This window comes from Barbus barbus, assembly GCF_936440315.1.
Source record: "Barbus barbus genome assembly, chromosome: 11".
NCBI classification, from domain to species: domain Eukaryota; kingdom Metazoa; phylum Chordata; class Actinopteri; order Cypriniformes; family Cyprinidae; genus Barbus; species Barbus barbus.
The window spans coordinates 13,128,264-13,262,030 of record NC_136739.1 but is presented as its reverse complement, the minus strand read 5'-3'; the positions used below and the strand labels follow the sequence as shown (position 1 = coordinate 13,262,030).

At 38.1% G+C, this 133,767-nt stretch overlaps 3 protein-coding genes across 3 annotated transcripts; 2 read left to right on the top strand and 1 right to left on the bottom strand.

The window, feature by feature from the left end:
- Window positions 1-42,271: 42,271 nt before the first annotated feature.
- LOC306876638 (protein CMSS1-like) lies at window positions 42,272-58,825 on the top strand. Its single transcript, XM_079427967.1, has 9 exons — window positions 42,272-42,360; window positions 54,584-54,717; window positions 55,741-55,818; window positions 56,149-56,284; window positions 56,371-56,430; window positions 57,570-57,672; window positions 57,757-57,905; window positions 58,006-58,094; window positions 58,584-58,825. The coding sequence occupies exons 1-9, from the start codon at window positions 42,312-42,314 to the stop codon at window positions 58,665-58,667; spliced, it is 882 nt and encodes a 293-aa protein (XP_079284093.1). The 5' UTR covers window positions 42,272-42,311; the 3' UTR covers window positions 58,668-58,825.
- A 343-nt stretch (window positions 58,826-59,168) lies between these two features.
- Window positions 59,169-66,545, top strand: LOC306877307 (cell cycle control protein 50C-like). Its single transcript, XM_079429006.1, has 7 exons — window positions 59,169-59,456; window positions 60,183-60,299; window positions 62,458-62,565; window positions 62,733-62,823; window positions 63,605-63,754; window positions 63,835-64,047; window positions 64,869-66,545. Exons 1-7 carry the CDS (start codon window positions 59,259-59,261, stop codon window positions 65,054-65,056), a joined length of 1,065 nt encoding a protein of 354 aa, XP_079285132.1. The 5' UTR covers window positions 59,169-59,258; the 3' UTR covers window positions 65,057-66,545.
- A 2,194-nt stretch (window positions 66,546-68,739) lies between these two features.
- Window positions 68,740-99,564, bottom strand: LOC306876916 (discoidin, CUB and LCCL domain-containing protein 2-like). Its single transcript, XM_079428368.1, has 15 exons — window positions 99,269-99,564; window positions 97,503-97,727; window positions 96,473-96,610; window positions 94,335-94,386; window positions 94,172-94,244; window positions 76,630-76,763; window positions 73,041-73,081; window positions 72,600-72,815; window positions 72,387-72,511; window positions 71,497-71,644; window positions 71,287-71,415; window positions 70,465-70,558; window positions 69,827-69,873; window positions 69,633-69,746; window positions 68,740-69,543 (listed from the first exon to the last, which is right to left on the bottom strand). Exons 1-15 carry the CDS (start codon window positions 99,372-99,374, stop codon window positions 69,170-69,172), a joined length of 2,016 nt encoding a protein of 671 aa, XP_079284494.1. The 5' UTR covers window positions 99,375-99,564; the 3' UTR covers window positions 68,740-69,169.
- Between the last annotated feature and the right edge of the window lie 34,203 nt (window positions 99,565-133,767).

The window sequence follows — 133,767 nt, the reverse complement described above, 5'->3', positions numbered from 1 at the left end:
AGACCACCTCCTGAAGTGGTTCGAGCGATTGGATTTATATCCGTCTCGAATGCGTTTCGGACGGCATTTACACCTGGTCTTTTCAGGATCAGATAGCTATCCGATCAGGAAAAAATGCATGAAGTGACCAGGTGTAAACAGCCCCAAAGTGCAAGTGCAGAAAAGCCGTGTCTATTTCGTGCACAACTTGAACAAACTTCAACAGGTAAAGCTGTCAGCTCTGTGGATACTGGCAATATCGTCAACAATTCTCATTTATAATCATTACTAATATGGCTGCTTCTTATCGAGATCTTAGTCTATATGCTGTGTTCTGTTAATGCATGGACTTCCTGTTATTTGAAGCGCACTTGCCATCCAGTAATCGCAAAAAGCTTTGTGCTGTCTTACTTTTTAATAAACAAAGTATCAGCTTTAAAATGCTACGAAATTCAAATTATGCGGTTTGGGTGCTTTAATGCGGAGCACAAGCGCACACTTTCGGTAATATAAACACCAGTACCCCGCGTCCACACGGTCCGTGTATGCGTCCGGATCGCGCGAGCGGAGAGTATCGCACTTAATGCTCAGGCGCGATCTCTTTAGCACCTCAGTTAAAGCAGCAAGTGAACCCATTATATATTTCGATTTACTACTATAGTATGAAATGAACATGATCAAAAGGTAGGCAATAAGAAAGCCTATAGTACAACTTACTGAAATGTTTTATGTAAAAGCTCATTCAGTGTTTCAAACTGAGGAAATGTATAAAGCTTGTAAACATTGCATTGTAATACATTTACCTCAGAATAACCACTCAGTGTCCATAAACTCATCAGCCAGCTAGAAAAATAACTATAAAGAGGAGCGTTTTGCTATATTCATGCGCTGTTGCATATTAATATTTTTACTTATTCTGTTGTACATGATTCAACTCCTCCTATAAAATTGCATTTTACTAATGAAGAAAAACAGACTGAATGTGTGAAAGACGTGACAACATTTATAGGATGCACTGCACTCAGTTGCCAAGTGATGCTTATGGTCCATGATATTGGTACAGATTCTGTGTAACGAACAATTCTTTGTGACTGTATATTTCAAGTTGTAAAAGACATTTAATTCACACTTTAAGTGAACCTTAGTCCCCCGGTCGACCTGATCATCTACAAGATGGATTAAAATGCTGATAAAGCCTAGAAAAGATAAGACATAAACACATGACAAAATGATTGAAATGTTAAAATAGGGGGGAAAAATAAAATGATAATAATAAAATAAACCACTTTTATTCTGTGGCACCTAAAAAAATTATTTGGCGCCTAAGTTTTTCTTTTATAGGAGCCAATGGCTCCTTACTCGATTTTTTTGTCCGGAGCCCTGTATTGTCATGTTGTTCAAGATGTATTATATAGTTCTCTGTGCTATAGTCTTACCCCTCAAAACATATAGTCATTAGTTCATCGTATAAGTCATTACTGTAAATGCAAAATGGTTGATCTAGTTGTCATAAACTGTCAAACATATTTTCTACACATTTCTATTAGTCTTTTTGTAAATTTGCCATGAATTGTGCAAGTGAATCTTGACTTTCACGAAGGAAGAGAATATAGATGAACCAATTATACGTAAACCAGTTCTCTGAAATAGCTCAAAGGTGCATCTCATGAATCTTCAGTTGGAAAGCATATAGACAGAGGACAACACAACAGTTACAAATTCTGACAGTGGATGAACATCCAGAAAACGATCAGGGTCAACAGCCGAGAGGAATGCATGGTGGAAGGGTACACAGGGTACACACAGTTTTCTACAGTCATGGTGAAAAAACAACTAAACATTTTGACCAGTGTGGCTCACACGATGACAAAAATACTTTATATTTTGGTGGCCTTGGCCAAATTACCGACACAATAACTAGGTTTTGAAGCATGAATGAAATGTTTTGGGTGAGTAACTACATTTTGCAGACATGCAATAAAGTTCTGAAGTTCCAGCAAACAGTTGTGACATTTGCACTCATAGTTTAGAGAATGTTAAGACTGTTTCGGAAAATGTGCCAAAGCAATTAAGAAAAACTGTAAATTGAGAAATAAAACATATGGGAAGTCCTACACTTACAACTGGTTTTTGTAGTATTGTTTTGAATTGATATCATCGGTGTGTAAAACTGTTCTGTAGTGTGTGTGTTTTTGACTGTTTGTGTGTCATGTCTGAGAGCAAAGTTTGGTTTTTCAGCAAGATTGAGTTGTTTTGAGTGGAGAGCTTCATTTTGACCTGAATATAGGAAGTTTGGGGAATTGAGTTAGCAGTTATGGATTCGTGTTTACTGTTTAGAGAATACGAGTCATAGTTTCAAGAAATGTGTTTAAGCAATCGAGAAAAACTGTAATATTAGTGCCAATTTATTTTTTTAACATTACACTGTTAACATTACAAGTGTTAAAAATACTTTAAAACATGCTTTTTTAATTCAGTCAACTCAAAATTTGAAGCTGTGCTGTTATTCAGGCTTTGTCCTCACTCTGAGAGCTCCAATTCATCTCGGTTTGTTTTATTCCTCCAGCATTCATTGCTTGTTTGGACATTTTTTCCCCACTCCTATTTATTCTGTTTGGAATGAAAAGTGTCCAAAAAAAATCATGGCTGATTTGTCATCAAGGAAGGTCGAGCAGGTAGCAATGTGAGGTACAGTATTTTGGCATCTGAGTATACCATTCATACAGAAAATGTGCTTAGTGTGCAGTATATGTACTGCATTCTACGATATAATTTAAAAAGTGTGGTAATATACCATTCTGAACATATCTGAAAAAACCAAAAAACTACCGCAGGCTCACTGGAAAAACTTGCCTGTGGTGACATTTCTGCAAAATTTCAAAAATATACCAATACGCAATTTCCTGCAGTTTCCAGCTGAAATGTAGTGGCAGTATAACATTTACAATTCTATTCCTGTTCACACAGATTATGATTGCAAGAGCCGATGCCTGATTAATAAAACATTAAAGTCATTCATGTTTTTCAATATGCAAGATTTTCGTAATAAAATATCCAAAAACTACTTGCACAGGGTGATATATTTCATGCAGTTGTGTATGTACTTTATCCAAAAAGTTCCCAAGGATTTGTAAATCCATAGAAATTCCAGTTTTAAATAATGACTCGTCCCTGATCATTGTCGCCTATCAATGACGTAATATCAGCATATCCCCAGTTTCCACTTGTAGAAACTAGATTGGAAAAAAATGGCGGGCTGAACACATGTGTTTTTACCGAGCTGCCTAGCTAGTCTCCCAATTTAGTTTTGAAAGATACACAAGTCTCAGTTACATCTACCTAAAATAACATTTAAACACTGTAGGTGTGTTTTATGTCTTCAAAATGCAGAAATCTTCACAGCAAACTAGCCTTCCGAAGGTTGTCAGTCCTCCGGCCCGTGGCTCAACTCCAGCTTCGGTCTCAGATGATTCAGAAATGGAGGTACAGTCCACTCAAACAGATAAACGCTGTGATTCGTCTCATTTCACCCCTACTAAAACTAACGCCTTTAAAATAATTAAGGCCTCACGACGAAGAGATCACTAATGCAACTCTTCTGCAAGCTATAACTTCACTTACAGCTCGTTTTGACTCCCAAGATGAAAAACTAGAAGAAATGGCAAATCAGATGAGAAGGAAAGTATCATGGTCGCAGAGATTTCCAAGGCTGTCGAGTTCAACGCCGCTGAAATTAAAGAATGCAAAGAAAAGTGCCTAGAGACGAGCAAATCACTCTTGGGATTAACTACATCGCACAAAGAGCTGGCGAGTAGAACATCTGAACTCGAACGAAGATGGAATCTCCGGATCAATGGTATGAAAGAGAAGCCTGAAGAGGATCCCCGCAGAGAAGTTATCGGTCTTTTTGCTGAAATCGCACCGCACCTGTTTCAGAAATTAGATGACATTGTTGACACAGTACACTGAATCGGCAAGAAGGAGCCAGGGAAACCAAGGCAGATGATTGTGCAGTTTACAATGCGGAAATACAGGGATGAATTTTGGAAATCAACAAAGAATTCGTTGAGCTCTGGCCTTTGATTGATCAAGCGCGCAAGGCAGGAAAGAAAGTACTACCGTGGACCGTTTGGTTACATTGAAGGGAATCGCATTGATTGTTTGGGAGACGCACTAGGTTGTAAGGCATGTTCTAGGTTCGTGGTTAGACAACCTGGTGAATTTTGTTTGTTCTTTCTCATACAAGTGTTTGCACTTTTCCTTACATTTTGCACTTTTCTTTTTTTATTATGTTCCCAGTTAAATTGCCATTTTCTTTAATGTCATTGAATGTAAGGGGCATTCAAAACAAGGTTAAAAGATTCTGTAAAAGTCTTATTCTGTAAAAGTAATGGTTCTCACTGCATTTTTCTACAAGAAACGCACTCTGTTTTAACGGATACTGCTTTTTGGTCTAGTCAATGGGGACATAAGATGTTACTTAGCCATGGTTCTTCTCACTCAGCAGGTACTGCAATTTTATTTAACATCTGTCCAGGGAAAGTAATCACTTCTAGATCTGATCTAAGTGGACTCTGGTTAGCGGTTGTTTTAGATATTGAACATATTTTTTTTATTTTGGTTAATGTATCTGGCCACAATAATTCTAAACTGAATCACAATTTACTTAAAGAGGTCTCTTCTCTAATCTCTGATTTAAAGAGGGTATACCCTACAGATAACATTGTTGTAGGTGGAGATTTTAATTTTGCACCGGATGAAACATACGATAGACATCCTCCCAAAAGCATTACTTCTCAACCGAATCCTTTGGTCTCCCATTTCTGCACTAGTCTTAAATTGATAGATGTCTGGAGATATCTCAATCCTAATCTCAAACAGTTCTCTTGGTTAAGACCTAATGCCACCAGCAAATCAAGAATTGATTACTGGCTTATTTCAGATAGCTTAATATTATTTGTTAAGGACTGTGCTATTTCAGCAGCACTTGACAGACCACTGTGCTATTTCACTATTTTTCAAACCAAATCACAACACTTTAAGGATTAAGGGTTATTGGAAATTTAATTCTGATCTACTTAATAATGAGAGATTCTGTAATAAAGTTAAAGAGTTAATTCAGGAAATTAAGAACAGTAGAAACTTTAATTCTAACAAAGCCAGATGGGAATTCCTCAAATTTAAAATTCGTGAATTTTCAATTAATTACAGTAAAATACTTGCCAATGTAAGGAGACAACAGGAACATAATATTATTTATGAAATTAACAAATGTTGTAGTGAAAATGAATTGAATGATATTGAAAAAAACTAAATGGTCTCTCTGCAATTAGAACTGGACAATCTTTATATTAAGAAAGCCAAAGGTGCATATATACGTTCTAGGGCTAAATGGATAGAAGAGGGTGAAAAAAGTACTTCTTACTTTTGTAGATTAGAAAAAAGACTTTGTCCGATCACATTGCTCAATAATGATTATAACATTTTCACACATATATATGTTAATAGATTAAAAGTGGGCATTAATAATTTAATTAACGAATCACAATCAGGCTTTCTTAAAGGAAGATCTATCCATAATAATATAAGGAATGGTGATGGATTTGGTGGAGTACAGTCACTTAATAGAGGATGATGGATTCATTTTATTTTTGGATTTCAAAAAGGGCTTTGATATGATAGAGCATTCTTTTCTTTTTAAATCCTTAGAACTTTTCGGTTTTGGTGAACAGTTTATCAGTGTTTTAAAAATGATTTATAGAGACATGAACAGTTCAGTTTCTCTCCCTTTCGGTACCACACAAAGATTTAAGATTGGCCGTGGAATAAGGCAAGGATGCCCGCTGTCCCCTCTTTTATTTATTTTAGCTGTATATATGTTGTCCGCTCTGGTTAGTCATGACTTATCTGTGAATAAATGAAATGTATTTGGGAAAACCTTAGCAATCAGTCAGTTAGCAGATGACACTACATTATTTTTACAAAACAAAGACCAAATTCCTCTGGCTATCTCTTTAGTCAATTCCTTCTGCAAAGCTTCTGGCCATCAACTAAATTTAAACAAATGTGAACTTTTGGCCCTACATCCCATTCAGGAGTTATCCTTGTATAATATTCCAGTTAAAGAGACAGTAAAATATCTAGGCATTTCTATTTCCAGAAATGTGAAGATTAGTATGAAAGAAAATTTTGAAAATAAAATACATAAAGCCGGTGGTATCTTGAATTGCTGGTTGCATAGAGACATATCAGTTTTTGGGAGGATTCTTCTAACTAAAGTTGAATACTTATCTAGACTGATTTATCCAGCTTTTGCTTTAGCTCCCTCTTCAGTTATTATAAAAACAAGCAATCAAAAAATGTATGACTTTATTTGGAGGCACAAAACTCATTATATTAGAAAATCTGATATTATTAAAGTGTATGAAGAAGGTGGTCTGAATGTAATTGAATTTGAGAGTATGAATATTTTGTTAAAACTTAAGTGGCTTCAACTGTTTTTAGGTAATACTGAGAGCTTCTGGTCTGTACCTTCAGCTTTGTTTCGTAAATTGGGTGGTATCCGCTTTCTTCTCAATGTGACTTTGAGTTACCCAAACTTCCAGTGAAACTATCAGCATTCCACCAACAAGTCTTACTATGTTGGAAATTGGCGCATACACACAATTTTACACCTCATAATACTCCTATATGGAATAACAAATATATTCTACATAGAAACAAATCTTTATTTTATGAGGACTGGGTAAATAAAAATATTTGGTCAGTTTTGGATCTAATGGATGAGAGTGGTAATATGTTAGACTACAATTAATTCACTTTAAAACACGGATTTGCCTGTCATCCAAAGCAATTCTTCACTGTTATTAATGCAATACCTTCGGGTATAAAAATGTTAATGAGATGTTCCCTTTCCTACTCCAAAATTACTGCTGTCCTTCCTTTGTTATATATTGGTGATATTGAAATAGAGAATAAACTCTGTACTAACAAATATATAAGACAATGTATCATCCAGTCACACTACCCTTATCAAATATTAAGAAATAGTTAGATCACACATTTGACAAAAACATTGTTAAATATTTCAGAACATCCTATCTAAAATGTCCTATTCTTCCCAAGGTAAAATAAATACAGTTTAAAATATTAAATGATATATATCCTTCCAATAAATGTCTGCACTCAAAATTTTATTTTGAAAATGTGCCTTGTTATCCATGTAAACATTTAATTGAAGATACAGAACATATTTTTTACATGTAGTTTGTCTCAGTCTTTTTGAAAAGCATTGCAGGACTGGATGGTAGAGAAGTATGTGGTTGCTGATAGTTTCACTCTAACCTTACAAGATGTAATGTACGGAATAACGAAAGAGTGCTCTGTTTTGCATGACTTGATTAATAATATTATATTATTAGCAAAATTCTTTATACATAAATCTCGATATTTTAAATCTCCTCCCTTGTTTATTGTGTTTAAAAAGTATTTAATTATTATTTAAAATACTTTTTAGATGCTCTTAGTAAAATCCAAAAATCCAAAAAATCCAAATCCAAAAAATCCAAAGGCAGTAAAACTGTTTAATTTGTTTGTATTATATAATTTGTTTGGAATATATATAATATATATATTTGGAATATTTTATAATATGTTTTGGAATTAATATGGTATTATTGTTTAAGCCTTTCATACCAGATTCTTTTTTTGTATACTAATTAAGGCCATTTTGTTGTACTCAGATTTTGTAAAAAAAAAAAAAAAAAAAAAAACTTGTAGAAACTATGGCAACACACGAACAGAAATGCTGCAGTACAGTTAAACTAAATCCAATACTGCTATCGCGAATAAACTGACAATGAAAATGAAAGTGTTGACCGCAGAATTAAATTTAAATCTGCTTAACGCGTTTTTACAGTGTAGCGCATTATAACCAATCACGCACGAGTCTGTTGAGCTTATGAATGCAATGGCCAATCAGAGGCTTTCAGATAAGTTTTTCTTCACTGCACGCCTTCTCTGACTGAATTCTGCTCTTATGCGAATTCTCTCATCATAAACAGCACAGTGCAGCTGTACATATGATGGAAGAGATTCATTCATTAAACCGTGTATAGACAGTTTTACTGATTATAAGGGGAGTTTTTTGAGAGTGCTTAAACTTGCGCTTGACCAAAGTCAGTCATAATGTTCTTTGACAATGTAAATGTTATTTGCTTGCTTTCTCTGTATAATGTATTCACTGTTTAAATAACTGTGGAAGGTACAGGTAATAAAAAAAATATTAATTACCTCATCCGTGAGCCTTTCTTTTGGTTTGAAAATGTGACCTCTAGTGGCAAAAACTTACATATTGTGCCTTTAAAGTAGATAAAATAGGTCTGGGCGGTTTGACGGTATATATCGTTAACACAGAATAAAGTATCTTTCGTTAGAGATTTTGCCATATCATATATTTCTGTAGTATGCAAATTAGGGATGCATCGATCCAACACTCAGTATCGGTATCGGCTCCGATACTGGAATTTTCTGCCGGATCGGGTATCGGTCAGATGAGACCGATCCAAATCCGATATTGTGTTTATACTATGCTGTGCTATTGCTGAACCCGAGAAAGGCACAAAAACATTATAAAGCACCTTACAATTTCCATGCACTCTATTTCAAGTGTTCTGAAGCTTTATATAATTATAAATATTTAATGAATATTAAGGTCATTAAATTCAAGTTCACATAAACTCTTCTTTCCGCTGCAGCTGTCTGTCATCCTCCATTCAGCATTCAAACTGCCTGTTGCGTTCGGTTACCACAGTCAAAACGATGAAACTCTCTTCAATAGCGCACAGTAACTGAGGTTTAAAACTGTTAAAAGAAAAGGGTCGATAAACTATCGCATAGATTTAATACACTACGCATCAATATCTCTTCCCTTTGTACGGATCGGTTCTGAAAAAATTGTATCGTTGCATCCCTAATGCAAATATATCTGCATAACATAGTACTGCCTAAAAGTTACATACACCTTTGAGTGATAAGGAAACATGCATGAATGAAAAAAATGTGATGCACTTGATAGAGTTATGAAGTGAAAGTAACAATGAAAAAGAACTCAAGGCAGTGCTTGCACTGACTGACACGCACACAAAGTTATGCAAAAAATTTGCTGAAGAAATACTCAACTGCTCGTCCGCGGCGATGCGTGTGGCATTAGCTCAGTCATATCTGCCTATAATGTCATATAGCCTTTAACAAGCTCTCACACGTTTATTATTTAAAAATTTTTGGAGAAGTAAACCAGATGCATTTACACTTGTCCAGTTTCATCTGGAATACAGCCCAGACCACCTCTGAAGTGATTTGAGCGATCGGATTTAAATCCGTCTCGAAAGCGTTTCGGAGGGCATTTACACCTGGTCTTTTCAGGATCGGATAGCTATCCGATCAGAAAAAACGCATGAAGTGACCAGGTGTAAACAGCCCCTCAGACTACATGTAATCTGGAAAACAGATCTCTTTAGTGTTTTATTGTGCTTGAATAGTCAAATACGCACACAATTATGTCAAAAAGCCTGTCATGTGGAGTTTTCATGTAAACACAGTCGGATATGTGTTAATTAAAAAACAGTTGGGTGAAAAACGGATATGTATCAGTATATTGGATCCATGCAGTTGGTCTTAAAGCAGGGATACTCAAATCTGGCTCGTGAGATCCACTTTCCTGCAGAGTTTAGCTCTCACCCTAATCAAATACACCTGAGCATGCTAATCAATGACTACGTTTACATGCGCATGAATAATGCAATATTATTTCCAGTAATCAGAGTAAGGACTTAATCGCATTATGATGTTTACATGTGAAGAGAAAAGCTCTAACTCCCGTTTACATGCAATTTCCATATTTCTTATTATTCGCTAAGAATTGTGGTTGATTTTTTTTACTGCCATATTCACATATCCCACTGCACAGCACAAATGATGGACTCAGAAAGAGCAGGTGTGTTACTGGCCGCTGTTTTAATTTATTTATTTACTGATTTTGTATGGCTGTATTCCACGCTTTTTCGGCGCCATAGAAATGTGATGGAATTTGTTTGCCTAATACGCTGCTGTTGCATTCTCGCCGTTTCTGGATGAGGGTAAGGAACAGAGACTGCTGGCAGCTAGTTATGTTTTCCCCAGAATGCGATGCTTTCTTCCCCGCCATCGTTTCTAATCTCCGTATTATTACCGGTGCGTGTCATGTTATTCATGTACATCATGAGCGCGTGCGCACTTTGGTCAGAGCGGCAACACTGCGATTAAGGTGTTTACATGCCTGTATATTTCAATACAGGGCTCCAGACAAAAAAATCGAGTAAGGAGCCATTGGCTCCTATAAAAGAAAAACTTAGGCGCCAAATAATTTTTTTAGGTGCCACAGAATAAAAGTGGTTTATTTTATTATTATCATTTTATTTTTCCCCCCTATTTTAACATTTCAATCATTTTGTCATGTGTTTATGTCTTATCTTTTCTAGGCTTTATCAGCATTTTAATACATCTTGTAGATGATCAGGTCGACCGGGGGACTAAGGTTCACTTGAAGTGTGAATTAAATGTCTTTTACAACTTGAAATATACAGTCACAAAGAATTGTTCGTTACACAGAATCTGTACCAATATCATGGACCATAAGCATCACTTGGCAACTGAGTGCAGTGCATCCTATAAATGTTGTCACGTCTTTCACACATTCAGTCTGTTTTTCTTCATTAGTAAAATGCAATTTTATAGGAGGAGTTGAATCATGTACAACACAATAAGTAAAAATATTAATATGCAACAGCGCATAAATATAGCAAACCGCTCCTCTTTATAGTTATTTTTCTAGCTGGCTGATGAGTTTATGGACACTGAGTGGTTATTCTGAGGTAAATGTATTACAATGCAATGTTTACAAGCTTTATACATTTCCTCAGTTTGAAAAACTGAATGAGCTTTTACATAAAACATTTCAGTAAGTTGTACTATAGGCTTTCTTATTGCCTACCTTTTGATCATGTTCATTTCATACTATAGTAGAAAATCGAAATATATAATGGGTTCACTTGCTGCTTTAACTGAGGTGCTAAAGAGATCGCGCCTGAGCATTAAGTGCGATACTCTCCGCTCGCGCGATCTGGACGCATACACGGACCGTGTGGACGCGGGGTACTGGTGTTTATATTATCACCTTTCAGGTCTCTCTCACTGCGTTCAGCAGACTGTGTGCGGCAGAGACGAGGACTGTTTGAAACTCTTTTCCAGTAAAACTTTGATGCGCATCGTCTTATGTAAGTTGAATACGTGAACATAACAAAAGATGTGAGCGCAAAACAATCGGGAAAAAAGTCCTTTCATGCAAATTATATATAGTCGCCAGTGGCGACCTCAGCAAAAACTTCACTCGCAAATTAATATTTTTGGTCGCAAATGCGACCATTTTAGTCGCAGTTTGGAGCCCTGCAATTAAAATGTTAATACGATTATGCTTGCTGCGATTATGAGCGTAATTGCATTATTTAGATCGAAGTATTGCGCTTACGTGAGATAAAGATTAATCGCAATATTGTCAAAATCTCATAATCGCATTAAGAGGGTGCATGTAAACGCAACCAATGTCTTCAGGATCATTAGAAAATCACAGATAGGTGAGTTTGATCAGGGTTGGAGCTAAACTCTGCAGGAAAGTGGATCTCACTAGCCAGATTTGAGGATCACTGTCTTAAAGGGACAGCAGCCTAATTACCTGCTACTGTCTGTCATTAATAATGTTAATCACTCACTGCACTTGACTGAATCACTTTTGGATATTTCATTTGATTTATACAGTGAAGACTATGCAGTGTTTTATTACACTATTCAATTTCTGTAATATTTCTTACTACATGTTAAATAAACCTAGCCAACTCAGACACCCCTTTTCCACCAAAGCAGTTCCAGGTGCTAGTTCAGAGCCAGTGCTATAGCCGGTTCTTAGTTGGTTCGACTGGCGAGCACTTTAAGAACCGGTTGCTTTTCCACAGGCTAGAGAGCCAATACAGAGCCAGGGCTTACGTCACTGAATACGTTTCATGTTTCAGTTCACTAGTGCGGCACAACAGGCTTGTTCGAGGTGCATCAGCGCCACGCAGATCGATTGATCGGCACACAACACACTAAAGCACCGCGAGAGCGATCCAAAAGCATAAAGAGCCATCTGCTTTCCAGTCGCTCCCGCAGCACCCCGATATGCCTCGCACCGACCAGTCCGCGCAGCGCCGATCTATCCCGGACAAGCCTAAACAAACTATCAACAATGGCGGACGTTGCGTTGCTATTGATGTTCATGGCTTTGCGAACCTACATCGGCATCCAAACACGGCGAATCAAACGTGTTAGCGTTTAGCTGCTATTTCAAATATGGCGGTCCAAGTTTCTGTTCGTCTTGTTGGTCACGGTAACCCTGCCCCCTGACGCAAGCGGTTCTTCCTTCTAGCCCAGCAACAGTCAACAACATACTGACCTGCACATTTATATTTATATTTTTTATCTATCTTTTTATTTTATTCTTTTTATTTTATTTTATTTTTTTCTACTTTTCTTCTCTTAATATTTGTATACTTTATAATTGCACTGTCCTTGGAGCGGACCTGACCTACATTTCACTGCTGGTTATACTCTGTATAATTGTGTATGTGACGAATAAAACTCTTGAATCTTGAATCTTGAATCTTGAATCAATGTTTTGGTGCTACTTACGAACCCCTTTTACTGGTTCTGAGCTGGTGCTTTGGGTGTCGAAAAACAAAGAACCGGTTTGAAACTTGGCTCTGGCTCCGAACCAGCACTGGAACTGCCTTGGTGGAAAAGGGGTAAGAGATGCAAACAGGTAAGGCAGAAAAAGGTGAGAACATTGCGCGGATCAGGGGCATGCTCCATGCGGAATTTCTTTTAAAAGATATTTGTTTTACATGCTCATTTGCAATTACTTCAAGGTATTTAAAAAATATATATTTTTTATTATCTTACTTTATTAAACTGTAATTTTTCAGAAAACAAACAAACAAAAATGATTAGATGGCAATGTTGACCTAAAATGCTAAATGTTTGCCTTGTCTTTCTTCACTGTTCCCACATCTCAGACCTCAAATACTTGAAATATTACCCTTTTTAGACATCGTTTTTGAAGTAAAGAGTAAAGAAAAGGCAGCGGCTATTTGCACTGTGTAAATAGCAATTAGATTCCATTTACACTAAGTGCAAATAGCATATTTTCTTAGCGAGAGATGCTATTTGCACTAAGTGCAAATAGCGATGGATGCTATTTACACTAAGTGCAAATAGCGATGGATGCTATTTACACTAAGTGCAAATAGCAATGGATTCTATTTACACTAAGTGAAAATTGCATTTTTTTTTTTTTTACGATATGTTAGTGAAAGTATAGTGAGGCTAAGTATAGTTACCCATATTCGGAATTTGTGCTCTGCAGTTAACCCATCCAAAGTGCACACAGCAGTGAACACACACACATACCGTGAACACACACCCGGAGCAGTGGGCAGCCATTTATGCCGCGGCGCCCCAGGGAGCAGTTGGGGGTTCGTTGGCTTGCTCAAGGGCACCTCAGTCGTGGTATTGAGGATGGAGAGAGCGCTGTACATTCACTCCCCCCACCTACAATTCCTGCCGGTACTGAGACTCAAACCCACAACATTTAAGTTACGAGTCCGACTCTCTAACCATTAGGCCACGACTTCCCCAAAATTGTTGACTATCCCTATGCTATTTACACTGTGCAAATAGCTATAGATTCTATTTACACTGTTAAAATAGTAAGATTTTAATATACTACTTATTGCAAATAGTGGCAATTATCTGCACTTTAGTACATTATAAAACAGTACGCAATAATAACATTTTGAGTGTAAATTATAGTTTTAATTCAAATTATTAAATGGAGGCCACCTTACTGGGACAAAGCCCTCCCTACACCTACCCTAACGCTACCCGATACTTTATTTTCAACTTTTTGATTATTTCCTTCATTTTTGTTGAAAATAAATGCCTTTCCGATGCAATATAAGATTTGAAAAGGGAGAAAAAAAGTTTGGCAAAAGGCGGGATCGAACTTGGATCACGCCTTACCATCTACGCCACTGAAACTAATGTAAATTGAGTGTCTTTTTTCAGTGTTGACTATCCCAATCACACCTTAGTGGGCGGAGCTAGTGTAAATAGCCTTTGCCAACAAGGCGGGCTATTTGTACTTCGTGTAAATAGACACTCCGTAAAGAAAATACTATACAAAACTCATCAGCTTTTTCCCCCAGGCTGTGAGAGCCCTGAACTCAAATCACCCCGCCCCCCTCTGAAACCCCATGCAAACCCCTACCTCCTGAAACATGGACTACCAGACTACAACCCCCCTCTATAAAAATACATTCTCATTGGATCTAAGCAAATCTCATAGGTGACCTATTTTGAGCTCAAAACAGTGAATTTTCACTGAAAGGTGAGGAGTTTGCATCTACGATACTGTAGCTGAATAAATGAAAAGTTTATTTTATATTTATTTGTTCTATTGTGCTTGTAATTTGCTTCTTTTTCTTATTTTAAAAACAAAAATAAAATAAAAGCAGCTATATATTGAGATATATATTGTTATCGTGAAATTAAAATTTCTCATACCGTGAAATAAGATTTTGGTCATATCACCCACCCCATGATTTGTAAACTAATACATACTGATATTTGCATCACATAACCAAATTAGCTCACCTGGCACAGTCAGTGAAACACGATAAAAACTTGTATCAGCAAGCCAAAATGGCATGGTTACTTCAAATATGTGTGTGTTTTTTTTTTTTGGTCTCCTGTTTGCTTATGTTAACACTGTCAGTTAAGTATAGGGAAAAGTTTAGTGTAGGTGATACTTTATTTTCAAACGCATCAGAGAGAGACACTCAGTTACAAACTGCCACAACACCTGTTTTGGATAACACTTTTAACAGAAATTTCACTTTGAACATGTCGCAAAATATGCAAGAAGCAATGTAATATAATTTTGCAGAAATGTTAACACAGGCACCCTTTTCCAATTAGTCTGGGTTAGAAAAAAATATATATATATCATTATTGATATATTGACAATCATGATATTTACTGATGTTTGCCCTTACATCATACATGATATACCCGGTTTTTGCAAAGAATAATTGCACATATATTTCTCTTGAAATGAGTTTCAATATGAAACAGGTAATGTGTTGCAGGCTCTGAGCACTGGCCCAGCTGCTCGTTGTTGTCATGGTGATCTTAATCACCACACAAACACCTACAGAAGGACAGACACTATAACAATCACCCAACCAGTGCCTCATAAAGAGTGTGATTATGGAGATCTAGAATCATAAGATACAATCTTCTGCATACAAGCCTCTCTGTTATTCCTTTCATTTCTTGCTCTCTGATTTTTCAAATGCCTGATTAAAGACCGAAAATATGTGCGTCAATTCACTCCGATAAGGGAACGGTTGTGTTATTGCAACCGACAAACAAGATGACATATGCAAAGTAATGCATATCATATTGATATTTAACACAATACGTGGAAAATCCATATCATGTGGGTGTGTGTGTGTGTGTGTGTGTGTGTGGTAATTACCTACGGAATGATCTCCGGTGCTTAGCGTTTCCAACTCTTTCTTGTGTAGAGGCTGCTAATTAAAAAATAATTAAGAGGTGGGGGGAAAAAATCAAACATTGTTTGCGATCAAGCGCCGCATGCCGGGGGTGGGCATAATTACGGTACACCGTCGAGAGGGTCATGTCATCACCACGGCTACCTCTCAACATCAATTAAACACATGCCTTATCAGTGACACAACCCGAGCAATCCACTTCACAATCAAAGAAAGACAAGGGACGGACACGCAGTGGAAGGGCCGTCTCAGCAGACCGCCAATTACGCGCAATTACTCTGAGAGAGTGGAGCACAGGAGGGGTGGTTACATTAACTCCTGTACACTCGCTCCAACGTACAGTCGCCGTAGTTACCGGTCTATTCTGGGATGTGAGCCTAGCTGACTGCACATTTATCTCGACTCTCATCTATGAGCCATACAGGCATGTGTAGGTGGGCTCAGAGAAGTTCGCAAGCTTGGATGAGAAACAGAACTGACGAAAAGTTTGCATAGGAGCTAAACAGGAAGTAGCGGTAAGGTTACACGTGCTGCGTTTCAGCAGAGATCCCCGGTGGTCAGAGAGGCATTGTAAACACATCATGTATTGTGTAATATTCTTTTATCCTCAAATTACATCAGGCTAGCTCCATTCCAGAAGACTCTGAGAGCGAGTGAATAAAACGCTCTAAGAGTGAGGGAGGACACCAAGATTAATGACACGCATCTGCAATTAAATTATGTCTGATTCCTCATTAACTCTCCAAGTTCACGTCGCCTCCCTCCACCCCTTCAAACGTACCCTTTGGAGGAGTGGTGTGGTTTTACAGAGAATGCATCAGCCCCAATGATAACATGACCCCCTGATATGGGCACAGAGCAAATGACAGCTAATTAGGAGGAAGTTCACCCTGAACACACACACACACACACTCAGCTAGCAGGTGTCTGACTGCTAGAAGCCATCTGATGGGAGTCTCGTTAGGATGTAGAAGTGATATGAGCCCAGAGAACAGGACATTTGTCCCACATTATATCGCGGCAAATTATATAACATTATGCATCGGGATGTTAGGACACATTTAGCTTAAACTAGAGCTTGTACTTAGATTAAAAAAAAAACAATTAAATCTCTTGATTTTCAAACTGAGAAATAAAAATTAAGCAGTATTAATATAAAATTTAGTTCATTTATTTCAAAAATCGCTTTGTTAAGCACATATTTAACTTTAAAACTTAGATTGGACTGGGCTAAAAAATACATTGTGTAAAAACACACAAATAAATAAATTCTCTCTCTTTTTCCACAGACCCTCTAGCACCCTCTTGAAACTCCCTGCAGGTCTTTAGGCTGCAGTGTGAAAACCCTCAGCTCAGGATAATTAGTGAAGCTCTTTTTGTGTTACATTTGTGTCATTTAAAATCAACATGAAATTAAAAATGTTTTATTTTTCTACATTTTTTATCAAAATGTCATAACTGGATCTTCTGGTGACTTTCTTCATTATAAGCCTTATAAAAGCTTGCATTCAGACCTGACTCCATCCAATTAACCACCAATTCCTACTTTCATTCTTTATCAATAAAACATTTCACTCGGTTGTGTACAATACGGAAGAAGAGGTCCGTCACTTTTTCTATTCCAACACAACTTTAATGAAACCGAGATGCTTCTTCTAAAGGTCCTTTGGGGAAATAAAAAGGACACAAAATGAAACACGGTGACAATGAGCACACAGCTATAAAATTAGTGGGACTAGCGTTACCATAAAAATTGAAGGATTGCACCATTACTAACAAAACATAAGCCAGAAGCTCCTGCAAAAACTCTAAACCCTAAAGACTATTAACGGCAGTACACCATCATAAGGGAAATGCTCGGAGGCCAGCTGTGTCACAGGACCCTTTATACTGGGGCATGAGCCCCAGTAAAACACTGCTGTGTTCCTGTAAATTATTATTGATAAATCTTAAATAAAACCAATATTTTATTAAGCATGTCATGCTTTTTCTCTCAGCATTTAAGAATGCCAGATTCACAATTTTATCACTCTTTTTTATGTTTGCAGCAGTTTCTCAAATAGAAATCGCAATGGAATATTTGAGACAGAAAACAAAAAGAGTGCCTGATGAGGTGCACTTATAATCCATTTTAGAAAACAAAACTTCTAATTATTTTCAGCAATAGAGCAGATCTTTCTTTTGCGTGACGTGTGAATGACTTTTATATTTACATATATGTATTTCTTATTCTCATCTTATTTTTTGTTGTCTGTGTGTTGTTGTCTCTGTGTACCGGAAGCTCATGTCACTAAAACTAATTCCTTTGGCAATAAAGCTCTTTCTGATTCTGATATGTCCATAACAGGATTAAAAAATATATATCAAAACACTTTTTTGATGGGAGCCCATGTCCCTGTTGGAGACACTTGAAATATATTGGATTTTCTTGAGTATACTGTAGAATATTTGAAGCACCTCGAGAAGAGACACATCTGTTCAGTAAGCATTTGACTGAATCCTGTTAATGCACTTAGTGTAAAAAAACTCTTAAACTTATACTTTTCTCAGTGTCATCTCTTTTTTACTTTGCTGGAGCTTCATATTGCAGTACTTCTTATGTCACTGCCTCCCTTATGTTGTATTCCTCATTTGTAATTCGCTTTGGATAAAAGCCTCTGCTAAACGAACAAATGTAAATGTAAGGGTACTCACACTGTGAATATTAAAAGACCACCATGTGATCCGAGGAACCTCAAGTATCAAGTATTTTTTTTATTTTTACAGCATAGATATTTTGTCTTTGAGAAATGTTTGTATTTGCATGAAAATCTCTGACTTTTGATTGTAAACTTTGATATCTTGACAAATCTGAGTAAATCGATTCATTATTTGACACATATGAGATTACAGGGGTCTTTTTCGCAAGAGAAACATCTAAGAATCTATTTGCTCTCCATTTAAACCTATTGTTGTGTAGGAGAAATGATGGAGATATCAAAGAAATTAAACAGATATTTCTTTCCACTGAACCTTCTCCACTGTGTCCTTGATAACTTCAGGTTATTCCAGTGGGATTGTTCCTGTAATAATTGTACCATTAAAAAAAAGCTATCACCTGCATGGCAGTGTTGTGTAAGTCACTTAACACCTTCTTTGTGTCCTGGTCACATGGTATATACTATTCTCAATTCATACTACACTAACACCGATCTAAACGTGATAAAACAATTATAAAATGTAAAACAGCAGCACCTGGGCTGCATTTATCTAAACCTTTTGTGCTGGACTGACATAAGGCGTATACTCATTCTAAACCTCACAATTAATCACCCTCCATTAATTATGAAATAAATAATTAGTCTCCAAGTAGACTTGGAATGATGTGATTAAACCAGACTAATTAATGTATTAATTGATTTTATGTTAATTTAATTTTCTGCTAGAATGGTCGAATCTGTGGAGAATCGTACTGAGTTTAATACAGAACCTGATGACAAAGGTCAGCTTATTGAGAGGAATGCTGTTATATGACTAGCCAAATTTACTTTAATGTGACATTTACATTCATGAAGGGAAATATATTTAAAAAAAATAATAATAATAAACCTGGTTAGTTGGAACATTCTGTCAGAGTGGCATTTACTGAGAAAAAAAAACAGTGCTCATTGTAAGCACGAAACCATGAGACTTACAAAAGAACTTGCTGCATTTTGAATATTTGGTACATTTTTAAACATAGCTTGTACTCCTACAAAGTGCCGAACAGTTACTATTTCCATTGCTTGAATATTAACAATCCAGCATCTGTTTAGCTAGAGGACCTACTTCTCCCTTTGGATTCTACAGAGTTTAAAAGGTTAACAGGCTTACATGCTAAATATTTTAACATAACTTTGATAATCTTGCTCAGAAAATCAAAGTTTCTACGTTTAATCTTTCTTCTAACAATGTGACGTTTGAAGGCACTCGTTGGCTGCTAGACTAGTTACTGCAGACTTGAAAACACTTAACTTGCATTCATTTTTAATCCAAATTTCAATTAGATCATTATGGATAGAAAGGGAATATTCAGATAAAACCATTTCATGTATTAGGGAAAATCTGTTTTATGCAAAGTGCATTTTTTGTTACTCTGCCTATTACTACACATCAGCTGAGGTTACTTTCACACAAATATACCCATAATTCATCTGCAACCAACTCCAGATAAACACAATAATTGACACATGAGGGTTTAATTGGCATGATTTACTGAGGGGGGACATGGGAAGAGGCGTGACAAATCAGCTGTTGCTCTCAAACTCATTTCCACAGATTGTTCCAGAAGCTTTGATAACCCCAGTGAGATAGTGCCCATTTAACATTCAAATAATGCTCATGTTACAGCAAACTAAATAATAGATCAAAATGCATTTATCACATCTGTGAAGTCCAGTGAATAACCCAGTTACAAGTGGGGTCCGTCAGCTGAATAGCAGCTGTCAGATTCACAGTGATGGAATGGGCTCAGTTTCTGTTTCACAGTGTGAATACTAGAATATTGACTTTGTGAAATGTTAAAATGACAGATCCTTTACAGACCCAATGCAATATCCAATTCACAAACATATAAGCTATCTTAATAAGGAAGAACTACTGGAAAGCATGAACATATCAAGATTTGCACAAATATATACACTTTAGAGCTACGCCACACTGCAGCATGCAAGATAAGAGGTGATGTACTTCACTGATGTAAGTTCACGATATTCCATTTGAAATGCATAACACTTCATGTGTTTGAAGTTACTTGCTTATTTAAAAGATAAAAAAAGACACCATGTCATCCTGTCTGATGGGATGATTTTATGATAGTGTTTTGGTTATCCAACCATCAAAAGATGCTGATTTTGTGCCTGTTGAGCTATAGTGAGGTCATAACAGAGGGTTGTTACTGTCCTTGTGAAAGTGGGCAGTTAATGATGTGGCTGTGACAGCATCACCATGGAAACCCTGAGATGTCACTGCATCTGTGAGATTTAATTTTATCAATGGAGGCCACTGTTAGAAAGCAATCTATGTTTCATTATTATGTTATAATTTTTATTTAAAAAAAGAAGCTCATAAATCACTGTTGCATTACTTGTACATGAAAAAGTGTGTGGGTAGGCTATTGCTATATTTAGGCCTATATCAGGTTTTCAATGTAATAATAATGTAATTCCAAACAATATTTACTCTCCCACTCATCTGACAGAAAAGTGTCTACGGTACTGATTGTGCAATGCTAGCTAAAATAAACTCAATAATTGAAAACAAAATTACAATTATCCAAAATAGATAATCAACTATAAACTATTTATCATAAAAATATCAACGACCACATTTGGCCTACGACTATAAGTCAGTAAATAAAAAGCTTTTAACAGATGAACAGACCTTTTCCATGAGCAGAAAAACAAATAGCAGCAGAAGTTAAAGAGGATAGCAAAGTTATTAAGCACAGAAAACCGTTTGAAAAAAACTCACCCGTAGTTCATTCCCACCCGAGGCTGATTCCGTGAATCTGTAGCCGATGAGTCAAGTGCACATTAATTCATATTTCCAAATAATTTTCCAAACTTTTAAACTGTGACTAACTGTGAGTCAAAGTTTATTTATTTCCTTTACCCATGTGCCTCCAAAACATTCGGAGATATCCCGAAAAGCTTTGAGGCTAGTCCATCCAAGAATAGCGACACATGGTGGGCGGTTTTATGCGTCAACCGTTAAACAGAGATTTGAACTTATTTGGCAAGCACGTGTACACAAAATATAAACGCAACGCGCAAAGTTTCATGTTAAGTGTTTTCATATAGAAAACCAAATATAGAAAACACTAAACCCTAGTGAAAAAAAAAAAACAGTATTTGAAATATATTTACAGTTGGGCAAAAAAGTATTTCGTCAGCCACCAATTGTGCAAGTTCTCCCACTTAAAAAGATGAGAGAGGCCTGTAATTTTCATCATAGGTGCACTTCAACTATGAGAGACAGAATGGGGGGAAAGAATCCAGGAAATCACATTGTAGGATTTTTTATTAATTAATTGGTAAATTAAGTATTTGGTCACCTACAAACAAGCAAGATTTCTGGCTCTCACAGACCTGTAACTTCTTCTTTAAGAGGCTCCTCTGTCCTCCACTCGTTACCTGTATTAATGGCACCTGTTTGAACTCTTTATCAGCATAAAAGACACCTGTCCACAACCTCAAACAGTCACACTCCAAACTCCACTATGGCCAAGACCAAAGAGCTGTCGAAGGACACCACCAACAAAATTGTAGACCTGCACCAGGGCTGGGAAGACTGAATCTGCAATAGGCAAGCAGCTTGGTGTGAAGAAATCAACTGTGGGAGCAATTATTAGAAAATGGAAGACATACAAGACCACTGATAATCTCCCTCGATCTGGGGCTCCACGCAAGATCTCACCCCGTGGGGTCAAAATGATCACAAGAACGGTGAGCAAAAATCCCAGAACCACACGGGGGGACCTAGTGAATGACCTGCAGAGAGCTGGGACCAAAGTAACAAAGGCTACCATCAGTAACACACTACGCCGCCAGGGACTCAAATCCTGCAGTGTGCCAGACATGTCCCCCTGCTTAAGCCAGTACATGTCCGGGTCCGTCTGAAGTTTGCTAGAGAGCATTTGGATGATCCAGAAGAGGATTGGGAGAATGTCATATGGTCAGATGAAACCAAAATATAACTTTTTGGTAAAAACTCAACTCGTCGTGTTTGGAGGAGAAAGAATGCTGAGTTGCATCCAAAGAACACCATACCTACTGTGAAGCATGGGGGTGGAAACATCATGCTTTGGGGCTGTTTTTCTGCAAAAGGACCAGGACGACTGATCCGTGTAAAGTAAAGAATGAATGGGGCCATGTATCGTGAGATTTTGAGTGAAAACCTCCTTCCATCAGCAAGGGCATTGAAGATGAAACGTGGCTGGGTCTTTCAGCATGACAATGATCCCAAACACACCGCCCGGGCAACGAAGGAGTGGCTTTGTAAGAAGCATTTCAAGCTCCTGGAGTGGCCTAGCCAGTTTCCAGATCTCAAACCCATAGAAAATCTTTGGAGGGAGTTGAAAGTCCGTGTTGCCCAGCGACAGCCCCAAAACATCACTGCTCTAGAGGAGATCTGCATGGAGGAATGGGCCAAAATACCAGCAACAGTGTGTGAAAACCTTGTGAAGACTTACAGAAAACGTTTGACCTCTGTCATTGTCAACAAAGGGTATATAACAAAAGGTTAACTTTTTTTTTTTGTTATTGACCAAATACTTATTTTCCACCATAATTTGCAAATAAATTATTTAAAAATCAGACAATGTGATTTTCCTGGATCCTTTCCCCCCATTCTGTCTCTCATAGTTGAAGTACCTATGATGAAAATTACAGGCCTCTCTCTTCTTTTTAAGTGGGAGAACTTGCACAATTGGTGGCTGACTAAATACTTTTTGCCCAACTGTATTTCATGCTAAGTGTACTACAAATACATTTACATATTTATGCAAAATTTAAAAAATGCTGCAACTTTACTTTTGGTACTAAACCGGTAGGCCTGTAGCTTAAGTCTGCTGAATTTGAACATTTAAATTAGTACTTAATGCACTTTAATTGTGCAAAAGTAGTCCTGCAGTTCAAATAAGATATAGCTACTGAAATACATTTGATTGTGCTAAAGTGGAACTATTGCAAGTAGCCTATACTTTAAATAGCAACACTTGAAATATTTTGCATTTATAGACCAATATTATTCAAAGATCATACAATCCTCATCAACACTGGAAAAAAAAAAAAAAAAAAGTTGAGCCAACTTAAAATTTTAAGCAGATGGAGAGATTTCAGCAGATTTTTGAGTTCTCTCAACTTATTTTTGTAGGAGATTCTCAACTTTTTGTTGTATGAACTTAAAATAAGTTGAGAAAACTCAAAAATCTGCTGAAGCTGGTTGCCTTAAAATTTTAAGTTGGATCCATTTCATTTCTCTTTTTTACAGTGAATAGTGAAATTAAAACCCATTTAGGCTAAATATTAAGAAATGTGCATTGTGCACAAATAGTACTCCAAATACAGTTTAATTCAAATTTTTATATCAGTAAGTCTCGAGCAATATGTCTGTAAAAATGTTAATAGATCTGAACTATATAAAATAAATGTTTAATTTAATGTTAATTTAATTTAATGTTTAATATATAACTTTTTACTAGGATATGCATCACCAATAGGATAGGGTCCTACTGAAAAATGACTTGCTTAGTACATTAAGCCTCATCAAGAGTTTTTCACCTTAAGCGTGAATTGTGTAGGCCTATATGGATCATGGTGCCCAAACTTGCAGTTTGTTCACATATCTTAGTTTTGTTTTCTTTTCATGGCTTAAAACAGACGTAAAATGTGCTATATATGCCGCCGATCTATGAATGTTTTGCCTGCCAAGTATCTGTCACTATATCATTTATAGGCTATGTGTTGTTAAAACCTTTGTAGAGACTGAATCACTTTAATCTATAATTTGGTTTGCTTCTATTAAGTTCCAAAGAAAAAAAGAGAATACAATCATATGAAATGGGCTACATTATATAAGATTTAATCCACTGTATTTTCCAAAAATAGGCATTACCACATCCTCATTTAATACAGTAATGTTGAATTATATAATATTTCTCAAACTCCCATGTATAGATTTTGATCATACTACCCTCTAGGGTCAGCAGTGTAACTGTCAGTGTAGGGTGCGTGATAACATCATGCCTGGGAGGGTTTTGATGATGTCATGCAGCCTGCGAAAGGGTGGCGATGTCATTGTGTCTGCGTAATTCTGATAGTGTCACAGCGTCCTTAAAAAGTCAGCGGCGATTGTGCTATCGCTGCACGCTGCAGGATTACGGCGGGTGGCATGTTGAAAAGGGCATCTAACTTCCTCTCAATAATCTCTGTCCTTACAAAAACCACACTAGCAAATCCCCTCCAGATTCAGCCCTACAAGACACCACGGCTGACTGCTCTTCCATCCTGCTGCTTTTCCTTTACCTCTGCCTTCGTTCTTCCTTCACGCATGTCATTCTTTTCTCAGTCGTCTGTGGTCAGGGGAACTGTCCCAGAAACTGCACTGGGAGGCCCGATCTCTCTCTCATCTGTCCTTTCCTGTTCCTCGAAGAAAGTCCAGGTGGATGATTCTAAAATAACTCAGCTGAAGGGCATGCTCTTCCTTTTTCTTGTAGAAATGAGTGGGTGTCCTCCTGGACCTCTTGCCTTTTAACATCTTTATACAGGTGATATGAGAGCAGGTGACTTTTCTTTGAGTGAGATTAATATAGAAATTAAATTAACTCTGGCTTTTCATATAATGCACCAAAGCCCCGGCGAGTCTGAACACATCGGCGCAACATCCCAGAATATGTGCCAGTCCTCTCACCTCTTTCTTCTCTCATCACTGCAGGGTTGGGACAGTGCAGCTTACATATACATTAGCTCCAGAAACAGCCATTTCATTCAAATCCCTGAGAACATCTCATATAAGCTTATACTAAAATGAAAATCGACGTATATTTGAAGTACGTAGTCTATGACCCTGAAAAAGGGGCGGAGACCTCATTAAAGTGATGCCTTCTGGGATATACATATCTTGAATGTAGCCCCCTTTCTTTGCTAAGCGTTTGAAACCCAAGACTGTGATCCAGCAGACATTAGCTGCACGACTACAGCTCTCTTAGGCTCAAAGAGGATTAAAATGTCAGGCACACAAACGAAAAGAGCTCTACAAACTCATAGCGTGCGTTAAGCAAGCGATCAGATGCTTATTAGCTGCTTTTTTATTTGCTTATGAGTCAATTATTTTTATTGCTATAATTGTTTTCATTCACTCTCTGTTTACACAATGAGAATCATGCAGCTCTGTTCGCTTTTAAGCAGCGTTAATTAAAATCTTAAATCTCCTACCAGATGCCCCAACCAACTAATCAAATATTATATATTAAATGATAATGACGTTCATTTTGATTACACAACTTTAAAAGAAAACATATGAAACTAATACATTGATCTAAAGAATAGCACAATAGCTTTTTTGAACTCAAGAGGGGGATGTTCTGAAAGGTTCTACAAAGAAGAACCATTCAAGAACCCTTGATAGGCAGTTTCTAAAAAAGAAAAAGACCAAGCTAGTTGGCAAATGTTATTTTCCCAAACTCCACCCACTACTGTGAAAATAAGATGCTATTTGTTGTTTTTTTATGCTTGATGTACCACTATTTATATCATTTTACAGTTGTGCGAAACTATTAAAGAAGTCACAGGGTTTTCTTTATATATGTTTGCGGAGTAGAAAAAAACCCAAATCCTTAATTTCATTCAATAAGATATCAATGAAGTTGGTAGACAAACTGTCAATTGATAAAACAAGCAAATCTATACATGACAAGGCAGCTAAACTGAAATCATTTAGACATAGTTATTGCAATATTTGCTTTAAGATTAGCCATGACTCAAATCCAAAATGGCCTCCTTAGTGTTACGTGTCTGGTGTGCAAAACAAAGCGCATGAAGGAGTACAATCAAAGAGTTCTTTTAATAATCCACAGACTGAGATGGGCACAACCAAACATAAATTAAACAATAGCAGACAAAAGGAACATAGGAGAACACAGGCTATAAATACTGAACGAAATCAGGGAGGAACAGAAAACAGGTGTGTAACTAATTAATCAAAAACCATGGAAACAAACGAGGTAGGAAGACGGAGACATAGAAACTAAACTAAAACAGATCATACATGTAACACTTAGAGACTACAGCCCCATTTATCAGAGCTGTCTCTGAAGTGTCAGCTAGTGTAGAGCTCAGGATGATGCTGGAGTGTGACAGATTGCATTAAATGGCCCATGAATCACTGGGGCAGAAATAGCAGGAGAATACCTGTCAGAATAAACCTCATGGGTTAACACTCCTGACTTCAGTGATCCTGAATTTGACCCCTGACCATATGCTTTGACCTTTGCCCTGATTAAAGCTGCTCAGGTGCATCAGGGCTGAACAGATTCAGGTTAATGCATGTAGAGTGGAGTGAGAATACATGTGTCAAATGGTACAAATGAACTCTTTTACTAAGAAGTAGTATTTATTCTATGGAAATTATTTTTATTTTAACGATATGAAAAATAATGCATACTGTCCATTTATGTCAAAAACTTAAAAACTGAATTAATAATGAAAAAGCTGAGCAATTATGGCTGTTGCTTACAAAATCAAATCAAAGTAAATAATGCACAAAATATCATTAAATGTTCTGCTAGAGAGCATTTTAAATAATTGCCTTATGTTTCATAATATATTATTCAGTTCTGTATTGTCACAATATAAGATGTATTAGATATGAAATATGATTGATAACAGATTCAACAAAATGGAAGAATTTGCTGCAGGTGCTTTTGCCACAACTTCTTAAATATCTGAGGGATTTTATCACTTTATTATCACTTTCTGCCACAACTACTCAAATCACATAATTCTACTCATACCTTTGCACATATTACAAAAACAGTTGTATTAGTCATACACAAAGAAACAATTCTTGGAGGAAGAATCCATATTATTTTTCAATAAACATTATTTAAAAAGTTATATTAAAAGCATGCATCTCAATCTGTAAGTCAAGGCTCATTTCTATGTTTCTTAACAGTGTATGCTCTGTGTTTACTGTAGCTGTCACAGTGCAGATTAGGTGCTTATAAAGAATGACTCTGCAGCCGTTTTTCAAATTTAGTTTGACAAGTTTTGTTTTTAGCCTTAGAGCAAATGCCTTGGGTTCAGATGGCATTGTGATAATGTTTTCATAGGAAATCAAGTAATCATTTAGTTTCTCTCTAGCTGCAAGCATTCTCTAGGCACGCTTCACGACACAATGTGCAAAACCAAACTCTCTGACAGACTTTTCTAACAAACCTTTAATCATAATCACCAACTTCTAATTACATTTATTCTAATTAATTTATTGATGTCTTAGCCCTCTGAACACCAACACTGTTCTAATAAAGGTTAATTTAGGGAGGAAGATTAATGCGTGTGTGTTCGTGTGTAAACGGGCAAGCGTACTCGCAGAAAGGTCATCAGCAGAATTAGCATTGTAATGAATTATTGCACTTTGTTCCAGAATACAGAACAATACTCAATTTCTCATACTGACAATAACATACTAAAATTGGCGTGATATCGAAAAGGTTCAGGGCATAGATGTGCAAACATACCGTCATGTAGAAGCTCTCCAAACAATTACACACACTGACACTCTTTTGTTGACCTGTAGTGCGTCTTGTTGACGTTGAAGAGATACCTTTCTATGGTCCCTGATAGCACAGTCCAGCCCTTTATGTCTGTGCCATACTGACAAATACAAATAAAAACAGATGTTTATCTGGTTTCAGATGGTTTCTAGGCGATTGAAGCTGCCTGTTAGATTGGCAAAGATGGTTTAGATGGTTGGTGAGTTTGATTATTGTAGGTCTGACCAATACAATTCCTGAATTTGAATGTAGTTAACAAACAGGATGCAGAATTACACTTTGAATGTAAAGTAGTATAATTCAAATTAACTTGAATTCCAAGAAATTCATAACTGTAAGGACAAACTTTGAATGTTGGGTAGATAACATCTTGTTTAAAAGTATTAAAAATAGTTTAAAATCCTTTAAGTTTGAAGGTTTGTAGGATGGATGAATGGAAAGACAGACAGACAGACGGTAGATAGATAGATAGATAGATAGATAGATAGATAGATAGATAGATAGATAGATAGATAGATAGATAGATAGATAGATAGATAGATAGATAGATAGATAGATAGATAGATAGATAGATAGATAGATAGATAGATAGATAGATTAAACAGACAGGATTAAACAGAGATGGAAAAATTATGGATGGATCAATGGATAGAATGACAGAACAATAGATAGACAGACAGATAGACAGATGATGGATGGATGGATGGATGGATAGATAGATAGATTGATTGATATGCACAACCCTGGTACTCAGTCCATATTCTTCTGTTGTCTGTGGAGAGCACATACTGCATTTATAGTCAGATTTATGATCATTTGTTGACATGTTTATATTCATTGCCAGTTTCAAAGTTTCAAAACAGAAATATTTAGCCTGCGGTAAAATAAAAAAAATGAATGAATATCGAAACTGGGAGATGCATCATCCAAATAACGAGAAGTAGCAATTCTGAGAACTTAAGGTGCAATTACAGTTGTACCCCTCATTTGTGTAATCTAATTTCAGCAGTGATACTAATACCGATGTACAGCTTCAAAACCTCAGTAAGCCCACTTATTCATTTAAATCACGTCTTTGGCACATATTCCAGTGCTTTTCATCTGTCTATATCAATTTTACATTCAGAGTGCCTTATTTCAGGTGTGGGAGCACTCTGACCGTCACAGGTCCCAAAACACTGGCCCTATTGGCCTGGGGCATAATCCATCCATCTTTGCCGTCAACTGGCGGCCAACTGGTATTGTATTGAGTTCACACTTAAGTCAGCATCTATATCTTCCTCCACTTTTGCCTATCAAGTACATGAAAAGAATGACTTATTTACACCTGGGAACAAGGCTAAGCAGGGCAGTGTATATATTAATATTGCAAACAATCATCCGAGGGCAGTCTTGTAAGGCGATCAGAGGCCAGTGACTAAATATGACAGTGGAAGCAATAAATCTCAATCATTTATGTAACAAGCCAAGTGAACAAAGAGAATGTAGTTCATTCTCTTCTGACCTATTTCTCTTTGCCCCACTCATCAATTATGGATGAAGAAGATGAGGCTGCCTGGAATCCATCTGGAGAGGACTAGGCCTGCCTGGGTATATTGGCTCAACTCGTTTTTGAAAAAGAATAAATGAAATAATAACAATATTTCCTCCAGCTTTTTCTCAAGATGCTCTAGATAAGCTACTCGGTTTCAAAGACGCTGTAGAGTTAAACGAGGACGTGATGCGTTGCGGCACAGAGTGGTTTGTTTTCTCGTTCGCTTGCTTGTTTGCTTGTTTGTTTAAATCTGGCTTGGAAAACTCGCTTTAGCATGCTTCTCTTTTGTGAGAGCTATAGTGCTCGAGTTTGATCTTTCACATGGTAATGAATGAGTCACAGACGAGAATAAGACAAAGAGGAGCAGATTTTGTTTGGTGCTCATTGCAGAATGATGTGAGCTGGTACAGTGCGAGTGAGTTTTCACCGAGTCAGGTTTCACGGACAAAAAGAGATATATTTTAATCAAAGCCCACTCCTTGACAGAGAAAAAGGGAGGGATGGATGGAGAGAGTGAGGAGACGGAAAGAGAGCAAAACAGAAAGATGAAGAGGAGAAAAAGAGCGCTCGAGACAACACGAAAGTGAAAAAGAGAGCGAGAGATAATGATGAAGCAGTTTTTTGTAACCTGCATTTCTTTGGTCGAGCAACTTTGTGATGTGTGTGCAGAAGACAGCTTCCTCCTGTGTACAGTCGCTGTTATTTTGGGATATGAAATCATAGCTTTTGTTCTAAAATTGGATGCCCTGAGTGTGGGATGATGGCAGCGGACGAAAATACACATTCATCGTCAACATTTTATGACCTCAAGAAGTGCTCAGTCCAGATAGGCACTGACATCCCAAGATGTTTACAGGCAAACCTCATCTCGTTCCACGGGACAGATTCAGCACAGTACTTAAGCAAAAATCCCCTCATGCGGAAGTTAGATCCCATAGGAAAGAAAGTCACAAATGAGATCTCTCTAAAAAGGCAGATGTTTCTGCTAGACAGCAATGAAATTAATGGGAGAGTGAATGGAGACGTTTTCTTAAGTCTCCTGCTTCTCAGATTTTTCCCCTGAGAGAAAGACTCCGGGCTCTCAACTGCTTTTGCTTTGGGATGCAGATTTTCCATTGGACATTAATTGACAACCCAACTCAGTATGAAAAATGATACAAATTAGCCCTAAAATCAAACACCGAAATGAATGTTATTAATATTTCTAAAATAAATGATAATAATAGAAGTAGTATTTAAATTACCATGATTACTTTAAACTTAAACATTAAAAATAATTATAATATAATTAATAACAGAATTATTATTACTATGAACTGCATAGTCCAAAAGTTGTGACAAGACATAGGTCGAATTGGAAAATTGACAGTTTTGCTTTCTAAGTTTCTCTTGAATTTCATTGTTTTCATGCTTTTGGCAGACAATAAATCATAGCACAAAACAAATTGTGGTCAGCTCAAGCCTCATTTATCCATGCTGCAAGTGAAACTCTATTAATTTTGTCTGGGTCAGATTTTTTATTAAGTTGTAACGCGTGTAGTTTTGGTCGTGGTTTTCAAGGATGAGTGGATGTCAAGCAACGTGTTCATGCTGACATCTACCTAACCTATTTCTGTACAGATAATTATACGCAAGACCTTTGACCTCAAAAAAAAAAAAAAAGGTTTCTTCTCATTTTAAAAATCCTAATGCATGATCAAATGGTGAGTTGCACACATTATTTATTTTTATTTTTAAATCTCCCAAGACTAAATTCAATTTTTTCATAATTAATAATAACTAATAATTATCAACTATTTACATATTATTTAAAAGTATTTATTAATTGTTTGTGGTGGCTTCCACCGTTGTGAAAAATCACTCTCAAAGTCTTGAGGTTTTGATGCCAGAATTCCAGTTTAAACAACACTTTTATTCAATAATTGTAATAGTTCAATAATAATAATTCAATAATTATAGTATTATTCATTGAATTACTCTATATTCTTGTACCAACAGCTTTACAATTTTGTCTCCATTCCAAAGGAGAAATATAAAAGAAGAACGATCTGAGACAGAGTTGATGCTTAAATAAAACAGAACTCCATTAAATCTCCAGAGATATGAAAGAGCAACATCTAAGCACAGTCAGGGTTTTTATTAAATGCGCATTAAATGCACAGAACATGAATATATGATCCCTTATTACTGAAGCAAAGTGTCTTCCATAATCAGGGCAGAACACTCTGCAATATAAAAGTGAGTTAAACTAGAGCTAAGCTGCATGTATTACTACTCACAGAATCACAACGCAGGCTTAACAATAAAGGCCCCTGGTAAACAATATTTGCACATGTCGGCATTGAGTATTTTTCACCGCTTTGGGGTTTCTTATGGAAATGGAAATTTCAGTAGATCATTTGGGACATCTAGTATGCATGTCCTGTAATCTTCTTCATTAGGAATATTGATACTACCGAGAGAGAGAGAGAGAGAGAGAGAGAGAGAGAGAGAGAGGAATAAAAAGCTTGTTTATGACTGCAATAGAAGATCAGATCACTGTTATTGATGGTCGTTGCTTAGCCAAATGCATTAAAGGCCATGTTTGTGTGTGTATGCATAGCCTTTTGTTTAGTTTAACCTGCATTACAGACATTATGCTTTTGTTATGATGCTTTGTGTACAGTGACACATCATTATGATAAATTTGTCCCTTGGTGACAAGATGAACTACACTTTGAAAGACACATGATTTCTCTTTCTCCTCCCTAGCCACACACACACACACACACACACATATACACACTGACCCTGGTGTACGACCAAGATGGATTGCTGTCAAAAGGACAGACACAATAAATAAGCAAACAAAGCAATAACAGGCCATTTCCATGCAGATCCAAAGGCATCCATCAATAAACACCTGAACATCCGCAGGCAGGACGAACAAGTGCGATGTCTCAGCGTAGAGGTACACAGCTGGGTTATGAATGTAGTCGTCTCTGTAATCTATCAGGGCTGAGTTTTAACTGCAGTCTGTCTCTGTGGGGGCCAGGAGTGTGTCACAATGACAAATGCAGCATTTTACCACTCATCAAGTACTGCTAATGCGCTCCAAAAAGAGCTTAGAGACTGCTTCCTGTTCTCTCTCTATTTTCACTGACATGAGTTGACGCCGCACAATGAGTTGCTCATTTCTGACTTTTTTTCTTCACAAGCACACATCTGCCTTTCCGCTAATTAGCTGTGTTTACGTTAAGGTGGCACTCGCTAAGACCTGCATCTGAAAACTAATCACAAGACGAGTACATAAAAAGACTCGATCGTGCAAGACTAATTATTTTCTTCAGTGGGATTTTGACTACCTTGTCTTTTTTGAGAAGTACAGAAAGTAATGGCCCCAAAAAGTATTTTGATACTTAAGCCACACTTGAAAAATATATGAATGCCACTTGCTGTAGCTAGCAACATAACAAACCTAGTGGAATCTTCAAACATAAATATAAATTTACAATTCCATTTCGTGAAATGTTTTGCTTGAAAAGTGTGCTTCTGCAATCATTCTTTTGAATAAATGCCACTTGGTTTCATATTTCACCTAATGCAATGACATTCATGCATTTTTAAGTGTGGCTTCAGTGTCCAAATACTTTATGAAAAGTTATGATGCTGTTGAGGCTAGACTCAGAATTGCTTTTCATATGCAAACCAAAATGTAGTCACATGGAAATCTGATAACACTTACCACTGCCACTTTAAATTATAGGTTTCATGTGGTTCTTTTTTAACCAACCCATATTTACAAGTAGTAATTTCCAATAATGTATAATCATCTACTGTATAGCGCTTAAGTTTATAGTCTTTTACACTTATAAGTGTGGTTCTATACTGTCAGAATTAGAAATACATGGACAATATTGAACCAATTGCCACTGATTTTATTACTTAATGTGACTGCTTTTGCTTTATTTTTGCTTTTTTTTAGCCTGTATTCTACAAAACATCTTTTTAGTTCCACAAAAGAAAGTAGATGACAGTGGTTAATAACATTTTACAAGATTTCATTTGTTAACATCAGTGAACAACATTAGATGACGTGAACTAACAATCAAAAGTTGTATATGTTAACATTAGTTAATGCACTGAGAACTAACATGAAAAAACAAAAAAAAAACAATTGTATTTTTAGTAACTAACATGAACAAAGGTTAAAGTAAAAAATATATCGCACATATTAAGTCAGTTCATGTTAGCTAATACATAAAGTTAGAAATAACTGACGACAGTGTGCATTTTTCTTAAATAATTCAATTGCTGTCAGAAAAAAGGTATAGAGCTGTCAATGGGACAATATTTGTACCTTATTTACCCCTAAACAGTACATATTAGTACGCTAACAGTATTAGTACTTTAAGAGTACTGTACATACTAACCTTAAAGGGTTACTCCACCCCAAAATGAAAATTTTGTCATTAATCACTTACCCCCATGACGTTTCAAACCCGTAAAAGCTTTGATTGTCTTCGGAACACAATTTAAGATATTTTGGATGAAAACCAGGAGGCTTGTGACTGTCCCATTGACTGCCAAGTAAATAACACTGTCAAGGCCCAGAAAAGTATGAAAGACATCATCAAAATTGTCCATCTGCCATCAGTGGTTCAATCTGAATGTTATGAAGCGACGAGAATACTTTTTGTATGCAAAGAAAACAAAAACTCCTCCGCGTCACCATAGCACCATTTTGGAGAGTATCCGCTGGACGCAAACAGCGTACGCAGTCCTCTCGGTTTTCATCCAAAATACCTTAAATTGTGTTCCGAAGACAAAAAAAGCTTTACGGGTTTGAAACGTCATGGGGGTAAGTGATTAATGACTAAATTTTCATTTTGGGGTGGAGTAACCCTTTAAGTGAACATATTAGTAACTATATTAGTATGTTTTTGCTTTTGTACCTTAGGGTACTTCCCCAGTGACAGCTCTCTATCTTTTTTTTCTGAGAGTGATGGCATTCAGTTATTCCTCTTATACCATGGACACAACACCTCAAGACGCTATTCAGATATTTTAAAACAATACATTTGTCAGGATTTTGTCCTTCAAACGCTCATGTGTAGAACTAATTTCTTTCCCATCTCATCCCAAGCCTCCGGTGCTAATTCCAAAACGTCATTTTAGACCTATACGTAGGCTTGAGCCATTGATATGCAGACTAATGCAGTTATTGGGAGAGAGAGACGGAGAGATTAAGCGTTTATTAATTAACTGCTTCTTTGCGCCTCTCAGCCAGTGTTTGGCAACAGTGTATCTACTAATAACGAAACTGTAAGTTTAACTGATTCAAAAACAGCGATGTTACCGCCTCACTAATGAGAAATGAAAATAATGATAAAAAGTAAATTAATTGTAATAACATGGAAATTGTAATTTTTATCCTATTGTTAATCATATGTGTTTTCTTGATCAGAGTCTTTTGTGGGTTTCGGTTTATTTGCCTTTGGTTGTAAGGATCTTTAAAATAACATATAATTTGGCAAAGTAATGTGGAACTATAATGCAGTTGAGAGACCTGTAACTACTTCATTTTGTAGCTATGCTTTTACTAGGAAATAATTGCACACCTTAGAATGTTCATCAACCAATCAGAATCCATCATTCAACAGCCCTGTGGTATAACTGATGTTAACAAACGAGACCTTACAGTAAAGTGTTACCGCTAATGTTACTATTTTTGATTACTGATTACAAGGATTACACATGAATTAAAAAAAATAAATAATCATGTGCATGGATAAATCATTTATAATGAATACTGCAATATTCCATAAAAAATAAGAATTGTCTGTTTTGATTTCACAGTGACTTTAAATTTGATGAAATTAGATGTTTTATTACCCTTGTATACCATAATTTTAACAGAGCTGTTGTTACAGCATTTTTGAAACACACATTAATAGCGTGCAACATTAAGAGTGCTGACCTGATAATAAATTCACATTAGCGGCTCGCAGCGTTCTGCGGTTAAAGTTCAATGGGTAATCTCCATGCAGGTCTTCCCAGTGATACAATTACACTTGGGACTTATTAATATTAGATCACCTATTAATGTATAGGCCATTTTATATGGAAGATTCACACGCTGGCACATATCCGAGGTTGACGACTCTCTGCGCATGCATATGCAATGTATGCACACCCACACACAAGTACACACAGGGGTGCAGCTGTGCTTACTTGTTGGATGAAAATCCCCCAGCAAAATGGGCGCTGTGTTTTTGCACATGACAAAGTGCTGGAGGGGCGGGTTTGGAACAGGGATTGATTTTTGAATTGAAGAGTGCAGCAGCGGCTATGTATCATCATCTCCCTGCTCCTTCCCTCTCTCTATCTCCCCTCCTCTCTGTCTTCTGATGTTGGCGTTTAGCGTGTGTGTGTGCCTGCCTGAGTGCATCTCTAGCAGAGAAGCTCAGAGGGAAAGTGGGTCACACTCGGCTCGCCTCAAGACTAAGACCAGATCTGCTATGCACACACGTTTAAACACAGCGCAACGCACCTACACACACACGCACAAATCCACCTTCACATAAAAATGCACATAATATTGCCCCTAATCCTCCAGAGAGAGGATCTCGGTACATCACTATGAGTTATTTGAGTGGACAGTTCACTATTCAGAAGAGTGAATTACCCTGCAGCTTTTCAAGGGAGAATAGGACACAGTTTGTGAGGACTTACTTCTCTCTCTCTTTCTCAACCCCTCCTTATATCTACTGGGTGGATTAAACCAGTGTCTCTTTCATTCTCATTTGGCAGTATGAGCGCTTCTCTGAGTCATGCTCTTCCCGGGTTCTGCTGAGCTGTTGAGTATGTAAAATCTGTGCAGGCAAGTGAGCAGCATCACCTGGGAATACATAACTGTACCATACTGTCACTCTATTTTACAGCATGGTGAGCATTTCAGCCGTTTAGCATATTGAGGACATTTTGTACTGCCAGGATATGGATATAGTTTCCATTTCATATAATAACTGTTCTGTATCCACACCAAATAATATGTGAAGAATCAGCTTTGTGTAGGAAAGAAATCTCACAAATGGGATCAGTTTAACTTCTCGTTCATTTAAACAGCTGCAAGATTAAATGGAGAGCAAATGGAGATTTTCAGAGGTCGTCTGCTTCTCAGATTCTTCTGCTGGGTAAAAAGACCCGGGTAATCTCACATGTCTCCTCTAGAGAGCTCAACCGCATCTCAAGCTGCACTCAGATGTGCCAGGATACCAAAGTCTGCAATCAAAAGTCAGAGATTTCAAAATTCATTCAAATATTTCTCATCAAACTTGTCCAAGATCAATCTGAGATGTAAAATCTACATTAATTAATAACCATGCCATTCCTGACAAAAGAAAGAAAATAAAATTCCATATATTATATTATAAACACACTATATTTATAAAATATTATATTATAATATAATGTACTATACACTGTAAAAAATGTCAAACTATTTAAACTAATTATTATTTAGTAAATATGCACATACATATATACACACAGACACACACACACACACACACACACACACACATATATATATATATAAACATATATATACTAATTACATAAATAAATCAACTTGTTGACATGGCTGGTACAGTCAAATCTTACAATGATATTTAAATAAGATCCTGTCGTCACTCTTGCATGCCCGCCACATGCTGCTTTATGAACACTAGTAGTATTGAGTTGTAGAGTGATGAAATACTTTTTAACTATGTACGCAATTATTGCATACTGCACTAACGTCAAAACTAGCAGTGCGCTTTGGCCTCATGTTTAGTCAATACTGTGTGTGTGTGTATGAATATTTCCACACCACAGAGTGCATTGGCATGGACTAATGAACTATTCGGCGTGAGACAGCAGGGAAGAGATGCCACACTCGGTGAATAATTTGTTTATTGATTGCAGCATTTAAATGCAGTATTGATAAAGAGGAATTCCCTCTAATGGAAAGGAATGGTTGCAGTATCAAAGACTTATTGCATCTGGGAGAATGCAGGACTGACAAATTTTATTGAATGACGCTGGAAGCGCTCGGGGGAGAGATAAAAAAGATAATGGGAATGCTGAAAGGAGAGAAAAGAAAGAGACCAGCACTACTGTTGTTTTTGATGCTGGTGGGCTGATGTCCACAATCCAGACCAGCACTGGGAATTCATTCCGGTTTAAACTGGTCTTTTGGTCATACAAGTGGTATTGTTTTGCCAGTCATTTCTTCCAGGACATCTAGAATCATCTTTAACCCAGTTGTAGCTTAAGCCTCACAGTCCATATGGCAGAAATCTGTGTCCTTGCATTCGACCACACACTAACGGCAGCATGCGTCACTGTGGGCGGATCATTCCCGTGCGACTAACACGCAAGACGACGTGGGCGTATTCATTGGCCTTTCCCGGCAATATACTATACGTTATATTTGAATTGAGTTCAAGATGTGTTCAAATGCACATATAAAGGAGATGTCGCTACACAGTGCGCGTGAAGCTTCGCTAAATGATGTATGCACTTGGAGCTGGTTTCCTCCACACAGCCTGTTTGAATGCAGACTCCATAAATGATTTAATGTGAAACGCTACATTCTGTGCTTGATCTGCAGGCCATTTCTTACACACTTAGGCTAGATTATATATTACACACACCATGTAATTTATAGTCGTACTCTGGATGCTATATATTAGATGCAGAAAAGGCAAAAGAAAAAGGCCTGTGCCATCTAGTATACCAGAGAGATTTGACTATCGTCATTTACGGTTATTCGCTATTCCGAGTCATAAGGGTGGAAGGATAGAGAAAAACCTCATGGGTCTGTCAAGGAATATTAGACTGCAGATATTCAATTCAATAGTGGCTTTATGAGTTTCTGCATTACCCTAGAAACGACTGGCATGGTAGCGGAATCGAAAGAATCGGTGACAACCTTTCCTTCCATCTCTCTTTGATATCAGACGAGACGTAAGAGAAGGAAAGAGAGAAAGAAAGAGAGAGAATGGGAGCGTGGGTAGAGTCCCATGCTGCCACAGTAGGGGTAAATTATCCATAATCAGGGCATCAGTGTGGATAGGTCCATCGGAACCTAACACTTATACCCCATAATCAGCACCTCCGTGTCAACCAATCGCTTATAGCCGCACAAATTGCCACCATTTGAGCTCCCACACAGTCTATATTGCAGATGTGTTTGAGTGCGTGTTTGCGTGTGTATCAGTGCACACTGCCTCGCCACAATAGAGAGGTCAAATTCTCTGAAAAAAAGACGAGCAAAATAAGCGAGGATGATTAGAAAGAGAGATTAGACTGTTGCCTTTCAAAGCCGCATAAATCACCTTTCTTCTTTCAAATGGGGACCCAGTAAATTGCCCTCTAATCTTCAAATCATCATCACAGGGAGGAGGACAAGCGCTGACAATGACAATTCAAAAAATGCAGAAGAGATTCTGTGCCTTGTGAACGCAATTGTGGCCGTTGTTTCCTACTTTTCTGCGGCGCTCAAATCTCCAGCCAAAATAAACTCTTATCATTTCCAAGTGAGACGCGCTGACCTGGATTTGTCAGCACTGCGTTTGAGTAAGGACTCTCAGCTCTGAACATAAACTGCATTCTTTTGTGCTGCTTAAATTGGGGCTCTCAACGCTCTGTTAGATATTCTAGCATGACCTATTCCTGTTATTTCTCAACCTTTGACGAAAAAAACCCTCTGCACCATCCGCCTGCAACTTCCAGCCAACTTAACAGCCCTGTCTCTCGTAATGTTACATATGGCGCACATATATAAGAGATGCATCATATGCCGTGCTGATATTAAATAGGCCACTGCAATGTAAAGTTCACATCCACACTGGGAGTTGTATTTGTTATGCATATTTAACACATACTCAAACACCATGGAATGTACTGAATGAGATGCCTGGATTGAGGGAAGGGCCTGCTTGGGGCACAGAATAGGCAATATTAGCGGTAGAACAGCATGAAGCCAACAAGGTTCATTGTATTCTTAAAAGGATAATCTACCCAAAAATAGTCTACCCTAAAAATTCTGTCATCAGCTACTCACCCTCATTTTGTACCTTCTTTCTATGATAGAATGATACTATGATAGCCACATAACCACACCAAATTGTGGATGCATGTTAGAAATCAGAACTGGTGAAGAACATTGTGCTTCCTACATTTTTCATCTTCAAACCAAACTTGCCATTTCAGCATATATATATATATATATATATTCAAAGTGATTGAAAAAGGTGGGGTCAGCACAAACGTGACAGTAAAGACATTTATAACGGTTCAAAAGATTGTGATTTTAAATAAATGCTATTCTTTTGAACTTTATATTCATCAAAGAATCCTGAAAAAATGCACCACGGTTTCTATAAAATTATGAAGCATCATAACTGTTTTTTTAACATTGATAATAATGAAAAAAAAAATCTTTAAGCATATTAGAATGATTTCTTAAGGATCATGTGACACTGAAGACTGGAAATTCAGTGATGACATCACAGAAATAAGCTATATTTTAAAATAAATTCAAATAGAAAACAGTTATTTTTTAATTGTGATAATATTTCACAATATTACTGTTTCTACTGAATTTATGATCAAATAAATGCAGCCTTGGTAAACATAAGAGACTTATTTAAAAAATATATTAAAAAGTACAAAAGTACAAAAGCTTTGGACAAAAGCGTCTGCTAAATGACAAAAGTAAAGTAAAGTAAAAAGTCTTCACTACTCTAAATCTATAGTTATATAATAATAGCTGTAAATATAAAAATACGCCTTTTGCAGCCATTTAGTTTTGGGGGACAGTGGGTCATACTAACCAGACAAACCTTGAACTCTTGGTTACAATAAACAGCTTATTTGCACTAATATTTTGTTTCACTACAGTGTAGTGGTCATATTATGTCTGAAATGTCAGTTACTTAACTTATATATTTATATAATTGTTGTAGGGAAAGAAATATCACACAAGCAAGAGCATTGTTGTACTGTAAACCTACGTTTTCAAACACCTCAATGGGGTGATCTATGAACTATAAGCATTGTGCTCTTGATCCAAGCACTCCACCTCAGGCTACTCCGGAGGGACTGACCCTGTAATAAGATTAGGTACTGCAAGTCAGTTTGGATCAAAGCGTCAGCAAAATTACAAAATGCAACATGCCAGTGACTACAATCTGCACTCAATTTTAAGAATTTATTTGATTGCTGCATTACTCCATTGCATTCCTGTGGGCCTTAAGTGTTGTTACCCAAAGGATAGCTCTTAATAACACGGAAAATCTACTGAAACAATGAATCCCATAATGCACTGAACGCATTCCACACTCCATCAGTCTTTTGACCACCGCGGCTCGAATCCAAAGCAGCTTCACAGTCTATTTCAGAGCATGTTGCCATGACGAGAACCTACTTGTTACTAAGGATCATTCAGGGAGAGAAGAAAAGGAGGAAGGAAGGAAGAAAGAAAGAAAGAAAGAAAGAAAGAAAGAAAGAAAGAAAGAAAGAAAGAAAGAAAGAAAGAAAGAAAGAAAGAAAGAAAGAAAGAAAGAAAGAAAGAAAGAAAGAAAGAAAGAATTGAGACAATGAGAGAGAATGGTTGTAATTAAGGGCAAATTACAATGTTGAGGGTCTTTTTCTCTCTTCCTTTTGTGTGTGAGTGTGCATGTAAATGTGTATTTAAAGGTTGCACTTGAAAGTCCAAGGCTGTAAAATATTCCTCCTCCTTTCATGGACCAAGTTGAAATTGCATAATCTTAATTCAGTCTAAATGCAGCTGCAAAACGGCAGTTCATAAGTACTTGGTCTTTACTGTAAAATTCAGAGAATCTTCAGCAGTATTTGGGACAAGGGCATTAAAACAAACTACTAGGCAACCTTCTCTCAGTTGCCAACTGCTCTTGAATAATTAGATATGGCTTTAGAGGATTTCTCTGCAAAAATCATTTCCATCTTTGGTCAACTACAAGTGGTCTCTGTGTTAGATGAACAGCCTGTGAAGTTGCTTTCAGTGCTGTACGCTGAAGGGAAACAGAGATTTTTAATTCATGTTTGTGATGAATAAGTAATTGCTTGCACGTTCTTGTGTGTGTGTGCGCGCGCGCTTGGAATGGCATGGAATGAGAAAGAAGGAATAGACTTATGACAAGTCAAACAAGTATGAGGGAAAGTGGAACAAACACACACACACACATTTTAAATGATCCTTCACCACACCATCCAACCATCTCTCTCACACACACACACGCACACACTCTCTCACACACACACACAGCCTACTCAGTGTGTGTGTGTGTGAGTGAGAGTGAGAGAGAGAGAGAGAGAGAGAGAGAGAGAGAGAGAGAGAGTAAACCCCCTGCAGAGTGATAATTATAATTTTATAGGACTCAGCGCCGCCTAGTGGTTCAGACTTAATTAATCAGAATACCTCATGTAATGAAACTACACGAAAATAAAAAAATAAAAAAAATAAAACCACACTGTCTCGGTTACTTTTAGACGTATTGAAAATTAAAATCCCAAATTAAATCAACAATCAATCAAATAACTGAAAATAGTAAAGTACATATTTAGTAGTACTCGAATGTTGTTGTTGTTTTTCGCTTCAAATTATATAAAAGTCGTATTATGAAAACCATTTTAATTCACGGTTGTTGTTTTTTTGTCAATACTCTTGTTTTTGTCGGTAGATTCGCGAAGTTTTTCTGCCTAGACGAATCTGCTGAGCGCAAACTCCAGGCATGCGATTGCGGTTTGAGACATGGCTGATGATTTGGGAGACGAATGGTGGACGCAGGGTGACATTTCAGGTAGCAAACATGTTCATTATGTGAAACTACATTGTCTTTTGTTTATTCAGCTATACTTTGTAGCGTACTGTTTGTATCATGATTGTTTTTGCTCTGCGCGTGTCGGGTTTAAACTGCCTTCTGTGCCAGTGCACACTTTGTAGTCTCTTAAGTATTCTCCCAAACCAGGTTCTGTTAGATCTTTAAAAATTCAGCTGTAACTTACTTGAAGCTCCTGTAAGTAAACGAGCACCATTTGGACCTTGGTTAGTTGTGTATTCACAGATCTATGGCTAAACATCTCTTACTAGATTCAGACTACTCAAAACACGTGTTTACCCTGCTCGCAGAGCATCTTGGGATATGTAGTTTTCTTCCATGTAAATAATTGCGGTTCTTAATTTTTGTATTTTAGTTCCAGAACTGGGTAGATTACTTACAAATTGTAGTCCGTTACTAATTCCAAATTACATGATAAAAATTGTAATTAATAACGTAATCTGTTACATATATAATCAGACTACTTTGATTACTTTTGACCAAACTCATTTATCACATGGATTTAAACAGTATAATCTTGTACCATATTCATATAAAAATACAAAGAGTAAGGAATATTTAATTGTTATTAACAACATGAAATGCATTACACATTACATCAAGGTTTCCCAAAATGGGGTTTGTTAGTTTAATGAAAAGCTAATGATGAATTAAATCATAAAAAGGTTAAATTAAAATAACATAAATCAAAACACTTACTAAAAAAAATGAAATATTTTATTTGTTTAATACCTGCATGTCATGTGACCATTAACCAATGTCAGAGAACTGTGAATATCCAAATGTGATACTTAATTATTGAAATATTTATTTAAAATCTCAGGTGGGGCTTAAAGTAAATATATTAGTTGAAAGACAGGGCTCTAGACTCGTTCTTCCCAACTTTCTCAGTTGGTCACACGGGCACATAATTTGGTCGCAATTTTTTTTTTTTTTGATACAACGTTTGATTAAGCAATGCATGCTTAACTTTCATAGTTTATAGTTGTATGGTAACGAAAGTGTTCAACATTCAACCCGTTCTTTTTAATCAGTATTATTTGTGATTTAAATTTTGTGAACAGGAATTCCTCTTTTCGTGCGCTTTCACTCTCAAATTCGAGATCTTGGTGTCACGTTTTACAAGAAAAGATAATTTTCTGTTTTGCTTATATCTATACACATTTCACTTTTTAAGACTAAAACAAAAGATGGATTCATTGTTATTCTTAATTAAAAAGCACAACAACAATAAAACAGTATGCTGCAGGGACGTGCAGAGAGTTCCTCGGGGGCTCAAATGTAAAAAAGGGGCAATATTTGGGGGAAAATATAGGTCAAAAGATTGGATACACTACTATTTTATATTTTTGCAAGAAGTCACTTATAGTCATCAAGCCTGAATTTATTTGATCAAATCAAATTTTAATATACTTTATTAGTTTACTTTATTTACTTTGCATTTTATGCAATGTTGAATTATTAATGTTGAAAACCTGTGATACTTTTTTCAGAATTCATTCGATGAATAAAAAGTTAAATAAGAACAGCATATAAAAGTTATAAAATATAACCTTTGTAACAATATACACTACCATTCAAAAGCTTGAGGTCAGTATTTTAGTTTTTTTGTTTTTTAAGAAATTCGTTTTTATTCAGCAAGGATTTGTTAGATTGATAGAAACAGTGATAGTAAAGATTGATATTGTTAGAAAACATCTCTACTTTGAATAAATGCTGTTCTTTTAAACTTTTTATTTATCAATGAACCCCAGAAAAGTATCACAGTTTCCAATAAATAAAAAATAAAAAAAAAATAAGCAGCACAACTGTTTCCAACATTGATAATAAATCAGCATATTAGAATGATTTCTGAAGGACCATGCATTGAAGAAAATTCAGCTTTGAATCTCAGAAATAAATGATATTTTATTAAAATAGTATAAATGTATATTAAAATAGAAAAACATTCTTTTAAATTGTAAGAATATTTCACAATATTAGGCTAGTTTTTTTCTGTAATTTTGATCAAATAAATGCAGGCTTGATGAGCATAAGACACTTTCATAATGGTGCATAATTATCAAAAATAGTAATATAATAAAGTCCTTTCACGTCACCATTTCGCAGGCCTACACTTCACATAATACGCCTGTAGGTGGCACGTGGGCTTCATTAACAAAGATAGGTCCATCAAATAGTAAACGATGTATATCGTACATAAATATAAGTGAATTGAGTAGCCTACTGATTACCATTATTGCGACTTTTGGCGCTGCACGGTTTTGTGCAGTGCTTTTGTAGTCATATATTTTCCCAGCGGATCCAGATGGCTCCACAAATAAGCTCGTCGGTCCTGTAATTTTCTACCGCTCCACTTCACATATTGTCCAATGAAATTTGAACTTCTTGTGCCAGATCATGATTGGTTGGTGTAGCTACATGACTTATGGACATTGGTGAATTATGTAATATTCTAAAATATGTAATAGCCTATATGATTTTTTTATTAAATCGACACACTAGCTTTGATTATTGATGAAAAATGTTTAAAATATTGTTTGGTTTATTTTTTCCTTCCGTCGACCCCATATGCACTCACTGAAAGAATCATATATGGCTCGAGAGCCTGTGGTTTCCGAAAACGCAGGCAACCCATAGCAACACCTCAGATTGACAGATATGTAAAAATAAACAGGAATTTGCGAGTAGTTACTGTTTTGTACAAATTGTCATGTTAATTATAATTCAAATGCATTTTGTTTTATTGACCACAATATCAGTGCTATTTGTCCGAGAGGGGCACTTTTGAATAATTTTGAAAAAGGGCAGGGGCTCGAGCCCCCTTCTGCACGTGCCTGGTAGGCTGCAATGACAAACAAAAACGAATAAGACGAGGCATGGCATAGGACACATCACAAGCTGTATTATATACCGACTAATAAATTACAGAATGTTTAGCAAACGCTGAGGTATCAAATAGAGGTATCATGTGTGGCAGTGATTTAGGGCCTATATCATATAACACATAAATAACAAATGTCTCCGAAAGGAATCCTTTAGTGAAGTTTGTGTTGGTATACTCATGTCGTTTGGTTTTATGAAATCCTTTTTGAATTTTTTCACATTCGGGGTTATTGTGTTTTTATCTTTTACATTTTTTATGTAGCCAACAGCACATCAGTGATGGCAATCATCATTTAGATCTGAGACTGTTGCTGTGAAATAATAATAAAATAATAGACAAATACATAAACTGAACATTAATCAGACATATTCAAGTGCCTCTCTTCTTTGCTTTATTTTAAGTTTAAAACATAACATTAGGATTATTTGAAGAATAAAGGGCAGCACTTATATTCATTTTCGTTTCGTTTTGAAAAAAATAGCCTGCTTTTATTCAGCCATAATGTTAAATTGATACAATTTCTATATTTTGAATAATAATCTGCCAGGATTCAATCAATCAGTCCTGTAAAAATATCACAGAAAAACTTTTCCGACGTTGAAGGTACATTGAAGGATCATGTGACACTGAAGACTGGAGTAATGATGCTGAAAATTCAGCTTTGCATCACAGAAATAAATATATTAAGTATATTAAAATAGAAAACCATTATTTTAAATTGCAATGATATTTCACAATATTAACCAGACCCTGCCCCTTCAATAAATAAATAGCCTAAATAAATAAAACAAATATTTTATTAATACGATTCACCAATTTTTTTGTCGTGTCCTCGTTGTAGTTGAGAACCTATTTCTAAGATAAAAGATTATTTTACGATGATCAGTGAATTAGGCCTGTGTGTATTAAACAAGCAATTGAATATAAGGGAGTGCGATAGACAAAAATGATATCTCGATATTTTCTGGGATTTTATCCATAACGATAATCAGACTATACTTTTCTGAGTGTTTTGTGCTGCAGGACTGCCGTGGACAGCTGACTCCTAAAGTTTTTGATATTCTTCATGTTCTGCCTGGTCAGTTCACAGCAGTGATAGAAATTCATATTTTCCAACAGAAGTTATTTTTACCCTTTATGGGCATTTTTACGTTTATAAAGCCTTTTTTCTAGAAGTGTGCATTGTCTTTTGCGTCAAATTCTTATATTTAATCAATAAATTTAATTAAAATAAGACATTTGGGGCTGTTACCAAACCAATAAAATCCTTTGAATTTTACGGTATTCAGGAGGACAGAGCAACATAAATCAGAAAATATGAGCAGCTATAGTAGGACAAAGTTTTACCGTTTTATTTTTTTAAATTGTATACAATAAGCCTATAAAATAAAAATTATAATCGGGCCTTTTTTAGGCTTTTTAGCAGCACAACAGTGATAAAATGATGCGCCTTTAGAGAGAAATGCATCTTTAAGGATTACATAATGAAAGAGTTTTTGCTTTCGATTTGAATTTCGTTTTAAGTTGTAATTTAAAGCTTTCACTGAGTTTCGGTTCATCGTTGTGAAGCGCTCTGGCAGAAAGCACATCCTCTGTTTTCCTATTTATTTTATAAAACTAAAAACCGTTTGTTGATATTGTGAATGCACACAAATAAAAGTAGACAGTTCCGAATGATGTATTACTCTTACCTTTATGAGCAAAAAGTACGGCATATTTTAAGCTGTTTCTGCTGTAAGAGAAAACAAATGCAAGTGACCGCGCTGGCGCCTCCATGTCCTGCTGAGCGCGCTTCACATTTATATAGGTTAAACGTTTAAACAACTATAAACAACTAACATTGTGATATGCTTGAACTGTTTTCTAGATTATATTTTAGGCTAGTCGTGATGATTTGAGAAGGCTAAATTGGTCAAACATAGGCTGGTCTGCCGCTGGCCGCTTAGTCCTTAATGTCAAAAAAAAAAACTTGCATTTAACGAACAAAAAATGTTCCAAACGTTTTTCTAAACATGATTATTTTTTTCATTACATACGAAACTGAACTATTTTAATAACAGCTGTATAAGCTGTCTTGGGATAAGGGGACATATAGAGACTAATATAGATCTCTTCCATAATAAGTGTATATTAACAAACTTATTTATAAAGAATTTAAACGTAGCTACAGGAGATTATCAGTGCTATTTTCCTCAGTAAGGGATAAATCTTTTACCTTTTATCTTACAGTTGCTCCAAAGGTTAAGGAGACGCACTACAGAATTATGTTTAGGATTTACCCTGTTAGTGATTTAATACAGAAAAGATTTAAATTTTAATTGGACCCATGTGGTTTTTCTTATTCTTTTCCTGAAAAACTTGATCATCTATTCTTTTACTGAGATGTTACTTCTAAATTCTGGTTTGATATTCATAGTTGGTTATCAATGTAAACAATTCCTCCATTTGTTTTACAGGATATATTTTCTTTAATGTGATTTAAATGATCTTTTTTAAATGTAAAAAAAATAAAATAAGCCGTCCTTTGTTTCAGAGCTTTAAGTAGGCTACTTAAACTAAAAAAAATTATTAAACAGAAAGTCTGAAACTCTTTGCCACTCCAAAATATTTATTATTTTAATGTATTTTTATTTGATGTCTTTTTGTACAATGGCATACAGAAATGTTAATATAATTTGTACAAATTAGTATTTACAATTTGGAATAAGCTATAGCATACATAAGAAAGGTAAATAGCACTTAATAACCAATTAAACAACATTGAGGAGGAGTAAAACAATAATAGAGAATGAATATGAATAATAAAGCATGAATAAGTGTATGGAAAGTGCTGGAAACCCTTGCAACAGATGCAGACGTCACATTCAGGCAGAAGAACTTTTTTTTTTTTTTTTTTTTTTTTTTTTTTTTTTTTTTTTTTTGGCCTGTCAGTAACACAGATAACACATGACAGTACGTATGTGTAGTTATGCTATCATCATTCACAGCCTTTTTTTTATTTTTATTAATTAATTAATTAAATTTTATATACCCTTTTATTTAACCATACTATGACCGACAAGACCAGGGGACAGAGAAAACAAGAGAGAGAAAAAAAAAAAATAATAATAATAATAATAATAATAAAAAAATAATAATTATAATTATAATGATAATAATAAAAATAATAATAATAAAAAAAAAAAAAAAAAAAAAAAAAAAAAAAAAAAAAAAAAAAAAATTGTGGATAAAGTCAACAGAGAAGGGGGAGAGAGAGAGAGGAAAAAAAAGAGAATGGGGGATAGAGAGAGAGAGGAAAAAACAAAACAAAAAAAAAAAGACAATTTGCTTCGATACCTGCTGACAAAAAGAGAAAACAACAGAAGACACAACAGAAGACACAACATCAGAGAAACTGCAGCAACAACCAACATCTGTATGAATCACAATAAATTCTAAATGTTAAATGTTATTGAGCAACACGCATAACTAATATTACAAAATAAGTTTTGAAGCAACAGCAGATCAGAACAATGTGTGTCTGTGAGCACCCGTTTTTACACCAATGTGAATGCTTGAGTGTACACCTGTGTGTGTGAGCGCGCTTGTGTTCATAAGGTTCCTCCATGTAAATGTTTAATAGTGTGTGTGTGGGGAACAACAGCCCCATCCCGCAAGGCATGAAGCAGGCATGGAAGAGACCCAGGCCCCAAACATCCGGAGGCCCCCCAGGGCACGGGACCCCCAGGGGAACCACCGCAGGGACAACTGCGGCCCCCACCCAGAAAAGGGCAGAGGAGAGCCCGAAGGTGGGACATCCGACAGCCACAGTGTAGACACCCCAGGGTGCCGTGGCGGCAAGCCCGCAGGCTCCGCCGGCAGCCGACCACACCAGGGCAGACCGAGCCCTGGGCCCGGAGATCCAAGGGCCCCCCACCCCCCAACCGGGGCCCAGCAAGGCCAGTAGGGCCAGGCCCCGCCAAGCGACCGCCGAGAGTGGGCCAGCGCTCACCCGAGCATCCTGCCCCGGCGCGAGAAACCACCAATGCACCGGCGGCATCCTCCACCGGCAGGGCATGGTGGTGGGGTGGGGGTCGACTGAGATGATGAGTGAGGTGGAGTCTAAGGCCCGACCTGACACATAGACGTAGACGAACAAGCACACATATACACAAGCATACGTTCCCACCCTCATGCACGCAACGAATATTCTCACCCTCACCCCACATATAGACACACAAAAATGGACATGGTACCCACACTCACACTCCCTATATGCACTCTATACTCCTAGATCCAGGCACCACCACCCCCAGAGGGGTAATCAGCGCCCGATCCCGGAGCTGAACCCCCTTCGCTCTGGCGTGGGGACAGGAAGACCACCCCGGTCCCCGCAGCAGCAGAGAAGACCACCAGCCCAGACCCCGACCGGGCGGCCAGCTCATCCTCGCAGCCCCCGGCCCCGGACAGAGAACAGAGAACAGGGGTGTGAGATAAAAAAAAAAAAAAAAAAAAAAAAGAGACCCCATGCTTCACCTCACCCGCTCAAATGTAGTGTTGGTGTGTGTTGTTCTAAGGTGCTTTAAAACAGGGGTGCTTTAAAACAGGGGAGGGGCACCCTCCACAAGCTTGTGTCAGCTCGTCCCCTCCCTAGAGCCCTCAATGTCTATGTGCAACTTAAAATTGAGAAGTGGGCACTGGCACCAGAGGGAAGGCTGAATGAACAGACCGCCCTCCGGATGCCATTCAGTGTGCCCACCCCCAAGGCCCTATATGTATGTGTCATGTGACAGTAAGTAATGAGAATGTCTAAGCTGTAATGTGTGATTGAGATGCAGGTGGCCACGAGGAGACAGAGGAGTACCACCTCCCCCGCATCCCAGCGACACACCCGCACCTGAAAACCCTACCTATGTGTTGGTGTGATGGAGCGGGAGAAGTGAAGCCTTAGGGATGGGGAGGAAAGCATCAGAGGGGGCAAAATACCCCCCCCTTCGGAGCCAGCTCCCCCGCTGACCCCCATAGGCACCCCCGTTACCCCAAATCTGCCCAGGGCGGGGGGCCCAGGCCCATCCAGACCAGGGCCCATGGCAGCCCGGGGCGGCCCACCAGACCCCACAGCAGAGGAAAAACTACCCCACCCCATCACTCATTCAACTCCCAGACTACATAAGACAATAAGACACCCAGGTTAGGCCCGTTTTCCCTGCCTCTATTGGATCCCCCCCGCGGAGGCACCGATGCATCGAAGACCCCTACACCAGGGCCGGGCCCAAGCGCATGCACCAACCCATGCTCCCGGCGGCACACCAACCAGGACCCAAGCCCCCCAGGCCCAGCCGTAACCCCAACCGGGAGGCAGAGCGCCCCCAGAACCCCAAGCCCCCCCCGGACCAACCCTGGAATAGTGCAGCCGCCAGGCCGGCAACCTACGTCCGCCGGCACAGGCATCCCCAGTAGCGCCGCATGCAGCCGCCAGAAAAACAGCACCCAAGAGTCACCAATACCCCATCCAGGCCAAGATCGCAGCCCCAGCGCCGAACCCCCCAAGAAACCCACCCCCAGGGAACTCCCAGATGCCCCAAGCCCATATGGCCACCCCAACAGCAAAAACCACAGCCGGACAGAATCAGGACCCCCACTCACACTAGGTGATGGAGCTGATCAAAGGAGTCCAGAGAGATTGATCTAATGTGGCAGCAGAAGCTGTGTCAAGACTAATATAATCCCACAAATAATTTCTATATTGGTTGATATTAAGATTATTTTTATTTTTCCAGTTCATGAGGACAGTCTTCTTAGCAATGCATAGGGCAGTGAAAGCCATGTGGATTGTGTTACCTTCTGTAGTGACACCATCTAGGTCGCCCAACAAGCAGACTGAAGGAGAGGCTGGAATAGAGCATTTAAGACACTTTGATAAATCTTCACAAATCCTGTACCAGTACCTCTGAACAGGTGGACAGAACCATAGAGCGTGGATGTAATTGTCAGGTGTATTGCCTTGACAGTGTGAGCAGTTGTTAGAAGCTGTAAGACCCATCCTGAACATCCGATGACCTGTGTAGTGCACTCTATGCAGGATTTTGTATTGTATTAATTGTAAACCAGGATTTCTAATCAGTTCAAAGGTTTTTAAACATATCTGAGACCAGAAATTATGGTCCCAGTTTACTGCTAGATCTGCCTCCCATTTTGCAATAGGAAGTGATACTGATTCATCTATTTTGGAAAGTGTCCTGTATATTTTAGACATTAATTTGGGGGTTTTGAGATTAAGAAAATCTGCCACACTTGGTGGTATTTGTAATTTGATATGATTAGATTTAAATTTCCCTTTTACAATAGATTTAATTTGTTGATATTCTAAAAATCTGTTTTTGTTAATCCCATATTGTTTAACTAATTTGTCAAAGGGAATAAAGTCTGTCCCTTCTAATATATGTTCCAGGTATTTAATACCTTTACAACTCCAATCTGTGAGGTTCATCATATTATTGTTTAGTAATATGTCAGGATTGTTCCAGATGGGGGTACGTTTGCATGGGATTAGTGAAGACTCAGTCATTTTTAGAAACTCCCACCATGCTGTCAGAGAAGAGCTGATACTGATGCTTTTGAAGCATACGTGTCGTTTGATGATCAAGCTAATGAATGGCAGATCCGAAATCTCTATATTATTGCATAATGCCTGTTCTACATCTAGCCAAGGCTCATCTAAGAGGGTGTGTTTTAACCACCCTGAAATGTGTTGAAGCCTGTTGGCTAAGAAATAGTGGTGAAAGTTAGGTAGATCTAGTCCTCCTTTATCCTTGGTCTTTTGTAGCGTTTTTAAGCTAATACGCGGGGGTTTACCTTTCCAAAGGAATTTAGAGATGGAGGAGTCCAGAGATCTAAACCAGTCAGGTGATGGTTTGCTCGGGATCATTGCAAATAAATAATTAATTCTTGGCAAAACCATCATTTTTATTGAGGCGACTCTTCCCATGAGTGATATGGGTAGAGACTTCCATCTGGTTAGATCATCTTCTACCGTCTTTAAAAGTGGGATGTGGTTTAATTTAATCAAATCTGTCAGCCTAGGAGAAACATTAATACCTAAATATTTAATATTTCCAGATTGCAGTGGAGTGGAGGAATTCTGGAAGGAGCAATTAATTGGAAGAACTGTTGATTTTAACCAGTTTATTGAATAATCTGAGACTCTTGAGAAAGAGTTTATTAATGTAATTACCTCAGAGAGAGTGGTTTGTGAATGCTGAAGAAAAAGTAACACATCATCTGCGTAAAGACTAACTTTATGTTCTACATTCTTGCATTTAATGCCTTTAATCACTGTAGCCTGTCTAATTGCTGCTGCTAGTGGTTCAATAAAAACTGCAAACAGTGAGGGGGAGAGGGGGCATCCCTGCCTGGTGCCCCTCTTAAGAAAGAAGCTAGAGGATGTTTGGCCATTTGTCCTGACACATGCTGTTGGAGAGTTATATAATATTTTTAACCAGTTTATGAAAGAGTTTCCAAAACCAAATTTGTGTAAAGTTGCAAATAGAAAATTCCAGTTAACCCTATCAAAAGCTTTTTCTGCATCTAGAGACAATATTGTAATTTGAAGGTTTCTATTGCATGAATAGTCTATCAAGTTAAGTAACCTATGTGTATTTGTTGAGGAGTGCCTCCCTTTTATGAAACCAGTTTGGTCGGAATGAATTATGAGAGGGGTTATCTTCTCTATTCTTTTTGAGATAGCTTTGCAGATTATTTTAGTGTCCACATTAATAAGGGATATTGGACGATAGCTGGTAGGCAATACAGGGTCTTTGCCTGGTTTTAGCAAGAGACTAATGTTGGCAGAATTCATATTTGGTGGAAGTCTACCATTTTCCTTGGTTTCCTGCAACATTCTGTAGAATGTTGGTGACAGAATTACCCAGAATTCTTTATAGAATTCTGCTGGAAAGCCATCTGGACCTGGAGCCTTTTTATTGGGCATACTGTTCAAGGCTTCCTGAAGTTCATCTGATGTCAGTGGAGAATCCAATGTCATCGCTTGATTTTCTGATAATTTCGGAAGAGTTATATTGTCAAGAAATTGGTCAATTTCGTCTTTAGATGGGTTTATCTGTGGAGAATATAAAGATTTGTAAAAGTCCCTGAAAGTGTTGTTTATTCTTTCAGGGTCATATACTGTATCCCCAGTTAAATCTTTAACAGCACATATAGTTGTTTTTTCTTTATTTATTTTTAACTGGTTCGCTAGGAATTGACCTGATTTGTTACCATATTCAAATTCTTGCCAGCGAAGTCTTTGTGCTAAGAATTGGGTTTTTTTATTAATAATTTCATTTAATTCTAGTTTTGCTTTACGTATTTTTTTCAGCATTTCCTGTTCCTGGGAGGATACGTAGGCTTCTTCTAAAGTTTTTATAGTTTCTTCTAATTCCTGAATATATTTATTTTCTCTTTTCTTTTTATGCGATGAGAATGAGATTATTCTACCTCTCATCACAGCTTTGCCTGCTTCCCAGAGAACAGATGCTGATGTTCCAGGCAGGTCATTATAGTCTAAATATAAAGCCCACTCTTCTTTAAAATATTTAATAAAATCATCGTCTTTAAGCAATGATGTATTGAATCTCCAGTTATTACTTGGTGGAGTGGCCTTCTTATTTACTAGAGTTAAAGAAACAGCAGCATGATCGCTGACAGCTATAGGGTGTATCTCTGTGTCTGAAATGTCACTCAGCAGAGAGCTGCTGACTAGGAAATAATCCAGACGAGAGTAAGAGTGATGGACATGTGAGAAGAAAGTATATTCCCTACGGTTGGGGTGAAAAGAACGCCATGCATCGCAAAGTCCATAGTCGCTCATGTACTGTTTAACTATATTTGTGGATTCCCAATTGCGCTGAGTTCCAGCTGTACTCAGCCTGTCCATTTCTTTATTTAGTCCAAAGTTGAGGTCTCCCCCAAGAACAAATGCACAATCTAGGTGTTCAGAGAGTGCGGTAAAAAAACCGTGAAAAAAAGAGGGGCAGAAGAACTTTGATGTGGCAGACGCAAACGTCACGTTCGACAGATAATTTATTGTTATTGTATGAATAATATGTCATCATGTAATCAATAAAAAGTAACTGTAGTCTGATTATGAGTATTTTAAAATGTAATTTTAATCTAATTAAGTACTTCATTTTTGGAATCTGATTACATAACCCAGCTCTGCTTAGTTCTTATATTAATTTGGTGTTATTAATGTGCATTGTGACGTTTTTGTGGTCTTCAATCAGTTTTCAGCTATTTGCAAACTTTGCTTTCTCACAGGTGTGTCAGAGGTAGAGGAGGACACACAGCCACTTGCAGAAGAACAACCAAAGAAATCTACATCAGAGAAAAGGAAGGGTGAACAACAGGTTCAAGACAACACCAAGAAAAAGAAGAGGAAGGAAACGGTTAAGGTAATGCAAACAAATTTACTGGTGGTGATGATTGTGAAGCCATTAACATATTTTCTATCAGAGTAGTGTGTGATAGTTGGGTTCCAGAAGTAAAAATCCTATTCATTTTCTCCATAGGAGAATAAAATATGAACAATAGCTTAGAAAGCCACTCACGTGAAGCACTTTGAATTACATAATCATGTCGGTCTCCTTGTGCTCTCAAACTACTTAAATATTTGTATATATGCATATTTTGCATTTTATATTTTGTTTTTAAATTGACTGTCACTTGCGATTTAATTTTCACTTGAGATAAATTTGTAGTGTTTTGATTTACCTCTTAGTTGGTTGGTATATTTTATGGCTTATAACCCCTTTAACAGTGACTTTTTTTTTTTTAAATCCCAAAAGGAAAAATGAATGGGAAAATTCCAGAATCAAGGCCACTGAAAAAGTGTGGCTTAACCAATGGTGTTGGTTTGGGGCATTTTGTTGTTGGCAAATTTGCAAACAATAATAATAAATTTTTGCAGATCTGTTTAGTGGTACTAGAGTGACAGAAATGACATATGAGTTAAAGATTCAAAATTAAAGCTTGCTTAAAATGGTTTTGCTTGTAGGCTGCAAATGGAGCTTATTGCCAAATGAAAAGTCCCAAAAATATGTTCAAATAAGAAGCGCTCACTTTGTCAAACACTAAAGCTCTATGCAGCTACAAAATGGGCCAGCTTACCAATTAGAGCAGACTGGGTATTTTAGAAAGGCAGGCTTTAAAGAGACCGAAACTGAGTAAAACAATGTGTTTCTTGAACTCTAAATCATGTAAATGTATTCTATCAGACCCAAAAAATAATGAAGATGTAAATGAGCATAACATGGCACTTCAAAACATGTAGAAACGTCGACTTTGTTGAGTCATTTTTTTCTTGGGTTCAGGCATTTAAGTTTTTCATCAAAGAGATGTCTTTGAGACAAAAGGTCTTATGAGCAAAAACAGAACCAGGTCATCTTTAAGTAAAGAGTGTCTTACTTTCCCTGCAGAAAGAATGTTTCATCACTCAGGGGAGATCAGAGGAAAAGGGCGATAAGGAGTCCAACAAAAACAAGAAGAGAAGAAAGGTAAGAATTTTGATTTGCATGTCGGTTAATGTTACTGGAGATGTCAAACTCTTTTGTCCAGTTTACTATGCTGCAACAATATCGTTTTCACGTTATGCTTGATAAAAAGAGCAAACTTTCTTCAGAAATGCTTTGATTTGACTAAACATAATTTGACTACTCATTTCTCATTTTGGTTAACATTTACTATGTAGAGAAACTCGCCTCTTAGATTATATTAGAGGACAAAGCTTATCTGAATTAATTCATTCCTTTTCTAGTCACTGTCTCTACCCCTGATGTATGTGCTGTAAAACATGCTATTGTTGCATAATTCTCCTTTGTCTTTAGAAGAAGAAAACTATCACAGATGTGCTGACGAGCTCTGAGCCTGTGCCGGGCTCTCCAGCTGACTTTATGAGCCTATTGAAGAGTCACCACAGCCAGACCCGCACTGTTATTGAGCAGGAGGAACTGTTGCTAAGCGGTGGGTCGATTAATGCATGTTTGTGTGTGGTTTCATTTGAATCTGAATAAAGAAGTTGATTTTGTTTGTCTTCTTTTCTGTTTCAGAGTCTTGTTTCCTCCGCTCTAATGACCTTACACATAGCTTGTCTTCCTACCTCAAAGAAGGTGAAATGCCAGTTTCAATTTTTGTCCAAAAAAAAAAAAAAAGATGTCCAACCAGGAGCATCTTGACTGTCATTTTGAATATGCACAGAGATTTCCTTATTGCAGAATTTACACCTACATTAAAAAGTTTGGAGTCAGTGTTTTTGAAAGAAGTCTCTTGTGTGCAACAAGACTGCATTTATTTGATTAAAAAGACAGTAAAACACAAATATTGTTAAAAAATAATAATAATAATTTTTTAAATGTAATTTATTCCTGTATTTACAGCTGAATTTTCAGCAGAAAATACTCCAGTCCTCCATGTCATATGATCCTTCAGAAATCATTATAATATGCTGATTTTGAGCTCAAGGAACATTTTGGTAACTTTATTTTAAGGTGTCCTTGCTACACATTACATGTACTTACTATTATAATAACAATTAATTATGCATAATTACATGCAAATAACCCTAATCCAAACCCTAACCATATATTAAGTACCTGTAGGTAATTCATATTACTCAGCACTTAAATGTATAATTACACTGTAACAAGAACACCTTAAAATAAAGTGTAATCAACATTTCTTATTATTATCAATGTTGTAGATGGGATAGTTCACACAAAACTGAAAATACTTTCATTATTTACTCACTCTGTTGAACACAAGAAGATATTTTAATGAATGTTTTTATGTTCAGCCGACGAAAGAGACTCAGACAGGTTTGGGGCATCTTCATTGTGAGTAAATGATGACAGATTTTTCAGTTTTAAATTAACTATGCATTTAATATTTTTGTGGAAACTGATCAATTTTTTCAGGATTCGTTCATGAATAGCAAGTTCAGATGAACAGCATTTATTTATTTTGCTGTCGTTTATGATCAATTTAATTTATTCTTGCTGAATAAAAGTAATTATTTATTTTAGAAGAATCTGTCTGACCCCAAACTTTTAAATGATATTGTACAGAACTCAGAGGGCTTTATTATTGTGTAATTTTGTTTTATTGCATTATTTTTTTGCAAAATGAGTATTTTTTTTTTTTTTTAATTCACACATTAATCAACAACTCTAATATAAATGTATTACATTTGTTTTATTATATGTTTGGCCTATTTTTATTTTATTAAATTTTTTTACTTGCTATTTTTCAGTTTGTCCAAAGTGGGCAAAAATACAGAAGCAGCACACCCAGACCCGGTCAGTGGTGTTGCTCATCGTTTGTGGATCTGCTCTAAGGACAATTGATCTCATTAAGTGAGTCTCAGATGTCCTGTTTTGAATAATACAGCGTTGCCTTCTCAACCGTTAGACTTTTTTTCCCCTGTCTTTGTGTTTAAGGCAGCTGATAGTGTTCAAAGGACAAGCTAAAGTGCTGAAGCTGTTCGCAAAACACATCAAGGTGGATGAACAGATAAAGTTACTGAGTAAAGGTGTGACCCATATTGCTGTTGGAACTCCTGGGAGAATTTGTGCTCTGTTAGAGAAAGGTTTGCTTTGATGCGCATTTCTTGACTTGTTATTTTAACCAACTTTTACAAGTTTTTTATTTTTATTTTTATTACTTGACTTGTGATCCTTGTGCTCTAGAGGGTTTGACTACACAAGGACTAAGGTACCTGGTTCTGGACTGGAACTACCGAGACCAGAAGCACAGGAGAATGGTGGATATACCAGAGGTAACATTGATATGTGCTGCTATCAGATGGGACAGACTTAATTATAATTGAATTACAAAGATATTTTTAAAGAATTGTAATCCTGATAGCAATGAATATGTAATGATCTAAAAATGTATTGAGATCTAATGTAGATTTTGCCAAAATTATGGATGATGGTGACAACACTGAATACAGTTTCTGTCCTGTGTCACCATGTTTCTTATTGAAACGGCACATATTGAAGGACTTGGACTTTTGTCTTTTAGTTTTTTTAAAACACATGACTCATTAGTTTCATCAAGGGAAAAATATGTTTTGCTATTTGCTGTTGTTAGTCGTGTGCACAAGAATATAATTTTTGTTGATTTTCCAGGAAAAGAAAGACTAACTTTTAAATGTTCACATCTGAAAAACTAAACTTCATTTTGATTTAATTCACCTTACATTTTAACTATTTTGTGACAAATGAAAAAAAAAAATAGCTAGAAATTGTTTTTGTTGTTTCAGGTGAAAGGAGACTTGCTGAAAATGATGGATCATGGTCTAAATCAGAGCTGCAGGGAAGGAACAGTTAAAATAGGACTCTTTTAAACACGCTGTTCTTTATTTACACATTCATATTCATTTACTTGTTCAACGTGTAATAGAGCTATTGCAATGTATTGTAGTGCCATATGTCTGCTGCAAGACAAAATATTGTGTGTGAATGTTTTTTATGAATACTAATAAAAAAAAAAATCTGATTGGTCAAAAACATTTGTCCTTTTTTTGTCTTGTACTGTACACCAGGTGCCCCTCCCATGATAGACTGTTGATGCTTTATTCAGCCTACTGCTTATTGCAATATTCTGTTGCAACACACAAACTCAGGCACCGAGCACACACACATTCACCCAGATGCTGCTCCCACACATTACGGCAGAGTCCAGGAATGAGGAGAGACTCTGTTCTGATGGAAAAGAATGTGTGGAGCGCTGGGGAAGTTTAACAGTCAGAGCTAAGGACAGGGAGAACAGTTCTGTGTGTGTGTATAAGGTGGAGTGGTTGTAGTTAATAAGTAACAGTCACTTCAGGTTCAAAGGTTCAGTCACACTGGGAACTGGGAAACCTTTCTTCGGTGGCAGTTAAAGAAAACACTTGCTTATTTGAAGTTGTTTTATTAGTAGTTTTAGAGAATCTGAGATGGGAAAGAAGCAGGCAGGTACAGGGCCATTGTCGAGGCGTCCGGATAACTCGGCGTTTAAACAGCAGAGGTTACCCGCCTGGTCTCCATCTCTCACGGCACAGACCGTGCTGCCAACCTTCTACATCCTCTCTTTCGTGTGCTTGTTACTGGGCATATGGCTCCTCATCACAGTTGAGAACACATACGAACTGAAGGTTAGACATGCTTTTATCATCTGCCAGTTTGCAAGACAGCAGGAAGTGGAGAAATAGACCAGGAAGATGTGTTCCTTTGTGGAAACCAACTCGACGCAACACACAAATCCATCAGAGAGTGAACTTAGTGTGCTCTTATGTGTTGGTCAAGTTCTTTTGCTATTTTTACTTGTAATAGACCTAACATATGTAATCTGATACATTTAACATCTTGGTTTCGCTACTATTATATTTTTCATCAAGGCTGGTGGTCAAAAGCCAAACTGTTAAAAACCAAAGCCATTGCAACTTAAATAATTAGATTTAGTTTAATTTAAGTAGCTCTTTAAGACTCACTACAATGGACCATGAGTCATTTGTATTGTTTGTTATTAGCACTGCTTGCTAGGGAAGCCATGTGTAGAGAGACCACAATATAATCGCTTTGAGGTGAATTTTTTTTCAAAGAATCTTTATTAAAATACAAAAGATAAGAAAAAAAAAAAAGAAAATCAAACAATATATACAGTATATTTCCCTTTAATTTTCTTTTTATATCAAAATTGTTACACTGATGAAAATAGGCCTAAATTAAAACCAGTAGTTGTTTTGAGAAATCATGTTGTTTTTACACTTATTCCTGATGTGAAATATCCTGAATTATAGAATGACTCATATCTGAATTAGAATAACTGAGGGCCGCAGCTCAACATTTTACATTCATATTGTGTTTTTTTTGTTGCATAGGTGGACTACACCAATGCTGGAACATGTGAACGGTGTTTCAATTTGAGGAAGCGTGCCATCGACTACAGAACAGCCTGCATATGCACAGTCAGCTTCGTCGTTCCAAAAACCTTTCCGGTGGGTCTGACAATATACAATACCTTTCAAAAGTTTTGGGTCAAGATTTTTAAAAAATAAATTAATACTTTTATTCAGCAAAGATAAACTTACGTTTCAAAAGTGGCAATAAAGACATCTATGTTACTAAACATTTTAATTAAAAACAAAATTAGAATATTAATTTTTTTGTAACTTATTTCAAAATGTGAAACTTTCATATATATTTTACATTCATAACATGTAAAGTAAGACTCGGCAAAAGTTTTTTTTTGTTTTAAATTTGATGATTAGAGCTTACAGCTCATGAAAGTCAAAATCCAGTATCAAAGCATATTAAATGCAAAGTTGACTGGAAGGAAGAAATTGGGTAGGAAAAGGTGCACAAGCAACAGGGATGACCGCAAGCTTGAGAATACTATCAAGCAAAGCTGATTCAAACACTTGTGAGAGCTTCACAAGGAGTGGACTGAAGCTGGAGTCACTGCATCAAGAGTCACCACGCTCAGACGTCTTCAGGAAAAGGGCTACCAAGCCACTTCTGAAACAGAAACAACGTCAGAAGCATCTTACCTGGGCTACGGAGAAAAAGAACTGGACTGTTGCTCAGTGCTCCAAAGACCTCTTTTCAGATAAATTTAAATTGTGCATTTCATTTGGAAATCAAGGTCCCCGAGTCTGGTGGAAGAGTGGAGAGGCACAGAATCCAAGCTGCTTGAAGTCCAGTGTGAAGTTTCCACAGTCAGTGATGATTTGGGGTACCGTGATGTCTGCTGGTGTTGGTCCATTGTGTTTTATCAAGTCCAGAGTCAATGCAGCCGTCTACCGGGAGATTTTGGAGCACTTTATACTTCCATCTGCTGACAAGCTTTATGGAGATGCTGATTTGCTTTTCCAGCAGGACTTTAGCACCTGCCCACGGTGCCAAAACCACTTCCAAGTGGTTTGCTGACCATGATATTACTCTGCTTGATTGGCCAGCCAACATGCCTGACCTGAACCCCATATGGAATCTATGGGATATTTTCAAGAGAAAGATGAGAAACAGTCGATCCAACAATCCAGACGAGCTGAAGGCTCAATAGTGCCTCAGCAGAGCAATAGTCTGATCGCTTCCATGCCATTCCTCACTGATGCTGGAGTTTGTGCTAAAGGAGCTCTGACAAAGTATTGAGTGCATAAATGAACATACTTTAAAGAACTAGAAATTTTCTGTTTTGCAAATCCTGTTTTTTTTTGATCTTAGGAAATATTCCAATATTTTGAGATACTGGATTTTGACTTTCATGAGCTGTAAGCTCTAATAATCAAAATTAAAACAAAAAAAACTTTTGAAATGTCTTACTTTACATGTAATGAATCTAAAATATATGTGAAAGTTTCACTTTTTTAAATGTTACAAAAAAAAATGCAGTTTTTCACGATATTCTAATTTTTTTGAGATATACCTGTATCATGGTTTCCACGAAAATATTAAGCAGCACAACTGTTTTTAACATTGATAATAATGTGTCTTGAGCACCAAATCAGCACAATAGAATGATTTCTGAAGGATCATGAAACACTGAAGACTGGAGTAATGCTGCTGCAAATTCAGCTTTGTCTTTTTTTTAAATATCTTAAAATAGAAAACAGTTATTTAAAATTTTAACAATATTTCACAATATTAGATATATTTTACAAATAACTAAAAAAAAAATCTTACAGACCCCCAAATTTTGAACGGTATATTGTTTGAAAAAAAAAACTAACAAACAAAAAAACGCATAATTAACATGAGACATTGTCTGAGCAAAGCTAAATAGGCCTACAATGTCATAATATGCCAAATTGCGGCAGAAATCTGCGTAGTCCCACCGCTAAAAGCATGATTTACATAAATTCATGTAACACATTGTTTTATTATTGAATACATAAGTTCTTAAATAAGCTGTATTCTGCCCATTGTCCATTGTAGTTTTCGTATATGAACGATTTCCACCAATAATTTTCTATGGCAGGTTTGTATGCTTCCGTTTTCAGACCAATTAAAACACATCTTTTTATAAAAAGAGAAGACGTCCTAGATTAAAGTCATTAAACGCCTGTTGCCTAATTTAAACAAGACAACCTTGTGAACCTCATAATTTGTCATCAGCGTGTTTCCTTTCAACATGATGTAGTAGTTCGTCTCCCTCAGGGCGATGTATTCTTTTACTACGGTCTGAGGAACTTTCATCAGAACCTGCGGAGGTACATGGACTCCCGCGATGATGCACAGATGGTGGGGAGGAAGAACAACCTGAAGGTGCTCGACGTCTCTTTCACTCCCCTTCTGTTTGCACTCCTTTTTTCACGCTCTTTCCTCATCCCTCCTACTTACTGATTAAAATAACGTCTGTCTTTATTTGATCTCTCACTACGCTTCACATTAGCGCTGTTATCACATTCAAGATGTTGTTATTGCTCACGTAGGCACCGAGTTTATACTGCTCTCCGTTCGATTACGATGCAAACAGGAAACCCATTACCCCCTGCGGTGCCGTGGCCAACAGCATGTTCAATGGTAAGACCCATGTTACAATCATGCCAAGCCGTCCGCTTTAAGCGCTGTTTGTGCTTATATAGAGAAACCTTCAACATTTCTCACATTATCACAGTTTATTCGCTATAGTTTAGAAAATGGTCAAATATGACACGAACTCATGAGTTAAACTGTGTCAGAATAAATTCATCTTGATATTGTCAGATAACTTTGATAGAAGTAATGAATTAGGTTGAATAGCTGTCAGCTGTTAAATTTAAGTACACAATTAGATAATATTACCAATTTAGGTCGACCTGATTGCAAAGACACTATTTAAACTTATTGACACATTATTTTCCTTTTTTGATATTGTGCAGTGCTTTGACACAATTTGCATTGTAAAAAGCGCTATATAAATAAAGGTAAAGAAAGAAAGGTCAACCAGTTACCAAGCGATGCTTAATTTTGTTCAGCAGGGGGTGTAAAAAGGTCACCTTTGCAATTAAAGAAAGTACATTTAAGCAAAACATGGTTAGGTCAGATGTCTGAATAATTTTTGGTCCCAAATTATTATCTATTTTACTGGTAGTCCACTGTATGAAGAATTTTGAGTATAATGTGTTATAGTTTATTTTGCTACCCTCACTTACATCAATTAAATATAGTGTCCTGCACCCACTAGTGAAAAAAATATGTCTGAATAATTTTTGGTTTGTCTCTCTCTCTCTCTCTCTCTCTCTCTCTCTCTCTCTCTCTCTCTCTCTCTCTCTCTCTCTCTCTCTCTCTCTCTCTCTATATATATATATATATATATATTTAGACACATTAACAGTGATGTATAATCTAATGGATGGGCCAGAAATACAAGTTCCACTCTACAGGAAGGGCATCGCTTGGTACACAGACAAAAACGTCAAGTTCCGTAACCCTCCGACCAACAACACATTCACTCTACAACAAGCCTTTGAAGGTAGGCTACACACCATATGCCACACGTTTATGAGCATATGTGTCAGTTTTTCTCATTGTTGTCTCTTTGTTTGTTCTCAGGCACGACTAGGCCCTTGTATTGGCAGCGTCCGGTTTATGAGCTGGATGACACAGATTCCAACAACAATGGCTTTATAAATGACGACCTGATTGTTTGGATGAGAGAGGCGGCCTTCCCCAATTTTAAAAAGCTTTATGGGGTTCTCAATCGTGCTCAAGGGCCTTTCATTGAAGGCCTGCCTGCCGGCAACTACACCCTCTCTATAAATTACAGTATCCTTGCTTGATGGAGAACAGAATTGGTTGTAAATGGAAGGAAATTGTTCAGCAGCACTGACAGGCTTTCAGTTTGGTGACAAAACCTATTTAAACAGCTGACAAATTTACATAGTCACAATGTGACTTTTTTTGTTTAAAGGGATGGTTCCTCAGAAAATTACAATTCTGTTATCTTTAACTCACTTTTATGTAATTTTAAACCTCTATGATTTACTTTAAGAAGTCATGGCCTAATGGTTAGAGTCAGACTCGTAATCCAAGGGTTGTGGGTTCGAGTCTCAGGCAAGCAGGGATTGTAGGTGGGGGGAGTGAATGTACAGCGCTCTCTCCACCCTCAATACCGCGACTGAGGTGCCCTTGAGCAAGGCACCGAACCCCCAACTGCTCCCTGGGTGCCGCAGCATAAATAACTGCCCACTGCTGTGGTGTGTGTTCACGGTGTGTGTGTTTTCACTGCTGTGTGTGTGCACGTTGGATGGGTTAGCTGCAGAGCACGAATTCTGAGTATGGGTCACCATACTTGGCCGTATGTCACGTCACTTTCACTTTACTCTGAAGAACACTAAATGTTTTGAAGTATAAACAGTTTTGGTGACCACTGACTTATAATGCACAAAAAAAAAAACGGAGACATTTCTCAAAATATCTTCTTTACATATTGCAGAGAAAGTAAGTCACACAGGGTTGGAGCAACAAGAGTAAGTAAATGATGACAGAATTTTTATTTTTGGGTGAACTGTCTCTTTAGGAGATTGTTACATTTGTTTTAGTTTTTTTTCCCTGTTACTAAGTTTTGCCTTGACCAATAACTCCAGATTTTCCTGTCGAGCCCTTTAGAGGTCGGAAGGAGCTGGTGATCTCAATGGTGACCTGGTTTGGTGGGCAGAATTACTTCCTGCCCATAGCATACCTGGTGACTAGTGGACTGATCTTGGTGACAGCTGTCGTACTCACAACGGTGTATGTGAAAGTGGGCAAAAAGGGCAAGAACATGGAGGAATAAACCAAAAGATAGAAAAGTCCATCAGAAAACAATGACGTAATCATTGCACTTACAAGTCATTATTAGGCACACTGAAAGTAGTTAAAATGTATTAAGTTAACTTTATATCAGCTTTTCTAATTTTGAGAATAAATTGTTTACTAAAACCTATTTGATATGATTCTATAATAATATTTATTGTCTGATATACAGTGGAAAATATCGAGTGAAAATCTAGGATTCAAAATAGTGCGTGATATTTTTTTACTAAAATTATGCTTAAAATATAATTTGTAATAGAAACAAACAAACCTGTATTAAAGCAGAATATTGCAAAATAGAAACATTTTCACAAGTGGACTTTTGATACATGATGAAATGTAAAAACTGACCTGTATTTCCAGACAGGAAATGAGTAATGGATATTTATAATTTCCAGCTGTCTTGAATCATTGCACTGGGGTCTTTTCTCACATTTGACTAAGTTTGGAATAGCATACTACTTATGTATGCTGTATGCATATTGTGTATAGTATGCAAATTTACTTTCTACAAACCCATATGACTTGTGTAAAATGTGCAGCTGACAAAGGGCACGCTTGATTTGATCTAGTTACAGTGCGATGAATGAGCCAACAGCAACTGTGTACTGTTTAAAAACAATTTATTAAATAAATTATAAATAATAATAGTCAGCATAAAGTACGTCCCGCATAAATGCAGGAAAGGAGTGTACTAAATAATGTGTCCTGACTGCCAGCAGGGGGCGTCTTGGACAATTTACGAAATCTTGATCTGTGAACACGCCATTACAAACCACCCGTGTTTAATGAACTCTGCATTTATTTGTGATATACACACAACAGTGCGTGGTAATTTTTCATTTAAAAGTTGCAGAACAATATACTAGTTTACACACTTGGCTTATGTATTTGTTATGCACAAAATAGTTTACAAAGTGACTCTTTTGTCAGTATGTCAGTTTGGTATAATGCAGTGTCAATCAAGCGCTAGAATACTACTTGCAGGACATTTGAGGACTTTTGTCAGTCTAAATTGTTTATGATGGTTTAATAATTGTTAATGATACATTTATTTAGTAGATGACATATCAAAGTGTGCCGTGTTTTCTAATTCTTTCATAATTATTACACGTATTATATCCATATTTTAATTGAGGGACTACATGGAATTTGTACTTTAAACGTTTTTTGTCACTGCAAAACTATCTGAATTAACTTCAATATAGTTGACATTTTAAAATGAAATTTTGATGTTGAAAAAAAAAATACATTTTGAAGCTCAAATCTGTTAATTTGCTTTGGGATTTCAGCTGCTTGGGTCACATTAATAGATGTGTGCTTATATTTTGATATATTAATGTGAATAGTAAAGGAGTAAAAATAAGAAATAGCACTGCTGAATACATTTGAAGTCTAGGATACAAAGCTGCAGCTGCCTGATTTTTGTAATTACATTTTATTTTTTAATAAAACTCAATTTGACATCTTAAAATTGTTTTTCTACAATCAATCTACAGTACCAATCATTATTTAGAGATAGATGTACAGTGAACGGCAGACACACATGAACACACACACAGGCTTGTGGATACAGTGCACATAAACACATTACATAGAACTCTGATAAGATTTCAAGAACTACAAGCAGACATGCACATACACAACTGAATCTGGTACACTTTTAAACACACAAAGACACTGAAACATACAGGCATATCCATAGCACCACCACTGTGGACATTGCTTTAAGCCATTAAACTAATGCAAGTACCGAAATATGACTTCTGTTGTAGTAAATGACAAACATAACAGTGTACTATTTTGACTTTGAACATGCAACATCCTGGTATCCAAAATCCATAGCGTGAGGCAATGTTTGGTCTGATAACATTAAATCAAATGGATAATATGCTTGGATTGATTATCCATCAGGTTGTTTGGTCTTCAAGTCAACAATAATAATAAAAAAAAAAAAGATATATAAAAGACAACTTGGCACAGAGTGAATCCTGTTATAGGCAAGAATGTCGGCATCCTGTGTTTTGCTCTTTAACCTTTGACCGCTAAAGGGTCACATTTGGTAAAGTATCCATTAGGACAGTGTAACTATGGAAGCAGTGCATGCTTGGTAGCTTAAACTCAACCTGTAAGTGGTTTGGGAGTATTAACACAAGACACATCAGCAGGAAAAATAAAATGGATTTTTTGCATGGCACAGGTTTTGACGTGCATGACTAATAATATATTTGGCATGAATGTCTATGTGCAGTCATGCACGGAGGACTTTTCCATGGAAATTGAAAATGCAGCACCAGCACCATTGCTGTACCATTATTTTAAAGAAAGGCCTTGCTAGTTCCTGTGCTGAATAAATGTGTCAGTCCGTCCTACTTACATTTATCCAGACTTAACTGAACAATGCACACAAACATCATTTGTTCCAAAACCTTGTGAGCTACCTAGCAAGACAGCATTTTAAGGCATCAAATGTTCTCCCCCCAAAAGCAGACTGCATTGCAATGAATTCAGTGAAAAAATTAATCCAATGAATTCAGTGAAAAAATTAATCCAAGTGGAGACAAATACTTTGATGATTATAAATAACCACGTCATTCAATAATGAAAACTATAGTCTAACTAGTTAAATATACGTTAAAACTGACTGTTTTGCCCAATATTTCTGTAAAATGTATTTTTGTGCTTAGGTGCTGAGGTGTTATCTTAGCAACATGCTAACCATTAGCTAGTAACATGCTAGCTGGATAAGACTATAAGACTTTTCAAATCAAAACAGATTTTAAACACAGCATCATACATTTGCTAACTTTCGTTACAGAGGAAAAACTTGGCATCCTTGGCAGTCTGTGGTCGTCATACATTATGATTTTATGTGAAATTAGTCACCTCAAATCTGCAGACTGACTCTGACTTTCAGCAACTAGCACAGATTTGTCCAGACTATAAATTGGGGCAAGACAAAAGTTTTGTATTCAAGCTTTAAGTCAGTCACTAATGATACGGTGCATCGATGCAACCCAGGAAAACAAGTTATATATATATTTTTATATATCTATAAGATATAGCCTACTAGAAAACTTGTTTGACTGTTATAAAAATACATCAAACTGTATTTTTTATGCTTTTTTCCCAGTACAAGTACATTGGTTCAGTACCTAATTTAGAATTTAGAACACTAGATTTGCACAGACGACTGACAGACTTTCTTGACTGTTGTCATGGTTTATATCATTGCACAAGCCAATCAGATGACTGATGAAGATGAAGATACAGAATTTGCAATTTTCAGAGTTCTATTATTGTATTTTGGCTGCATTTGAGAGTTGAATAAAAAACTAAATAAAATGGGCACATAATATTGTACTATTTATAGATCAATCACAGGCCCCTGAATCTAAATTGTAACCAGATCGAAAACATTGAATCTCTGGTTAAGAAAACCAATTTCAGATGTGCACCCATATATGCTGTTAGTATGCTGCATTGTTAAGGGCCTTAAGGCAGCTGTCTATGTAGGCAGTATAGATAGCAAGTTAACTCACCAGGTTTTGGAACAGAACTATAGAAACTAGCACAGGCTTGTGTTGCTATGTCACAAAGAAGGCACCTATGTAACAGCAGAATACAATACAACAGTGCAAAATGACAGTGAATCACAGTGTTATGAGAGTGTTTGTCTATTCATTTGAAATGCAATCATTTGTTAGTCTGCGTGAGGGCGGTTTTGTTGAAAATATCTTTGCCTAAAGGGAAAAATGTGCCTTACAACGAGGAATCGAGACGAATACATCTTCGCTCTCAGAAAAATGCACAGATATCTAAGGACTCACAGTTTGATAGCAGAGCACAGTCACATATATGCACTCGTACACACACATCTAGACGTATGAACACACAAAACCCCCACAAAACACAGTAGTGTAATGAGATCTCTTCTGTTCTCTCTCTCCTGACATTCCTGTGTGTTATTTCAGTGATAGGACTTGCGCGGCATACAATTTGAGACGGCACATTCTGATCTGATCTGCAGATTTCTGGGAAAGGTAGTGTTCAGCCGTGGGCTTCCAAAAGGGTGGTCAGGTCAGTCGATTGGTCAGTCTTTTTTCTGACACGGTGCATTGTGGGTATTCTGTGGCACTTGGTACAACTGTCCCTCTGTGGGTGTGGCTTGATCAGATGTGCTCTTGGGTGTGTCATAGGCTGAGCTTGCTGATTGGCTGCTGTCTGTCCGAGCCACTAAACCACGCCCCCTGAATGGTAGAGTGCCTCCTGATAGGTGGTTAGCCCTGTCGATCATGATTGGGGTGGCATATTCAGTGCCAGACGCAGGAAGGGGCTCAGCGTAAGCATGGTAATGTTCAGGGGGAATAGGAGCATCATACTCCGGGGCATCGGCTTCTTCGGGCTTAAACGTTGACCTTTGTCCAAGTGAGGCCATTGTGCCAGTGGCAAGTGGTTGGGCGTATTCTACGCAGATAGGAAAGGCAGAAAATAGATTATTCAAGTGTTTGTTGGAGAACATAAAACTAATTTGAACAGTTTGTTTGTATGAGTACCTGCAGGCTCCACCCGGGGTCTCTGGTGGTCCACTCTTGCCGTGGAACTGTAACGAACACAGTCTTCTCCATCCAACTTAGAGGGCAGCAACTGTTTCATACTCTTCCACCACACTAAAGCACACATTCACGTACATTTAATAATTAATGGAGGAGGAAATGCAAACGAGTAAACAACTGACAGACAGACACACCTGTGCTCTCCCAGTGTGGAAGGTCATAAGTCACCTCTGGGCTTTTTCTGTAGGTTTGAATACAGATGGTGAACATAATTTATTATCTCAAATGGCTTGTCCTTTAAGCCTATTTGCATTAAAGGTCTTTGCACACTGAGTTCGAAATTCTCATCTGAAATTTTTGCACGTTAAAAAATAAATATGACGTCACGTTGTTTCTATCGTATTTACACACTGCCTCCAAAACTTTGGTCTGTAATAAAAAAAATAAATCGGACCAGGTTCGATTTTCTGCGTTTTTGCATCTGTAGCAAGCATTTTAATAGGAAAGGATGACGAATACGAAAAAAAAAAACAACGAAGAAACGCATACAAAAATTAGTGTGCAAGGACCTTTAGTTAAAATTTCCATGAATAACATGGTTTTAATATTAGGCTAAAATACAGTAGTCAACATTTGAAGTGGATCAAAACCTTTCATCAAAGTTGTTGTAAAACCAAAACAATACCTGTTCTTGTCTTAGGACAACTTTGATAAACTTTTTTGATCCACTTCTAATGTTGACTACTGTATTATAGCATAATGATCTATTGGTGATTTTTTCAACTATTTGGCTCAAATAAATTTGTTGAGATATCAAAATGTTTTTACTGACCTGTTCTTCCACAGCCACGAGCACACCATGACTAATACAGGCGTTGTCAGAACAACCACCAATACTGGAACCAACACTGCCACCAGCGCCACCTCTGTTACATTTACACAGCACATTAATAACATTAATCTAAAGTCAATTAATACTGTTTTGTCTAAATAAATAAAAAAATTAAACACTAAATTTAAAATGCTGCAAATAATACTAATAATAAATGCTGTATTCAGTACTAAACAGTAATGAAAGATGGATTAAGCTAAATCAAATTTGGCTATTTCACCCAATTTTTGCATGTGATTTGTATTTTTTAATAATTGTTAACTTAGCAACATGCTAAAATGAGAATCAACTGGAATCAACAGGAAATCCTAAATGAGTGCACTTCATATGAGAATCAAATGAAAAGAGAGTTTGCTGCCTACATAAAACATCTTAAAATAAGTCATTTATGAGGTTGCATTTCACAAAGAATGCTGTCTGAGGGGCTGTTCACACAGAATATGATTTTGCCTTCCAGCGTGCTGCTTTTTCATTGTTTTTTTATGTAAACGTGCTAGACAGAAGTGCTTGACCATTGCATTCACTGCCTGCTTATGACAGGATTCTAATAACCCGGTGGTCTAGTTTAACTTAAAAAAATAAATAAAAAAATCTCTAGGCCATGAGATATTTGTCATTCCATTGCTCTGCATTTTTAAACAAAAAAGTGCAATCTGTGTGACTGAAAGCCCCTAAGAAAGTAGATGCCTACATAGCAAGGCAGCTCACTAAGGTTTATAACAAAGCTCATATGCTAAATAACTGAATGAAGTATATCCTTACCATCATGAGAGTGTGGAGGCATGGTAGTGTTTCGGATGTTGGGTGTGTGTGTCGTCCTCTCCTGTAGGGGGGGCACTGTGCTTTTTCTGCGAGGGGGAGGAGGGGCTGGATGGAAGATTCTTGGCCTTGCTGACCAACAGAAAGAGATCCAATCATGTTTAGTATGGCTAATTGGATGAATCGGAGTCCGATTTCTCTGATTAGTCTCACCCGCATGAGGTTGGCAGCCCAGCAGCTCCATTTTAAGGGCGATCCTCTGGTGCCACTGCAAGGGACATATTCGGATGAAGCGCGCTTCAATTGGTGGAATAAAGTTGTTCCGCACTTCCTGGAGATAGTTGGTGTTGCCTTGGAAAATCTGTTACAGAGACACAAGGACACATTGCCTTTGCAACAAAGAACATTTGGCCTCAGACCAAGGTCCATCTTATTTACGCCTAATCAATGCGCTTCTCGTTAAGTTCCCTGACAGTCGATGGACATTCATTATTAATGACCACAGAGTGCACTTTAATTTCAGGCTCCTTAAACCTCAGGAATGGAAAACCCTTTTTCCTGGAAATATACAAACAATGATGTCATTCTGCAGCAGATCCAATACCACCGCCAAATACCCACCAAACACAAAGGAACAGACAACAAAACATATGCTCTGCTTCAAAACCCACAGAGCTGGATATGCTAGTCAATGTATGGTGCCTTTCAAGATGTCTTGTTTTGGCCTAATTCAATTGTATTAAATAAAATTGTATAAAATTGCATAGAAAATAAATGCATGAAATGAAATTGTATAAAATAAAATAAAAAATAAAATAAAAGATGGCAGATAGGGCAAAATAAATTGTAAACCTAGATTTCATTTTATACTTGAAATAAATTGGAAAATCAAATTTAATCCAAACTTTTACCCAATATTTGTATTTTTAGGTACTATGTTTTAGCATCAGGCTAACATCAAACATCATCTTTTGAAATTATTATTATTTTGAAATGTTGCTTCCAATGTAGAGCATTCCAAATCAGTCATTTCTAAAGTTAATGTTGGTTAGAATGCTGTCTTAAAAGAGTTAAGCTAACACAGTACAAACAATCCTCCATACCTTATTTTTATCGGATCCAACTTCTTGATAGGGTTTCCATTGCTGTCCGTAATGGCTATATAACACCTCATAGGCTGAAACATAAAACTGATATTCTTGGAGGGTGGAGCCAGTGGTGGTAATACCTGAGAAGCAGAGTCGAATGATTGACCAATCAAGATACAGACGCAAACACACCGATCCTTCTTTCTCTCTCTCACACACAAACTCTACCTGTTATTCTTTTCTCCTTCTTTAAGTCCACTTGAATCCATTCTTTTGTGTCGCTGTTGGCTGCTGCCCACGGACGTCCTGGTGTTTTGAGGCGAGCCCCTGTGGGGCCCCAGACAGTGGGCTCCTTTCCGTGACCGCCCCATTCCCACTCTGAGGAGGCTGTGATCTGAGAGTCACTGACCACCCCCGACTCCAAACCCAAAGTGCCATAGCAACCTTGAAAGAGAGAAAATGAAAGCTTCTATTATTAGATAATCAAGGTGTTGGATATTTCTGTAGAACTGACAGCAATAAAGAACAAGCGTCTTTATTAAATCTTCAAGTTATTTTAACTGATTTTTTTTGTACTTCGGACAAAAAAAATCATTCTATAATACATTTTATAATTTATAATTTTATAATACACAACAGACAAGTGTGAAACATTACTGATTCACTCACCACTAGTCTTGAAAGTAAAGAGGCTTGGGGAGAGATTTCCACTGTAAGAGGGAGAGAGAGATGCAGAGCTATCATTCTGTCTATCAATCAATCAGTTTATTACACAGAAGGATACAAAAAAAAAAACTTAACCAAAGAGCGGAATCAAATCTAACTAAATTTGCATTTCCAGAAAGAAATACCAGTGCTTGCAAGGCAGCAAAATGCTGTAATATATCTGTTTCTGTTTAGTTTCCTTTTTGTCCATATTTGGTTCTTCCTGTTGTAGTTCATGACCCAGTTTTGTTAATTAGTTATATTCATCACCTGTGTTCTATTAATTACCTTGTTCCCTCGTTTGTTCCACTCCCTTTATAAGTCCTCAGTTCTCCCTCTGTGTTTGTCGGATCTTAATGTTGTAAATGGCTATTAGTGGTTGATGCCAATAAATATACGTTTTCATTATTCGTCGTTGTGAGCGCCTTTCTACAACCACCGACCGTGACAGAAGATCCGACCTAGACAGAAAACCAGACGAACGCCGGTGACCACCGAAATTATGACTCCGGCCGAAGTCGCGCTGTGCAGGTTACGGCAGGGCGGCCTGAGGTTGGCGCGATATGTGGAGGTTTTCCTCGAGCTCGCCAACCAGGTGAGCTGGCACGACGCAGCTCTGGGTGCGCGTTTCCTGCTGGGGTTGGATGACGAGGTAATACGTTGCGATCTTCCAAGAGGTGATTTTTCCCTGATCGAGCTCATTAACTTAATCTTCTTCCTCAATGGACTCGACGAAGAAGTCGAGGAGATTCCCCAAACTCGTCATTCTGCTCCAGCAGGAACGCACAGCGTCTCCCCAGCTCATTCCTCGCCGGGGTCCTCCACATACCTCGCCAACGGCTCTTCCCGCCTGCCCAACCCTATAGTTTCGTCATCCGTGGCGAAGAGGATCCCGCCGTACTCGGCGATGAATGTTCCGCCCGCGGCGAGGAGGATTCCGCCGCAAGGGGCGATGAACGTTGCGCCGTCCGCGGCGAAGAGGATCCCCGCCGTACACGGCGATGAATGTTCCGCCCGCGGCGAGGAGGAAGCCGCCGAAAAGGGCGATGAACGTTGCGCCAGCTGCGGTGAAGAGGGTTCCGCCGCCTACGCCTCAGGTTAAGGACAGGGGGCTATTGGATGAGGCTCTTCCCCCGGAATTCTCGGCTCCCATGCTCAAGCCAGAAACTACTCCTCATCAGTACCATCCAGTGCCTGCTCCTCGCCAGTGCCATCCTGTGCCTGCTCCTCGTTTGTGTCCGCCTATCCCCGCACCTCGCAAGAGGGTCCCGTCCAGCCCACCTGAGTTCCCGCTGGTCCCTTCCAGCCGTCCTGAGTTCCCGCTGGTCCCGTCCAGCCCACCTGAGTTCCCGCTGGTCCCGTCCAGCCCACCTGAGTTCCCGCTGGTCCCGTCCAGCCCACCTGAGTTCCCGCTGGTCCCGTCCAGCCCACCTGAGTTCCCGCTGGTCCCGTCCAGCCCACCTGAGTTCCCGCTGGTCCCGTCCAGCCCCGCGCCTCCCGTGCGCCCTCTAATGTCCGCGCTACAAGAGCGCCCCTTTGAATCCGCGCTGCAAGAGCGCCCTCAAGTGTCCGCGCTGCAAGAGCGCCCTCAAGAGTCCGCGCTGCAAGAGCGCCCTCCTGCGTCTCCGCTGGTCCCGTCCAGCTCTCCTTCGTCTCCGCTGGTTCTATCCAGCTTCGCGCCTCCCGTGCGCCCTCAAGTGTCTGCGCTGCAAGAGCGCCCTCAAGTGTCGGCGCTGCAAGAGCGCCCTCAGGAGTCCGCGCTGCAAGAGCGCCCTCCTGCATCTACGCTGGTCCCGTCCAGCTCTCCTTCGTCTCCGCTGGTTCCGTCCAGCTCCGCGCCTCCCGTGCGCCCCCCAGTGCCCGCTCCTCCAGAGCGCCCCCAAGTGCCCGCTCCTCCAGAGCGCCCTCTAGTGCCCGCTCCTCCAGAGCGCCCTCTAGAGCCCGCTCCTCCAATGTGGCCCCCAGAGGGGAACTTTCCCAAAGAAATTTTGGGGGGGGGCCATATAGCCGCAGTTTGTGTGGCCAGGCCAAAGGCCAAGGCCACAATGGACTCTGATCCACCATGGACTCCTGAGTCTCCAGATCCGCCATGGCCTCCCGAATCTCCAGTCCTGCCATGGCCTCCCAAGGCTCCGGATCCGCCATGGTCTCCCGAATCTCCAGTCCTGCCATGGCCTCCCAAGGCTCCGGATCCGCCATGGTCTCCCGAATCTCCAGTCCTGCCATGGCCTCCCAAGGCTCCGGATCCGCCATGGTCTCCCGAATCTCCAGTCCTGCCATGGCCTCCCAAGGCTCCGGATCCGCCATGGTCTCCCGAATCCCCAGTCCTGCCATGGCCTCCCAAGGCTCCAGATCCGCCATGGCCTCCCGAATCTCCAGTCCTGCCATGGTCTCCCAGGGCTCCTGATCCGTCCTGGAGGCTCCCCTGTCCTATCCTGGTCCTGCTCCAGCCTCCAGGGCGCCTGCCCCCCCTCCCCGATGTTACTGTTACGGTGCGGGACGCACCTTCCGGGAGGGGGAGATACTGTAATATCAGTTTCTGTTTAGTTTCCTTTTTGTCCATATTTGGTTCTTCCTGTTTTAGTTCATGACCCAGTTTTGTTAATTAGTTATATTCATCACCTGTGTTCTATTAATTACCTTGTTCCCTCGTTTGTTCCACTCCCTTTATAAGTCCTCAGTTCTCCCTCTGTGTTTGTCGGATCTTAATGTTGTAAATGGCTATTAGTGGTTGATGCCAATAAATATACGTTTTCATTATTCGTCGTTGTGAGCGCCTTTCTACAACCACCGACCGTGACAAATGCTTTAATAAGTTGAAGTTTTGGGCTTTGATTCTGAGTAAATTAAATGCTGCATCAGAGATGTTTTGCACACAGCATGCATCTAGTTTTCCACCAGCTGTGTATGAGAATCAACACACAACGCAAGATCATCTTCACGGTGTAGACAATCATAGATAGCTGCAAATAAATGCATCCAGTATGCAAATGTTAAGCTGTCGCTTAAGCTGTGTTCACGTCATGTCGGAATTACCATAATTACCAGATGACAATTTAGAGCAGTTCAGGTCCTCTGACTCAGAAAGTATTCATTTCTATGGCAACACATGATTCATAATGAAAAGACAGATCCATGTGCTGCTTTGTTGTTTATGACAGTACTTAATTCACTACATTAATTCACCTCTGTACGCTCTTGCGAAATACTGAAGAACAAAAAAACAACTATAATAACTAATATATTTAAGTCAAAGCTTTGATAGAATTTACTTTCCAACTACTAATTACAAGTTCAAGAAAAATAGAGACGGTTTTTACTTGTTGGAAGACTTGCAATTAGACTAATTCCATACTTGCTAAAAAAAAAAAAAAGATAAACAGATAGATAGATATTGTAAAAAGGGGGTTCCTTGTAATATTTAAAAAAAAAAAAAAAAAAAAGAAGGAAAACCACTGCATTACACAGTTAAAGGGAATTCATTTGCCCTGTAATCAAATAAAATAGATTTTCCCATGAGAAAAGCAAGCAAGAATGCAAATGGGTTACTCACGGCACAGATGTCACATTGTTGGCCAGTGAGCTTTCGTAGTGTGGGATGCCTTTGCTGCTGACCACACTGATTTGCCCCCCCAGAGTGTTGGAGACCACACCCGCATGAACACCGGCCAGACAGAGAGGAGAAGACTACAGAAAGAGACAGGGAGACATTAAGACAGCTGACACTGACTCACTCACCTAAAACCCACAAGCTGTGACTTGGCATGATGAGGTCACATCCTTGAAGCAGAATTGCAGTGGTATCATTTATGCCACTGTGATAAAGAATGATGGATGATTCATTAAACTAAATTCTTCCAGGGTTTTAGACTGAGACAGACACGTACACAGAGTTCCACAGGCCACATACACATTGCAAATTTTCGGGAAACACAAATGGGTCTACAACACTATTAAAAAGTTTGGGCACATAAAAAGGAATTAAGACTTTTATTCAGCAAGGGCGCATTAGATATCAGTAATGTTACAAAAAATTTTTTATTTTAAATAAGTGCTGTTTTTTCATAAAAAAAATCATAAAAAATTAAAGTTGCAAGCAGCGATGACAGGCCCAAGCCATCAGTGCAACCGCCACCCCCCGTGGCATCAGGAAAACGGTGCAGAGCGAGCACATGCTCGTTTTGATTTGAGGAATTCGGCAATGAAAGGGTTAATCCAAACCATCAAGACTGTGAAACATACACACACACAATACATAAAACTTCTGTAACACTTTCAATAAAGTTTCAGTTACTAACATTAACTATATTAATTAACAAGAACAATACTTATATAGCGTTTATTAATGTTAGTTAATATTCAAAACTTATAAACTTTATTAAAATTTTAAGTTTTATCTGTTAACAATAGTTAATGCACTGTGAATTAACATGAACATTTTGATTAACTAACATGCTAACAATTTATAATAACTGCACACTATGAATCATTAGTTAAGTATTAGTAAATAGGAAATCCATCCTTTATAAAGTGTTGTTCCAGCATTAATAGGCATTAGTAAGCATTTTATAATTACAGCTATAAATATTTTGTTCTTGAACATACATAAACATATACACACATATATATATATATATATATATATATATATATATATATATATATATATATATATATATATATATATATATATATATATATATATATACACACACACTCACCTAAAGGATTATTAGGAACACCATACTAATACTGTGTTTGACCCCCTTTCGCCTTCAGAACTGCCTTAATTCTACGTGGCATTGATTCAACAAGGTGCTGAAAGCATTCTTTAGAAATGTTGGCCCATATTGATAGGATAGCATCTTGCAGTTGATGGAGATTTGTGGGATGCACATCCAGGGCACGAAGCTCCCGTTCCACCACATCCCAAAGATGCTCTATTGGGTTGAGATCTGGTGACTGTGGGGGCCATTTTAGTACAGTGAACTCATTGTCATGTTCAAGAAACCAATTTGAAATGATTCGAGCTTTGTGACATGGTGCATTATCCTGCTGGAAGTAGCCATCAGAGGATGGGTACATGGTGGTCATAAAGGGATGACATGGTCAGAAACAATGCTCAGGTAGGCCGTGGCATTTAAACGATGCCCAATTGGCACTAAGGGGCCTAAAGTGTGCCAAGAAAACATCCCCCACACCATTACACCACCACCACCAGCCTGCACAGTGGTAACAAGGCATGATGGATCCATGTTTTCATTCTGTTTACGCCAAATTCTGACTCTACCATCTGAATGTCTCAACAGAAATCGAGACTCATCAGACCAGGCAACATTTTTCCAGTCTTCAACCGTCCAATTTTGGTGAGCTGAGTGAGATGAGTGGTACCCGGTGGGGTCTTCTGCTGTTGTAGCCCATTCGCCTCAAGGTTGTGCGTGTTGTGGCTTTACAAATGCTTTGCTGCATACCTCGGTTGTAACGAGTGGTTATTTCAGTCAAAGTTGCTCTTCTATCAGCTTGAATCAGTCGGCCCATTCTCCTCTGACCTCTAGCATCAACAAGGCATTTTCGCCCACAGGACTGCCGCATACTGGATGTTTTTCCCTTTTCACACCATTCTTTGTAAACCCTAGAAATGGTTGTGCGTGAAATTCCCAGTAACTGAGCAGATTGTGAAATACTCAGACCGGCCCGTCTGGCACCAACAACCATGCCACGCTCAAAATTGCTTAAATCGCCTTTCTTTCCCATTCTGACATTCAGTTTGGAGTTCAGGAGATTGTCTTGACCAGGACCACACCCCTAAATGCATTGAAGCAACTGCCATGTGATTGGTTGATTAGATAATTGCATTAATGAAAAATTGAACAGGTGTTCCTAATAATCCTTTAGGTGAGTGTATATACTGTATATATAGTTTAATAATTCCATTTTCTTTATTAATTAACAGTTTAACATTTCTAGATTACTACGATATTTACAAACCACTTATTTAGGAGTCGTCAGTGGTTCATAAGATCATTTAGAAAGTGCATTTTAAATTCTTATCCAATGAAAGGTTAGAGTTTTGTGAATTTTTTTAATAAAAGATCAAACAATGCAGATTAATTTTCACAGCCTTCTTTGATCATATTTACCAAGGGTGCCGATATTTTTGGCCATGACTGTAAAACTTTTGTAACACTTTTCAATAAGTTTTTAGTTTTTAACATTAAGTTATCATGAACAGTATTTTTATTGCATTTATGAATCTTAGTTAATTACGTTTAAAATTGACTACTACATTATTAATTAAAATTTCTAGTTAAATGTACATCAGATACTATACCATGAACTAAGATAAACAATTGTTTACTAAATAAAATACAGTAAAAAAAATATATTGTTGTTCATACTTAGTTTGTTAGTTTTGAATTAACTAATGTTAAAATCTATATTCCTGAACTATACTATTTAACATGAACAATGATTATATAACATTTATTAATGTTAATTAATGTCAAGCCCAAAATGTAATACATTATTCAAATTTAAAGTTGTATCTTAGTTTATATATGTGAATTAACAAAAAAAATTATATTTTTAAGTATTAACTAACATAAAAAAAGATCTAAAAATACATTGTTCATTGTTAGTTCACGTTAGTTAATGCATTAAATAATGTTAACCAAAGAGACCTTATTGTAAATTATTGCCAACATTTTTTATGATCTATTACCATTTTGTTATTATTATTTTAATGATCTTTAAGTAATTTAAGTTTAAATCACTTAAAGATCATTTAAACACGCGGAGCCTGTGGCAGGGGATACAGACCATTACGGATTACAAGCCCCCACCACAGACCTGTGACAACACCATCCCCCTGCTGAACGAGCTGAATGCCTTCGTTGCTCGCTTTGAGGCACAAAACAGCACCACTGCACAGAAGACTCCACCTCCTCCCGGTGACCAGGTGATGACGCTGTCCCCGGACAGTGTGAGGAGATCCCTCAGCAGGATCAATGCACGCAAAGCTCCGGGTCCTGACAACATTCCTGGGCGTGTACTGAGAGACTGTGCAGTGGAACTCACTGATGTCTTCACAGACATCTTCAACATCTCACTAAATCAGGCTGTTGTCCCCACATGCTTCAAAACTACCACCATCATTCCAGTCCCTAAGAAGTCATCTCCATCCTGCTTCAATGACTACCGTCCAATAGCACTCACTCCCATCCTCATGAAGTGCTTTGAACGGCTAGTCTTGCACCACATCAAGTCTGTCCTCCCCCCTCCCTGGACCCCTTCCAGTTTGCATATAGGTCCAACCACTCGACCGATGATGCCATCACCACTGCCCTCCACCCAGCCCTCACACATCTGGAGAAAAAAGACTCATATGTCAGGATGCTGTTCATAGACTTCAGTTCAGCATTCAACACAATCATCCCTCAACAGCTCACACACAAACTGGCCCAGTTGGGGCTCAATACCTCTCTGTGCAACTGGCTGTTGGACTTCCTGACCGGGAGACCTCAAGCAGTACGGGTCAGCAGTAACACATCCAGCACCATCACACTGAACACTGGGGCCCCCCAAGGATGTGTGCTGAGCCCCCTCCTCTTCACTCTGCTGACCCACGACTGCACACCATCACACAACTCCAACATTTTCATTAAGTTTGCGGATGACATGACTGTGGTGGGTCTCATCAGCAACAGAGATGAGACAAACTACAGGAGCGAGGTGAGCCGCCTGGCCGGGTGGTGCAGTGACAACAATCTCTCTCTGAATGTGAAGAAGACGAAGGAGATTGTTGTTGACTTCAGGAGAGTACACACTCAGCATGCCCCTCTGACCATCAACGGTGCGACTGTGGAGAGAGTGAGCAGCACCAAGTTCCTGGGTGTGCACATCACTGAGGACCTCTCCTGGACTAACAACACTGTAGCACTGGCCAAGAAAGCACAGCAGCGTCTCTACTTCCTCCGCAAACTCAGAAGAGCCAGAGCCCCGGCCCCCATCATGTGCACCTTCTACAGAGGCACCATCGAGAGCATCCTAATTAGCTGCATCACTGTGTGGTATGGCGCTTGCAACGCATCCTGCCGCAAGTCACTTCAACGCATAGTGAGAGCAGCTGAGAAGATCGTTGGTGTCTCTCTCCCCTCCCTCCAGGACATTTACAACACCCGTCTCACCCGCAGAGCCCTCCACATTGCAGGTGATCCCACCCACCCGACACACAGCTTCTTCAGTCTGCTGCCATCAGGGAGGAGAGTGAGGAGTCTCCAGGCGAGGACCAGCAGACTGAAGGACAGCTTCATACATCAGGCTGTCAGGAAGCTGAACTCCCTCCCGTCCTTGCCCCCCCTCCCCTCTTTCACCCCCATTTAACACAGCAACACACTAGGGACTCTGTGAAACCCCCCCCCCCCCCCCCCCCCCCCCACCGACCAACAAACTGTGATCGGCACCTGTCACTTGTGCAGCATTGGCTGATCACTACCCATCCAACATTGACTGCAAATTACCTCTTCGGATAGTCTGACAATAATCCATCCGAACAGTCACTTCGACTTGTCACTTTAACAGACTGATAAGCTCTTCTTGCACTACACTCATAACAAAACAAAACAAAACAAATCTGCACAGTTTTGTTTTTGTACATTCAACTGGTTTGCACTCCATCTATTCTGCCATGTGCCTTATGCACTTTATCTATCTCTCGTTTTTTATTTTCTACAATGTCCTCAGACTGATAAGCTCTTTTGCACTACAAATATATCTACACAGTGTTGTTTTTATTTAACTGGTTTTGCACTCTATCTGCCATGCGCCTTATGCCACTTTATCGATCTAATTCTTATTTTTTTCTACAATATCCTCATTTGTATATTTGTATGTACATATGTTTAAACTGTATTTATCTGTATCTGAACGCGTTTAATGTTAACTGTATGCACCAAGGGTCTGAGAGTAATGCAATTTCAATTCTCTGTATGTATGTGCTGTACATGTGGAAGAATTGACAATAAAGCTGACTTGAAATCTTAGTCTTCGTCTGTGAGCTGAACTGTTTTACTGTTACATCCATGAGATTATGTAAATTCAGATGTCATTTCACAGGATGTCATAGGTCAGTATCAAATTATTATTTGCAGCACAAAAATGCATAACATGCATTTTGTATGATCTCTTTTGTTAAAGTTATTCACATTTCCACAGATTCTGCAAGGGGTTGCCAAACTTCGCATGCAACTGTATATAGTATTTATTAATGTTAGTTAATATTCAAAACTTACACATTATTAAAATTTAAAGTTTTATCTGTTAACATTAGTTAATGCACTGTGAATTAACAAACATTTGATTTAACTAACATTAACAAACATTAATAAATGCTGTGAAAATATTTTTTTCATTAGTAGTTCATGTTAGTTAATGCATTTACTAATGTTAATAAATGAGACATTATTATAGTTGCCAAAGCTTTTAATGATTTATTTTTCCATGAACTAACATTTTTGCTAACACAAAGTAAAAATATATTGTTAATACTTAATGTTATTTGTGAATTAACCAATGTTAAAAAACATTATTTAACTGTTGTTAGTTAACATCATTAATAATTATATACCATTTAATGTTGATCAATATTAATTCCAAAATGTGTTAATATTTTATTAAAATTTTATCTTTTGAACAAGACTATTTTTCTAACATTAAAAATATTTTGTTCCTTGTTAGTTCATTGTAAGTTCATACTATCAATGAAGAATTAACATGTTGTAAAAAAATATATTTTTATTGTTAGTTCATGTTAATTAATGCATTCCCTAATGTTAACAAATGAGACCTAATTATAAAGTGTTATCAAAACATTTAATGATTTATAAGCATTTTTTAACGACTTTATTAATCTAAGCATTCGTGAAATATTTTTGCCTGCATTGCAGCTTAGTCTGCATCTGTCAGCTGAACTGTTTTACTGTTACTTTTAAACCACTATTAAAGCATCAAAAGTTTAAACAGACCCCCTCTCTCTCTCTCTCTCTCTCTCTCTCTCACCCACCCCCTCAACCCACACACTCACCCACTCCCCACACAGAAGCAGAGTGACATCAGATGTCTGATAAGTTTTTAAAATTTTCTGCTCTCCATAGTGTATTGTAAATGATTAATGTGCATGTAATTTTTTTATGAAGTGTTTGGAAGCTGCTCTTAAAAGTAAAAAAAAAAAAAAGTGCTCTCTTTTTTACTGTAACTTTAATAAATTGCCATTAAAACACTGTTCAAGATATCCTAAATCCGTTTGCAATTTAGCATCTTCAGTATCTTGGCATCATGTTGAAAAAAGTTTGGTGTGAATTACTTGTTTCTGCTTGGAGGAGTATGAATTAATTTGAAGCCTGAAATTCCCAAAAATTGACATTAAAATAAAAATAGCAGACTTCCTGTTGGTCATAGCTAATGACTGTAAATTAGAAAGTTGTCCGGCTTGATTAGAACAATATATGTACAGAGTTTGGTGTCTGTTTTGCCAAAAGGTGGCGCTATAGAGTGCCTCTTCCACGCCCGTTTATGAGCTTTTTCCAGTGTCTAACTATCATTAATACTGATATACGTGTTGAGTTTCATGACATTCTAAACATGGTATCTGCCTCAAAATCCCTAGAAAAGAATTTTCAAGTTTGACAAGTTGCCATGGCAACAGAATTTTAGATATCAATATTCCCTTCTGTCTTGATTGCGGACTGTTTTGTGTGTGTTTTGCTCCCCATGTGTTCCCTGTGACCCAGTTTTTTCCTCATGTTGATTGTTAATTTGATTTCAGGTGTGTCACGTCCTCCCAGATTACCCTGTGTTTATAAGCCCCAGTCCTTCTGTTATTTTTTTGGTCGGTTCTGAACGTCTTTCAATGTGATCCTGTGTCTCCTACGTGCGTGGACTATTAAAGACCGTGTTTTGAAGTACTCCTCGCTCCCTGGTAAAGTGTGACAGAAGAACCGACCAATGACAGTTACCTCTGCGTCTACCCTCCGTTTTGTTTGCTGTTTTGCTCAGTTTTGCTTTTGTTTCCGTTGTGTTCCCATGGATCCCCTCGTCCGGCCCGAATTCCTCCTCCTCCTGCTGGAGCAGGGGGACCGATCTCTCGAGGACCATACCAGACTGTTCCTCCTATTAGCTAACGCCACCAGCTACCCGGACGACGCGCTCTGCTCATTCTATAATGCAAGCCTAAACACCGTGTATAGAGCGCTGTCGTCCGAAGATGGTCCTCGAGAGGATTTCGGCACCTTCGTGGAGTGGACTCTGGCGAGAAACGGATCGCCCCTCACAGTCTCCCCTGAGGATGAACTCGGCAGATCCACTCCAGACCCAGAGCGCAGCCCACCATCTCCCCGCGGTGCGGAGCACCAGCCCGAGTCCACCGATGACGGAGAGCCATTTCCCGCCGCGATCTGCGAGCGAGTGCTAAGCCGAGCGACTGGGCGTATGATCGCTCGCCCTCAGCCCCCTGATTAAAATCAGACAATGTATGTGGCTGTTATTAGGCATTTCCTGTTTCTAAATTTTTGCCATAACTTCATCGCCTCGCCACGGGCAAAGCGTTCGAGATATCAAAAATCTCTTCGCAATTTAGCATCCCCAATGTCTTGAGATCATGTTCACCGAGTTTGGTGGCAATCGTTTGGAAATCCTCAGAGGAGTATATCAAATTCCAGAGCATGCGCTTTTTAAACAGCCCTGAATAGCCAACTTCCTGTTGGGCGGAGCCTATAACATGCAGTCTCAAAGTTGGTCGGCTCATTGAGTTCTATATTAGGGCTGCCACTAACTACTATTTTTATTTTGATTAATTAATCGATTAATCTAAACGATTAATTTCCCACACAAATAAATCAACAATCTTAGTTAAGAATATTTTATTAAACCAAATAAAATCCAAATTTCTATGAAATCCTTTTTAAAGCAAAAGTAAAGTGCAACAGTGTAAGAAGCAAGTGTCCATCTCAGTCCAAATCACTGAAACCAAAGTTCAGTATTATAGTGTGAGAATGACAACATATCCACGTGTTCTAGTAAAATTATCATCAAAAAACACCTTTTAAAGAAGTATTTACCAGAAATATTATTTACCAGAATTTATTTAGGTGAAAAATGTAAAAATGCAGTATTTAAAAAACTACAAAATCAATTAATTGGAGATGCTTTTGATTATTAAAATTTAATGGAACCATTCAAATGGAATCCAGAAAATAATGGAAAACAGAATTTGGTACAGATAAAACTGTAAAACTCAATTAATTAGACAGGCTTTTTGATAATAAAATTACATTTTACCATTAAAACATTAAAAAACAGAATTTGCAAATGAAACGGATTTCATAGGGCCCAATAATTATAATACATTTTTTTTTTTTTTGTAATAAAAATAGATCTAAGAACAATCGCTTTTAAAATGACTTAACATACATATATAATAGCAATGATGCAATAATAATTAGTTCAAATAAAGCATCAAAAGCAAGAAATCATATGGTTTTATTGAACAAAACTGTTAAAATACATAATGAATTCTAAACAATAGAGCTAATGTAGATTACACATAACAACAAAGGCCTGCAGGGGGCACCGACGGCCTGATTATTATTTTTACACATAACTGCGTGATGTAATCCTTGTTTAATATTGACCAAGCACCATTTAATTCAAATTTCCACTTAATCTTTAATATTTGTCCATTTCTTTAGGACAGAAATGCTATGGCCGCTGTAATTAAATGAATATGTGGACATCAAAACATGTAAACTCAGAGTGAGGGTTTGAGCTTTTATTTTGAAACCGCGATGTATTCTCCTGTGTTTGTGTAGATTTATTAATGATTTACCTTACAAATCTGATGCTATGTTCCCAGATGAACGTTATAATAAACCCAAACTCACAACAACATGCAGAGATGGAGTTTGAGACGCTCCACACATGTAAATGATAACAGTTTCTGTAACAGAAATACTGTGAATGGAGTCACTGTGTGACGCACTTAACCTACACGCATGGAAATAATTAAAGCGCATATACTGTATTAGAACTGCATCGAATATAATTATTTAATTAAATCATAGCATTTGTGAATTAACAATTATGATTAATAATGATTATTAAATGGGTTTAACATATCATGCAGCCTTGGAAAATAGTTTTATGGATTCTCGTCCGTGAAATGCGCCACTTTTTTGCGCCACTATTTGGCCGGTTAGTCGACGCGAGCAAAATGAAGTTGACGATTTTTAAAAATAGACTAGTCGACTAAAATCGACGAATCGTGACAGCCCTATTCTATATGTGTACCGAGTTTCATATGAATACGTGCAAGTATGTGTGAGCTATACATCAAGTTTTCTGACAGTTTTCCAGGGGGCGCTGTAGAGCCCCTGTGCCACGCCCGGGTCCCAGCCTCTGTGGCGTCCCAATGGCCGCGGATTCCAACATGTGTGCCAATTTTCAAGAGTTTTTGGGCACGTTAAGGCCCCCAAAAGTGCCCATATAGTCGAAAAAAAAATTATCCTTAGGAAAACAATAGGGCCCTGCGCCTTACTGGCTTGGGCCCTAACTACTATCATGGTTTCTACAAAAATAATAATAATAAAAAAAAGCAGCACAATTGTTTTCACAAATTTAATTAGTCCTGTAATTAACTGCAGCCTTGGTAAGCATAAGAGACTTAAAAACACTGTTTAGTTTATTTGTGGGAATGGATCTCTTAAATTTTCTTTTAGTGTTGTGTACAGTCACTCATATAACCTTAAACTCAGGATATACTGATAACCATAGCAAAAGAAAACAATAGAAGCCCAATAGAAACCATCACAGAAATGCCAATGGTTTCCATTAAAATACCATTATAAACCAATAGGTTTTTCCAGTAAAACCATTACAAAATTCCTTTTTGTAGTGGGTTTTGGGCATTTTTCCAATAGGATTTAACATCCCACCAATAGAATCCATCACATAACAGTAGACACCATTATAGTCCCCATTAAAACCAATACAATTCCCATTACAACCATTAAATCCATTACATTTTCTATTGTGTTTTGAGCAGGGTTCTATTGTTTTTTTCAGAGTTGTTTTTCAAGAAACTAACATTAGCTACCAGAAATGTATTATTATTATCCTGTAATTCTTCGTAAACTACAGCTGACAGACACCCACCATTTAATTTGCTCATTAAAGGGATAATTCACCCAGAATGGCCATCCTTTAATCACCCTCATGTTGCTCCAAACTTGTATACTTTATTTCTGCAGCATGTGGTACAAAAATGTCTTGAATGTTTCAACTGTTTTAGCCATATAACGAATGTCAAAAGGGTCAAAAAAGAAAAGAAAAAAAAAAATAATTGTATATATTTCTTCAAAATATCATCTTGAAGTCATGCAGGTTACGTTTGACACAAGGGTGAGAAAATGATGACTGATATGCTGCCTTTTTTCTGCTCTACTTTTGAACCTTTTTTTAACCAACTGAAAAATTGGCTGTCAGCATGAATTCTTAGTGAATTCAGTTGTCAGTTGCAGTTGTCATTCAAATAAATAACCGAATCTGTTTGCGTCCATTAAAAGAATAAGATGCAACTTGGTTTTGGTTCATTTTCAATTGTGAATGTTGACTATACAAAAGTTATCCTGCATGCATTCTGTGGACTACTGATGAAGAATAGCGATAAAGCTTGCCAGAAAATACAACTTATTTAGCAGCTTATGAGGTGACAGGAAATGTACCACATTTGCCATCTGCTGTGGCAGCACATAAAGGACGAAACTCAAGTATCATTTACACACCTAATGTGCATCCTACCCTCTATTTGGTTGAATTAGGGCCTCAAAAAGCTCCTTGTCTTTCTTAATAAGTTCCCTAATGTGTCCAAGAGCTGCACATTAATCAAATAAACAAATCAAGATTATGTTTACAACAGAAATGTCTCCTGTGCATGTGAAAGAAATATAATCAGATGCATTTAAATCAGTCTTATAAGCCTGTCAGCAAGAAAAACAGTCCTAATAAACAAGTTTTAAACAATCTGATCCACAGATGCGTGCTTTACGGTGCACTTATATTTGCAGTGGCACTCGAGTGCACATCATGCTGAAATCAGACTTCCAAACTCGTAAGCTGAACTTCCCAGAAGGACTTCAAGCACTCAGGAGAAAATAACAACCACATCTAACTACAATGTGTACATGGCCTGAGCCACTTGCTGCCCAACACTGGAATAATAGTTAAATTGCTAGTTTAAAAAGAAAAAATGACATTTCTGATTAAACATGCACACATAGTTGGGACTCCAAACCAAAAAGAGACCACAAGCACTAGACAAACTCTCAACACCCACACACAGGCAAACTCTCAACACCCACACCCAACGACACCGCAAACATACACCACTTCCTCTGGGCAAAATAAAACACCGCTCTTGCCACAAACAACGCGTGCACACACACACACACATTCGTAAAGGCGTCATAGCAGAGTAGATCGCGAGGCAAAATCAACAGGGAAATCGCACGGCGGTGGGACATGCTTTTACATCAATGAAAGGTGGTGTACAGATGTAACAGTGTTAAAGAAGATGTGCATTTCAGATCTAGAAATGCTTTTCATCAACTGTAGGCCTTAGGCCTTATCGTATTTACATTCCACCGCAAGCGCATATGTGAGCTCAGCTCTACAGAAACTCGCTGATCTGATCACAGACACAGAACAACATCACCCAGACTCTGTTTTAATCATTCTTGGGGACTTTAACCAAGCAAATATCTCAGGAGAACTGCCAAAATACAGACAGCATGTTGCATGTCCCACCAAAGAAAGTAATATATTGGATCACTGTTACACAGCAATAAAGAATGCATATCACTCTGTTCCACGGGCAGCTTTGGGGCTCTCTGATCACTGCCTGGTTCATCTTATACCAACCTACAGGCAAAAACTTAAATCTTCTAAACCTGTAGTAAGGACTGTAAAGAGATGGACCAACGAGACAGAGCGGGTTTTACAAGCCTGTCTCGACCTTACTGATTGGAGTGTTTTTGAAGCTGCTGCCACCAATCTGGACGAGCTCACAGAGACTGTAACTTCATATATCAGTTACTGTGAGGATATATGCATTCCCACCAGGACTTATGTAATATTCAACAATGATAAGCCATGGTTTACAGCAAAACTCAGACACCTTCGTCAGGACAAAGAGGACACCTACAGAAATGGGGACAGAGTCTTGAACAATCAGGCCAGGAACAAGAATAAGGACACTGAATAAGGAGATTAGAGTGGCTAAAAGGACCTACGCTAAAAACCTGGAAGATCAGTTCAATTCCAATGACTCCGCTTCAGTGTGGAGAGGCCTGTAAGCCATCACCAGGTACAGGACACCATCCCCCAGCACTGAGGTGAATCAACAACTTGCTGAAGATCTGAATAAGTTTTATTGTAGATTTGAAACCCCCCACACCCGTCCTGACAATCTCTCTACACAACTGTTAACACCTCCTGCAGCCCCCCTCTCCCCCACTCCTGTACTTCAGATCAGTGAAGAAGATGTGCGCCAGGTCTTCAGGAGGAACAAGAGAAGGAAGGTACCAGGCCCAGACAGTGTGACACCAGCCTGCTTGAAAACCTGTGCTGACCACCTGGACCCCCATCTTCACACAGATCTTCAACAGATCACTGGAGTTGTGTGAAGTCCCTTCCTGCTTCAAACGCTCCACCATCATCCCTGTTCCAAAGAAACCCAAGATAACAGGACTTAATGACTACAGATCTGTGGCTCTAACGTCTGTCGTCATGAAGTCATTTGAAAAACTGGTTCTGGCTTATCTGAAGGACATCACTGGACCCTTACTGGACCCCCTGCAGTTAGCTTACCGAGCAAACAGATCTGTGGATGATGCAGTCAACATGGGACTACATTACATCCTACAACACCTGGACAAATCAGGGACTTATGTGAGGATCCTGTTTGTGGACTTTAGTTCGGCCTTCAACACCATCATCCCTACACTCCTCCAGACCAAACTAACCCAGCTCTCTGTCCCTAGCTCTATCTGTCAGTGGATCACCAGCTTTCTGACAGATAGGCAGCAACTAGTGAGACTGGGGAAATTCATGTCAAACAGCCGCTCCACCAACACTGATGCCCCTCAGGGCTATGTTCTCTCCCCACTGCTCTTCCCTCTGTACACCAACGACTGCACCTCTAAAGACCCCTCTGTCAAGCTCCTGAAGTTTGCAGATGACACCGCACTCATTGGCCTCATCCAGGACGGTGACAAGTCTGCCTACAGACAGGAGGTTAAAGAGCTGGCTGTCTGGTGCAGTCTAAACAACCTGGAGCTCAACACGCTAAAACAGTGGAGATGATAGTGGACTTCAGGAGAAACCTCCCTGCACTCTCCCCACTCACCATCATAGACAGCACTGTGACTGCAGTGGAGACATTCAAGTTCCTGGGATCCATCATTTCTCAGGACCTGAATTTGGACACTCATATCAACTCCATTGTACAAAAAAAGCCCAACAAAGGTTGTACTTCCTTCGCCAGCTCAGGAAGTTTAACCTGCCACATGAGCTGATGAAACAGTTATACCCAGCCTTCATTGAGTCTGTCCTGTGCACATCAATAACTGTCTGGTTTGGCTCAGCTACAAAATCAGGGATCTGAAGACTACAGAGAACGGTTCAAACTGCTGAACGGATTATCGGTGCCCCCCTGCCCACCCTCCAAGAACTGTATACATCCAGAGTGAGGAAAAGGGCTCAGAAAATCACTCTAGATCCCTCACATCCAAGCCATCCCCTTTTTGAACTTTTGCCATCTAGCCGGCGCTACAGAGCCACAATTACCAGGACAGCCAGGCACAAGAACAGTTTCTTCCCCAGGCAATCCAATTTATGAACAGTTAAATGCCCCCCCCCCCCCCCATTATGCAATAACAATGTACAAAAACCTTATATTTATTGACAACCACCTCCATCCTTGTACATCCCTGTATCTCCTTTTATTCTATCCCATTCTATCATCTATTGGACAACTGTATATACAATCATTTATGTTTCAATTATTCTTTTCTTTTTCAATTTTTTGTTTATTTATATTTACGTGTGTATTTTTTTTATTCTCATCTTATTTTCATTGTCTGTGTGCCGTTGTTGTCTCTGTGAACTGGAAGCTTATGACACCTGATTCCTTGTATGCGCAAGCATACTTGGCAATAAAAGCTCTTTCTGATTCTGATATGGGCCCCACACTAATTCTGAGGGTGTATCTGAGCTGAGAACAAGACTGTTGTCAGCTGGTCTGCATTAGAAAACCATTCAGCCAAACCTGATCTAACATCTCCCCGAGAAACACGCTGTCATACACACATAAAAACGCGCACACATACATCCAAACACACAGACGCACATACCAACACGCCCCTAGGAGACCAAGAGCTCTAAAACTGACACGCAGAATCATTTACAGTGACTCAACTTCAGAAGAACGTCTGCTTCACGCTCTGTCTTTCCCTCAAACTCATATTCAAACACCCTAAAGTAGGGCTGGGCGATAAAACGATAACGATATGTATCGCGATAGACACGTGAACGATATCAATAATAAATGTGTTCGATAAAACGTTCGATATTTTTTATTCTTCGTCGGAAGAAAACAAAGGTTGCGAAGCAAGTTTGGTTGCATTAACAAAGGCACTCGCTCTCTGGTAACCTAGCAACGTAGGGAGTGACACGCTAACAGCCAATCATGTAACAGTTTCAAGTTTGGTTGCGCCATATCGTTGTCTCGTGTCTAAGTGGCTGAGAGTGCACGTCTGCAGCCAGACCTGGCTGGTCTGCTGGATTCCTCTTCATAAGCAGAAAATGAGTGCCGCAGCGAGCGAGGAAATTGTAAATAAAAGAGAAAGTCAGCTCGCCAGTATGGCAGTTTTTTGGATATTATAAGTCTGACCTTAGTCAGACCAAATGTCGTCTGCAAATTATGCAAGACCGTCGTCCCCGCCAAGACTGGTAATACCACGAACTTGATGTACCACCTTAAAAGCAATATCAATAATTATCGATATCGACCGATATGAAACACTGATATCGTGATACAGTTTTCAGCCATATCGCCCAGCCCTACCCTAAAGTTTCGAACTTTTCAAGAACAAAACAGCCTCTTTTGTTCAAACACAATGAAATCATCCAAACAGTTTTAAAGCAAGCAGAAAGCATTAAAGCAGTGATGAGGTCATCAGCAATGACCTAATGTATAGCCAAGACAGAAATATTCTTCTGTAAAATACAGCTGACAGCATCTGTGACATGTCCATGGACTATCATTTTGACCCATACTAGTGCTGTCAAACACATCCAAAATAAATGTTTTTGTTCACATAATATGTGTGTGCTGTGTATATTTATTATGTATATACAAATACACACACATGCATTTATATATTTTTAGAAAAATATGTTGTTTTTATATATTAAATATTTTATTTATAATATAAATAATATTAATATAAACATAGACATGTAAATACATGTAGATATTTTCAAAATATATACTGTGTGTGTGTATTTATATATACATATTAAACATACACAGAACACACACATTTTATGCAAACAAAAACTTTTATTTTGGATGCGATTAATTGCGATTAATCATTTGACAGCACTAGTAAAAACATTAGTTGATGCACTTATACACAGTGTTTTAAATATACTATTGCTTTGAAAACACAACCAAACAGTTAAACAACACGTATTAAAAATATGATAGCTGTGTGATATAATAATTTATTTGTGAACCTGTGTAATTTCAAAAGCCTGACAGTTTTCATAGTTTCTTAATAGAAACTTTCTAAAAAGATGCAATTCACTGAAAAAAAAAAAAGATTTCTAAGTGAGTGCCTCTTCTCTTGTATTACATCAATGCATATTCCTTATGGAATGAAGGACAGTTTTTATAAACATTTCTTACAAATGTAAAGACTTCAGACGCAACATTTCAAACATGAAGCCCTAAGAGAATATTTTACTATGAAGAGCTGAATTACCGCAGTTAAAGAGGATAAACAAATCATATAATGCAGAAGCAACAGCGCCCGCACTTCTTGTGTCCCTGAGCGGTGTCTGGTTTGGCTGAGTCAGATCTTTTCAGTGATCTCAAGGATTCAATGTGGTCACAGTGGTTCTCAAGTTGAGAGCTCACTGGAGAAGAAGATAATTTACATTTACATTTATTCATTTAGCTGACGCTTTTATCCAAAGCGACTTACAATTGCTATATATGTCAGAGGTCGCACGCCTCTGGAGCAACTAGGGGTTAAGTGTCTTGCTCAGGAACACATTGGTGTCTCACAGTGGATTCGAACCCGGGTCTCTCACACCACAGGCATGTGTCTTATCCACTGCGCCATCACCACTGATAATCAGTGAATAATGACTTAAATGCCAGTCAGGTTCTTCGTACAGGGTAAAAAGACTTGAAATATACAAGTCATAATGACCACTTTTAAGATACTTTTGCTTCGTTTTTGAAGCTTGAAATCTTCAGTCCCCGTTCAATGTAACTGCATGGAATAGAGCGACTAAAGTATTAATCACTCAAACCACTTTATCTAAACATCTCTGCTTAACCCCTATTATGCACCATGTTTGTAGTTTTTTAAAATTCTTTAATTATTCATGTTTGTAGTTCTAAATGAATCCTCGTCCAATACAGAATGGATTGAGTGGAATATTCTCCCTTAGAATGTCACTTGGGACCTCTGGCATACTCATGTCAACATACTACAATTTGGGACACATTAATTCAAATTTTGAATTCTATTTAGGAATTTATGTGTTCATATGTATGCATACACTAACATTTGCATAAAAACCAAAGTATACCTTGAACTTAACGCATTAGTAACAATGTCTCCTTTTGCATTCTTTAAATAAAGTCATATAAAGTTTGGAACAACATGAGGGTGAGTGAATAATAACAGACTTTTCATTTATGACTAAACTAACCCTTCAATCTAACATCCACTCAATAGTGGCATACTTACATCTCTGTATCCATGCGGTATGGTTCCCGAAACCTCACCGAAATCAGTCAGGCATCCAGCAGGACAGAATTTACTGCAAATGCAGGACGGGAATATGAGACACAGACACACATATCCTCAAGAACATGAAAACACACACCCCGACAGCTGTAAACGTGAGTACCTGAACTCTGCTTCACTGAAGTGCTCTCCTTTTTCCAGACAGTTGATGAGGTCTGAATGATAAGAAAAGAGACACACATTTTCTTTGAGCCCTCTTGAAATATATTTACCTCTGTCAGATAAAGCAGCACATCTGATGGTTGCCATGGTGACACTATTGATTAATGTCATCCTTCCCCACAAAGATAATACGCAGACATGTATGTGTGTGTTATGTGCGCACTGGTCATTCAATAAGTGGTGTAACAGACTGGTGTATTGCATTTCATTTTTGTGGATAAAAGCCTCCACCTGAATGAACAGATCAATACCAACTAGATTTACATCCGTTACTTTTTCCCTTAGTAAATGTGAGTGGTGCTCACCCGTGCAAAACTTCCTGCCGCAATGCTGGAATGTGTATGACTGTGTGTGCGCATTTCTGGTTCAAGGTATTTTGTGGTGTTATTGTACCCATTACTCACACCCACAGCATGGATTCATCTGTCTCTTTCCTGACTCATGGGAAATATGATCTCTCTCATACACACACACACAGTCTCGCAGTACTGGGGTAAACAGGAGTAGCTCCCACATGGCAGAGTGAACTCCTGACCTCAGACAGCTCCAGAGGTCAAAGGCCAAATGTCATTGTTAAGACACATCAAACACAGAAGTGCACAGCTGTGATTCCACAGATTTGGAGGCTCAGGATGTGCCATGCTGTACAGAGCACCTTCACAAATGTGCTCACACTGCAGTTTGAAACTTTCCTGCAGCATTTGACATTATTACAAAAATAACTAGTACTTTTTCTTATGCTTGGGGCATTAGAACTAGTTATTTGAACAAACCTCTAACACCATGTCCACAACGGACACGATCATCTATATTATATACACGCAGATACATTTTTCAAAAAATCTTTTGTACTAATTAGTACTAAAATTGTCCTGGTTTGTTGTTTCACAGTAGAAAAAGAAACGGAACATCTATGTAATTTAAATCTATGTAACAAGTAACAAACCATGTCATTTGAGTAACCAGACATAACTACAACTAAACAAGCAGTGCAAATGTATTAATAATAAACTTGACATTAGATAGTTATCGAACTCTGTACTAGCTACATTAAACTGTACTGCATGTCTTCTGGTTACTTTTGCATTATTAAGACTTTGGACACTCAATTATATGTATTATTTAACAGAAATATTATAAAATAACTGCTTAACTACATTTTACTGTTGAAAATGCTGTAGTTTTCAGTGTTACCGCACAGTGATGCATTGCAGAGGTCAAGTGATACAAGTCAGAGCTTTCAGAAAATTCAAGTTTACAAGTTGTAATGACAAGTTCCACAAGGTTGTGAACACTTTTTACAAGCTGTAACCTTGTAATTTAACAAGGTGTGTAATTAACACACGTACGCATTCATAAGTGTCAAAACTGAAGTATACTTTAGGCGTCTCTAAGTATTTATTTTATGGACATGGATGATCATTTTTAATCATGCAACATTTAGCACTGGTATGCTATTACTTAGGCTCACATTTCCAAGAAAGTGGGAAATATCAAGTTGCTTAGATGCATTTTTAACTCTGTGACATCTTTGTACTGTATGACAAAAGAACCAACAGCCATTACATAATTTCCTCTCATTTTAAATGAATTTAAACTATTGAGTCGTCTGTTAATTAACTGCCTGTCATGCATAAACTCTCTGGACGCACCCTGGAACCAGGAAAAACCCTAACACCCCTACAGTCAGAAACATAGTCCTGAAATAATCTTTGTAATCAGGTTCACATGTCGTCCTTCAGTTTCATCTGAACAAACACACACAGTTGCCATAGCAGCTCCTTTATGCATCTTGAGACACATCCAAGCCTGCTTCAGCACTAATTCATACAAACACAAGCTTTCACACATACAGGACAATTAGTGCACTACTGTTTAAAAGTTCTTCTATGAAATCAATACTTTGGTTAAGCAAGGATGTGTTAAATTGATCAAAAGTGACAGTAAAGACATTTATAATGTCACAAAATACTTCTATTTTAAATAAATGCTTTCTGTTCACAGATTCCAAAAAAAAATTAAAATTAAACAGCTGTTTTCAACTCTGATAATAGTGAGAAGTGTTTCTTGACTGCTTACCTGTATGCTGACTTTTGGTGTAGGAGAGGAAGAGGCCACGGCCGTTGTTGTGTGGTCCACTCATGAACTGCACAGTGACCTGATGCCCCTCTGACTGTATGACAGCGTCTCTCCATTCTTTCCCTCCACAAAACTTCACTGCAGAAAGAGAAATGGAAATCATATTCAATTCTTTTCCATTTACTCATCAGCACTCTGTACATTAGTGGGTGGTTTTGCTGCCATAAAAAAGCATAAAACAGAAATTGCAATGTCTTATCTTCTCATTGTGACGTATACACGTAAACAACATATATTTACTTCATTATTACTATTATTTATTTTTTTAACTTATATATTATTTTAACATTAAAGGGATAGTACACCCAAAACTGAAAATTCTGTCATCAATAATTCACCCTCAAGTAGTTCCAGACCTGTATGAATGTCTTTGTTCTGCTGAAAACAAAGGAAGATATTCTGAAGAATGTGGGAAACAGAGCAGTTCTGGGGCACCATTGACTTCCATAGTATTTTTTTTTTCAATGGTGCCCCATAACAGCCTGGTTACAAACTTTCTTCAAAATATCTTCCTTTGTGTTCGGCAGAACAAAGAAATTTATACAGGTTTGGAACTACTTGAAGGTGAGTAAATGATGACAGAATTTTCATTTTTGGGTGAACTATCCCTTTAAGGTAATATTACGGTTTATAATGTTTGTTACTCTTATTTTTTATTTATTTGGTTTATTTGAAATTATTTATAGTTTATACATTATTGCATAAGGGATAATAACTGCTCTCATACAATGACAATAAAGATACTTCATTCAATTCAACACTGCAGTATAGTGACTTTCACTTTTCACAGTTTTTGGCAACTCTTGTACAACAAATTTTGGTAATACCAGGTGTAAATAGGGCCATAGATTACACAAGTTTGGAAAAGAAAATACTTTTTTGCAATTTAAATCAGAAGTATAATTGTGACTGAAGACTAGAAAAAACAAAAAACAAACAAATGCACAATGTGTTCAGAAGTGTTTCTCACCAATTTCTGTTCGCCCCAGTCCGTGGCCATTATAGAGACGCAGGTAAGAAACCTGGCAGTTGTTTGTGTCTATGTCAAGATCTGCAATGCGCACAAGGATTGTGTGGCCGGTGGTCACGCTGATCTCCCATTCACACACAGAGTTTGAGGGATAAGACAGAGGGTACCCCAGAGACGCTAGGCTCCCACTGCCCACACCCAGCACTGTGTGTCCACAGCCGTCCCCTGAAAAACATTCAGAAGTGATCATACATTTAACAAGATAACAGCATGGAATTCTTTGCTAGTTTAATGGAAATTACCGACTAATCTGGATGCGGTAAAATCAATATAATTTGATGATATTTGCATGACCCACTAAGGCAGGGGTTCTAAACTCTGGCCCTCAATGTCCACTTTCCTGCAGAGATTATCTCCAACTTTGACTAAATTCACATGCCTGTAACTTTCTAGTGATCCTGAAGACCTTGATTAGCTTGTTCAGTTGATTAGAGTTGCATCTAAACTGGAAAATGGACCTCAAGGGCCAGAGTTGAGAACCCCAGCACAAAGGTTTCATTAAAAAAAAAAAGTGTCCAAATTTTGTCTTAATTATGCACAGAATGTTTTGTCACTTAAAACTAAAATTGCATTTGGTGAAATGTTTTGTTTGAAAGTTGTGCAAAAGAGCTCCTTGTTGAATCTTTAGAGGTGGAGAAAGAGAGAGATGAGATGAGATGAGATGAGATCGCATTGCATTGCAGCTGCTTGCACTGCCTGTTGTTGTTACATAATCCTTGCTGGACAATATTCAGACCCCCGGAGCAAAAACAACAGCCCCATCCACAGACACCTCTAGTCTCAATGTTTCCCCTAGCTTTATTACACCCACACAAACCTTACATTTCCAAAGTTTTATGCACAGAAAGTATTGTCAGGTATTGTAGGCTATTTCAGATAACATTCGGTATGAGAAACTGGTGCTATTTTTCACTCGTTTCACTGAATTTCTCTCATGAATACTTTTATTCAGCAAGGATGCAGTAAACTGATCAGCAAAGACATTTATAATGTTACAAAAAGATTTCTATTTCAATGCTGTTCAACTTCTGAAAAGAATAACAATCGCTTAAAAATTAAGCAGCATAACTGTTTTTAACATTGATTATAAAGAAAATTGTTTCTCAAACACCAAATCAGGATATTAAGATGCACCCGTTTGGGGCACTTCACTCCATGTACAATCAAACTGTTTTTTTTTTTTGTTTTTTCTAGTAGACTGATATAAATGATGTCTTTATCTCATGTGAGTGTGCATAATTTATGATATTTCTCAAAAGTGCTGTTTCCTTGTTGTGTTAAACTCAGATTGCTTGAGAAGGACTATATCTGCCGTAAGTGTGCTGTTAGTTAGTTTCTCTCTTTTTTAATTTTTATAACTCACTACATATTTGGGAAAGCAGCAGGGGCAGCGCGTTGCGTCATCACGTTCTTCTGTTGCTCCAGCTGTAGCATAGCAACAAACTCCGTTATTGAGCCGAGGTGTTTACCCAGGCAACTAATTACAGCTTCAGCTCTAGCTACTGGTGTCCTGATCAAACAAACGATGTGTGATGTTAAAGAACCGAGCCCGGATTTGAACCAACAAACTTTCAATTAGCACTCTGGGTCTTTAACCGCTACACCACACCACCCCAAGAGTTTGTTGTGAAACCGCAACCAGTCCTAAACCCAAGGATGGTGAAGCAGTTTAGGAGAAGTTTAGCAACTCTCTGAAGATCACGTACCCTTCTGCGCCCACGAGCTTCTGGCACCGAGGAGTAAGATGAAGACGATCAGGATGAAGACCGCAGCCCCTCCGGTCCCTCTGCCCACCATTACCGACGCGTCCATCCCAGCAGCCTGCAGTCCGAATGCATAATGCAGAAGTGTCCTGATCCAGTCCCGAGTCACAGTCCTGGTAAGTGCGCGCCAGTGAGTGTGTGTTCAGTATCAGGATGGTTTTATTGACACTTCTTTAACACCGTTGGAACAAACACGGTCTCTTCATTCCCCGGTCTATTACATGACTTCCTCAACTTCCGCTCCTCCCACCACACAGCGGCCCCTAGATGGGAAATCTGTGGTATTCCATACATTGTTGTGGATCAGGAGAAATCAGTGATTTGTTTACGCTTTGTTTGGAACATGTCAACATGACGCGAAGAAACACGAGTGAAAATATATTATTAATATTATTATTAGACTAGCTGACGTTTTATAGGCTATTAAGACTGTTAAAGCTGAGCATAATTATGACATTTAATACATTTTATTCTTCTTCTTTGGACAAACAGACTACAGAATTGCAAATAGGCTATTTATTGTAAATATTGACGAATGGCGAAGCTATTGAGCTGTCACCTCTGTTACGGCTCAGTTTTGTTTTGGGATTGTTCTGTTGTTTTCTTTTCTTACAGGTTGCCAGATAAGGATCCACACCTGTGTTCAATTTGGAAAGCAGTATTTAAGATTGCTGTCCTTTGTGGGAAGGAGTGCTGACCCCTATCCTGGAGGTTTTCCTCAGGAGCTGGACCTTCCTATTGTTTTTCTCTTTATTGTTTGTTTATTTTCTGTTGTACATTTAATTTCTCTATTATATAACCCCTAGACGTAAATAAATATTTTGCTTAATTTATTTGTTGGACTCTGCACCCTTTATTTTGTTACTTCCCTGAGCCGGAATGTAACAATTGGGGGCTCGTCCTCAAATGTTTGATAGAATTTGGAAGGTCCAGCTTCTATTGCTAAAAACAAGAGAAAACGTAGCCTATTACTTGTAAAATTTCCGCTAGCGCCTGTGTGTATGTATAGGCGGAGCGTATTTGACGGGTATTTGATTCACCTGCGTGAGCGTGTTAACAACGCTAACAAACAGTGGCCGTTTTGTGCGAGAGTTTTCGGTGTCTTTCAAACGTTGGATTTTCTTCGTTTTTTTTTCTCATCTGCGGAGAAAATACGTGGTAACCGAAATAGACCGTATGGTAAGTGTATTGATCTCTCGTAAGAGTTCCCTTTGTAAAGTCTTTTTTTTCCCCTCTCTCTAGGCAGTGTAACGTTAGCTCTGGCAGGATTTTGTGTATGTGTACTCTACTCGGTGAGCTAATATTGCTGAAAGGGAATTTGACAGTGAACTCTGTATTTTGTTATACTAATGGTGATGTTCCCCGTTAGGTTTAGCAACGCATTGCGTTGATCTTTTTTTATTTTAGTTTGTTGTTTTTGTGCTGATACTGAGTTGAGAGCGCTGCCGCTATTGTATGTCTCACTGGTTTGTCCGTGAGTTTATACATCTGACGGTATTTGAGTGCTTAAAGATACTCGACTCTTGGTGGACGCATGAAGACTAGGGTTGAGTTATTTTAAGGGAGAGAGAGTAGGGGGGAATAATCACTTGTTGGTGCTTGTAAATTAAAGCAATCGGTTACGAGTTCTGCTGAATAGAATTTAAATAATGGCTACTGTTTTAGATGTATTTTTTGAGTCTCCCAGTGAGGGATTGTTTGATCAACTAACGAAAGAACAGTTGTTGGAGGTGGCCTCGAAGTATGAGATCTGTTTAACCACCAAAGAAAAAAAGTTAAAGGAGTCTGTGGCACTAATTGTTAAAGCCGCTCTAGTTAAGTTAGAGGTCTTTGATCCTGATAAGCCTGTTGATTTTGATGATGATGATAGCGCAACACAGTCTTCAGTTATTGCTTCCACATTCTCTTTTGAGCAACGAAAAGAACTAATGCTTTTAGAGATAGAAAAGGCGAAATTGAATCGTGAAATTGAAATTCGCAAATTGGAGGTTGAGGCTTTACGGTTTCAGTTAATTGGTGAGGGAAAAATGGGGGACAGCGCAAGTGGTCTAACCAGTTCTGTCAGAAAAGGGTTGGATGTATCCAATAATATTAAGCTGATACCCAAATTTAGTGAAACTGATGTAGACACATTCTTCAGTTTGTTTGAACGTTTGGCAGATGTTATGAAATGGCCAGATATGGAACAGACTTTGATGTTGCAGTGTGTGCTAACTGGTAAGGCACAAAAAGCTTATTCTTCTTTAAATGCTCATGATAGTCAAAATTATCATAAGGTTAAAGAGGCTGTATTGAAAGCTTATGAGCTGGTACCAGAGGCCTATCGGCAGAAATTTAGAAACATGCGAAAACCTGCAGAACAGACGTATTGTGAATTTGTGAGAGACTTAAAGATCCAGTTAGATCGCTGGTGTGCTGCTTCAGGTGTAACTAGTCGTGAAGATCTTTGAGTTGTTCCTGTTAGAACAGTTTAGAAGCACTTTGTCTGAGTATGTTTCCATCTTTTTGACTGATCGAAATGTTACATCTACGGAGGAGGCTGCCATTCTTGCTGATGGGTATGCACTCACTCATAAATGTGAAGTCAAGAAAAGTAGGTTTAAGTTCAGTGATAGTCAAACGGAGAGTGTAACTGCCCGTTATGCCCTGCCTGATAAGAGTGAGAGGATTTTTAAAAGTTATGCTGATAGAAATGACCGGTGTGCTTATTGTCATTTAAAGGGACATTGGAAAAAGGATTGTTTAGCACTTAAAGGAAAACTGAGGCGTGTTAACCCTGAACCCAAGCCTGCTCTTGCTATTTCATCTGTTCAAGCAGATAATTCTGACTGTTTTGATATTTTACAGAATCTGGAAAAACCAGTGGTACCTTGCAATGTTGGAGATGTTGGATATGCTCCTTTTATTACAGATGGCTATGTGTCATTGCTTGGAAGTACTGAGAAGGTTCCTATTAAGATTCTCAGAGACACGGGTGCATCGGAATCCTTCATTTTGCAAACTGTCCTTCCTTTTACTCAGGAGTCCAATACAGGAAACAGTGTGCTGATTCGCGGCATTGGATTGCAAACATTGTCTGTACCCCTGCATAACATGTTTCTCCAATCTGATTTAGTAAATGGAGCAGTGGTGATGGGAGTCCGTCCCTCATTACCAATGGAAGGAGTTTCAGTGATTTTGGGGAATAATCTGGCGGGTGATCGTGTATGGCGTGATGTTCCACCTCCACCTGTGGTTGCTACTTGTCCTGCTCCATTGGGTGACACTGATATCTCCCAACAGTATCCAGAGGTATTTGTGTCTTGTGCACTTACACGTGCAATGCGTAAACAATCAGCCGATGTAAAATTAATTGACGTTAAGGATTTGTTTACCTCTAAGAGGGTAGTGCCTGGTCTCCTTGCTTTGCCTTCTATTTCCCATCAGGTCTGGGTGTCTGCTCAGAAAGAGGATTCATCTCTGAACTCGCTGGTTGATGCTGCTTTACCTCCTGAGGTAGCAGAGAGTTCCGCTAATGGGTACTTCATTGAAAATGGGGTACTATTGCGGAAGTGGACTTCTAACATAGAGGGAGGTTTGACTGAACCAATTATACAGGTAGTTGTGCCTGTTTCTTTGCGAAGTGCTGTGTTGGATTCTGCTCATGGTGGGGTGTCTGGTCATTTGGGCGTAAATAAGACTTACCAACATTTGCTGCAGTATTTTTACTGGCCTCGTATTAAGAGTGATGTAAGGCAGTTTATTAAGACTTGTGCGATCTGTCAGTTGACTGGAAAACCAAACCAGACCATAAAACCTGTGCCTTTGTATCCCATACCTGTTATGGAACAGCCTTTTCAGCATCTTCTGGTGGATTGTGTCGGGCCTTTACCATCTTCAAAGTCTGGTAGTGTTTATTTATTGACAGTGATGTGTCAGAGCACTCGATATCCTGCTGCTTTTCCTTTGCGTTCAATCACCACACGATCAGTTGTAAAAGCCTTGTCCCAGTTCATTTCTATTTTTGGAATTCCAAAGGTTGTTCAGAGTGATCAGGGGACAAATTTTACATCTAACATGTTTCAAGAGGTTCTGCGGCAGCTTGGCATTAGACACAATAAATCCAGTGCGTACCATGCGGAAAGTCAGGGTGCCCTAGAACGTTTTCATCAGACGTTAAAATCTTTGTTGAGGGCATATTGCACTGAGTTAAAAGGTGATTGGGAGGAAGGTCTACCTTGGTTGTTGTTGGCCACACGTGAGGTTATACAGGAGAGTTTGGGATTTAGTCCCAATCAGTTAGTCTTTGGACATTGTGTACGGGGACCTCTGGCGGTACTGAGTAATGCTGCTTTACCAGAGGAGCCACCACAGAGTCTGATTCAGTATATACAGGGTTTTCGTCGACGTTTAGTTTTGGCTGGGGAATTGGCAAAAGAAAAGTTGGAAAAAACTCAGGAAAAGATGAAAGGCTGGTTTGATCGCAAGTCTGAGATTCGCATGTTTAGTCCAGGAGATCAGGTGTTAGCCTTATTTCCTTTACCAGATTCTCCTTTTGCTGCGAAGTTTTTAGGACCTTACACTGTGCTTCGAAAAGTGTCTGATCAAAATTATATTCTTTCTACCCCTGAGCGCAGGAAACCTACCCAGTTGTGCCATGTGAATTTGTTAAAGCCCTTTTATTCTCGTAATGTTGTTCCTGAAGTCATTCCTTCCTCAGTTGCGTTAGCTAGTTTGAGTCAAATAGGTGACGTGCAACAGGATGTGAAATCACCTGATGATGTCATTTTACAACCTCGCTTAAAAAACTCTGAGACCTTGTCTAATTTAGAAGGATGGGTAAAACATTTATCTTGCCAACAACGTTCTGAGTTAAATTCTATGCTGACTGAATTTTCTGTTCTTTTTTCAGATACTCCTTCTCGTACACACTTGATTGAACACGATATTGATGTAGGCGACGTTAAACCTGTCCGACAACGATTTTATCGTGTATCATTTGACAAACGTCAGAAATTGGAGGCTGAAGTCAATTACATGCTTAAAAACAACATAGCAAAGCCTTCCTTTTCAGATTGGGCTTCACCCTGTTTGTTGGTGGGAAAATCAGACGGCACTCAGCGTTTTTGCACAGATTATAGACGAGTAAATACCCTAACTAGACCTGACTCATATCCATTGCCTAGGATGGAAGACTGCGTTGACCAAGTTGGATCAGCTAACTATGTCAGTAAATTTGATTTGCTCAAAGGGTACTGGCAAGTGCCTTTGACTGCTCGAGCACAGGAAATTTCCTCTTTTATTACCCCATTTGGTTTATATTCTTACACCGTAATGAGCTTTGGTCTCAGAAATGCCCCAGCTACATTTCAGCGTTTAATGAACAGAGTGACCGCTGGTTTAGAGGGTTGTGCCGTATACCTGGATGACATCGTTGTCTTTAGTGACACATGGGATCAACACCTTATCCGAATTCGTGCGCTGTTTGAGCGTTTGTCTGATGCCAAACTCACAGTCAACCTGGCAAAGTGTGAGTTTGCCAGGGCGACTGTGACTTATCTGGGTAAGGTTGTCGGAATGGGCAAAGTGCGACCTGTACGTGCTAAAGTCATGGCGATTGACAAATTTCCTAGCCCTCAGACCAAACGTGAATTGATGAGATTTTTAGGAATGGCTGGGTATTACCGAAGTTTTTGTCCGAACTTTTCTTCTGTTGTTGCCCCGCTTACAGATTTGTTGCAAGCAAAGGCTAAATTTGTGTGGACTCCAAAATGTGAAAGCGCCTTTGAGAACGTTAAACGTTTGCTCACATCGTCTCCTGTCCTGACGGCTCCTCGACTTGATAAACCATTCAAACTCCAGGTGGATGCTAGTCAGGTTGGAGCGGGAGCTGTTCTGCTGCAGGCTGATGAGAGTGGTATAAATCGCCCTGTTAGCTATTTCTCACGAAAATTTAATTTGTGTCAGATCAATTATTCTACCATCGAGAAAGAGGCGTTAGCGTTGATTTGGTCCCTGCAACATTTCGAGGTGTATGTGTCTTGTGGGACTATGCCAACTGTGGTGTACACAGACCATAACCCGCTTACGTTTCTTCACTCTCTGCAGAATCCGAATCAGCGTCTTATTAGGTGGTCTCTTTTCTTACAACCTTATGCTTTGGAGATTCGTCATGTGAAAGGCGTAGATAACATCTTAGCTGACGCCTTGTCTCGGGCCCCATGTGGTGGAGAATAAGTTTCTTGACTATTGTTACTTCTCTTCTCTTCCCGTTTATTGGTTTTTAATTCCTTAATTTTGCTTTTTCCAGGCGCCGGGAGATTGCTGGTTTTGGAACTAAGGGATGGGTGGAGTTTGGGAAGTTGTAATGGTTATTGATTGTTACTAACTTCACCCTAACTCTGGATAGGTGTTTTTTTTTTTTATTTATTTTTTTTTTTTTTGTATGCATGTTGGGGTTGGAACTTGTAGAAGGTAGAGCTTCTAATGAGAATCTCTCCCTTTTTAAGGGGGGAGGTGTTACGGCTCAGTTTTGTTTTGGGATTGTTCTGTTGTTTTCTTTTCTTACAGGTTGCCAGATAAGGATCCACACCTGTGTTCAATTTGGAAAGCAGTATTTAAGATTGCTGTCCTTTGTGGGAAGGAGTGCTGACCCCTATCCTGGAGGTTTTCCTCAGGAGCTGGACCTTCCTATTGTTTTTCTCTTTATTGTTTGTTTATTTTCTGTTGTACATTTAATTTCTCTATTATATAACCCCTAGACGTAAATAAATATTTTGCTTAATTTATTTGTTGGACTCTGCACCCTTTATTTTGTTACTTCCCTGAGCCGGAATGTAACACCTCAGTCAGACATAAAATGTATCTTAACCTACCTATTATGAATATAACAAATAACACAGCTATTTTTTTTCTGGTTGACATATAATGATTGTATGATATAAGATGATAAACAAATTTACCTAAAACTAAAAAACTCATCAGACTCTGTGTGACCTTGTTGAACTCGTTGGTAAAATATAGACTGGGGACCTTCAAGATGAAGGCTGACTTTGAATAAGCAGTTTTTTTTTAATGAGTTTGTATTTGTTAGAAATCTAACATAATATGTAGTCTGTTAAGAAATATAGGCATTTTTCTTTCAAAGATACTTGTTTATACTTCTGTTTAATGCAGGTCTGTTGAAGCACTGAACTCAGTCACTTGGCTGGTAGCTTTATAATGTCCAGTTTCTCAAAGAACCACAGAAAGAAGACTCACATCTGTGAATATGAAATTTTACTAAAATAATTATAAGATCAATTATACATGAAGTCAGTGGTTTGGAGGTTTTATGTCAGATTCTCTTGCAGATTAAAACATGTAGATGTTATCGAGTTTAACTGAGTGAAAAGGATATTTTACATTACATTTCAAGCTTTCAGTTTCTACGAATCAAAGAGCCTTTGGGTAGTTTTAATACATCCACATGGACTTTGATTGTTATCACAAGCATAAATTTAGTGCAAATTCTAAGTTTCTTTCCACTTTAATATAAAAACTGTCAATCACAGCACAGATACAATAAAGAAGCCTATTTTTCTACAAAGACGAGTTAAAAATGTAAGCAAAACTGTCATAATCTCTCTCTCTCTCTCTCTCTCTCTCTCTCACACACACACACACACACACACACACAAATTGTTTGTCGCTATATCTAATTTCCTTTCTTTCTGTCCTTGGGATAGCTCAGTGATGAGTCCTTCAGCCAAGGCTGTTATCTTTTATCTTACAACAAGGTCTGCTCTGCAAGTCTACGTTCTCTGTGTGGTGTGCGGGACATCGGAAATAGCAGAGAAACATAAATTCTAACACTATGGCTCCACCTAGTGGTAAAGTACTCCTTGTCGTCTTGTTAAATTATTATGCCACACCGTGGAAATACGAGGTAATGCAATGCCCAATGCCCAAAAATGACTTTTATTTTTATTTTTTTTGCGAATTAGAACACACTATCGTTGTATTAAATAACAAAATGTAAAAAAAAAAACAAAAAAAAAAACCCACACAATATTGATAATAAAATGCAATATTGATAATTATAGTAAGTTCATTAGCATCAAATTATCATACTAGAATGAAGGAACATGTGATACTGGAGACTTGAGTAAAAGGCTGCTAAAAAGTCAGCTTTGCCATAACAGAATAAATAACATTTTATAATATTAAAATAGAAAACAGTTTAAATCTAATTAATCTGATGAAATAATATTTTTAAATGTGGCGTAAGTTTCCAAATATACTTTTTGGGGCACTCTATCAAAGATAAATCTTCCACAGCACCAATCATTACATTGATAGGTGCTATAATCTTTGTGCTGTTCAATAGTCTGTTGGAGGACTATAGATGGACTAAAAAGCTTGTTTTTGAGTCTCTCTGTTCTTTTAAGTCTGATTTTGGGTTCATGTGGGTCAGAGATGTCAGCTATGAAGTTGAAAAAAGCACAGATGTGTCACACTATTCTGTCCTGCCATGCATGTCAAACACAGATGAACAAACTTCACAATCTCATTTTTTCTTTTGTTCTTTACATATTTTTTTATTTTATTTCTCTATGTCTAGCATACTAGACATTTCTGCCATTCTTTGACTTCACACTCCAAAAAAGTACCATGGCACCTTTACATAATGTTTTGGAAGTCATGCTGTATTTATACCATGGTATTCTATTAAGGATCTTATGAGTAGCCTATCATGTATATTTATTGTTGGAATCTGAAAATGAACCTGCCAATTAATTCAAATTGTTCTATAGTCTTTCTTCTATAGTCTTACTATTTAAATACCCTGGACAACTTTTTGTACATTCCTCTTATTACTATTTAAGTCAACAACATACTGACCTGCACATTTATATTTATATTTTTTATATTTTATTTTATTTTATTCTCTTATTTTTTCTACTTTTCTTTTCTTAATATTTGTATGCTTTATAATTGCACTGTCCTTGGAGCGGACCTGACCTACATTTCACTGCTGGTTATACCCTGTATAATTGTGTATGTGACAAATAAAAATCTTGAATCTTCAACTGTTTAAATTGACTTGGTCTGGATATGGACATTGACGTGTTGATTTTTTGCCTGGGTCTTACAATATCTCAAGCTTGGTCTGGATCTCTCTTATATGCATATATGTGTAATACCATATGTTACATGTTACTCAAAGGGACTTTAAAAATAACGTGTTACTACCACAATACACTTTTGTTTTTTTAGCCTTTAAGCATAAGACTTGATAAACTGCTTTCGGATCTCTTTAAGGCGCTCCACCTCATTAGCTAAGAAGAGACAGAGTGAATCTCCTCTGCCTCCCTGACCTCTGAGAGTCGACATTGATCATCAGCACGACGGTGGCCAACTCAGACAGTCTATCAAAACAAAGAGCTCAGCAGAGCAGCACAGAAGATGTAGATCACACCGTCTGTGTTTCAGTACTGCTCTGCAGCTGGGAGACATGAGCACATCAGTCACAATACTCAAAGCTTTGAGCGTTTCATCAAATAGAAGTCAGAGGGACCCAGAATATTTAATGGGCTCATGCTGTGTTCAATACAGTTCACTTTTTGCCCACCCTTAAATATTTAGGTAATATTCTAGATGACAGTTTTCCTTTTAAACCCTAATTTACTTTTTAAAAAAGAGTGAGGTTTCTATTTTAAAAATAGGTCCCAGCAACAAGGAATTTTGTGGTAAGTTATACTACTGCTTCTTCATTACTGATGCTTGACACAGTTTATTAGCTCTATTAGGATTTATTTCTGGATGTAGACTGCAGGTTTAACTCGTCTTAATAACAGTATGCAGAGGTCGATTGAGCATTTTGGCTGTTTAATTGCTACATATTTATTTATGAAGCACTAATTGCAGTTCATATCTTACAACATATGCTAATTTCCAGTGCAGTTTAAATTGCAACTTACAATAACATTATGAGCTTTCAATGCCTACGTATACCTACTGAGTATGGAAGGAAATAGCCTAACCCTTTATTTTTGAAACAGATTTTAAAAACATTTAATAGTTAATAGTTTTATGACTTTTTTTATGTAGGCTAGTCATTTGAATGTAATGTAAATGTTAATCTGTGTGTGTGTTTTGTATTTGTGTGCGTGTGTTTTGTTAATAGTTCTATGTTTTATAGTGCTATTTTGTCCTATAGAGCCATTTTTTGTGTGAAAATGCATTAAATGTATGCTAATGTACAGGCAATGTGTAAAAAGTTTTCCATGATAGCGGTGCTGAACAGAACATTGAATCTAGATTTTCATTTGGTTACTGTATAGGCTATGTAGGCCATAAACCAACTCACTTTCAATTTCAGAACTTTCAAATAAATTTTTCAAATAGATTTTGCAAGTAATTGTATTATATTATTAATAATAGGCTGTAAAACTACACAAACAAACACCAGAGACCAAATGAAGCGTCATCTGCTATTTATCGATTACGAGAATGAATCAGTAAAAATGAATCAGTAGAATGAATCCGACTCTTCATCGGATAACCGTTTCTTGAATGAAAGAGAGGCGATTTTCACGGGCGTTGTTTCAATAGGAATCCACGCAATCTTGAATTTCTCTTGAAGATTTAGCAGCGTTTTCGAGTTGGTCTAAATGTGATTTTGCCCCTCAGGCCATGTCATGGGGGACAAAATGAAATTAAATGCATCAGCCGCCAATTCCCCTACTCTTTATTACACACCTGTTGGTGAGGGCAAGGGATAAACCTTTTTTTTTTCACTGCACATATAGAGAACACATACAGTATAAAGGACACTAATACAAATACAAAAATATGCACACACATACATCTCCTGGAAGATCATAAGAAGCAACATTCTATTATGATATGTTTCTTTTCCAACTGTATGTGCGAGGTATATGGAACAGAATTTACTCCCAAGGTCACACACAGTTGTGATTGTGTGTGTGTGTGTGTGTGTGTGTCCCACCTGTATATGCGCCTGTCACTCACAGCTAAAAATGACTCCTCAACTGTCACTGGAGTGTGGTCCAGTGGTCCATCTCATAAGTTCATGTGTCACAGAATCCTCCTCTCCTCTTGAGGAGAATATTTATTGATTCTGTCTGTTCTGGAGGATAAACTACAGCATGAGTTCAGATGATGTCTAAAACCCTTCTCTAGATATTAATCTAACTCAGATGGTAAAAATAAGACACCCCGGGTGGAGTTAGATGCCATTGTTAATATATGAATTAAAAGTGTGTTCATTTATTTTGTCTTGTCCAGACTGTTTGTGACCGATTTTACAGAATAGCGGGTTGATTCTTTTCCCCCACTAATCAACATGCAGGATTGATGGAGAAATGTCAAAATGAAATACCTGAACTGAAGATCTGCTCAGATAATGGGACAAACTTGTATTTGTCGCAAATCTAAAAAAATCTTAGAAAAAAAGAGAGAAAAGTGGTCATTTATTTATTTAGTTTTGCTAATGGGCTTATGGGAAAACCATTTTTAAGTATTAAAACAATGTAGAATAATCTGGAAACATACTTCAAGTACTGTACATGTATCTGTGGATTTACATGTTGAGTTGAGATATAGACCATTTGTGTCCCTGGACCACAAAACCGGTCATATTTATACATAATCTGAATAAATAAGTTTCCATAGATGTATGGTTTGTTATCATAGGACAATATTTTCCTGAGATACAACTATTTGAAACTCTCGAATCTGAGGGTGCAAAAAATCACAATATTGAGAAGATTGTCTTTAAAGTTGTCCAAATTAAGTTCTTAGCAATGCATATTACTAATCAAAAAGGGCATTTACTAAATATACTCATGGAACATGATCTTTACTTAATTTCCTAATGATTTTTGGCATTAAAGGAAAATCGATCATTTTGACCCATACAATATATTGTTGGCTATTGCTACAAATATACCCATGCCACTTAGGACTGGTTTTGTGGTCCAGGATCACATTTAGTCTGAATGCCTGTCCTGCTTGAACATCTATGCTGAAATTCCTAATAAGAATTATTGTATACACTGAAGGAGATGGACTTGTTGAAGTCCCCTTGGTCCATCTGGTTTCTCCCCTTCTCTCTTTCTCTGTGTGGTGTTCATCAGTACTCTCTCATTTCTACTTCATGTGTATTTTCCTTTCTAGCAAGCATGGATTCCTACTGTAAACGCATTCCTCTGAAGACGCATGTCTTCCTTGATTCCCTCAACCCCAACTCACATATACACATCTATACACACACGTCCCTTCATTCCAATAAACAGTATGCCTGTTTAACCTTAAGGTCAGAGAGTCTCCACCTGTCAGTCACTTTCACTGTGGAAGCATTTGTTTAATTTGTGGGGAGATTTGGTTGGATTCAGACTTGGTTGGTTGCAGAAGAGAAGAGTTTGACCACCATGCCGTAACATTTCCTTCACAGCTGAAGTGTAAGCAGACCACAGGTAGGAACATATTATATTATATTACATTACATTATATTATGTAAAATGTATGAATAAAATATCAAACCAAGTGGTGTCTGCAAACACATTTTATTTTTCACTCTTTGTCAACCACAGTGTGTCCACAATGTATCATTTAAAATGTAAGATTTGTTTTATAGTTTATCAATTTGCCGAAAGTAGTTTGCTTAAATGTGGATTAGAGTGTGAAACATGAATTATGATTGAGAGAGCACTTGTCTGGTGGTCCATGGTTTATAGAGGTCACAGAGATTATGTCTGACTGTTTATAGGGATGTGCATATATAAAAGTGTGTATCCAATAGCCGTTTTCAGGGTAATTAAATTAAAGGCTGAAAAATAACTAAACTGTACAAAAAGGCCAAAGGTTGTTTCTCTGCAGCACAGTATATCCTCTTTAGTTTCACAGAGTCAGACTAGTTGGCAACATTGCTCAAACATTGCCCGTGTATCATCAGCCAAAATCTGGTCATGACTGGAAAATGACCAACCGGAGTTTATTTTGTTTTTATGTTACGTTAACACTGTGTCTACATGCTTTCATCCAGTGTGGGGTTATATGAAATAGATTGTACTACATACTGTGGCATACATAAAGGCGAGACAAAATCTTCTAAACGTATTGTTTCATAACTGACAAATTTCCCTGGCGATCTAAACTATATTATCGACTTATGTTTTATAGCTCTATACTGCTCTTAATGAACAGTATGTTCACAATTGTCTCTTTTGTGTCTGCTTTTTTGTGTTTTCATTAAGTTTATGAGAGAAAGTTGATATATGCTGTAAATGAAATATAACTGAGAACTCTTTGAAAGAGCAACATCTGAGCAAATATTTTTTTCTGGGCAAAATTCTCAAGAACTAGAGACAAAGATAACACTTAGCCCAGTCATATAAACACACTAACAAAGAGGGCTGATAAGACCAAACACATGCCACTGTCCTTTATATTGTTTACACACACACACACATTTGTAAACCAGTTTCGGTATCACGATGTTCGTAACAGGTTTTGTATTTTGATTTGAGGTTATATTGCTATTGCAGTCCAGTATTTTGGTGAAATGTTCTGTCAATCACTATTCATTGACTGTATAATAATCCCACAGATAGGGTGATTGTGTGTATGTGTGCACGTTTGTCCCAGGTAAACATGCTAGACATTCTCCACATTTCTGCACCTCAGTGTTACTCACAATCTTCCTTCTTTTCCAAGTGACCATGTTTATTATCGACTGTGTGTGTGTGTGTGTGGCACGTGGGTTGGTGGATGCGTGTATGTGTAAATTAAAATGATTAACAAGTGTGTCATTGAAAATACAATTATTTACAGAAACATCATTTACTAAACTACAGTCATTTGTTACGATAAAAATATCCTATTTTTTCTATATTTTTATATAACTACATATAATGGTTTAATTAGGTCACATATTTATTTATGTACTTTTAACATTCCTGAAATGGTAGACATGCATATTTTATTTTTAGTTTGTTTTTTATATTTATTTTATGTTTTTTTCAGGGCCGCCATCCTAGATCGCATCATGTTATTGGACCAATTGGACCATTCTGTTTAATTTTCTACTTTCTGCAGTAAAGATTAAGGTAAAGATAGATTAAATTAATCAAGACATACATGCAGATATATTAATACACTACCATTCAGTTCAAGTGCCATTCAAGTTTTGTGTCAGTGAGATTTTGTTTTCTGAAAGACATTAATACTTTTAATGATGAAAAGTGACAACTTATACATTGTTACAAAAAAGAAGAATAAATTTATCACCATTTCCACAAAAATATTAAGCTGAATTCATTTTCAGCATTAATCATAATAATAAGAAATGTTTCTTCAGTGCTAAATCCTTATTAGAATGATTTCTGAAGAATCATGTGACACTGAAAACTGGAGTAATGGCTGCTGGTTTTTCTTTCAAAGATATAACAGACTAAAGAGACTTCTTTCAAAAACATAAAAAAAAAAAAATCTTACTGAACTCAGTAGTATCTAGAGTCAGGTCCATATATATTTGGACATGGGCACAATTTTTTTTTTTTTAGCTGCTGACCAAAACATGTTCAAGTTACAGTTATATAATGAATATGGGCTTAAAGTGAGCTTTAATTTGAGGGCATTTTCATCACAATTGGAGGAAAGGTTAAGGAATTACACCTCTTTCATATGGAATTACACCTCTTTTTCAAGGGACCGTAAGTAATTAGGCAGTTGACTCAAAAGCCATTTAATGGACAGATGTGAGCTATTCCTTCATTATTTCACCATCAATTAAGCAGGTAAAAGGTCTGGAGTTGATTCTAAGTGTGCCATTTGCATTTGGAAGCTGTTGCTGTGAACCCACATCATGCGGACAAAGGATCTCTCCATGCAAGTGAAACAGACAATTGTTAGGCTTCAAAATCCAAACAAATCCATCAGAGAGATAGCAAGAACATTAGGAGTGGCCAAATCAACAGTTTGGGACATTCTGAGAAAAAAAGAACGCACTGGTGAGCTCAGAAACATAAAAAGGCCTATATGTCCATGTAAGACAACAGTGATGGATGATTGGAGGATCATCTCTATAGTAAATAAAAACCCTTTCACAGCATCCAGCCAAGAGAAGAACATTCTCCAGGAGGTAGACGTGTCACTGTCAAAGTCTACAATCAAGAGAAGACTTCACAAGAGCAAATACAGAGGGTTCACCACAAGGTGCTGTCACAGTCAGTTGTTGGAGTGCCCAGTTTAGTCACCAGAGGGCACTCTCTTTGAGTTATTGTTTGGGTGTTCTGAATTGCGTTTCCCATCACCCTTTGCACTTATTGGTTCATTACTGCCACCTGGGGCCCGTTTCAATAAGGAGGTTCAACCAACTCTGAGTTTAAACATGAACTCAGAGTTGACTTACTCTGAGACAGGAAACTCTGAGTTTTCGGTTACAAAACAGATGAACTGAGTTAGTTTACTCAACTCTGAGTAGGTTGACTCTGAGTTAAGCTCGTGCACCATGACTATGAAAAGTCATGATCAGCGGAGCGCCGAAATTACGATTCACCATGGCAACAGCTCCCGCCAAAAAGACATCAGCATGCGTACTTCCGTCAATGCATAACTTTAATTCTTAATAACTGCCAATAACTTAATAACTTTTATAATATCAGAGGTGAAAACTATAAATTATTGAACTAAAATTCATTTTAATGTAATCTCATGATCACAAAAAAAAAAAAAAAAAAAAAAAAAAACAAGAACGTGGCAGCAGCTAAAAAACTATATAAAAGTATAAAAACACAATTAAATCAAGGTAAAGCTTTAAACATGAAAGGTTCATGAGTGTTGGCTACATGACTTTTGACATTAAATATAATTCAGTGTCTATTTCAATGCGCTGCAGCTTTTTTCACATAATTAAATATTCTCTGATCCAACCTGTTACATTTCTTAATTACAGTAATAAAATTAACTACTGACTTGTCGACAGCAAGAAGGCAGAGGCTCCCAAAAAGGGGGGAAAACCTGCACCAGCACCACTGACAGATGAAGAGGAGATGGTCAAGTATTGGAAGATTTCTAAAATCCAAAAGTAAAAAAAATAACTTTTTCTTTTGTATTAGGAAATAAAGATGACCAAAAAATTGTGACTAATTTGTTTATTTAACAGCTGTGGTGGTGGTTATGGCTTATACTACCCTTCGATCTGGCATCCTTCCATTCCATAAAGTAATCGGTTTCATTTTCAGAAGGGGTGATGGTGGGGATATGCTTGTCATCAGTGCATCCAAGCTTCCACACTGGAAGTCCTGAAGGAAATTCGGATTATTGGGTTACTTCCAGACGTCACAGAATGATGTTATCAAGTGAACATCATTTATCAGATCAGCCTCATTTAAACCATTTAAACCTCATTTAAACCATCAAAACAATTTTTATACCACTGACCTACAGTCCTGTGAAACCCCTCTTTGACGGATTTGTGCCCAGGAAAAAATTCTCAAAATGGGTGTGAGAGGGATGCACACTTTCCTTAGAATCTGCATACAGTGGACTTATAATGTGCTCTGCATCTCCGATGTTTTAAAGTGCATTTTTCTTATTTTGCAAATTATCTTCCAATAGGGTAAGAAATTAAAAGTATTCTTGTTTCCGTTTGCATTAAGATTACTTTTCTTACCCTATGGCGGACAATTTTACTTGTTTTATGTAAAAGGCACTTAAAAGGAAAATCCCCCAGGAAAAAAGACTAAATATAGACAATTATATAAGATGCATATTAAGAATTTTTTTATATTTGTACTTGAAATAAGACAAAAATACTTAGTAAGAAAATCTATTTTGCAGCGTGAATGAATGAATAAGGTATTTAAACTTCGCTAACACTATAAAAAGGGGGAGGAGACCGAAAGAAACTCTGGCTTTACCGAAGAAAACCTGCTCCCGACCAGGTTAGGTTCACAGAGTAAGTTACTACGGTAACTGACTCGGAATATAAATTACCTCTCTTTCAGAAACGGGCTTGACTTACCCTGCTTTCTCGGGTTTGACAAACCTCCCATTTTGAAACCGAAAACCCAGAGTTTCCCTGATTTCAGGGTTAACATACTCAGAGTTTTCACTTAACCTCCTTTCTGAAACGGGCCCCAGGTCATCATTGACTCATTAGCCTCACTCTATATATACCTTGTTCATTTTGTCTTTAGTTGCGTCAGTATTGCGTTCTGTTCCTGTGTGTGTTCGTTGTTTCCTGGTTTGCTCATATGGATGATGTTGTTGTTGGACTCTCAAAATAAAGCTGCAAATGGATCTTTTGTGTGAACATTCCGTGACAGAATACTGACGCCACTTACAGATCCAGCAGCTAGACTGAGCTATCGATTTGTGGACCATGGGCATTCAAATTCTTCCTCCTGCTTCAAAGAAGGAGCAGAAAGCTCGGCTTAGGATGTTGGCGGGTCTTCGGCAACAGGGGATGCAAGTGGGTGGACTGGCACAGACTTTTTGGACATTGGCGGTAGGATTGGAACTTTGTAATTCTGAGCTCAACAAAATTTTTAATGAGTGCTTAGACAATGTCTTGCCTACTTTTGAGATGGAGGGGCTTAAAACTCTTGACTTTTGGAGTTTCATTGACTATCTCAGTTACCGCAGTGTAGTTATGTCATGTCGATCTGAGCCCACTGCAGTGCTTCCGAAGATGCCCGAATCCACCATAACATCTCCAGAGGATAGTGAAGCTTCCCTATCTCTGAACCGCAGGCAAAGGTCGAGGAGGAGAGCAGTTAAGTCTGCTCTGGTGGTCCCAGAGATTGTCACAGAGAACGCTTTAGTCATGGAGTGGTCAGAATCCACTCCAGAACCCGCTCCAGTCCGGGAGTCCTCCGAGTCCGCTCCAGAGCTTTCTCCAATCCAGGAACCCTCCGAGTTCTCTCCAGAGCTTGCTCCAGTCCGGGAACCCTCCGAGTCCGCTCCAGTCCGGGAACCCTCAGAGTCCGCTCCAGTCCGGGAACCCTCCGAGTCCACTCCAGAGCTTGCTCCAGTCCAGGAACACTCCGAGTCCGCTTCAGAGCTTGCTCCAGTCCAGGAACACTCCGAGTCCGCTTCAGAGCTTGCTCCAGTCCGGGAACCTTCAGAGTCCGCTCCAGAGCTTGCTCCAGTCCGGGAGTCCTCCGAGTCCGCTCCAGAGCTTGCTCCAGTCCGGGAGTCCTCCGAGTCCGCTCCAGAGCTTGCTCCAGTCCGGGAGTCCTCCGAGTCCACTCCAGAGCTTGCTCCAGTCCGGGAACCTTCCGAGTCCGCTCCAGTCGGGGAGTCCTCCGAGTCCACTCCAGAGCTTGCTCCAGTCCAGGAACCCTCCGAGCTTGCTCCAGTCTGGGAGTCCTCCGAGTCCGCTCCAGAGCTTGCTCCAGTCCGGGAACCTTCCGAGTCCGCTCCAGAGCTTGCTCCAGTCCGGGAACCTTCAGAGTCCGCTCCAGAGCTTGCACCAGTCCGGGAGTCCTCCGAGTCCATTCCAGAGCTTGCTCCAGTCCGGGAGTCCTCCGAGTCCGCTCCAGAGCTTGCTCCAATCCAGGAATCCTCTGAGTCCGCTCCAGTCCGGGAGCCCTCAGAGTCCGCTCCAGTCCGGGAGCCCTCAGAGTCCACTCCAGAGCTTGCTCCAGTCCAGGAACCTTCCGAGTCCGCTCCAGTCCGGGAGTCCTCCGAGTCCACTCCAGAGCTTGCTCCAGTCCAGAAACCCTCCGAGCTTGCTCCAGTCTGGGAGTCCTCCGAGTCCACTCCAGAGCTTGCTCCAGTCCAAGAACCTTCCGAGTCCGCTCCAGTCTGGGAGTCCTCCGAGTCCACTCCAGAGCTTGCTCCAGTCCAGGAACCCTCCGAGTCCACTCCAGAGCTTGCTCCAGTCCAGGAACCTTCCGAGCTTGCTCCAGTCTGGGAGTCCTCCGAGTCCACTCCAGAGCTTGCTCCAGTCCGGGAGTCCTCCGAGTCCACTCCAGAGCTTGCTCCAGTCCAGAAACCCTCCGAGCTTGCTCCAGTCTGGGAGTCCCCTGAGTCCACTCCAGAGCTTGCTCCAGTCCGGGAACCCTCTGAGTCCACTCCAGAGCTTGCTCCAGTCCAGGAACCCTCCGAGTCCACTCCAGAGCTTGCTCCAGTCCGGGAGTCCTCCGAGTCCGCTCCAGAGCTTGCTCCAGTCCAGGAACCTTCCGAGTCCGCTCCAGAGCTTGCTCCAGTCCGGGAACCTTCCGAGTCCGCTCCAGAGCTTGCTCTAGTCCGGGAACCTTCCGAGTCCGCTCCAGAGCTTGCACCAGTCTGGGAGTCCTCCGAGTCCATTCCAGAGCTTGCTCCAGTCCGGGAGTCCTCCAAGTCCACTCCAGAGCTTGCTCCAGTCCGGGAACCCTCCGAGTCCACTCCAGAGCTTGCTCCAGTCCGGGAACCCTCCGAGCTTGCTCCAGTCTGGGAGTCCTCCGAGTCCGCTCCAGAGCTTGCTCCAGTCTGGGAACCTTCCGAGTCCGCTCCAGAGCTTGCACCAGTCCGGGAGTCCTCCGAGTCCATTCCAGAGCTTGCTCCAGTCCGGGAGTCCTCCGAGTCCACTCCAGAGCTTGCTCCAGTCCGGGAACCCTCCGAGGCCGCTCCAGTCTGGGAGTCCTCCGAATCCACTCCAGAGCTTGCTCCAGTTCAGGAACCCTCCGAGTCTGCTCCAGAGCTTTCTTCAATCCAGGAATCCTCTGAATCCGCTCCAGTACAGGAACCCTCCGAGTCCACTCCAGAGCCCACTCAAGTTTATGAGTCCATTCCAGAGCTCGTTCCGGTCCGGGAGTCCACTCCTGGGCCTGCTCTGGTTCCTCGCGGGGTGGCTATTTCTGCTGCAGAGCCTCCTGGGGTGGCGGTGTCCGCTTCAGCTCCTCTCTGGATGGTGGCGCCCACTCCTGAACTCTCAGTCTGCCCTGTTATGGCTAAAGAGACCGTTGTACTGTCTGCCTGCCCTGTTTTGTTCAAGGAGACCATAGCAGAGTTATCGATCCATCCTGTTGCAGCCATTGAGGCAGTTATTAAACTCTTGGTGCTTCTCTTTGCAGTCATGATGGTGTCATTTGGAGGTCTATTGGTCATCTTAGTTCTGTTAAGGTGGTTATCAGCCTCACCTTTATTGCCTGCTCTGCCGGCCCCGCCCTGGCCTCCCACTCTGCCACCTTTTCTGATTCATCTTCCATTACATGGACCTGGCCCACCATCCCTCCCCCTAATCCGCCTCCATTCCACCTCCCACCTGGAACTTCTTGACTTTTTATGGAGTGTCTGGAAGCCACTCTTTAGAGGGAGGGTAATGTCACAGTCAGTTGTTGGAGTGCCCAGTTTAGTCACCAGAACTCTCTTTGAGTTATTGTTTGGGTGTTCTGAATTGCGTTTCCCATCACCCTTTGCACTTATTGGTTCATTACTGCCACCTGGTCATCATTGACTCATTAGCCTCACTCTATATATACCTTGTTCATTTTGTCTTTAGTTGCGTCAGTATTGCGTTCTGTTCCTGTGTGTGTTCGTTGTTTCCTGGTTTGCTCATATGGATGATGTTTTTGTTGGACTCTCAAAATAAAGCTGCAAATGGATCTTTTGTGTGAACATTCCGTGACAGGTGCAAACAAGGCCAGATTAGACTTTGCCAAAAAACATCTAAAACAGCCAGACCACTTCTGGAAAAGCATTCTTTGGACGGCTGAAATTAAGATCAACCTGTACCTGAATGACGGGAAGAAAAAAGTATGGAGAAGGCTTGGAACAGCTCATGATCCAAAGCATACAACATCATCCGTGAAACATGGCGTGCATGGCTTCCAGTGGCACTGGGTTACTGGTGTTTAGTGATGACGTGACAGAAGACAGAAGCAGCCGGAAGAATTCATATACTCTCTACCAAGATTCAGTCAAATGGAGCAAAGTTGATGGGTGGCGCTTCATAGTACAAATGGACGATGACCCAAAACATACAGCAAAAGCAACCCAGGAGTTGTTGAAGGTAAAAAAGTGGAATATTCTGCAATAGCTGAGTCAATCTCCTCAACCCGATTGAGCGTGTATTTCACTTGCTGAAGAAAAAACTAAAGGCACAAACACACAATAACTGAAGTCAGCTGCAGTAAAGGCCTGGCAAGGCATCACAAAGGAGGAAACCCAGTCTCTGGTGATGTCCATGAGTTCCAGACTTAAGGCAGTCATTGCCTGCAAAGGATTTCTCAACAAAATATAAAAAATTATAATCTGGCCTTAACATTTTATTTATGATTACATTTATTTGTCCAATTACATTTTAGCTCCTGAGGGGGCGGGGGCGGTAAACCAAGGTACAACAACCATTTTAGATCTTGGGTGGGTGGGTGGTGGGTGGTGGGTGGGGAATAAAAATGGTTGTAATTCCTAAGCATTTTATGTTATATTTTTGTTCAACTCCTTGAATTTAAAGTTTAAAGTCTGCACTTCAATCACATCTTGATTGGATGTGACTGTATATGCATTTCTTTGTTCTGTATATTTTCTTTTTTCTCTTGAAAAATAAACCTGTTCATAAATATTAGGTCTATAAAAGACAGTCACCACTCCTCTCCAGGAATTTGCTTTATGTCACTTTCTGACCCATAAGTCTTAAACTGGGTGTTTCTGCATATTCAAAGTTACTCCCTGTCAATACTGAGTGTAAGTTACACAAGCGAGCCAACCTGGAACGCTCTCATTGCCATCAACAAAGCTGTGTATCACAAACTTGCATTATAGACCGCTTTGTTCATCATAAAAACAAAGTCTCGTTGAGACGAATTCCTTTAGATTCCTTAAGAACCATTTTTGAGTTCTTCAGTTTGTTCTTTTGAGATTCTTGATGTTTACATTATGAGTTTTTCTGATCAGTGATTTGGTTGTGTGTTCTTTAAAGCATAGGCCATGCTGTACATAATGCAAAGTGTTAGGACTAACTGCTGGACTGAATGGCTTAAACTTTAAAAGGCCTCCTCTAGACTGTAACTTTTATTTTTAAGCATGTAATGGGAGTCTTCTAGTGTGAAACACATTATGTGTGAACTGGCCCTGAAAAAAAAGAAAAACATTCTGAGCACATTTAAAAGTCAAATGGGTTAGTTAAGAGTTCATGAAGGTAAAACTCCCCCATCACGTCAAAATGCCAGATCTGTCACACGCTTACCAAAACAGTGAATCAGAAGAGCTGAGCAAACATTTCGCATTTTAAATCTGGCATCAACCATGTACTCAGAGACTGTAACACCCCCTCCTGCACAGACATAATATACACATGTACAACTAGACAGACGAAATGGAGCCCAAGGTGTACAGGTATAGTTCAGCTTGGGAGAGGTCATTCATGTTGTTGGAAATGGCTATAGGGTGTGAAACTACAGCAGAGTGTTCTAGCAATAGTTTTGAGACATATTTAACATCCACAGCCAAAAGGTAACACCATATAGTTTTTACCTCAGCCGCTTCTTCTAACATACATGAAAATACACTGACAATGTTTTGCAAGGTCACTGAACATTAGGGGAAGCTAAATATGAAATCCCTGGATCTATGCTTTAAAATAATGACATCTGTGATTTGTTTTGCTCAGTAGAAAAGGATTTTAACAGAAAAGGGATGTTTTAAGCCGTTAAAATGTTATTATGCATTTTTTAATGTTAGATTGTGCAATATAAGTATACCTTAAATAAACTATAGATTATAATTGACATATCAGTTTTCATAATACAATTATATACACTACTGTTCAAAAGTTTGGGGTCAGTGAAAATAGTAATATTGTGTAATATTATTACAATTTAAAATAACTTTTATTATATTTTTATAACATGTAATTTATTCCTGTCTTCAGTGTCATATGATTCTTCAGAAATAATTCTAATATGCTGATTTGGTTCTCAAGAAATATTTCTTACTTCTTAATCAGTAAGTGTGCTGCTTAATATTTTTATGGAAACAGTGAAACATATGTTCAGGAGTCTTTGATGAATATAAAGTAGCTTTTATTTTGAAAATAAATCTTTTGTGACTTTTAGATAATGTATAATAAATATTAAATATATTACATTATGTTTTTAATGAAAAAACAATACATTAACATAATATTTGATAGATTGGTGTGTTGTCTTTAGGTAGCTGTCATTTGTTATCTTTCGTGTTGTTATTCTATATTCACTTGTTGATATTGAATACAACCTCTGGCTTCACATATTGCAGCTTTTGTCTGTATTTGGGGAGGCGTGTGGTGTCGGGGCCCTTATAGAAAGGGGTTTGCCTGTCCACCCTAAATGAAGCTTGGCAGCCATTTCCACGGTTCCCTGAGAACCGTCAGGCCTCATACACACACACACACACACACACACATGCATGCAAACACAAAGTCACAAGCTTAGGAGGTGTGTGTTGCTTTTAACATGAACATGTTATTTGCCTTTCTGAATTTCTTTGTCAAAATATATTCTGATGACATTGTTATTTATCTTGTGTCGAGCAAAATGGCTCCAGCACTGTTAGTAATAGGTTTTCACACATGTGTGAGCACAGACACATAGACAGTAATGTCTCAGAGGCAAAGGTGACAGACTGTCAGCCATCAGCTGAAAAATTACCACTAGTTGGTTTATTTTTGCTCCATTTTAGGGCCACTGTATTAAAGCTTTTTTTAATGCAGAAATGCCATTTGTCCTAATGACTATTCTGATTATACCATATGACTTTTGCAGGACGATGATGTCACTTTCCCCACGACGGTTCACAGTACTGGAATGTTACAGGCTGTTGACCGAGGCAAAGGATGGTGGGTATTGTGTACGGAGGAACATGGAGGTGTAAGGGGTGAGCTATCTGCCTCACACACTCACAGTAAACTCCTACAGCTAAACACACAAGCCACCCACCCACTGCACACACACTCACACACAGCAGGTCAAACACGATGGCACAGGCAATACTGTATGCATGACATTTAGACAAGTTCACACACACACACACACACACACACACACACAGAGTCAGATAGTTTTGTGATAACTTACTGACAAGAAGGTATGCTGGTTCTAAACTGACTGTACTGTATGTCCACTGCGAGATAGACATACAGTGAGTGTGTGTGTGCGTGTTGGGAGACAGTAACATAGTAATGTGAAGTACACTGCACACATGCACAAATACACACAGTCACACAGACACATTATTACAACATTAATCCTCCACTGTGACCTTTTCTTGTAGCTCTTTCAGACACAACACACACAAAGCATAATTTGTGTGTGTTAGCTCTTTAGTATTTCATATTGGGTTGGGTTAATTTAAATAAAACTTACAGTTCTTGGAGTAACAAATAATAAATTATTATAAATTATTACAAATAATAAATATTATGGATATATTGGTGTTGGAAAAATTAAAACAATTTGTTTGCGTTAGAAACTCTTCTCTGTTACAGGGTGATCATTTAAAGTACAATGTACAGAGACAACCAGAGACATTTTGTCTTTTTTTCTCTCAATTTAATATGGGCTTCCATATACCATGTGCAGAATTTGAACTAGATTGTTTCCCTTTCTTCTTCTTCGTCTCCTTCTCCTTCTTCTTCTTATATAATATACCGTTCCAAAGTTTCAGCTGAGTAAGCATTTTTTCAATGTTTTTCAAATGTGTAAAAAGTTTCTTATTCTCACCAAGTTTAATCAAAAACACAGTAAAACAATAATATTGTAAAATATTGTTGCAATTTAAATTTTTATTAAATATTTATCCAGTTTTCAGTGTCACAGGATCCTTCAGAAATCATTCTAATATGCTGATTTGATGCGCAATAAATATTTCTTAAAAATGTTGTTTATTATTTATTAATTAAAGGTTCCAAAAGGGGTTTCCACAGTGATGCCATAGAACAACCATTTTTGGTTCTCGGAAGAACCTTTCAGTGAACAGTTCTTAAAAAAAAACAACCCTTTCCACTATAAAGAACCTTTTGTGCAGTTGAAAGGTTCCATGGATGTTAAAGGTTCTTCATGGAACTATAGATACCAATAAAGAAGTGTATCAGTGTTGAAAACAGTTGTTCTACTTAATACTTTTGTGTAAATCATGATACATTTTTTGTTCAGGATTCTCTGATGAATAGAAATGTCAAAAGAACAGCATTTATTGTAACAATGTAAAAAAAATATATATTTTCTGTCACTTTTGATCAATTTAATGCACTCTTCCTGTATTAAAAAGGTTGGTTTTTGTATGCTAATGCAATTTTCACTTTCTTTTTTCTTGAAGTCTGGATCTGGAAGTCACTGTGATTGAAGATTTAGGATTATCAATAAACTGAAGTCATTTTGCCAATATTCAAAGACTGCAAGTGGTCCCAAAAGCATTACATTTATTTATTAAATTATTTTAGCTGTACAACCCAAAAACCTAGTACCTAATAGTATCTTAGTATCTGATGACAACATGTGGGGAAGTCGTGGCCTAATGGTTAGAGAGTCGGACCCGTAATCGAAAGGTTGCGGGTTTGAGTCCCCGGCCGGCAGGGATTGTAGGTGGGGGGTGAATGTACAGCGCTCTCTCCACCCTCAATACCACGACTGAGGTGCCCTTGAGCAAGGCACCGAACCCCCAACTGCTCCCCGGGCGCTGCAGCATGGCTGCCCACTGCTCCAGGTGTGTGTTCACGGTGTGTGTGTGTGTGTGTGTGTGCATTTGTTCACTACTCACTGCTGTGTGTGTGCACTTGGATGGGTTAAACGCAGAGCACCAATTTCGAGTATGGGTCACCATACTTGACAATACGTCACGACTTTACAGTGCAATATGAAGTTATTTCAGAGAAACAGACTTTTGTTGCCTGCTGTCAGACTGAAACTTTTAAAACAACCTCTGGGATCCCTAAATCTTACCGGTGACAGGTTTAGGTATCCATGGCGATGGCTTTACAAGTCCCCGAAGGAATAGCCAGTCAGCCGCAGGTCTCCACAGCGAGAACAGATTCCGGTCAGGTCAGCATCCTAGAACCAAGGTGGGGTCAGACCTCACACGCACTCATTCAAACACACACTTCCACGCACACACTGAAAATGTGCCGATGCATGATTAGTAGTTCATTACATCTTTTTTTTTCCTGAACCACCTGGGCTGGAGTAATTTTGATGATGTGTGTGGTGTTGGTACATTTACAAGAGTGATTTGAGATACTTTTGATTTTCCCTTTGTGGGTTGGCGTCCCGTGATAGGTTTCCGTGGTAATGATTGCATGCTTTCTGCATTCCGAGGCCTTGATACAGAACAACAGCAGCTCTGGGAATGTAGCAATTTTACAGCCATTGTTGACTATACAACCTACGAAGACCCTGTCACCTAGACAACCTGGCTTACCAACACATTTAACATCGCTAATCGTAAACTGTACAAATATTTACAGATAAGTATGACACTAACCAGCTGCATTGGCAACCTACACCTTTTAAATGTTAAAGATTTTTTGTTTGTTTTTTATAATTGAACATTATGCTTAATAACATGCTTTTAGCATAACAAGGAATCTTAATTTATTCATTAAAATATTTAATTAAACTATATTATTATTTGTTAAATAATATAATTATTTGTCAGTGCAGTGCAGTGTTATATTATTGCTATACTAGTAGAGTTTTTAGTAATATTTTGAATGTTTTTATTATTATATTTTCACTTTTCACTTTTTTGTTATATGCCTTTGTTACTATTTAGGTTTAATGTGTTTGGTAACACTTTACAATAAGATTCTGTTAGTTAACTTTAATGCAGTAATGAACAATAGTTAACAATGAGCAATACATTTGTTTGAGTATTTATTAATATTTGTTAATGTTAATACAAATGCAACTGTTTATTGTTACTTCGTTTTAGCTCATGTCCAATAAATGATATTAACAGATACAACTTTTTAAATAATATATTAGTAAATTTTGAAATGAGCTAACTAATACTAATATATGGTGTAAAAGTATGTTTCGTTGTTAATTCATTTGAACTAATGTAGTTAATGTTAACAAATGGAACCTTATTGTTTGTTTTTATTTCAGTTTTAGTTTTTATTTATTTCCAGTTAGTAATTTTAGTCACATAAGAGTTCTGACAGATACATCAGTCAGCAAAATATATATTTAATAATGAAATGCTAGTAGTAATAAGGGATAGTGCAGATTTCTTGTACAGTATGTGCAAACATACTTGGTAATAAACTGACTTCTGCTAACAACCGATACTTCACATCTGAGAGACTTTTAATTGTATTAATGTCAGTATTAATTCCCTTTCCAAAACTCTGCAACAAATGCCAGGACAGTGTGTGCAATTAGCAAACATGCTCACAGCTAATTGAGTTTTGCGCCTTTGTGAAAAAGTGTGTGAATACGCACAGTATTAGGGAGAGTCCTATCCTTAGGGTGCTATTGAGTGGTTATGATAAAACTAAGATCATTAGCTTGGGTAAACACAAGATTTGTAATCAATTTAGATTTTTAAGTCATCCACTTGAACAGACTTGAACATCGATTTCTGAAAGGGTTGTAAATGATCTGTATATCTGATCTTCTGTACGTGCACAATGTCAGCACTTCATAACACACTTCCCTGTGGATTTGCTTCATACAGCTGTCGCTGCAAAGGTTAATGACGTGTTGGTCGAGCACATTCTTGGCACTTGAATTAATGCAAAAGCATGCATGAATGAAATACCAAATGAGTAATTAGAGTCGATTTTGTTATAACAGACTGAAGAAGGTTTGGAAAACCTTTTCGTTTCACATGGTGGTGTCTCAGTGGATACACTCTACCCCCACTTCAGTCCGCAAAGCCCTGTAATTGACTGTTCATTAACACAGGGTTGAGGGCAATATCAGCCTGTTTCCCACACTGATTAACAAAGGCTAAGCACACTGATTGCACCTGTCCCCATAGCGACCCTATACTCCTCTTCTCAAACTAATATGCTTGTGCTATGTCCCAAACTTTCAGATCTCATGTCTGCTCTAATGAGCTCTGTTCACTTGATAGCGTACAAGTCCAATATCAATTTGAATGATAAATCACAATAATATGAAACCATTTTCCTTTTTTCTATTTAGGCACAATACATAAAATCAGAATTAAAACATAAAGTTTTCAGTCAGTTTAGTTTTTTTTTTTTTTGTAAATTAATACTTTTATTCAGCAAGGATGCATTAAAGTGATGAAAAGACATTTATAAAGTTACAAAAGATTTCTATTTCTAATAAATGCTGTTCTTTTGAACTTTCTATTCATGAAAGAATCCTGAAAAAAACGTATCACGGTTTCTGCAAAAATAATAAGCTGCACAACTGTTTTAAACATTGATTATAACATAAAAAAACTGATCATTTCTTGAGCACCAAATCAGCATATTAGAATGATTTCTGAAGAATCATGTGACACTGAAGAATACTATTTTTGATCAAATAAATGGCAACCTTAGTGAGCATAAAGAAGCTTTCAAAAATATATTAAAAGTATTACCGACCCCAAAGTTCTAAACGCTACATTCAATAAGTTTACATATAACTTCAGATTCATTTTTGTGGATTACTTCTATTGATGCGCCAAACTCAATATTTAACTCAACTTATCTCAAGTGCAAATGCTTTTTTCCACATTTTGAGTCAGGAGTATTATAACCTTCCAGTTCTAACCCTAACAATGCAGCCCTAACAAAACTGAGAATGTGGTGACTAATTAGTGAACAGGAAAGTCTATAGACATCTTGCACCATAGTACGGGTGTAGCTGCCCATCACTAGACAGCGATTTTGGAAAATCAAACAAATCTCAGTATCTACCCTGAAAACACTGCACCTTTATACTGTCACATATTCATCCATACTGTAGCAACTCTCTCTGTCGACCTCTCTTCTCCCTCCCCTGCTCTCTGACTCCACCCTGCTGTGGATAAAAGGTGGCTGTCTGCAGACTGTTTCTTGTTTAAGTCCAGTTCGCATGGGTCAGTTGGTCAAGGTGTGTGTTTGAGGGTCTTTTTGAGTGTGAGCTTGAGAATCTTTGAGATTATCTCCTCCTACGGCCGTTCAAAGGAAAGGTAAGGAAATGCATTTATATGTTCATTATTTCAGTCATCTGTAACTGTTTGTCTTGATGCTTGTTGCACCTTGTAATTTGAAAACTGTTGCAAAAATGATGATCAAGCAGACAAGTAATGACAAATGGGGAAATTGTTGTTTAATGAGTAAAGATATGCAGCCAAATACAGTTTTTCCACATTTTATCTAACATATTTCTGTGTCAGGTAGTAAGTGTTAAAACTTTCAGGCGAAGATATTAAATTGTGCTTCATTTTTGAAGGTAATATACTATTTATCTTTGGGCTCTTATCTTTGTGTCTGACAAATGAATCTGATGAATTTTACTGCCGAAAATGTGATGTATATAAAGCAAAAACAATCTTTTAGCTTGTTGTCATTTATGGGTGGTTTATATATAATGTAAAAAACACTCACAAATGTGTGTGTATAGTGTACATTTATAACCTTATATCCATATTTTATTTATCAAATGTATTAATTACAGAAATACTGAGCAGAAATACATCTTAATGCTTTATTAATGTGTGAGCGCCCTCTCCTGGTGGCATCCATATGGAGTCTTTGCATACATGTGTGATTGTGATAGTGGGTACCTGATAGTGGACTGGTAGTTTAACTCTCAATTGTGAGAGGAATACAAAGCAGACATCCATTAGAGGCACAATGGGATGTGACTTGTGAAGGGCAGTCTGTCTTGGTTTCAACAGAAATAAACTGTGATTGACAAACTAACAGTTTCAGGATGTAATAGTAATGCTGTGAGTGATTTTTGGCACCTTTATTAAGTTCTATTGAAGTTAGCAATAGGTTGATTGCAGACAAATCAGCTAATATTTGGCCAGTAAGCATTCGTACATGCCTGTTACGTGCTAGCACTCCTTCTGTCGGTAGTTTAATTAGGGGAGCCTGACAGCATAAAGGTTTTTCTTATTACTAAACTGACCAATCAGAATTGCAGTGTTGCCTTACAGCTGACATTAAATTCCTTCAATACTAATTCTAGAATACTTGCTTCGGATATGTGTACAAAATCACGTTTGAATATAAAGCTCCTCCAATAATAATAATAATAAAAAAAACTTCAAAAACATCCTACATTATGGAACTTTTTTAAACAAATTGCATTTTCTGTCTTTCTGTATTGCCAAGTTCTCTGCGATGCTGTATTATTGTTGGAGATCAACACTTGCGAATAATACTAAAAAGGGAAAAAAAAGAGGTTGCCTCTCTCTGCAAATATAACCAATCTTTGTCGGAGGGAACCATTAAAGCCAATCAGCTTTCACTATCACTAGTGTGTCATCAAACCTACATGTGAGACAACAGGTGAAGAGAAACGTTCAAATTTATCCAAAATGTCAATCCAGATGAATAAAGGATCACATAACAACTGAAACTGAAAGACAGGGGCATAAATTAATTTGCCATGAATTTATCTATACTTAGGTAAATGGATGATAGGCGGAAGGGGCCTCTCAATTCAATCATAAATGTTATTAATGGTCATATTATGTGTATAGTATTGAGCAGCATGATTTTTTCCGATTCATTTGCTATTTTGAAGTGTTGCATTGGTGATTGGAGAGATCTGAAGGTGTTATTAATTATATTGACTATCAGGATTCCTGTACACGAATAGAATAATTATCATTAAATATTTAAATATTTTACAAATCTATTTACAATTCTAATATATTAATCTAGTGATAAATTCTTTCTCTTCTACAGACATTCTTCTCTCTCCACACATGCACTTTGAGGCTAGCAGACCCTTGCTGTGTTTCTCACTCTTATTAACGCTCAGCTGTTAAAATGCTTCTAAGTGACCCAACAGATGCTTAGAGAGAATGAGGACCCTGTTGCACCTCAGAAAGGCCTGTTTGTTTTACAGCTGGGCTGGGATTTGTGAATCCCACGGCACAATATAGTGCGCCTGGCTGCTAAATCATACAGTAGATAAAATGAGATATTAACTGCTTACATCACAAGGCTATATTCAGTAGGTTGACTGGAAAATGAATTCTTTAAGCACCTTTTGATTGGTCTGCAACAACACAAGCATGTTAGTACAGTCTCATGTCTCATCTGTCTGGATTCCCAGAATTCAGTTGTTCCTGGATCACAGTTTCATACATAGCTGTGCTAGTTTCTTGTCTCTCATATAAATCCACAGTCTTAATCCTCTCACATATTAAAATAATTGAATGTAAATTAACATTTCATGTATTGAAAAAAAAAAGATATTAGCCAAGTAGTTCAACAGATAGTGTGCAATATATTGGCATACTGCATCATGGCCTCTTGAAATCCTCCTTTGGTTTGCAGCAAAAATCACCCCTCTCCTTTCTTCCCATAGAGAGCCAGAATAAAAGTGTTGTCATTGATGAGTTATGTGTTTCTTTGTGAACGCAGTGCTCTGTAAAGATGGGAGAAAAGGGTGTGAGAGACTGAATGAAATGAAAGACAGAAGGGAAGAATGAGGGACTAGGCGGACAAGAGCAAGGAAGAATTTCTGTAAACACTGCTGGCCATCTGGACCTCAGTGAGGGGCTGAATGTGAGTGTTTAACTAGACTTATTTGCTGAAGTGTTCATGCATTCAGTTACTGAAGTGATGGGATTCCAGAAGAACATTTCACAAATAGCATGGAGGACTTTCATTTTTACTGGGTTCAGAGGCCACGTTTAAAAGTGTAGGCTAAATTTAGATGCCACAGAGTGGGCGTCTCCTTTCTTATATAACATCAAATAAAAAAGATTTAGACTGTGTGATTATGAAAAGTGATGCTAACATTGAAACTGATATTATACTATAAATTAATATACATTACTGTTCAAAAGTTTAGATTGGTAAGATTTTATTTTATTATTTATTTATTTATTTAACAAAGTCTCTTATCTTCACCAAGGCTGCTTTTATTTCATAAAAAGTACTGTTAAACCGCAATATTATAATGTTTTATAATTAAAAGAAAACTATTTTGTATTTTAAATTGTAATTTATTGCTGTGATGCAAAACTGTATTTTCAGGAGCCATTACTTCAGTCTTCACTGTCACATGATCCTTCAGAAATGATTCTAATACACTTGCGTTCGACAAATTCTTATGAATCTTGAAAATGGTTGTGCTGCTTAATATTTTTATGGAAACCTTAGTACTTTTTTCAAGGAACAGCATTTTTTAAATAAAAATCTTGAAAAAAAAATAACATGACCAACAATGAATGTCTTTACAGTAACTTTTCATCAATTTAATGCACCCTTGCTGAATAAAATTCACTGAAAAAATCACATTGACCCCTAACCTTTGAATGGTAGTGTAATCTATTGAAAAACACTATAAACTAAAACCAAGAGTTATGATAAATATGTGCCGTATTTAGCTTATGATATGCCATAAAATAATTAAGGTATCGCAGAAATATTTAAAATTAACCTTTGTTGATCATTTCATTTAAATATGGGCATTCACATATACATCTCCAAATTCCTGTAAATGTATTATTATATGTCAAGGTTTCAGGACGTTAGATTTTACAGCATGTGTTTAGACCATCAAAATAAATAAATAAAATCACTTAACTTTTACACTTATCTGTTTATTTCTTTCTGATTATGTTTTCCATTATAATTATGACAATATGTTGTTATAATCATCACTGGTATGTTTATGTTGTTCTAGTCATTGTGGTAATGCCTAACTAATCAAAATGCTAATGTTAGCGCTTATGTTACTGAGTGCCTTTCCTCCTCATCACATTGTACTTGTTTACTGATTTGATTTTGCTTTTGCTTTTTTGTGTGTGTGTGTGTGTGTGTGAGTGAATGAGACTCTGTGTCCAACCTTTTTAAAAATTGGAAGTCCAAAAGAAGGCCTGGGAGAGAATGTGAAAGAGTGAAGAAGAGAAAAGAGGCCAGTTTATAGGGTGAAAAGGTCTACATCAGTGTTTCACTCAGTGTTATTCATGTCATATTTTGTTGTTGATTTGAAATGTGTTATTTAGCAATTCAGCAAGCAGTTTTTGAGAATTTGGACTTCCCCATTCAGGTAGAGAGAACCTGGATGCCCAAAATAGCTACCTGGAGATATTGCAGAGTGAACAAACTTTCTTGAAAGGGGCTTACATTCATCTTTTTATTATTTTTCTGCATTTTCATTTTTCTCTTGGACATAAGAAAACTATGTTAGTTACATTAGTGTTTGCATTTGAGAATGTGTGGGATTTGATTAATATGCTCTCATAGTTGTAGCCAACAATACATGTGTGTAGTTAAATGCCTTATACCACATAATTTGATAAATGTTGTCATTTATTAATGTGTAATGGAAATACATTACACTTAATTAATTAGTTAATGGCACATATACATGTTAATGTTTTTTTAACAAGCTTTTGATGTTTGGTGGACATTATTCTTAGCGTTACATGATGCTAAATCAGATTAAAAATGATTTATGATATTGTACAGCTCATTCTGATCGGTCTTTGACCAGAAACTATATCATTACATCTCAAAGTCTCAAAGAGTGGAAAACCTAGATGGCCCATAGCGTATCTGTGTGATTCTCAGGAGCCTGAGAAAAAGCCAAAGGTCAGCTCCATCACTTCCGTCATTTTGAGGCAATCTTTGATTCATTCATTTTTTTTTATTTATTATTATTATATTTTTTTTATATAAAAAAAATGAAGCATCAATGTGTTATTATTTTGTCATGTAGCTAGAGACAAGCAAAACATTAAATGGCAATATAAAAATGCAAGCATACATGGACACCCACTGTTTACTGTCTGGGATTTCTGCAGTGTGAAAGGTAAATTACTAAAAGTTCCTTTCTGGTTACTTAGAACTTCAATAGAGATCCTTAGAAGTGAGAAATTCCAATAAACAGGTTGCTTCCTGTCCTTTGACTTATTTTTAAAGTATAAAAGCAAGGTCATGTTTAAGAGTATAGGCTAAATTTAGATAACTGAGAAAGTCATGTCTAATCTCAAATCAAACATTTGAAGAAGGTATGAGATGATTGCATAATTATAGGAGGTGATGTTAACATTGAATTGTATTATTAATTACACACTAAGTTAAAAAATCTGGGGTCGGTATAGGATTTTTTATGTTTTTTGAAAGAGGTCTCTTTTGTTCTTAGACATTTACACTTAACATTTTAAACAAAATGTCCTGGATCTGTGGATTTGGAAATGATCATAAAATAGGTATGATTAAATTTCAAGGTAAAACAGTTGTTGATGTTTTGTTTTGTTTTGTTTTTAGCTAAAAGAATATTAAAATTAGTATGAATAGTTGCATAAACTTCCTTTGTGAAGGAAAAATTGTATTGTGCTTGTATGTGATCTCT

What these genes read in the sequence shown, in the direction of transcription:
- LOC306876916 (XM_079428368.1), bottom strand. Translation starts at nt 99,374, where the DNA reads ATGGACGCGTCGGTAATGGTGGGCAGAGGGACCGGAGGGGCTGCGGTC. An exon ending in AAGCTCGTGGGCGCAGAAGG is followed by an intron (nt 97,728 to 99,268) that starts GTACGTGATCTT and finishes AATGTTTTTCAG; the next exon opens with GGGACGGCTGTGGACACACA. An exon ending in ACCCCGGGTGGAGCCTGCAG is followed by an intron (nt 69,544 to 69,632) that starts GTACTCATACAA and finishes CTATCTGCGTAG; the next exon opens with AATACGCCCAACCACTTGCC.
- LOC306877307 (XM_079429006.1), top strand. Translation starts at nt 59,259, where the DNA reads ATGGGAAAGAAGCAGGCAGGTACAGGGCCATTGTCGAGGCGTCCGGAT. An exon ending in GGAGGAAGAACAACCTGAAG is followed by an intron (nt 62,566 to 62,732) that starts GTGCTCGACGTC and finishes TTGCTCACGTAG; the next exon opens with GCACCGAGTTTATACTGCTC. An exon ending in CACCCTCTCTATAAATTACA is followed by an intron (nt 64,048 to 64,868) that starts GTATCCTTGCTT and finishes CAATAACTCCAG; the next exon opens with ATTTTCCTGTCGAGCCCTTT.
- LOC306876638 (XM_079427967.1), top strand. Translation starts at nt 42,312, where the DNA reads ATGGCTGATGATTTGGGAGACGAATGGTGGACGCAGGGTGACATTTCA. An exon ending in GTCTTCCTACCTCAAAGAAG is followed by an intron (nt 56,431 to 57,569) that starts GTGAAATGCCAG and finishes GCTATTTTTCAG; the next exon opens with TTTGTCCAAAGTGGGCAAAA. An exon ending in AGGACAATTGATCTCATTAA is followed by an intron (nt 57,673 to 57,756) that starts GTGAGTCTCAGA and finishes TTTGTGTTTAAG; the next exon opens with GCAGCTGATAGTGTTCAAAG.